The sequence below is a fragment of the Salmo salar genome, chromosome 28, assembly GCF_965601325.2.
Source record: "Salmo salar chromosome 28, fSalSal1, whole genome shotgun sequence".
Taxonomy (NCBI): domain Eukaryota; kingdom Metazoa; phylum Chordata; class Actinopteri; order Salmoniformes; family Salmonidae; genus Salmo; species Salmo salar.
In genome coordinates, this window is record NC_138318.1 from 18434970 (window position 1) to 18579148 (window position 144179).

At 43.5% G+C, this 144179-nt stretch overlaps 5 protein-coding genes across 12 annotated transcripts in view; 2 read left to right on the plus strand and 3 right to left on the minus strand.

The window, feature by feature from the left end:
* The first annotated feature begins 13109 nt into the window (after window positions 1–13109).
* mosmo (modulator of smoothened) lies at window positions 13110–27776 on the plus strand. 2 transcript variants are annotated; one of them, XM_014178889.3, is made up of 3 exons: window positions 13110–13974; window positions 22993–23205; window positions 24219–27776. In XM_014178889.3, exons 1-3 carry the CDS (start codon window positions 13860–13862, stop codon window positions 24401–24403), a joined length of 513 nt encoding a protein of 170 aa, XP_014034364.1. In that variant the 5' UTR covers window positions 13110–13859; the 3' UTR covers window positions 24404–27776.
* tmem235b (transmembrane protein 235b) lies at window positions 27775–44641 on the minus strand. The gene is made up of 4 exons (XM_045710413.2): window positions 42336–44641; window positions 42082–42147; window positions 41777–41914; window positions 27775–31159 (listed from the first exon to the last, which is right to left on the minus strand). Exons 1-4 carry the CDS (start codon window positions 42511–42513, stop codon window positions 30906–30908), a joined length of 636 nt encoding a protein of 211 aa, XP_045566369.2. The 5' UTR covers window positions 42514–44641; the 3' UTR covers window positions 27775–30905.
* Window positions 44642–54604: 9963 nt separating this feature from the next.
* On the plus strand, window positions 54605–60569 carry faap100 (FA core complex associated protein 100). 2 transcript variants are annotated; one of them, XM_014179754.3, is made up of 9 exons: window positions 54605–55054; window positions 55194–55357; window positions 55703–55824; window positions 55918–56894; window positions 56990–57146; window positions 57250–58219; window positions 58609–58716; window positions 58810–58896; window positions 59080–60569. In XM_014179754.3, exons 2-9 carry the CDS (start codon window positions 55205–55207, stop codon window positions 59209–59211), a joined length of 2706 nt encoding a protein of 901 aa, XP_014035229.1. In that variant the 5' UTR covers window positions 54605–55054; window positions 55194–55204; the 3' UTR covers window positions 59212–60569. The 2 variants fall into 2 exon arrangements, with proteins under 2 accessions (XP_014035229.1, XP_014035230.1); XM_014179755.3 differs by lacking the exon at window positions 54605–55054 and having other exon boundaries at window positions 55163–55357.
* A 662-nt stretch (window positions 60570–61231) lies between these two features.
* On the minus strand, window positions 61232–73000 carry LOC106589599 (fascin-2). The gene is made up of 6 exons (XM_014179776.3): window positions 72905–73000; window positions 71932–72658; window positions 63349–63505; window positions 62963–63084; window positions 62647–62814; window positions 61232–62456 (listed from the first exon to the last, which is right to left on the minus strand). The coding sequence occupies exons 1-6, from the start codon at window positions 72998–73000 to the stop codon at window positions 62254–62256; spliced, it is 1473 nt and encodes a 490-aa protein (XP_014035251.1). The 3' UTR covers window positions 61232–62253.
* Window positions 73001–129726: 56726 nt separating this feature from the next.
* The window catches only part of bahcc1b (BAH domain and coiled-coil containing 1b), a 75484-nt gene continuing 61031 nt past the window's right edge, over window positions 129727–144179 (minus strand). For 5 of the 6 annotated variants that reach the window (XM_014179744.3, XM_082970508.1, XM_082970507.1 and 2 more), the window contains exons 15-23: window positions 143978–144179; window positions 143705–143779; window positions 140342–140477; window positions 140029–140146; window positions 139518–139819; window positions 138544–138678; window positions 135214–136631; window positions 132603–132839; window positions 129727–132444 (exon numbers count right to left, since the gene is read on the minus strand). The exon at window positions 143978–144179 is cut by the window's right edge and continues 199 nt beyond it. In XM_014179744.3, coding sequence (XP_014035219.3) covers window positions 132235–132444; window positions 132603–132839; window positions 135214–136631; window positions 138544–138678; window positions 139518–139819; window positions 140029–140146; window positions 140342–140477; window positions 143705–143779; window positions 143978–144179 — 2833 coding nt within the window. In that variant the 3' untranslated portion in view covers window positions 129727–132234. The remainder of the gene's footprint in view (window positions 132445–132602; window positions 132840–135213; window positions 136632–138543; window positions 138679–139517; window positions 139820–140028; window positions 140147–140341; window positions 140478–143704; window positions 143780–143977) is intronic. The other variant, XM_082970510.1, reaches the window with a different exon arrangement.

Genomic DNA, 144179 nt, shown 5'->3' on the forward strand with positions numbered 1-144179 from the left:
AGGAAGAAGCCACTGCTCCAAAACCGCCATAAAAAAAGCCAGACTACGGTTTGCAACTGCACGTGGGGACAAAGATCGTACTTTTTGGAGAAATGTCCTATGGTCTGATGAAACAAAAATAGAACTGTTTGGCCATAATGACCATCGTTATGTTTGGAGGAAAAAGGGGGACGCTTGCAAGCTGAAGAACACCGTCCCAACCGTGAAGCACGGGGGTGGCAGCATCATGTTGTGGGGGTGCTTTGCTGCAGGAGGGACTGGTGCACTTCACAAAATAGATGGCATCATGAGCAAGGAAAGTTATGTGGTTATATTGGAGCAACATCTCAAGACATCAGTCAGGAAGTTAAAGCTTGGTCACAAATGGGTCTTCCAAATGGACAATGACCCCAAGCATACTTCCAAAGTTGTGGCAAAATGGCTTAAGGACAACAAAGTCAAGGTATTGGAGTGGCCATCACAAACCCTGACCTCAACCCTATAGAAAATTTGTGGGCAGAACTGAAAAAGTGTGTGCGAGCAAGGAGGCATACAAACCTGACTCAGTTACACCAGCTCTGTCAGGAGGAATGGGCCAAAATTCACCCAACTTATTGTGGGAAGCTTGTGGAAGGCTACCTGCAACGTTTGACCCAAGTTAAACAATTTAAAGGCAATGCTACCAAATACTAATTGAGTGTATGTAAACTTCTGACCCACTGGGAATGTGATGAAAGAAATAAAAGCTGAAATAAATAATTCTCTCTACTATTATTCTGACATTTCATATTCTTAAAATAAAGTGGTGATCCTAACTGACCTAAGACAGTTTTTTACTAGGATTAAATGTCAGGAATTGTGAAAAACTGAGTTTAAGTACAAAAAAAAAAAATGCATGAAATATATGCATTCACTACTGTAAGTTGCTCTGGATAAGAGCTTCTGCTAAATGACTAAAATGTAAATGTAAAATGTATTTGGCTATCGTGTATGTAAACTTCTGACTTCAACTGTACATGTTGTGGCTGGGGAATAGGCATAACTTATTGTTAATTATAGGCAGAGCACTGCTTATTCTCATCGGTCACAATTGTGGCTGAAAATAAAACAGCCTACTTTTTCAAATTCTTTTCACCCAATGTGCCTTGCCTTTCGAGTGAATTGTAGTTACCACCCATGACTTATTTGTTAGCAACAGACACATGGTTGTTGTATTCAATGGTTTTCAGTCCTGCAGCCTTCGCCAAGTGAGTGTCTAAGTGAATATGTTATCTTCAAAATTAAACTCTTTATGACAAGGACAAATTATAAGGAATTGGCGGCTATGCTACAGGACTGCTGAATGGACTATGTTCCGGGACTCCGCCGATAGCATCGATGAGCTAACCACCTCTGTCACTGGCTTCGATAGGAAATGCATCGCTGACGTTGTCCCCACAGTGAAGGTTTGCTGCTTCCCCAATCAAAAGCCCTGGATTAACACTAAGGTTGGCGCTAAGCTAAAGGACAGGGCTACCGCACACAGGGCTATCGCAGCCAACCCAGAGGCTACGGCTGAGAACACGAACAAGTACAAGAAGTCCTGCTACGACCTCCGCAGAGCCATCAAACAAGCAAAAGTTCAATATAGGAACATGGTGGAATCCTATTACACAGGCTCAGACACCCGTCGCATGTGGCAGGAGCTACAGTCCATTACAGATTACAAAGGATGGCCCAGCTGTAATATGCCTAATGATGCTTCTTTACCAGACAAACTCAATGCATTTTATGAACGCTTTAAAAAAACAACACCAAGCCATGCATGAGGTTCCCCACCGATCCAGGGGACTGGGTGGTCTCGCTTTCCGGGGCCAGCGTGAGTAAGGACGCCCCCATCCACATCGACGAGGTTGCAGTGGAGCGGGTCCAGAGCTTCAAGTTCCTCGGTGTCCAAATCAATAAGGACTTGAAGCTGCAATATGTAATTTTTTGGGCGACCCAACCAAATTCACATACAGTGCCTTCAAAAGTATTCATCCCCCTTAGCGTTTTTACTATTTTGTTGCATTACAACCTGTAAATTAAATTGATTTTTATTTGGATTTCATGTAATGGACATACACAAAATAGTCCAAATTGGTGAAGTGAAATGAAAAAAAGAACTTGTTTCATAAAATAAAAAATGGAAAAGTGGTGCGTGCATATGTATTCACCCCCTTTGCTATGAAGCCCCTAAATAAGATCTGGTGCAACCAATTACCTTCAGAAGTCACATAATTAGTTAAATAAAGTCCACCTGTGTGCAATCTAAGTGTCACATGATCTGTCACATGATCTCAGTATATATATATATATATATATATATATATATATATATACACCTGTTCTGAAAGGCCCCAATGCATAGTGCAAACTGTAAAGTTTGGTGGAGGAGGAATAATGATCTGGGGCTGTTTTTCATGGTTCAGGCTAGGACCCTTACTTCCAGTTAAGGGAAATCTTAACGCTACAGTATACAGTGATATTCTAGACAATTCTGTGTTTCCAACTTTGTGGCAACTGTTTGAGAAAGGCCCTTTCCTGTTTCAGCATGACAATGCCCCATGCACAAAGCAAGGTCCATACAGAAATGGTGTGTTGAGATCTGTGTGGAAGAACTTGACTGACCTGCACAGAGCACTGACCTCAACCCCATCAAACGCCTTTGGGATGAATTGGAACGCCAACTGTAAGCCAGGCCTAATCGCCCAACATCAGCGCCAGACCTCACTAATGCTCTTGTGAGGTGAATGGAAGCAAGTCCCCGCAGCAATGTTCCAGCATCTAGTGAAAAGCCTTCCCAGAAGAGTGGAGGCTGTTTTCGCAGCAACGGGTGGACCAACTCCATACTACGGGATCGGTGTCCCTAAACCGGGACGGTTGTTGCTAACTAGAGGTCGACCGAATATGATTTTTGAACGCCGATACCGATTATTGGATGACCAAAAAAGCCGATACCGATTAATCAGCCGTTTTTTAAATGTTTTATTTGTAATAATGACAATTACAACAATACTGAATGAACACTTATTTTAACATAATATAATACATCAATAAAATCTATTTAGCCTAAAATAAATAATGAAACATGTTCAATTTGGTTTAAATAATGCAAAAACAAAGTGTTGGAGAAGAAAGTAAAAGTGCAATATGTGCCATGTAAGAAAGCTAACGTTTAAGTTCCTTGCTCAGAACATGAGAACATATGAAAGCTGGTGGTTCCTTTTAACATGAGTCTTCAATATTCCCAGGTAAGAAGTTTTAGGTTGTAGTTATTATAGGAATTATAGGACTATTTCTCTCTATACCATTTGTATTTCATATACCTTTGACTATTGGATGTTCTTAGGCACTTTAGTATTGCCAGTGTAACAGTATAGCTTCCGTCCCTCTCCTCGCTCCTACCTGCGCTCGAACCAGGAACACATCGACAACAGCCACCCTCGAAGCAGCGTGACTCATGTAGAGCAAGGGGAACAACTACTCCAAGTCTCAGAGCGAGTGACGTTTGAAACGTTATTAGCGCGCACCCGCTAACTAGCTAGCCATTTCACATCGGTTACACCAGCCTAATCTTGGGAGTTGATAGGCTTGAAGGGGTGGGTATAATTTGTGGAACGTTCCAACAGCAATCTGTTCCAAAAAACGTAAAGTAAAAGGTTGCCAACCAACAACGCATACAAACCTAGCTAACTAGCTGCAGAATAGGCATCGACTCACCACGTAGTTTATTCTTAATGTTTGTCCATAGGCAACCAGAGTGAGGACAGACATTTTTCGGAATAAACATGATGAGTGAAAAACGCAATGAAATAGACCCCTCCCTACCTGGTATCTTATTCTGCCGCTATACAACTTTGTATGCGTTGTTATTTGGCAACCTTGTTATTTACGAAGTTTTTGGAATAGATTCCTGTTGGAACGTTCCACAAATTATACCCACCCGGCTTGAAGTCATAAACAGCGCAATGCTTGAAGCACAGCGAAGAGCTGCTGGCAAAACGCACGAAGGTGCTGTTTGAATGAATGCTTACGAGCCTGCTGCTGCCTACCATCGCTCAGTCAGACTGCTCTATCAAATATCAAATCATAGACTTAATTATAATATAATAACACACAGAAATACGAGCCTTTGGTCATTAATATGGTCGAATCCGGAAACTATCATCTCGAAAACAAGTTTTTTCTTTCAGTGAAATACGGAACCGTTCCGTATTTTATCTAACGGGTGGCATCCCTAAGTCTAAATATTCCTGTTACATTGCACAACCTTCAATGTTATGTCATAATTACGTAAAATTCTGGCAAATTAGTTCGCAATGAGCCAGGCGGCCCAAACTGTTGCATATACCCTGACTCTGCGTGCAATGAACGCTAGAGATGTGACTTAATTTCATGTTAGCAGGCAATATTAACTAAATTTGCAGGTTTAAAAATATATACTTGTGTATTGATTTTAAAGAAAGGCATTGATGTTTATGGTTAGGTACATTGGTGCAACGACAGTGCTTTTTTCGCAAATGCGCTTGTTAAATCATCACCCGTTTGTCGAAGTAGGCTGTGATTCGATGAGAAATTAACAGGCACCGCATCGATTATATGCAACGCAGGACACGTTAGATAAACTAGTAATATCATCAACCATGTGTAGTTTACTAGTGATTATGTTAAGATTGATAGTTTTTTATAAGATAAGTTTAATGCTAGCTAGCAACTTACCTTGGCTTCTTGCTGCCCTCGCATAACAGGTAGTCAGCCTGCCATGCAGGCTCCTCGTGGAGTGCAATATAAGGCAGGTGGTTAGAGCGTAGGACTAGTAACCGAAGGTTGAAAAAACGAATCCCCCCTGAACAAGGCAGTTAACCCCCATTCCTAGGCCGTCATTGAAAATAAGAATTTGTTGTTAATCTGACTTGCCTAGATAAATAAAGGTGTAAAAAAATAAATAATAATAAAATCAAAAAATGTAATAAAAAAATTAAATCGGCAAATTGGTGGCCAAAAATACTGATTACCGATTTTTATGAAAACTTGAAATCGGCCCTAATTAATCGGCCATTCCGATTAATCGGTCGACCTCTATTGCTAACGTGTGCTAATGTGACTAGAATGACGTTGCAAGTAACAGCCAACTTTCCAGGACAAAGCCATGTCTTATATGCTTCAATATTATTTTGAAATTTGATTTGATTTGATTATGGGCAGAAAGCTTAAATGGTTGTTAATCTAACTGCATTTTCCAATTTACAGTAGCTATTACCGTGAAAAAATACCATGTTATTGTTTGAGGAGAGTGCACAAGAACAAAACACTTTTATCACGGCAACTGGTTTGATAGATTCACCTCTGAAGGAAAAGAATGTTCTTACATTCAGAAATATTGCTCTGATTTGTCATCCTGAGGGTCCCAGAGATAAAAGGTAGCATAGTTTGGTTTGTTTGTTCTAACTTTAAGCATCAGCTGTCAGAGCAGCTGATCTGTAAATAGCACACCGAACTACCTCATTGTTATTTATCCTATTTGGTATTCCGAGTTGAATGACAGTTCAAAACTGTTTTTTCCAGTCGGAGCAAATTTTTTCCTTAGTTCCCAGTTGTCTTGAATAAACTGAAGTTGGAAGTCGGAGATTTCCGAGTTCCCAGTTGTTTTGAACGCGGCATATGCATAGGAATGTGCTCATTGAATCTGTCAGTTTATTACACAGTCGATGACGTCGCACGCAACCATTGGGTGATGGATGCAACCTCTGACCTTTGTGTGACGGAGTTGAACAGAATCTAGCGAGAGCTGAGGTTTGCTAAACATTTGAGAACAAAGCTCCGTGAAATCAGCAGCATTTAGCATCACTAACAGGTCCAAATCGCGCAAAAATAAAAGTAATTCGTTTACTTGAACACAAGATCACAAAAAGTTGTGTATTTTGCATGTTTCAAGATGCGTTCTGTTTCTCTGATCCTACCCTCTCATGTTCATGCTATTTTAGGAGGTATTGAGGCATATTTTTACGTTCTAGTGGTTATAAACGTACTCTGCCAAGTTGGGTAAATGAAATAAAATATGCAATCAGTACATGTTCAAAAACGTAATCAGCGTTATGTTAATAAGCGGACATCAAAATGTTAATTATACAACAATGTTAAAAATTGATGAGTTGAAAAGGAATTAATGATTGAGAAAGTTCAATATTCTATATATTAAATAATATCTGGAATAATAGTTTAATTTTCATTCCAGTAGATGGCAATGTCCCCATGCTGATCCAAGTCCGGTGTCTGAAGATTCAGAAACAAAATAGTTTATGATCTTGAAATGCATCCTTGCATTGGTAGATGTGCTGTACATTGTTATAAACAGTTATGTTACACTGCTATAAACTGTTATTATCGCTGTTGTTGACTATTATAGACACGAATAACATTATACTGTTATTATGTTGTTAAAACAACAGACATACTGTGAAGGTCTTTTCTTTTTCAAATTTATATTTGGGTGGAAAGTTTACATCAATTGGACAGGCAGCACATATATCTGTTTAATTATTACTTGATTCAAAAGTTGTGGACAGAAATGTTGGTTGAAATAAGGGAAGGGTGTAGTCTGTACAGTGCATTCGGGAAGTATTCAGACCCCTTCCCTTTTTCCACATTTCGTTACGTTACAGCCTTATTCTAAAATGTATTACATTATTTTTCCCCTCATAATTCTACGCCCATTACCCTGTAATAACAAAGCAAAAACATGTTTTTAGAAATTTTAGCAAATGTATTAAAAATTAAAAACAAAAATACCTTATTTACATAAGTATTCAGACCCTTTGCTATGAGACTTGAAATTGAGATCAGGTGCCTCTTGTTTCCGTTGATCATCCTTGAGATGTTTCTACAACTTGATTGGAGTCTACCTGTAGTAAATTCGATTGATTGGACATGATTTGGAAAGGCACACACCTATCTATATAAGGTCTCACAGTTGACAGTGCATGTCAGAGCAAAAACTAAGCCATGAGGTCTGTAGAGCTCTGAGACAGGATTGTGTCCAGGCACAGATATGAGAAAGGGTACCAAAACATTCTGCAGCATTGAAGGTCCCCAAGAACACAGTGGTCTCCATAATTCTTAAATGGAAGAAGTTTGGAACCACCAAAACTCTTCCTAGAGCTGGCCGCCTGGCCAAACTGAGCAATCAGGGGAGAAGGGCCTTGGTCAGGGAGGGGACCAAGAACCTGATGGTCACTCTAACAGCTCGAGTTCCAATGTGGAGATGGGAGAACCTTCCAGAAGGACAACCATCTCTGCAGTACTCCACCAATCAGGCCTTTATGGTAGTGGCCAGACGGAAGCCACTCTTCAGTAAAAGGCACATGACAGCCCGCTTGGAGTTTGCCAAAAGGCACCTAAAGGATTCTCAGACCATGAGAAACAAGATTCTCTGATCTGATGAAACCAAGATTGAACTCTTTGGCCTAAATGCCAATTGTCACGTCTGGAGGAAACCTGGCACAATCCCTACAGTGAAGCATGGTGGTGGCAGCATCATACTGTGGGGATGTTTTTCAGCGGCAGGGACTGGGAGACCAGTCAGGATCGAGGGAAAGATGAACAGATCAAAGTACTTAGTGATCCTTGATGAAAACCTGCTCCAGAGCGCTCAGGACCTCAGACTGGGGCAAAAGTTTACCTTCCAACAGGACAACGACCCTAAGCACACAGCCAAGACAACGCAGGAGTGGCTTCTGGAATTAATGTCTTTGAGTGGCCCAGCAATCTCTGGAGAGATCTGAAAATCGCCATGCAGCGACACTCCCCATCCAAACTGACAGAGCTTGAGAGGATCTGCAGAGAAGAATGGGAGAAACTCCCCAAATACAGGTGTGCCAAGCTTGTAGTGTCATACCCGAGAAGACTCGAGGCTGTAATCGCTGCCAAAGATGCTTCAACAAAGTACTAAGTAAAGGGTCTAAATACTAATGTAAATGTGATATTTCTAAACACCCGTTTTTGCTTTGTCATTATGGGATATTGTGTGTAGATTAATGAGGGGAAAAAATGATTTAATCAATTTTAGAATAAGGTTGTAACATAGCAAAATGTGGAAAAGGTCAAGGGGTCTGAATACTTTCCAAATGCACTGTATTAACGAGTGATCTGCTACTGTATAATACAGGGTAGGTATAATATAAAGTTAAAGTAAAATCATGACAAGCACATCTTGTTATTTTCTTATTCAGGTTTTATTCAGAGAATAATTAATTTATTCTATTAATTTAATTAAGAATTCATGTATACAGAATTAATTTATTCATGGTAACTTGGTTATCATGGCTATGTGTAACAGCATTGAGAACTCCTCTGGGACCAGAACTGACTTCAATATTACTGAACCGATATACCAACTATTATATACCCAACTACACAGAGAGACAGCAATATTAACAGTATAGGAACAATATGATAGTGTCTGTCGTTATTTTCAATGTTCAAATCCAGAAATAGAAAAGGGCTCTTGTACGGGGAAATACGGAAATTTAAACACCTCTCCCACTCAATAATGAGCTATGTACTCACTGTAAAAGTGCAGGATGGCAAAGAAAGAAAAATACTTTTTGATCACAGGGAAAGGATATGCATGAAGTTAAAATGCTCCTTCATTCTTGCCAATACAGGTTAGTCGAAAAAGTCCAAGGTTCTAGTGTTGTAATACTGTACTATTTGACAGGAGGTTGTACGAATGGGGCTTGAGAGGAGAGACTGGGTAAGGAGTAGTGAAGCCCCTGCTGACCAGGACCTCTCAGCCCTCTGTCCAAAATCCTCTGTGAACTTCCAGACCTTGAACAAGTCCTCTGTCTTGACTGTGGGCCGCATGCTGGATAGTGAGCGCAGCATTTCAGACTGGAAGGGATAACTGCGATTACTCACCTCGAACTGGACAAAGATTTTTTCTTTAATAAGTCTGACGCAAATGACATAATGTTGCTCACGGACTTGGCCCAAATCCCTGTCATTCGCATGAAGAAAATAAGGAAAAACAGGGGGCGCAGATCAGGGTCCCTTGTGAGAATTCGTTGGCGATGTCATTTTCAAAATATTCTCCAACACTCTACTCAGCAAATTGGATGCAGTCTATCACAGTGCCATCCGTTTTGTCACCAAAGCCTCATATGCTACCCACCACTGCGACCTGTATGCTCTCGTTGGCTGGCCCTCGCTTCATATTTGTCACCAAACCCACTGGCTCCAGGTCATCTATAAGTCTTTGCTAGGTAAAGCCCCGCCTTATCTCAGCTCACTGGTCACCATAGCAGCACCCACCCGTAGCACGCGCTCCAGCAGGTATATTTCACTGGTCACCCCCAAAGCCTATTACTCTTTGGCCATCTTTCCTTCCAGTTCTCTGCTGCCAATTCCTGGAACAGATCGCAAAAATCACTGAAGCTGGAGACTTATATCTCCCTCACTAACTTTAAGCATCAGCTGTCAGAGCAGCTCACAGATCATTGCACCTGTACATAGCCCATCTGTAAATAGCCCATCCAACTACCTCATCCCCAAATTGTTTTTTTTTTTTGCTGCTTTGCACCCTAGTATCTCTACTTGCACATTCATCTTCTGCACATCTATCACTCCAGTGTTTAGTTGCTAAATTGTAATTACTTCGCCAATATGGCCTATTTATTGCCTTACCTCCCTAATCTTACCTCATTTGCACACACTATATGTAGATTTTTTTTATTGTGTTATTGACTGTACGCTTGTTTATTCCATGTGTAACTCTGTGTTGTTGTTTGTGTCGCACTGCTTTGCTTTATCTTGGCCAGGTCGCAGTTGTAAATGAGAACTTGTTCTGGTTAAATAAAGGTGAAATAAAATAAAAATAAAAAATTGTTTAAAACGATTAAAACTTCCAGCAACAGTGATGTTATTGTTGTATCATTATAGTAAAAAATATACACAGAAAATACATATTTGTTTATTTATTTCGTTAATAAATTGTTAGTTGTTTTTATTAATAAATACATGTTTAAGTCACTTTAAACTATAAATCAGAAAAACATCCTGTAACAGTGTCACGTCCTGACCATAGAGAGCTTGTATTTTTCTATGGTAGAGTAGGTCAGGGCGTGACTGGGGGGTTTGGTCTAGTTTATTTATATGTTTGTTCTAGTTTCTATTTTCTAGGTTGGGGTTTGCTTATGATTCCCAATTAGAGGCAGCAGGTCATCGTTGTCTCTAATTGGGGATCATATTTAAGTTGTTGTTTTTCCCACTAGTGTCACGTTTGTCATATGATGAAGGAGACCAAGACGCAGTGTGTGTGTATCGTTCCACATTTTATTATAACTGTGTAACTATGCAAGACATTCAAATAAACTAATAAACAAAACAACAAACTGTGACGAAGAGGTGCAACATACACTAACTCAAAATAATCTCCCACAAAACCTAGTGGGAAAAACAACTATTTAAATATAATCCCCAATTAGAGACAACGATGACCAGCTGCCTCTAATTGGAGATCATCCCAAAAAACAACAACATAGAAATACAGAAACTAGAACCACCCAACATAGAAAATTTAAACTAGACAAAACCCCCTGTCACGCCCTGACCTACTCTACCATAGAAAATAAAAGCTTTGTATGGTCAGGACGTGACAACTAGTGTTTGTGGGAGATTATTTTGACTTAGTGTATGTTGCACCTCTTCGTCACAGTTTGTTGTTTTTGTTTATTAGTTTATTGTATGCCTTGCATAGTTTCACAGTTAAATAAAGATGTGGAACGATACACACGCTGTGCTTTGGTCTCATTCATACATTTTAGTCATTTAGCAGATGCTCTTATCCAGAGCGACTTACAGTAGGGAATGCATACATTTCATAAAAAAAAAAAATCCGTACTGGTCCCCTGTGGGAATCGAACCCACAACCCTGGCGTTGCAAACACCATGCAAACACCATGCTCTACCAGCTCTACCGGGACCTCATATGACTCTCCCACCACCAAAGGAACAAGCAGCGTGCCCAGGAGGAGCAGGGATCCTGGGCCCGGGAGAGAAGAGAGTGGAGGACATCCTGGGCCTGGGAGGAGGTAATGGCAGGGGACAAGACCCTGCCATGGAAGCAGGCGGAGATAGTGAGAGAGGAACGGCGACAATACGAGGAACTAGCACGGCAACGACGGAAGCCCGAGAGGCAGCTCCAAAAATGTTTTTGGGGGGGCACATGGGGAGATTGGCAGAGTCAGGGTTGAGACCTGAGCCAACTCCCCGTGCTTACCGTGGGGAGCGTGTGACCAGACAGGCACCATGTTAAGCGGTGATGCGCACCGTATCTCCAGTGCGCATTCACAGCCCGCGCTCGTTGCCGGCTCCCCACATTTGCCGGGCTAAAGTGAGCATTCAGCCAGGACGGGTTGTGCCGGCTCAGCGCTCCTGGTCTCCGGTGCGTCTCCTCGGTCCAGGATATCCTGCACCAGCTCTACGCACTGTGTCGCCAGTGCGCCTTCACAGCCCAATGTGTCCTCTGCCAGCGCCCCGCACTTGCCGAGCTAAAGTGAGCATTCAGCCAGGACGGGTTGTGCCAGCTCTACGCTCCAGACCTCCAGTGCGCCTTCACGGTCCAGTATATCCTGCACCGGTTCTACGCACCAGGTCTCCAGTGCGCCTCCACAGCTCAGTACGTCCTGTGCCTGCTCCCCGCACTCTCCCTGAAATGCGTGTTCCCAGTCAGGTATGTCCTGTGCCTCCTCCTCGCACTCTCCCTGAGGTGCGTGTCACTAATCCGGTGCCACCTGTACCGGTCCCACGCATCAAGCCTCCAGGGCGCCTCCCCAGTCTAGTACGTCCTGTGCCTGCTCCTCGCACTCGCCCTGAAGTTTGTGTCACCAGTCTGGTGCCACCTGTCCCGGCTCCACGCACTAGGCCTCCAGTGCGCCTGCCCAGTCCGGCGACAGTCCCCAGTCCAGAGCTTCCGGCGACAGTCGCCAGTCCGGAGCTTCCGGTGACAGTTCCCCGTCCGGAACCTCCAACGACGGTCCACAGTCCGGAACCTCCAACGACGGTCCACAGTCCGGAACCTCCAATGACGGTCCACAGCCCGGAGCCTTCTGAGACGGTCCACAGTCCGGAGCCTCCTGAGACGGTCCACAGTCCGGAGCATCCTGAGAGGGCCCACAATCCGGAGCCTCCTGAGAGGGTCCACAATCCGGAGCCTCCTGAGAGGGCCCACAGTCCGGAGTCTCCTGAGAGGGCCCACAGTCCGGAGCCTCCTGAGAGGGCCCACAGTCCGGAGTCTCCTGAGAGGGCCCACAGTCCGGAGCCTCCTGAGAGGGCCCACAGTCCGCGGTACGGGCCTCCAGCGACGGTCGGCAGCCCAGAGCCTCCACCAATGCTGGTGAGTTCACAGGATGAGAGGGTTCTTCGTCCTGCACCAAAGCTGCCACCAACATTAGACACCCCCCCTAACCCTCCCTTTTGGTTTCAGGTTTTGCGGCCGGAGTCCGCACCTTTTGGGAGGGGGTGGGGGGAGCATCACGTCCTGACCATAGAGAGCTTGTATTTTTCTATGGTAGAGTAGGTCAGGGCGTGACTGGGGAGTTTGGTCTAGTTTATTTATTTCTATGTTGGTTCTAGTTTCTTTTTTCTATGTTGGGTTTTTGTCTAGTTAGAATTTTCTATGTTGTGTTCTAGGTTCTTTTTTCTATGTTTGTGTTTTTGTCTAGTTTAAATGTTCTATGTTGTGTTCTAGGTTCTTTTTTCTAGGTTGGGGTTTGCGTATGATTCCCAATTAGAGGCAGCGGGTCATCATTGTCTCTAATTGGGGATCATATTTAAGTTGTTGTTTTTCCCACTAATGTTTGTGGGAAATTATTTTGAGTTAGTGTATGTTGCACCTCTTCGTCACGGTTTGTTGTTTTTGTTTATTAGTTTATTGTATGTCTTGCATAGTTTCACAGTTATTTAAAGATGTGGAACAATACACACACTGCGCTTTGGTCTCATTCATACCACGACCGTGACAAACAGTCGTGTTACATTTTTTTCAGGGGGACTTTTATTTAGACATTTTGCCGAATGATCACGTGATCTTAATGTCGCTTGTTTCACATTGCCAGAGAACAGCGAGTTTTGTTACCGCTGATTCCATTGAGCTGATTCCCCCTTCACTACATTGCTAGGCTACATTATAACCTCGAATGGATACATCTGACGGGCATTACAGGCTACATTATAACCTCGAATGGATACATCTGACGGGCATTACAGGAGGGACAAACAACGGTATTTCTATTGAAGGGAGTATTGGCAGATTATGAAATCTGACCATTGCATACAAGATATGTATTTTATGGAATTTTCATTTGTTTGCAATGAAGACATCTCAGATGGAGAAGATAAACGGACACAGGAAAGAAGCGGTATAATATGCACTCTTGCAAGCATCTCTTAAATAACATCATTTCGGCGAAAATTGTCGCGGAACTTTTGAGTTTTCCTTCAACTCATCTTTCAAATATATTTTCGGGACACCATAAGCTACCCTGTTGCAATACTGAGCTATGGTAGTGGGTGAAACAGTGGGCGTTCATAGCCAGGGCCATAGTCGATAGTTATAAGGCAATGAACGGAAACGGCTTTGCATAAATCCTACACCAGGACTGCCGCGTAAAGATGAGAGGCTTGCCCTTCAACCAAGAGGACGATGACAATACATCCACTGGGCATAACCAAAACATTGATATGGGACGTTGAAATCCATGCCTGAATCTCTTTTGTCCTATCTGCCCTTGGAGGGGGCGAGATAGAGGAGACTTTCCTCTTTGACTCAATATAAAGGAGAAGAGAGCATCCACGTCTGAGAAATGGATAAACTCACCGTCATATCAGGATGTCTCTTCCTAGCAGCAGATATCTTTGCTATCGCCAGTATTGCCAATCCGGACTGGATCAACACAGGAGATGCAGCTGGTAAGTTAGGTGAGCTCATTTAACTTAATTGACGTATTTACTTGACAGCCATGCACACACCATCTGTCTACCATTGGTGTCTAGGCTGCTACAGCTGACTGTCAATAATGTGCATTGACACACTATTCTTCTAGAAATTCACTTCACATTGGCCAAACCTTTTGAATCATTCTCTTTCCACTCTACTGCGTCAGTCACACTTTTCCAAATGTAACACTTTGGCATTGTGGTGTCCTTTCTCTTGACAGGTCAAGGGAGCTTCAGAATGTACTGAGGCCTCATCTAAGACCTTCTAAATGTTGTGTTACACTTATAGCATTCCTGCTCTCTTTCTCCCTACATCCACATCATCACTCTCCAAAAAAACAGCTGCTGATAAATGATCTGCCCTCTACTTTTCCACCCCAACATGCTCCTATACCCCATGTCCCTTCAAGGCATATATGCCTTCCTGTACCAGCTACCAACTCACCTCCGTTGACAAATAGTGTGTCAGACTGAGCGATGTGAAGTGAGTGCCACTTATCCAGCTATGCCCTTGGAGGTCTGTTCAGCTCTCCACTCACTCTCTGTCTGTTATATGCATCTGACACAGACGGAGGCATTTGTATTTAATCAACAGTCACCAGTCTGAGGACATGGTAAAGTGAAGTGCAGGAGTAAAGGTAGGCTACTGCTTTGTTGTTGTTGTACAGCTACAAAACAGGCTACTTGGAATGAGCTGGTGACCTTTAGCTACAGCTGTAGTCAGCAGATTGTAGTTCCATGCTGTGGCCTACTGCATAAACGACGGGGATAGGTGGCATTTCCCCCTTGTTGTTGTGCGGTAGGCACCAGGACAGAGATGTAACTTATTGAGTCCTGTGTTTAGATTTTAACGGTATCATTTGTGATCATACTTTTAATTTTTTTGTACATCATGTACACCGGGACAAAGAATTCAAACATAGGAAGGACCAAACTAGATATAATATCCCACTTCCCTCCCACAAGACCACCAACATCACATAATGAATCTGAGGTTTTAAAACATGGTTATAACAATGTTATAACTGTCTTATGTGCTCAGCACATTGAGAATTTGTACAAACCTGAAAATGTACAATTTATAGCCTACATTACACTGTTACAACAGGCCATTAGCATTCAGGTAGAACATACAATGCAAAGAAGGAACAGAAACAGGCTTGACTTGACTTCCCTTGTGATACTTCCTCCTTTCATCCCACACAACAGAGAAGGTATGAAATCAAGCAGGGTTAAAAGCCTTTTGTTCCAGCCTAATTTGCCTGCTAGTAATTACCAGGTGGAGAGAAGCATTGTTTGTAAATGGAGATGTGTGGAGTCTTTCCTGATGAGGTCTGCTGGGAGGTAGAATTCTTTCAGATGAAGCACTCACAACTCAATTATCAAGGAAATTGCCTTGACTGGAAGGCCCTGTTTGTGTATCTGAGGTCCAAACATATTGTTTTGTTCATGTGAAATGGATAAATGCATAGACCTAGTTGTTCCTGACAATTAAGTTCATTTGCCAGTCTAGTATTTTGGCAGCACCCAGATGTTGATGCTCATTGCTCACAGATAAACAGATGTTGATGCTCATTGCTCACAGATAAACAGATGTTGATGCTCATTGCTCACAGATAAACAGATGTTGATGCTCATTGCTCACAGATAAACAGATGTTGATGCTCATTGCTCACAGATAAACAGATGTTGACAATGACATCATCAGATTGGAAAATGTTATAATAAACCCAAAAGTCTCTCATCACCTGAACTTTATTCTGGAAAGTTAGCATTATGGTTTATTTGTTTACAGCAAACCTCTGTCCTCTCTAAGTAGTTATCCAGGAGGTGAAGCTTTGAACAAGTTTATAGAGGTGTGTGAGTTATACTAACGTGCCTCCTGGTTGTTATGCAGGTATTCTGTAGTGAAGTCTGTAGCAGCAGGGGGCTGCATGGGGAAGTGTTGACTAAATACAGACATTGGCCCACAATCACACGCAGTCACACACACCTCCCTGTGTCTCAAAGCCCTGGCTATCAGACAAGCCTGATGTGTTACACATCTAAAACAGTCCCAAGAATTAGAAATGGTCTCCAAGAGTGCCAAGGAACAAAAAGTAGCATTTAGATCATTGACAAGCTATGGAATGGGTGTGTAAGTTTGCTAGAGAGGAGGAAAATATTGTGTCATGATACAGGATATAGTTAGAATAATAGTAGAGAGAATGATTTATTTCAGCTTTTATTTATTTCATCACATTCCCAGTGGGTCAGAATTTTACGTACACTCAATTAGTATTTGGTAGCATTGCCTTTAAATTGTTTAACTTGGGTCAAACGTTTTGGGTAGCCTTCCACAAGCTTCCCACAATAAGTTGGGTGAATTTTGGCCCATTCCTCTTGACAGAGCTGGTGTAACTGAGTCAGGTTTGTAGCTTCCTTGTTCGCACACGCTTTTTCAGGTCTGCCCACAAATTTTCTATAGGATTGAGGTCAGGGCTTTGTGATGGCCACTCCAATACCTTGACTTTGTTGTCCTTAAGCCATTTTGCCACAACTTTGGAAGTATGCTTGGGGTCATTGTCCATTTGGAAGACCCATTTGCAACCAAGCTTTAACTTCCTGACTGATGTCTTGAGATGTTGCTCCAATATATCCACATCATTTTCCTTCCTCATTATGCCACAATATGATGCTGCCACCCCCGTACTTCACGATTTGGATGGTGTTCTTCAGCTTGCAAGCATCCCATATTGATGGTCATTATGGCCAAACAGTTCTATTTTTGTTCTATTTTTGATCAGACCAGAGGACCAAAAAGTACGATCTTTGTCCCCACGTGCAGTTGCAAACCATAGTCTGTCTTTTTTTATGGCGGTTTTGGAGCAGTGGCTTCTTCCTTGCTGAGAGGCCTTTTAAGTTATGTCGATATAGGACTCGTTTTACTGTGGATATAGATACTTTTGTACCTGTTTCCTCCAGCATCTTCATAAGGTCCTTTGCTGTTGTTCTGGGATTGATTTGCACTTTTCGCACCAAAGTACGTTCATCTCTAGGAGACAGAACGCGTCTCCTTCCTGAGCGGTATGACGGCTGCGTGGTCCCATGGTGTTTATACTTGCGTACTATTGTTTGTACAGATGAACGTGGTACCTTCAGGCGTTTGGAAATTGCTCCCAAGGATGAACCAGACTTGTGGAGGTCTACAAGATTTTTGGTGAGGTCTTGGCTGATTTCTTTTGATTTTCCCATGATGTCAAGCAAAGAGGCAGTGAGTTTGAAGGTAGGCCTTGAAATACATCCACATTGACTCAAATGATGTCAATTAGCCTATCAGAAGCTTCTAAAGCCATGACATTATTTTCTGGAATTTTCCAAGCTGTTTAAAGGCACAGTCAACTTAGTGTATGTAAACTTCTGACGCACTGGAATTATGATACAGTGAATTATAAGTGAAATAATCTGTCTGTAAACAATTGTTGGAAAAATTACAATTGTTGAAACAATTGTTGGAAAAATTAACCGACTTGCCAAACTATAGTTTGTTAACAAGAAATTTGTGGAGTGGTTTAAAAAATGAGTTTTAATGACTCCAACCCTAAACATATGTAAACTTCCGACTTCAACTGTATCTAAACTAATGAAAGGGTTTATCTTCAAAACAAACCAGCTAAAGTTAAAAAAACACCATTGATGGGAAGTTTTCCACTCAGATCTCTGTCCGGTACTATAACATGATCTGTATGATCTCATGATCTCTCCTATAACATGATCTCTGTACTATAACATGATCTGTATGATCTCATGATCTCTCCTATAACATGATCTCTGTACTATAACATGATCTGTATGATCTCATGATCTCTCCTATAACATGATCTCTGTACTATAACATGAGCTGTATCAGGGTTGTTCATATATCATTAGTCTTCCATTCATTTGTGATTCTGGTCATTGGGAAGCAAACTGGACCACTATAATGAATGAGGAAACATGACACATTAGTTTGGTTTAGTAATGATTAATTATATACATTAGGATGCCGTGTCCATAGCCATGGCATAACAGCTGTGGTCAACATTACATACATTTACAGTAGGCCAAAGTGTGTCTCGACATCACAGGTGGCTGGTGGCACCTTAATTAGGGAGGATGTTCTTATAGTAATGGCTGGAACTGAATAAATGGAATATAGAATACATCAAACAGATGCTTTCTGTGTTTGATAACATTCCATTCACTCCATTTAAGCCATTATTATGAGCCGTCCTCCCCTCAGGAGCCTCCTGTGCTTTACATACTGAACACCGAATGGCAAATCACTAAATTGCTATTACTAAGCCTCAGTGCTGGCATCTAAGGACAAAGTTCCAATCCTTGCCAGCATACTCACATCAAGGGCAGTATACTATGTCCTTAAACCTTTAAGGGATGCTCATCATATTGGTCCATACTCATTCTCTCCCTCCCCTCCCCTCTTTAGTGATGTACAGTATGTTCTTGTTTCAGAGCCATAATGGGGTATTTGTTAGTCTCAGCAGGACTGGACCGATCTGTCCAATTACTAAATTCATCTCCATCCATCTCTCTAATCCAATAGATAAAAAATGGTTGTGCCAAGGCCACTGTTCCTCTCTCTGCTATTTCTCCAGCCTTAGTTCCTCTCTCCTCTAACCTCTCTTTCTCCATCCTCTGTTCTTCTCTCCTCTAACCTCTCTTTCTCCATCCTCTGTTCCTCTCTCCGCTCGGTCCCGATCCTCTGTTCCTCTCTCCGCTCCGTCCTGAGCCTCTGTTCCTCTCTCCGCTCCGTCCCGAGCCTCTGTTCCTCTCTCCGCTCCGTCCCGATCCTCTGTTCCTCTCTCCGCTCCGCTCCGTCCCGAGCCTCTGTTCCTCTCCGTCCCGATCCTCTGTACCTTTCTCCGCTCAGTCCCGAGCCTCTGTTCCTCTCTCCGCTCCGTCCCGAGCCTCTGTTCCTCTCTCCGCTCCGTCCCGAGCCTCTGTTCCTCTCTCCGCTCCGCTCCGTCCCGAGCCTCTGGTCCTCTCTCCGCTCCATCCCGATCCTCTGTTCCTCTCTCCGCTCCGTCCCGAGCCTCTGTTCCTCTCTCCGCTCCGTCCCGATCCTCTGTTCCTCTCTCCGACTCCGTCCCGAGCCTCTGTTCCTCGCTCCGCTCCGTCCCGAGCCTCTGTTCCTCTCTCCGCTCCGTCCCGAGCCTCTGTTCCTCTCTCCGCTCCGTCCCGATCCTCTGTTCCTCTCTCCGCTCCGTCCCGAGCCTCTGTTCCTCTCTCCGCTCCGTCCCGAGCCTCTGTTCCTCTCTCCGCTCCGTCCCGAGCCTCTGTTCCTCTCTCCGCTCCGTCCCGAGCCTCTGTTCCTCTCTCTGCTCCGTCCCGAGCCTCTGTTCCTCTCTCCCCTCTGTCCCGAGCCTCTGTTCCTCTCTCCACTCCGTCCCGAGCCTCTGTTCCTCTCTCCGCTCCGTCCCGAGCCTCTGTTCCTCTCTCCGCTCCGTCCCGATCCTCTGTTCCTCTCTCCGCTCCGTCCCGAGCCTCTGTTCCTCTCTCCGCTCCGTCCCGATCCTCTGTTCCTCTCTCCGCTCCGCTCCGCTCCGTCCCGAGCCTCTGTTCCTCTCTCCGCTCCGTCCCGAGCCTCTGTTCCTCTCTCCGCTCCGTCCCGAGCCTCTGTTCCTCTCTCCGCTCCGTCCCGATCCTCTGTTCCTCTCTCCGCTCCGTCCCGATCCTCTGTTCCTCTCTCCGCTCCGTCCCGAGCCTCTGTTCTCGTCTCCGCTCTGTCCCGAGCCTCTGTTCCTCTCTCCGCTCCGTCCCAAGCCTCTGTTCCTCTCTCCGCTCCGTCCCGATCCTCTGTTCCTCTCTCCGCTCCGTCCCGAGCCTCTGTTCCTCTCTCCGCTCCGTCCCGAGCCTCTGTTCCTCTCTCCGCTCCGTCCCAAGCCTCTGTTCCTCTCTCCGCTCTGTCCCGAGCCTCTGTTCCTCTCTCCGCTCCGTCCCGAGCCTCTGTTCCTCTCTCCGCTCCGTCCCGATCCTCTGTTCCTCTCTCCGCTCCATCCCGATCCTCTGTTCCTCTCTCCGCTCCGTCCCGAGCCTCTGTTCTTGTCTCCGCTCTGTCCCGAGCCTCTGTTTCTCACACCGCTCCGTCCCGAGCCTCTGTTCCTCTCTCCGCTCCGTCCCGATCCTCTGTTCCTCTCTCCGCTCCGTACCGAGCCTCTGTTCCTCTCTCCGCTCCGTCCCGAGCCTCTGTTCCTCTCTCCGCTCCGTCCCGAGCCTCTGTTCCTCTCTCCGCTCCGTCCCGAGCCTCTGTTCCTCTCTCCGCTCCGTCCGAGCCTCTGTTCCTCTCTCCGCTCCGTCCCGAGCCTCTGTGCCTCTCTCCGCTCCGTCCCGAGCCTCTGTTCCTCTCTCCGCTCTGCCCGAGTCTCTGTTCCTCTCTCCGCTCCGTCCCGAGCCTCTGTTCCTCTCTCCGCTCCGTCCCGAGCCTCTGTTCCTCTCTCCGCTCCGTCCCGAGCCTCTGTTCCTCTCTCCGCTCCGTCCCGAGCCTCTGGAAGTCACAAGGTGCTGGCAAACTGCTCGCTTCATGAGAGACTTAGAGCGAGAAAAAATTATTTCATTTTACATTTCTCTCATAAAAATCTATACTGGTGAATTGTCCTTAATCGCTGACGAGGGGGTTGAGTGTTGCTGAGTTGACATACAGTGGCAAGAAAAAGTATGTGAACCATTTGTAATTACCTGGATTTCTGCATAAATTGGTCAATAAATTTGATCTGATCTTTAAGTCACAACAATAGATTAACACAGTTTGCTTAAACTAATAACACACAATCAATCATACGTTTTCATGTCTTTATAGAACACACCGTGTAAACATTCACAGTGCAGGGTGGAAAAAGTATGTGAACCCTTGGATTGATTAACTGGTTGACCCTCCTTTGGCAGCAATAAACTCAACCAAACGTTTTCTGTAGTTGCGGATCAGACCTGTACAACGGTCAGGTGGAATTTTGGACCGTTCATCTTTACAAAACTGTTTCAGTTCAGCAATATTCTTAGGATGTCTGGTGTGAACCGCTCTCGAGGTCATGCCAGAGCATTATAAATCGGGTTGAGGTCAGGACTCTGACTGGGCCACTCCAGAAGGCGTATTTTCTTCTGTTGAAGCCGTTCTGTTGTTGATTTTACTTTTACTTACTGTGTTTTGCGTCGTTGCCCTGTTGCATCACCTAACTTCTGTTGAGCGTAAATTGGCGGACAGATAGCCTTACATTCTCCTGCAAAATGAATTTCATTCATTTTTCCGTCGATGATAGCAAGCTGTCCAGGCCCTGAGGCAGCAAAGCAGCCCCAAACCATGATGCTCACTCCACCATACTTTACAGTTGGGATGAGGTTTTGATGGCAGTGTGCTGTGCCATTTTATCCCAACACATAGTGATGTGTGCTCCTTCCAAACAACTCAAGTTGTTTCATCTGTCCACAGAATATTTTTGCCAGAAGCGCTGTGGAACATCCAGGTGCTCTTTTGCAAAATTCAGACGTGCAGCAATGTTTTTTTTGGACAGCAGTGGCTTCTTCCGTGGCGTCCTCCCATGAACACCATTCTTGTTTAGTGTTTTAGGTATCGTAGTCTCGTCAACAGAGATGCTAGCATGTTTTATAGATTTCTGTAAGTCTTTAGGATTCTTCTTAACCTCATTGAGCATTATGCGCTATGCTCTTGCAGTCATCTTTGCAGGACGGTCACTCCTAGGGAGAGTAGCAACAGTGGACAGATGAACATCCAGGCTTTTAGAGATACTTTTGTAACCCTTTCCAGCTTTATGCAAGCCAACAATTCTTCTTAATCTTAGGTCTTCTGAGATCTCTTTTGTTCGAGGCATGGTTCACATCAGGCAATGCTTCTTGTGAATAGCAAACTCACATTTTGTAAGTGTTTTGTATAGGGCAGGACAGCTCTAACCAACGTCTCCAATCTCGCCTCATTGATTGGACTCCAGATCAGCTGACTCCTGACTCCAATTAGCTTTTGGAGAAGTCATTAGCCTAGAGGTTCACATACTTTTTCTAACCTACACTGTGAATGTTTAAATGATGTATTCAATATAGACACGAAAAATCCAATAATATGTGTGTTATTAGTTTAACACACTGTGTTTGTCTATTTTGGGGACTAAGATGAAGATCAGATCAAATTTTATGACCAATTTATTCAGAAATCCAGGTAATTCCAAAGGGTTCACATACTTTTTCTTGACACTGTATTCTGTGTTGGGTCAGGGACAGACAGGAAGGGTGGAGTTCGTATATGATCATGTTGTTGTCGAAAGCGTTATGTCTTCAGCAGGCCTAACTAACTGACATAATTGGACCCACCAGGCTTTGGGGCAGGAGAGGAGAGGCAGTTTGGCAGTGAGTTACTTTCTGATGTAAGGCCTCTCTTCACTCTCTCTTTTCTCTCTCTCCTTTATCTCATCTCTCTCTGTGGTGTCAGGGGCTCTGGTCCTGAGCCATCTGAGTCTTAGGCCATTGATTGATTCCTCAGGGACCCCTGGCATTGGTTCAGGGCCTAGGAGTCCCACTCTTCAGCCTTGTTATTATACCAACCCTCCTTGAGCTGTACTTTGTGTGGTCACAGGGGACTGGAAGTGGAAACCGGTGTCACCAGGGAGGTCATTAGTCCAGACGTGATGTAATGCCGTCATGCCTCATACAGATCTTAGCTTATCTAATGGGGACACCATCACCAGATGAGGGATATTTCATAACTGATGCAATCTGCTGCTATGGGTTATGCTTCTTCTAATAAAACAATGTGTACATCTTGTGGTGGGACAGCACAGTTGACCAGCGAGAGTATGCTCTGTGTGTGATGAAAGATACTCTCCCTCTGTGTGTCTATGTGATTAAGCACTCTCTCTGTAGGTGCTCTGACAGCGGGACTGCTGGTCATGTGTGATCTAACCCTGACTGATCTGTCTCTCTCTCTCTCTCTCTCTCTCTCTCTGTCTCTGTCTCTAGGTTCCCTGACGGTAGGCCTGGTGCGGCAGTGCCAGACCATCCACGGACGTGACCGGACCTGTATCCCCCCGCGGCTGCCCCCAGAGTGGGTCACCACCCTCTTCTTCATCATCCTGGGCATCATCTCCCTCACGGTGACCTGCGGCCTGCTAGTGTTATCACACTGGTACCGTGAAGCCACTCGTTACGCCCGCTGGATTGCCTTCACTGGGAGTATGTTTCATTTTGACTTATTTAACGGTTATTCAACCAGGCAGGTCAATGGAGAACCAGTTCTTGTTTACAGTGACGGCAAAGAGACAAAAACCACAATATGATAAATACAGAAACATAGCCAACACTAAGTCACCCTTTCATTCATGAGTGGGGCCAGACATAATCCCCCATTATCCCCTATGTGGGCTCTGGTTAAAGTCGTACAGACTAGGGAATAGGCCAGGGTCATTTGAGGCATAACCATTAGTTGGCCTACAGCTTCAAAGCACCTTAAGATTGTTGTTATATCACTAATGGATGTTAGCGAATTGATTTGAGATGAATGTCACTTGGGTTTCATTTTAGGAAAAGCTTTTGTGTGGAAACTGTGGCTGTGCTGAGTGGCTCCTTGAACACGTAGGCTACAGTAAATGGGTCTGGTGCTATTTTAAGAGGGAAAGAGACCATGGGGCTGCTATTAGCAGACCTAAAACCAGTAGGAGGGATTTTAGTGGTCCAAGGGATATGACGAAATAACATTCTTTGTTATTATTATACTTCGAGAGGTTATTTTAGCTGAATCATTATTGGGCAAAAATAACCTTGAGGTATAATAATTAAGTAATGACAATGTAATATGACAATGTAAATTGATTTTGTTGAGCGCTCAGGTGTAAAGATATATATATATATATATATTTAAAATCTATGGTCTATTTTGATATAAGAGTTGTGAGTTATGTCTGAATTAGTTTATTCTGGGAGTTATTGATCATAATGACTAGACATAACTGTGTGATTTTAGGTATTCAGACTAGTCACACTACATGATAAGCTGATATACAGTATGTCACTTAGATCAGGCTTCAGTGCCCATGAAAACGCAATGTAGAATTTAGCCTGACGTTGTTTACACTGATGCTGCCTATTTTTTCAATGTTGTAAGAGATATTGCTCCCTAAATTCTATGCAGTGTGAATAGTGTTTTTAAGACGACTGTGTTTGTAAAATGTTTTCTCTCTCCTCCACAGTGATCCTGTTTTGTATGGCGGCTCTGATATTTCCTATAGGATTTTACATCGATGAGGTCGGGGGTCAACCTTATAAACTACCCAACAACACTGTGGTGGGGTCCTCATATGTACTCTTTGTTCTATCTATATTTTTCACTATAGTGGGACTGCTGTTTGCAGGAAAGGTCTGCCTGCCTGGGTGACATATTGGACACTTAAGTGTCCCGCTTGCGTCGCCTCATTAGCTAGCTTTTGAGGTGGCGCGATCGGTTAAGACGCTTGAGGAGGGCGCTACATGTGTTTGTAAGGCAGACGTCCTGAGTTCACGCCAGGCACGGGCCGAATCGGGAGGAAGTGGTACTGGCTAAGCAAGCAGCGTGACATCCTTTACACTAAGAGAAACGCCTTCGGAGGTATTTGCTAGACCTGACGTTTGAAAATGGATGCCTGGAAGGGAAAAAGAGGAACTGTGAGAAACACTTTCTCTGTGTTTGTGGAACTCTCTAATGCACCTTTGGATGACAGGTGTTCTCTACAGCCCCTAGCCCTGGTCCTATAGGACAGGTAGTAGGCACTAGTCTGTCTGTGGTCATAGAAATGGACACAGATCAGTGAACACAGAAGTTTTGTTCCACGAATAGAGTGCCTTTTCGGGTAGTGTTAACTTTTTATTTCACCTAATTTTAACATTTTGTCATAAAAAGCACGTTTTAACATCATAACAAACATGTTTTTCCAACTCCTTTTGAAAAAAAAATATTTTAAAAAGGAATCATTTCACCATATTTAAACGAGAGTTCAGTTGACGTAACAGGGTTGACCTTAAACCTGAGGGACATGAATCACTAATCAAATGAAATAAATAATACATCTTCAGAAATCACTTTGTCAAAGCAACAAATGTTATTAGGGCTTTACATTGGTTGTGAACACTTGGGGAAAGTTGGGGATGTTAAGTGGGTTAAAATCTTTAAGTCGGACCAACATGACATTGGACATGCCACAATTATCACAACTCAGGATAAGACCCAGATGCACAGTTCGAATCACAGATGTTTATTAACAAAACCTGGCAGGCAGACGACAGGTCAAGGGCAGGCAGAGGTCAGTAATCCAGGGCAGAGCCGGTAAGGTACAGAACGGCAGGCAGGGTCAGGGCAGGCAGAGAGGTCAAAACTGGAAAAACAAGAAAAACGGGGTAGAGAGAGAGAAACAGGAGTATGGGAAAAACACGTTGGTAGGCTTGACGAGACAAGACGCACTGGCAACAGACAAACAGAAAACACAGGTATAAATGCACAGGGGATAATGGGGAAGATGGGCGACACCTGGAGGGGCTGGATACAAGCACAAGACAGGTGAAACAGATCAGGATGTGACAAAAATTGGGATTTTCTGAGAAAACCAATGTATTTTAATTTAAAACACACTACAAATATTTTTTTTTAAATGTTTAGTTAGAGCGTAGATGTATGCCTTCAGAAAGTATTCATACCCCTTGATTTATTCCATATTTTGTTGTTGCATACAGCCTGAATTCAAAATGTATACACACAATAGCCCATAATGACGAAGTGAAAACATGTTTTTAGATTTTTTTTCAAATTCATAGAAAATGTCATACAGAAATACATATTTTACAGAAGTATTCACACACCTGAGTCAATACTTTCTGGAAGCACCTTTGGCAGCTGTGACTCTTTCTGGGTAAGTCTCTAAGAGCTTGCCACACCTGGATCGTGCAACATTTTCCCATTATTCTTTCGAAAATTCTTTAAGCTCAGTCAAATTGGTTCTTGACACATCATACTAAAATGAGTGTCTCGGATTTACGTAAAGAACAATACAAAATGTTCTGAGACCAGGTTGGTTATAGAGCAGCAAAGCACAGCTCAGAGCCAGCGACTGGCAAGCATGGACACGGTTGGGCTGCTGAGAAGGTTACCTCTCTCTCCCACTGGCCCATTGTTGATAAAGGTCAAGCAGCAGTCATTCAAAAGCCTTTCTGCTCTGACCTTCCCTCCACGCACAGCGCACCACAACCACTGCTATTATCAGCCCTGCGGAACACTTAAATCTTGGATTATTATTTTTGTTGTGTTCTGTATGTAGGCTGCTGTGTCCTTGCCTGGGATTAATTCCATTTGCGTTTTGCCAGCTATGCACCTTTTAAAAGCTTATTTATTTCAGCGTCCACAGAGATCACATTCACAGTAAGCACGGCATAGGTCTGCTCAATCAGAAATGACCTTTAAAATATAAAGCGTGCTATAACGCAGATAAACTGCTGATTGGATTGAATCCAGGCCCTTGTCTTTTTCTTTGCTTGTGGCAGGGCCACTTCTGATTTGAGCCCCACTTGTTTAACAACCATTTTTGCTGTTGCCTGTTTTGCATGTTATTTTGGCATTAATACGTGTCACATATCAGTTTGCAATGTAAAAAAAAAAAAAAAAATGGAGTTAATAACGCCACATACACACATGGTCTCTTTATTGTTTTCTTGAGTAAGGTAGCTCCAAATGCAGGTGTTTCAGCCTAGCTCAGTGTTTCCTGTGGTGGTAGTGCAGCCAGCGGAAAATAAAGAGAGTAGGGGTTTGTAATGTTTGCTAGTTGCGCCGTGATTGGCTCAGTGTTCTGTCACTCATGGGAACACTACGTCGCCGCAAAATCTGAATAGGAGAGCTCGAAAATTCAAGTCCCTTGGGTGCTGGGAATCCGTGGCTAACTGCAAGTGTTGCAAAGCAATCACTAGCCTGCTATTCAGTGGAGAGGGTATGTGGTCCATGTCTGGGTTTAAGGGTCTCTTTTACAAGCTTAAAATGATAAACATGCAACACCATGGGCCAGAAAAGGTTGAATACATTGGCCATGCTGTTAATCCAGCATGACTTCTGCCACATTCAAAACAACTGGGAAGATGCGTTTTGAACGGTCATCCAACTCGGAATTCCAAGTCAGGAACTCTGGCTTCTTTCTAGAGCTCCAACCTGAAGATCACTGATGTTATGATTCAACCTTGTTTTTTTTCTCCGAGTTCCCAGTTGTCTTGAAAACCCCATAAATCCAGAGAATGACAGGTTTTGATGACAAAATTTGCCCACAAGAAAGACCGCCAAGGCCACCTTCCTGTTCAAGTAAGCACAGCACAACAAAGTGAGTCCAAAAATGTATTGTATGCTGCTGAATAAATTATGTAAGATGCCAGGAAGATATATATGTACACTGTAGCAAAGAAAGTAATACTAAGTGTATGTTGTGTAGTAAACTGTTAGTAGCCCATGTGCCTCACCCTAATAATTTGGTCCCTTTCCCCCTCATAACTTAGCCTACTGTTCTGACTTGGTGGTGCACATGTAGCCTATAGCCTGTTCTAGAGAAATTCCATCATCGAATATTGTAAGAGTTTTCAGTTTCTGCTTATATGCCCCCTTTATTCCATTTATTTATCCTACAGTTCTGACTTGGTGTACAGGGAGAATACTGTAAGAACGGCCCATGTTCTGAATTCTGTCACTGTACATTTCAAAAGTGCTGAACAAATTGTTATATTGACTACGTCCGTTTTAGCATGCTCATTTGGTATTTTATTATGATCCCCATTAGCTGTTGCAAAAGCAACTGCTACTCTTCCTGGGGTCCACACAAAACATGACATAATACAGAACATTAATAGACAAGAACAGCTCAAAGACAGAACTACAGTTGAAGTCGGAAGTTTACATACGCCTTAGCCAACTACATTTAAACTTAGTTTTTCACAATTCCTGACATTTAATCCTAGTAAAAATTCTGTCTTAGGTCAGTTAGGATCACCACTTTATTTTAAGAATGTGAAATGTCAGAATAGTAGAGAGAATTATTTATTTCAGCTTTTATTTCTTTCATCACATTCAAAGTGGGTCAGAAGTTTACATACACTCAATTAGTACATTTACATTTACGTCATTAGTATTTGGTAGCATTGCCTTTAAATTGTTTAACTTGGGTCAAACGTTGCCGGTAGCCTTCCACAAGCTTCCCACAATAAGTTGGGTGAATTTTGGCCCATTCCTCCTGACAGAGCTGGTGTAACTGAGTCAGGTTTGTAGGCCTCCTTGCTCGCGCATGCTTTTTCAGTTCTGCCCACAAATTTTCTATAGGATTGAGGTCAGGGCTATGTGATGGCCACTCCAATACCTTGACTTTGTTGTCCTTAAGCCATTTTGCCACAACTTTGGAAGTATGCTTGGGGTCATTCTCCATTTGGAAGACCCATTTGCGACCAAGCTTTAACTGACTGATGTCTTGAGATATTGCTTCAATATATCCACATAATTTTCCTTGCTCATGATGCCATCTATTTTGTTTAGTGCACCAGTCCCTCCTGCAACAAAGCACACCCACAACATGATGCTGCCACCCCTGTGCTTCACGGTTGGGATGGTATTCTTCGGTTTGCAAGCCTCCTCCTTTTTCCTCCAAATATAACAATGGTCATTATGGCCAAACAGTTCTATTTTTGTTTTATCAGACCAGAGGACATTTCTCCAAAAAGTACAATCTTTGTCCCCATGTGCAGTTGCAAACCATAGTATGGCTTTTTTATGCCGGTTTCGGAGCAGTGGCTTCTTCCTTGCTGAGCGGCCTTTTAGGTTATGTCGATATAGGACTCGTTTTACTGTGGATATAGATACTTTTGTACCTGTTTCCTCCAGCATCTTCACAAGATCCTTTGCTGTTGTTCTGGGATTGATTTGCACTTTTCACACCAAAGTACGTTCATCTCTAGGAGACAGAACGCGTCTCCTTCCTGAGCGGTATGACGGCTGCGTGGTCCCATGGTGTTTATACTTGCATACTATTGTTTGTACAGGTGAACGTGGTACCTTCAGGCATTTGGAAATTGCTCCCAAGGATGAACCAGACTTGTGGTCTACAATTATTTTCTGAGGTCTTGGCTAATTTCTTTTGATTTTCCCATGATGTCAAGCAAAGAGGCACTGAGTTTGAAGGTAGGCCTTGAAATACATCCACAGGGACACCTCCAATTGACTCAAATTATGTCAATTAGCCTATCAGAAGCTTCTAAAGCCATGACATCATTTTCTGGAATTTTCCAAGCTGTTTAAAGGCACAGTCAACTTAGTGTATGTAAACTTCTGACCCACTGGAATTGTGATACAGTGAATTTTGAGTGGAATAATCTCTCTGTCTGTAAACAATTGTTGGTAAAAATGACTTGTGTCATGCACAAAGTAGATGTCCTAACCGACTTGCCAAAACTATAGTTTGTTAACAAGAAATTTGTGTAGTGGTTGAAAAACAAGTTTTAATGACTCCAACCTAAGTGTACGTAAACTTGACTTCAACTGTACATACATTTCTTAAAAAGGTACACGTAGCCTACATATCAATGCATACACACAAACTATCTAGGTCAAATAGGGGAGAGGCGTTGTGTTGTGAGGTGTTGCTTTATCTGTTTTAAAAAAAAAAAAACAGGTTTGCTGTTTATTTAAGCAATATGAGATGGAACGGAGTTCCATGCAATAATGGCTCTATATAATACTGTACGCTTTCTTGAATTTGTTCTGGATTTGGGGACTGTGAAAAGACCCCTGGTGGCATGTCTGGTGGGGTAAGTGTGTGTCAGAGCTGTGTGTATGTTGACTATGCAAACAATTGGGGATTTTCAACACATTAATGTTTCTTATTAAAAGAAGTGATGCAGTCAGTCTCTCCTCAACTCTTAGCTAAGAGAGACTGACATGCATAGTATTTATATCAGGCCTCTGATTACAAGGAAGAGGAGGTCTTTCCTTGCAGCACTGGACCACACGACTGGACAATAATCAAGATTAGACTAAACTAGAGCCTGCAGAACTTGCTTTTTGGAGTGTGGTGTCAAAAAAGCAGAGCATCTCTTTATTACAGACAGACCTCTCCCCATCTTTACAACCATTGAATCTATATGTTTTGACCATGACAGCTTACAATCTAAGGTAACGCCAAGTAATTTAGTCTCCTAATTTCTTAATCAAAATTACAGATGGCCTCTTATCCACTCATCACTTTTTAATGCCATAGTTTGTACATCTCAATTGACAGTAGAAATCACATTTGTTGAGGCAAGTCAGCCATATCAGCTATGTTTTTTAAAACAGGCAGTAAATGAGGCTGAATTAACTGTTTTGCTGCCAGACAAGGCTCCGCTGATAGCCAGGTGTAGCAGTGGTAAGGATTCACTTGAGATGCACCCTGAGTCTGCTCTGAGTATTTCTACTATGGCTTTTGCTTTGAGTACATCCACTCATGATACATACTTCTTTCCTATTACCCTTCACTTGTCAATGTTCTAAAATGACACCCCTTGACCGCTAACAGCCATTCAGAGTGACTTGTGGTTGAGGCCCGTAGTTCTAGTACATTTCATTTCTCATCCTATAGGACCACAATAATACAATTTGGTATTTGGGGGCATTTGTCAATTGAAATGTAGTGACTTATCACACCAAAAGATGGCACTAAATCTCAACTGTTTTGCCCATAGACTAAACCACATATGGCATTTTGGATGAAAAAAAAAAAATACTTAAAGAACAATTTTTCCAGAGGGAACTTAATTTGTGGTGCCAGATAGGCACATATACAAATAATTAGAAAATTCAAGGTACAGTTCTGGGCCAGTTGGTTATCCAGTTCTTGTGACATCTGCCTCTTGGGTTAGGTTACAACATGGAGAGGCCAGCCGTGGCCTTGTGGTCCGTGCTGCAGGGTGGCTAGGCGTGCAGCTAGCAGCAGCAGCAGGCCAGTGATGACCTCCAGGCAGAAGGAGAGCCAGGCCAGGGCGAGGGACCAGCCGAAAGAGGTGCTGACCACCTGGGCCAAACGCTCAGCCCCCACCAGCCTCTCAGTCTCAGCCAGCGCCTGTTGGGAGTAACTGATGTACAGGCTGACACCAGAGAGGGTCAGAACACCTGAGAAAACACACACACACACGCGTAATTGATGTAGCTGGGGCTCACTTTGAAGCGTGTCAGCAAACCTGGGGAGACAATAACAGGAAGTCATTGCTAATATACCAAATGCACACACAAGCAGTTGGAGAGGGAGAATAAACATTATTTTCACGTAAGCACAAGTATGTACAAGTGCTTACACAGTACACTTGGCTTGGAGAGAAGGATCACCTGAAAGGCGGTAGCAATGGAGGACAAAGACACCACAGTCACTTCGACAGCTTCTTACACATAAAAGCGTAGGATCAAAAGGACAGTCAGCGAAAGAGAGGAACACTTGAATGTTGTATTTTGTTTTATCTTTACAACCCACATATCACAATGAGAGAAACAAGAAGTAGACTGAAGCATGCACCATCTGATGATATCGGAGTTTAAGAGCCATCAGAGTCCTGTTATGTTGCCATGGAGGAAAATCCTGTCTTTGGTTCCGGCGGATTAGGAAAAGTCAATAAACTATAACGTCTTTGTATCCAGCTCCCTGCACCCAGCAGCCCAAATCACCACATATTGCTGGCAGGAGGGCTAGGTGGGCATAATTTTAATTTATCCCTATGTCACCCAAGGGTGTCAAGAGCTGAGAGGGAGGAAGGAGTGTGAGTGAGTGAGTTATTATTGAGTTGACCTACAATCCTCAAATGGACCATCAGAGACCCTTACTTTTCCCTCAGACTCCATCTACACTGGACTGACTGGCGACTAATACAAAGATACTCATAAAATTCCAGAAAACCATAGAGCCATCATGCCAGGAACATTAGAAAGAACATCAGAGGCAATTACAGAGGGCTTATTCACACAGGACTGAAATATTAAAAGTGATCCGAATGACTTACAATGAGAAAACCAGAGACAGCACCACAGGGAGTATAATCAACTACCTATCAGCCTGCTCAATGATTGGTGGATATGATTGCTGGCTACGACAGAGACAACGTTTGTTAGCAAAAATGAACAGGAAGTTGAAATAAACAAGTTCTGGAAATTCCCTATTGACACTGAACTCAGATGACAGAGGCTCACCTCGTAAGAGACTGCTCCTGATTACTTCCGAGCTGTGGTAGCCTTGTGGTTCGTACGAGGCTAGAGCTGTGGTAGCCTTGTGGTTCATACGAGGCTAGAGTTGTGGTAGCCTTGTGGTTCGTACGAGGGTAGAGGTGTGGTAGCCTTGTGGTTCGTACGAGGCTAGAGGTGTGGTAGTCTTGTGGTTCGTACGAGGCTAGAGGTATGGGTCTCTCAGACACTTATAGCTTCCAAGCATCACCCAGGTGGATTCTACACTTTCACTGGTGGATGTTCCAGCCTACCTACAGAGGATGAGTAGCTGTGAACTTCAGAGACAGAGATGCCTGATAAAGAGCTCCAGCCCTGCTTGTCTTACTGATGTTTCTCCCTACTTGGCTGTACCAGCGACGCCATCTCCACTCAAGCTATTCCTTTATTTAACTGCATTCTCATCTAGCCATAGTTATAACAGGTAATATCTGCTCTGCTCCATTCAGAATCACTAGAAGCAGCAGACAAGGAAATCCAATTTCACCTTTGCAATTCTTACTCATGGAACCCCTGGCCCAGGCAATTCATCAATCGAAGGAAATAACACAAATTTCACTAAAATCTACTGATCACTTAATCTCATTACACGCTCGATTATATTTTACCATATCTAGACAAAGTATCTCTATTGCTCCCAAACACTGAATTTATCTATGATATTCAATGCTTCATCTCAAGCTATAAAAGGTATCTAACCAAATCAGCCCTACTGCCTCAAGACGCCGATGGTAGACTCCATCTCTACTTATGGAATACCAATTGTTTCCCAATTTAAATAATTGGGAGTAAATATAGTTCTTTCCTTAGATTAAACCCTTGCCAGAAACTTTAACAGAACGCTCAAATCAATTCAATCCGACCTCGGTAAATGAAAACATATTTTCAGTTGTTTTAACTGGCAGAATATCTATTGTCAAAATGAATATATTGACACGGCTGAATTTCTGTAGTTCAATACTTCCCATTGCCCTGGAAGAGGTGGTCTTCACTGAGATATCCCTTAAACAATGTAAACTAGAGAAGATTAGTTCTGCAAAATGGCAACCATCTCACTCTCTCCCATTTAACCAGTGTGGGGGGGGGGGGGGGGGGGGGGGGGATGTTGTCGGGTGTATGGGTACTAACGGGGGGGGGAATGAGTTGGGGTTATCCTTGTATGCATTTCATTGATCGTTTTTTTTTTTTTTTTTTTTTTTACACCTGTAATTATCCCCCCGCTGTCTAATTACAGGTGTAATAAATAAATAAATAAAAAACAACTTGTACATCAATCTGCCTCAAGCTACAGAAAAAAACAGACTCCTGCCCTATGAGCTGTTCTGGCTCGGACAAGCCAATGCTCGTGCAAGGCTACTTACTGCTGCAGAAGCACTTTGGCTCAGTCTGACCCTGAGTCCCTCTTCCTGAGGGGATTGAAAGGACCTTTGTGTTGTGAGGCTTTAGGGCCTCCTTAGCCCTAAAGCTCACTGATGGTTGTGTTTATTTAACAGTTTTATTAAGCCCAAGGAATTTGTTAAATTGAGCATTTGGCAGATGATACAAGACCCTCACATAAACACAGAGACACGTTTTCCAGTAAATTGGAGACGTTTACAAGAAAACATGCTTGATGGAGGAATTGAAGAAGATAAAATCAAAGACGAGAATGACAGGGAGAAGACAGAAGAGCGATTGAAGGATGGAGAGAAGGCACAAACAATAGCGCCACACGTAGAGTGACCACAACAGAGAGAGGAAGACACAAGGCACACATACACAGACCAAATTCACAAGGAGTCAGTAGAGTGTTGTTCAGTCAAATCACTGAACAAAAATATAAACGCAACATGTAAAGTGTTGGTCTCATGTTTCATGAGCTGAAATAAAAGATCCAAGAAATGTTCCATATGCACAAAAAGCTAATTTCACTAAAATTTTGTTTAACATACCTGTCAGTGAGCACTTCTCCTTTGCCAAGATAATCCATCCACCTGACAGGTGGCATATCAAGAAGCTGATTAAACATCCTGATCATTACACAGGTGCACCTTGTGCCAGGGACAATAAAAGGCCACTAAAATGTGAAGTTTTGTCACAACATAACACCACAGATGTGAAGTTTGAGGCAGCGTGCAATTGACATGCTGACTGCAGGCATGTTAATTTCTCTACTATAAGCTACCTCCAACTTCGTTTTAGAGAATTTGTCAGTACGCCCAACAGGCCTCAAAACCGCAGACCACATGTATGGCGTCGTGCAGGCAAGCGGTTTTCTGATGTCACCCATGGTGGCGGTGGGGTTAAGGTATGGACAGGCATAAGCTATGGACAATGAACACAAATGCATTTTATTGATGGCAGTTTGAATGCACAGAGACACCGTGAAGAGATCCTGAGGCCCATTGTCGTGCTATTCATCCCCACCATCACCTCATGTTTCAGCATGATAATGCATGCCCCCATGTCGCAAGGATCTTTACACAATTCCTGGAAGCTGAAAATGTCCCAGTTCTGACATGTCTCACCAGACATGTCACCCATAGAGCGTGTTTGGGATGCTCTGGATCAACAGCGTGTTCCAGTTCTCACCAATATCCAGCAACTTCACACAGCCTTTGAAGAGGAGTGGGACCACATTCCACAATCAACAGCCGGATCACCTCTATATCATCATTCATTGAATCAGATGGTTCATTCATCACAAAACCCACTGATATTGCCAACTCCTTTAATCATTTTTCTAATTGGCAGATTAGCAAATTTAGGCATGACATGCCAGCAACAAATGCTGACACTACACATCCAAGTATATCTGACCAAATTATGAAAAGACAAGCATTGTAATTTTGAATTCCGTAAAGTAAAATATATTGTTTATCATCAATGACAAGCCACCGGGGTCTGACAACTTGGATGGAATATTACTGAGGATAATAGCAGATGAAATTGCCACTCTTATTTGCCATATATTAAATGTAAGCCTACTAGAAAGTGTGTGCCCTCCTACCTGGAGGGAACACAAGTTATTCCCCTACCTAAGAATAGTAAAACCCCCTTAACTTTTTCAGGATAGGGGGCAGCATTTGGAATTTTGCATGTAAAGCGTGCCCAAAGTAAACTGCCTGCTACTCAGGCCCAGAAGCTAGGATATGCACACTCTAAAGTTTCAAAAACTGTTAAAATAATGTCTGTGAGTATAACAGAACTGATATGGCAGGCGAAAACCTGAGGAAAATCCATCCAGGAAGTGCCATTATTTTGAAATGGGTGTTTTTCCATTGAAAGCCTATCGACCATATAAATGGTTATGACCCAGATTGCGTTCCCTATGGCTTCCACTAGTTGTGAACAGTTTTTAGACATTGTTTCAGGCTTTTATTCTGAAAAATTAGGGAGAATGACCACATTGGGGACATCCCAGGGTCCACTCACTCAGAGCTGGTTGCTGTGTGCGACCGAGAGCGCACCTTTCTTGTTTTTCTTTTATATTGATGAAGCTATTGTCTGGTTGAAATATTGTCCGGTTGAAATATTATCGATTATTTAGGCTAAAAACAACCTGAGGATTGATTATAAACATCGTTTGACATGTTTCTACGAACTTTACGGATACTATTTGGAATTTTCGTCTGCTCGTTGTGACCGCATTTGAGCTATTGGATTACTAAACAAAACGCGCCAACAAAATTGAGGTTTTTGGATATAAAGAGGGACTTTATCAAACAAAACGAACATTTATTGTGTAACCGGGAGTCTTGTGAGTGTAACCATACAGAGATCAAAGGTAAGTGATTAATTTTATTGCCATTTCTGACTTTCGTGACTAATCTACTTGGCCGCTAACTGTTTGTAATGTTTTGTGTGCTGAGCGCTGTCCTCAGATAATCGTATTGTTTGCTTTCGCCGTAAAGCCTTCTTGAAATCTGACACGGCGGCAGGATTAACAACAAGTTAACGTTTATTTTGATGTATTGCACTTGTGATTTTATGAAAATATAATATTTAGAGTAATTTAATTTCAATTTGGAGCTCTGCAATTTCACCGGAAGCTGTCGAGGTGGGACGCCCACTGATCCATAAGCAGTTAACTGGCTCAAATAGCCGACCAATCAGCCTGTTACCAAGCCTTAATAAACTTTTTGGGGAAAAAAAATGTTTGACCAGATACAATGCTATTTTACAGTAAACAAATTGACAAGACTTTCAGCACGCTTATAGGGAAGGCCATTCAACAAGCACAGCACTTACACAAATGACTGACGACTGGCTGAGAGAAATTGATGGGGGGAGCTGTTTTGTTAGACTTCAGTGCGGCTTTTGACATTATCAATCAAAGTCTGTTGCTGTAAAAACGTATGTGTTATGGCTTTACACCCAATGATGTATGGTGGATAAAGAGTGACCTGTCTAACAGACTACAGAGGGTGTTCTTTAATGGAAGCCTCTCCAACAAAATCCAGGTAGAATCAGGAATTCCCCAGGGCAGCTGTCTAGGCCCCTTACTTTTTAAAATCTTTACTAACAGCATGCCACTGGCTTTCAGTGAAGCCAGTGTGTTTATGTATGCTGATGACGCAACACTATACACGTCAGCAAGTTGAGGAGACCAAACTGCTTGGAGTAACCCTGGATTGTAAACTGCTATGGTCAAAACAAATGTATACAACAGTAGCTAGGATGGGGAGAAGTTGGTCTATAATAAAGCGCTGCCCTGCTTTCTTAACAGCACTATCCACAAGGCAAGTCCTACAGGCCCTAGTTTTCTTGCACCTGGACTACTGTTCAGTCGTGTGTTCAGGTGCCACAAAGAGGGACTTGCAATTGTCTCAGAACAGGGCAGCACGGCTAACAATAATATGCATGTCAATCTCGCCTGGCTCAAAGTGGAGGAGAGATTGACTTCATCACTACTTGTATTTGTGAGAGGTATTGACATGTTGAATGCACCGAGTGGTCTGTTTGAACTACTGGCACACAGCTCGGACACCCATGCATACCCCACAAGACATGCCACCAGAGGTCTCTTTACAGTCCCCAAGTCCAGAACTGTGACGATCGTCGTAGAGAGGAGACCAAGGTGCAGCGTGGTAAGTGCTCATGATCAAGATTTATTATAACTCAGAACACTAAATCAAAACAACAAACAAAGGAAAACGAATGTCACATTCTGCAGGCTTTACTGAGCTGTACAAAAACATGATCCCACAACTGAAGGAGGGAAAAAGGGCTGCCTAAGTATGATTCCCAATCAGAGACAACAATAGACAGCTGCCTCTGATTAGGAACCATACTCGGCTAAACACAAAAGAAATAGAAAACATAGAATGCCCACCTCATGTCACACCCTGACCTAACCAAACAGAGAATAAAGGCTCTCTCAGGTCAGGGCGTGACAAACAGACTATGGGAGGCTCACAGTACTACATAGAGCCATGACTACATGGAATTCTATTCCACACCAAGTAACTCATTGCTAGCAGTAAAATTAGATTTACAAAACAGATAAAAATACACCTTACAGAACAGCAGGGACTGTGAAGCAACACAAACGTTGACAGATGCACACAAACTATACACACACATGTATGTACACATGGATTTTGTGTTATAGATGTGGTAGTAGAGGCCTGAGGGCACACATTTAAAATGCTGTATAATCTGTTATGACTGTATTGTAATGTATTACTGCCTTAATTTTGCTGGACCCCAGGAAGAGTAGCTTCTGCCAAGGCAGTAGCTAATGGGGATCCATAATAAATACGAAGGAGATGTGTCATACTGCATGAGGCAAATGGTGGTCACACCAGATACTCACCAGTTTTCTGATCCACACCCCTACTTAAAAAAAGGTATATGACCAATAGATGAAAATCAGTATTCCCAGTCAAGTGAAATCCATAGATTAGTGTCTAATGAAGGTATTTCAATCGACTGATTTCCTTATGTGAACTGTAATCAGTTGAAATTGTTGCATACTGCGTTTATATTTTTGTTCAGTGTAATTCCAGCCTTGATTCCATTTCACACATTACCATGTGCTGTTGATTAGGTCTGGAGGCATGAAGAGTCTTGTTCGTTAACTCAGTTCTCCTGCATCACAAGGCTTTCTTTATCAGGGTTATTCTAGGCCTAACTGGCAGTGTCACGGGGAGAGAAAGGGCACCAGTTGAGTTAGAATTAGTAGAATCTAGAATGTCCGTTCCACTCATTCAAATTGTGTGGGGACGCCCATCGGTCAAGAGCTGAGCGTTGGCTGAAGCTGCTGCATTGGTCACTCTTGATTAAGTAAAACAGTAAACAACGCTCTACCCTCAAGTTCCTATTCTATTAGGCCCCTTTTCCGACCAGAGTTAAGCGCATGTAAAACTTACGTAATTCCCATTTTATGCACTTCTCGCTATGCGTGTTCTGACCTTGAACTTAAGCAGGATAGCAGCATGCTATTCTATTTGTTCGGGGTGGAGATCTAAGAAATGAAGGTGTAGCAGAGTTGTGTCTACAGATAAACCTTATTCTGACCTTGGTTTAGTCGCCTCATAATTCCACTTTTACGCCGAGGACTCCATGAATAAGGTCGAGCGAACCTGCCTGTTCCAAGAGGAAAAAGCATATACTTTATTTTTTGCTTGGAGACGAATGTGAAACCAGCTATATGGAAGCAAACTGAAAATCAACATGACATGAATTGCGGCCCCTTTTCCACAGTGAAAGAGGCTACAAATAGCTGTGCCGTTGTTACAAATTTTAATTGTGTGCCCTCAAGTTGCGTGGATGAAATTTGGACCCCCTAACTATAGGCTTCTGTAGGGCTGAACCTGCCGAGTTAATGCATGCGCATTAGAATGTCTTAATTATAGCCTATGCCCGGGCTTTTCTCAGGTTTTATTTTACAATTTGTGTAATGTTAAATATTAGCACTATCGGGAGCCACCATCAGTAATACCCACATACATTTATAGCTTATATTTTGCGTCATTCCATTTCCCTTTCTTTCCTCTGTCACGTTCGTGTAAATTGTGCCTGATGGTCGCTAGCATTTGTGGCTCATATTAGGCTAACGTTGTGCAATAATTTGGGTCATGTAGCCTTTTTGAATCATTGAGGAAATCAGACCACACGTAGCAGGTTAAACCTGGAACCTTGCGCACGGTTCACGACAAGTGGACCGTTATCATACAGTTTCATGATTAGTGAGAATTAGGGTAAATTCATAGGACTATTGTTCAAATCCTATTGTACACTTTTTTCCACCTTAGAATATTTCATAGATTATACTTGAATATGACAACTTTCAGGATGAATCAAATCACTTTTTTATTCATCAAGATATGTAGTGCGTAAAGGCTCTCTAAACCTGTTTTTTTTAATGATTCATAGATACTTTCCTAACCCTAAAATATACCTTATTAATCTACAAGATCAGAGTAGTTTTGTATCTACCAGTTGGTGCTGAAACGGAGACGCATAGATGGCATTTTTTCATTGATCCCTCTTTTCTGAACCCGTTCTCTCGATGTATTCTAGTCTTTCGATAAAATCATAATAAAAAATGTATACAATATTTAAGGGGATGGCTTAAGATACATGTAGTGAAAAGTTGTTTTACATTTATTCAGCGCGCGCAAGGGAACCACGCCTGCAAATCTTGTTATGCACCTTCATAAGGGAAGTCTGAATACCAACTACTGAGAAGTGCGTAGGAAAGGCGTGTGCAAGAGTAATTTCCTAAGTCAGAATCGGGCCCCTAAAGAATAAGGTGCTAAATCCTGGTAATGTTGTCCATCAATGAAAAGGAAAACACTTTCCAGTGTGCTGTCCAATTAATTTATGTTCTTCTCAGAGGACATACAGTACTGTGTACTTGCACTTTCCATAGAGAAGGTCGTTACAACTCTAGCACCAAGTGACTCTCCATAAAGATAATAAAGGATATACTGTACAGTTGAGAAGGTAATCCTCATAACTGGATTGGTAATCAACAGGCTAGGCAGGGGTGCCATCAAGCCATCTGTGGTCTGTTCCTTCCCAGTGATATGGCCTTGTAATGGGGGATCTGTGTACAGTGTAAGTCCATCATCATCCATCTCTCTCAACCTAGTTCTCTCTCTACAAACCTTTATATTTACAATCTCTCCATACCCTAATTTCTCTTGTTTAAATCCCAAACACTAATCTCTTCATCTCCCTCAAATGTAAAGCCCATAACCCCACCTCTCTCCATCCTTAAGTCCAATAACCTCCACCTCTTTCTCCTCCTCTAAAGCTGGCTTAAGTCATTCCCATCCATATTTTGCTCTCCAGTACCTCCCCTCTTCTATTCTCTCCACCCCCCCCCCCCCCCCCCCCCCTCACTCTATTACACAAATGACTTATTTCAGTGGATATAACCAAATCATTGCTCTCCTCAGCAGTCCCCTTTCATCAAAATGAAATTAGGCAGTGAAAGTGTTTGAAACCAGAGGGATATTGCAGTGTTGGCCATCCCCAAAGATCAGTAACAGATATACTAATACCGGTAATCCATCTACTATCTGGGAGGCAAGCAAACCAACATTTCCACTAAGTACAGGAGAGAGATGGACTGGCGGGCAGTGGAGAGAACATCAATCTTAAAATATTCTCCCTTCCTCGGTGGTCAAATCAAACCCATTATTATCAGCCTAGCTCCAACCACATGGAGATAGTTTAGTGTGTGTGGAGACTGACATTGTGGTAAATAACATTACCGACAATAAGACCTTTCCAAGTCGTTCTGTGATGCAGAGCCAGATGGTGTGAGAGCGTCTGTATCTGTGCTCCAATTAACCACACCACCACCCTCTCACTTCAACTGTGAAACTAGAGGGGTGAATCTCAATTATCTAAAATGACCTTGATGCCTCTTGTACGATTGAGATGCACACAACTCTAAGTGAATGGGCTGGCTCTAAAGCAATGTTTCCCAACTCCAGTACCAAGTAACCCCAACAGCACATATTTCTGTTGTAGCCTGAGACAAACTCACCTAAATCAACTCATTGAGGGCTTGATGATTAATTGACAAGTTGAATCAGGTGTGCTTGTTCAGGGCTCCATCAAACATGTGTGCTGTTGGGGTTACTTGGTACTGGAGTTGGGAAACATTGCTCTAAAGCAGGGGTGGGCAACTCCAGTCCTCGGGGGCCTGATTGGTGTCACTTTTTCTCCATCTCTAGCAAACACAGCTGATTAATCAAATTGCATTCTAAACTGAAGATCATGATTAGGTGATTAGGTGTGTTAGCTGGGGCAAAACTGTGACACCGATCAGGCCCTCAAGGAATTGCCCACCCCTGTTCTAAAGACTTTATGGATGGGAGTATGTTGCATAGGAGTGCATTTGGACATGTAGGTGTCAGGTAGCCTTGCCCTTGTCCCAGATCTCCTTGTGCTATCATGTCAACTTCGTGTCATGCCAAACATGACAATGAGTAACAAGGCGTTGGCATGGTAGCACAAACAGACTAGCACTAAGACTAGGAGTTAGGGCCCTAAGGATGAGTGATGATGGAGGACACTTACTGCAGAGGATGAGATAGGAGGCGGTGCCAGTGAGGAGTGTGGGGCTCCGGGCCAGGGAACTGATCAATCCACAGATGCCTCCGAACACCAGCAGGACCAGGCTTAGAGGCAATAGGACCACAATCGCACTGTGCATGTCTGGGGAAACACACAATATTCCAACCATAGGAGCACTTCTATCACCAACACTTGAGACACAGATAGAGGCTTCATCAATAAGGGAATCTATTAAAAATAGCAATAGCTGTAAATGTTTTATTCTATAATGTCTTGTTTAATAAGGTGATAATGGACAGGTAACTCACTCAACATGTGCATCTCAGGTTCAGAGTAGTTGGGGGAGTTAAATGTGTAAGAATACACCTTCTGACCTGAAAAGATGGATAAACACATTCAGAGGACCATATGGATTATCCACGGATTTTATTCCGTTTTCATTGTGACAATTAAACAGTGTTTTGCTACTGGAAAAATGACAACAAATAATCCTACCTGATACTATAAAAGCCATCCATCTAAGAAATGCATTGGTTTCAAATTACTTAATCCAAATGCATACCTTCATAAGTTAGCCACAGTCCGGAATGGGAATCCGAAACGTCTGTATCGGTCCGGTTGGTTCTGTTCACCGCAATAATGTACCAGTAGTCGCTCCCGATCGCCGTAGCCAGAAACGCGAAACTGAGGATACCGAAGATGCCAGCGGTGATCACCAGAGAACTAAAGGACAGCTTCATCTCGTCTGATTGATGTAAATTACAGTATTTGCTCAGATAAAAAAAAAACGTGTGCTTCGATTCAACTCCCAACCGGTATAGGGACTGGTAACATGCCCTATTTGTACGCACTATTTATGTGGTTGACTAGAGGGGTAAATGCCAGTAAAAGGCGAAAGTACTTCAGATTATAGTGAAGTAAATTATCACAGCTAATCAAAATCATCTCCACTGGTAATCTTTATTTCCATATCTTCAGGATGGCGCTCTTTCACGGTATTTCCTGCAAATTCACCGCCCAATAGAGATTAAACAACGAGGTTACGAGGTTGAGGCGTGAAGCATTACTGATAAGGTTTGACCACTACGCTGAGGGATACAATATTTTTTTCTAAGCAGCAGCAGAGTACAAGCAGGCGGGTCCTTATATTTTATGTGAGCCAGGCGCACAAGTCTCTCGCTCTCCCTTTTACGCATGGCTATTACGCACATCAACTAGTGCAAAACACCAAAATATTGTAGCGATCCACAATGCGTAGGGTGTTTGCCTTTCACTCCAGCGACCCGGGTTAGCTTCTCTACCCCACCATTCACTACAATTTGTCAGCAGGTTTAACAGTAGATCCTCACATTCCCAGTTTATATAATCAGTTCCAACAAATCAACACAATATGAGAAATAGAACACGAGATAGTCAAATTGGGGAAAATTATATGTATTGATAAAACATACCAACATAATGACAGACAATATTTACAATAGGCTACCAGTGATTACGTCAAAGAGAGCCGAAAAACATTTGTGAAGTATTCAAACAGGTCCAGTCTCTCCCCTCTCATCCATGGCAGTCTTGATAATCTCCCCCCTTCTGCTTTTTGCCTCCACCTCAAATTTAGTGATGGCATTGTGTTTTTTCTGTGAGTGGAAAATAAAAAACATTTCAAATCTGGTGGTCTCATTATAATTGTCCACACAAACGTATCTTCAGATAATACATTTAACTCAAAAATATGCCTGTATTTACAGTGCATTCGTAAAGTATTCACACCCCTTGACTTTTTCCACATTTTGTTACCTTACAGCTTTATTCTAAAATGTATTAAATAAATTGTTTTCCTCATCAATCTACACACAATACCCCATAATGACAAGGTTTTTCATAAATTTTTTCATCAATTTTCTCATAATTACATAAATATTCAGACCCTTTGCTATGACACTCGAAATTGAGCTTCCATTGATCAACCTTGAGATGTTTATTCAACTTGATTGAAGTCCACCTGTGGCAAATTAAATTGAATGTACATGATTTGAAAAGGGACACACACCTGTTTATATAAAGGTCCCACAGTTGGCTGTGCATGCCAGAGCAAAAACCAAGACATGAGGTCGAAGGAATTGTCTGTAGAGCTTCGAGACAGGATTGTGTTGAGGCACAGATCTGGGGAAGGGTACCAAACAATTCTGCAGTGTGGAAGAAGTTTGGAACCACCAAGACTCTTCCTAGAGCTGGCGACCCGTCCAAACTGAGCAATCAGAGAGGTGACCAAGAACCCGATGATCACTCTGACAGAGCTCCAGAGTTTCTCTGTGGAGATGGGGGAACCTTCCAGAAGGACAACCATTTCTGCAGCACTCCACCAATCAGGCCTTTATGGTAGTGGTCAGATGGAAGCCACTCCTCAGTAAAAGGCACATGACAGCCCACTTGGAGTTTTCCAAAAGGCACCTAAAGACTCTCAGACACTGAGAAACAAGATTATCTGGTCTGAGGAAACCCAGATTTAATTATTTGGCCTAAATGCCAAGTATCATATCTGGAGGAAACCTGGCACCATCCCTACGGTGAAGCATGGTGGTGGCAGCATCATGTTGTGGGGATGTTTTTCAGAGGCAGGGACTGGGAGACTGGTCAGGATCGAGGGAAAAAGTAATGGAGCAAAGTACAGATCCTTAATTAAAAACCTGCTCCAGAGTGCTCAGGACCTCAGACTGGGGCGAAGGTTCACCTTCCAACAGGACAACGACCCTAAGCACACAGCCAAGACAACGCAGGAGTGGTTTCGGGACAAGTCGATGAATGTACTTGAGTGGCCCAGCCAGAGCCCGGACTTGAACCCGATCAAACATCTCTGGAGAGACCTGGAAATAGATGTGCAGCGACGTTCCCCATCCAACCTGACAGAGCTTGAGGTGATCTGCAGAGAAGAATGGTGTGTCAAACTTGTAGCGTCATTCCCAAGAAGACTCGAGGCTGTAATTGCTGCCAAAGGTGCTTCAACAAAGTACTGAGTAAAGGGTCTGAATACTTATGTAAATGTAAGTTTTGTTTTATTATTTGCAAAAAATTCTAAACCTGTTTTTGCTTTGCCGTTATGGGGTATTGTGTGTACATTGATGAGGGAAAAAAACGATTTAGTACATTTTACAATAAGGCTGTAACGTAACAAAATGTGGAGCAAGTCAAGGGCTCTGAATACTTTCCAAATGGACATTATATGAGACGTTTGACCTCAACGTCACCTGATGCATGTTCTTCTGCATTGTGATTTTTCTAGCACAAGTTACAAGCTGTTGAGAAACAACATTCTCTGCACTAGTAGAGACCTATTTTTGAACCAGTGACCTTTCGGTTACTGGCCCAATGCTCTAACATTTGTTATTTTTATTGTAATGTAAAAGTATTTGTGTTTTTAATGACTGTTTTTAAGACCTTGTAATAATACTGAAACACCAATAAACTAAACTACAATACGGTTCAAAATATATACTAATATGCAGAAATCGCTAGGCTATCTCCTGGTTGCTAAAACTTGAATAGTTCACCTAATTTCAGTTTATGTGACAAAACAAGCAAATGTAAAGTGTAGAGAATCATTGTACCAGCAAAACCCAAGTGGCGCAGCGTTTTAAGGCACTGCATCGCAGTATCACTACAGACCCGGGTTTGATCCCAGGCTATGTCACAGCCGGCCATGACCAGGAGACCCACGAGGCGCCGCATAATTGTGCCAGCGTCGTCTGGGTTAAGGGAGGGGTTCGCCGGCTGGGATTTCCTTGTCTCATCGCGCTCTAGTGACTCCTTGTGGCGGGCCGGGCGCCTGCAAGCTGACTGTTTCCTCTGACACATTGGTGGGGCTGGCTTCTGTTCAGCAACCCAAAATATAGTATTTTCAGCTAGAGTACAAAACAAAGTAAAACCAAAACTTATGAACGGGAAGCATGAAAATAGCACACATAGAACAGATCTACCCCTTCTTAGATTTGCTTTCAATGAGAATTACATTTATAACTCACGTTTCTATGGCAATTTGGTCAGGTCACCCAAAAAGTTACATATTGTAGCTACACCGTTTTAACTGGCTTCATCACAGTTGCAGCTGACAGTATTTTTCAGTTACAAGCTCTAGTGATGGGGAAACAAAGCTTCCTGAAGCATTGAGGCCTTCGAGCCAAATGTGTCGAAAATAGGTTAATTAGACACTGATCAACACAGTGTACACAATAGTGGCTCCTGCTGGTCAAAAGAATTTAGAGCAGTCAAACTATTATAGATTCAGAGTTTCTAAACCCAATGTTGCAACATCACGAGACTTCCGGGAACGCTTGCGAAACAGACCAAACATACCAGGCCGCTCCACGCTCCAGCCAAACGCGATCCACTCCAGCTCCACTCCGATTCGAGACACTGTGTTAAGTAGTTGAACATGTTATTACTCCAACCTTGTGAAAGCGACAAACTGACATGTTAAAAACAACTTTATATCAAAGGAGTGTCTTCGTTTTGTCCACAAAGTAGTTGACTAAAGTGACTTATTAGGAATTTTCAAATGTGACTTCTCTATGTGGCCGTCATGGGAATTGTCTTTCTCAGTCATGATTCAGTTAAACTGCAGTACCTAAGTACTACTGTAAGTGCAGGCAAAAGCCTGCTTCCAGACCAGAACCCTGCCCCATTAGCTGGCCAACATCGGTACAACAGGCAAAACGGGTTCCAATTGTTACCACAGCCACAAAGCCAAAATCGTAAAAATTCATGAAAACATTTGCCTTTTGGTTGTGTGCTGAGTGATTAACGAAAATGTTATTTTTCGTTTTTTAATTAAACAACTAATTGACCGACATCATTCCATTTAGTAGATTTTTTTTCTATGAGCTCAATGTGCATATCGCAGTTTCTTTAGAGCAAACATTGCTAACCCTGTTCTTGGAAAGCCTGGGTTTGGCGGATGCCCAGAGAACGCTACCTGCCCCAATGCATAGTGCCAACTGTACAGTTTGGTGGAAGCGAAATAGTGTTCTGGGGCTGTTTTTCATGGTTCAGACTAGGCTCCTTACCAGTGAAGGAAATTCTCAATGCTACAGTATACAATGACATTCTAGACAATTATGTGCTTTCAACTTTGTGGCAACAGTTTGGGGAAGGCCCTCTCCTGTTTCAGCATGACAATGCCCCCAGTGCACAAAGCGAGGTCCATACAGAAATGGTTTGTCGAGATCTGTGTGGAAGAACTTGACTGGCCTGCACAGAGCCCTGACCGCAACCCCATTGAACAACTTTGGGTTGAATTGGAATGCCGACTGCGAACCAGGCCTAATCGCCCAACATCAGTGCCCGACCTCACTAATGCTCATGGCTGAATGGAGGCAAGTCCCCGCAGAAATGTTCCAACATCTAGTAGAAAACCTTCCCAGAAGAGTGGAAGCTGTTATTGCAGCAAAGGGGGGACCAAAACCATATTAATGGATATGATTTTGGAATGAGATGTTCAACAAGCAGGTGTCAACATACACTACATGACCAAAAGTATCTCTACCTGCAAATACATGATCTAAAGCCTTGTTCACATTGGCAGTTTGAAGTGACTACATTTTTTAATTTTGCTTATCTGATTTGAAGCTCTTCTTTTTCCTTCAGTCTAAACAGCCAAAAAGCCCATGGAATCAGATATTTCAAGCCACATTTCAACCCGCCTTGGTAGGTGGTTTGATGTCATATACAAATCTGATTCCTGGCCATGCGACTTGTGTCTGAATGGTCAAATCTGATTTATTTGCCCTGAAATGGTTTTTAGATTTATTTGGCATATCTTGTTGCTTGCTAGCTAATTTGTTGACAGTTTGACAAGAACATGTGGAAGCTAACTAGCTTATTAATAACTTACAAATGAATGAATTTGCTAGAAAGCTAAACAGCTACCCAGCTGACTGCTGTGGTTAGCAAAGTTGGATCATCTTATCCTTTTAGGCTTTAAAAAAGTGTTCTTACACTATGATTTCAAACATTCAAAGTATCCAGGAAACATCCATTAAGTCAGAAGTCTGAGATTTCCCAGTTCCAAGTTGTTTGAACATGGCAAAAGATGGCAGAGTTTCCGACTTGGATGACCATTCAAAACGATTTTCCCAGTCTGACCTCGCTTTCCCCCTCCCCAGAGTTCCCAGTTGTCTTCAACAAACCAAAGTCAGAGATTTCCAAGTTCCCAGTTCTTTTGGCACAACATCAGTGTTGCCAACTCCTCAGTAAGGAAAGTAGCTATTGGCTGTTCTAAAAGACGCTAGATGACGTCATCACCTAATTTGCATAATTGGCCATGTGCATGTAATTGTGATGGCGCTGTAGGAGAGAGGAATAACGTCGTGGGAGAGACAAAAAGTTAGTAAAAAACACCCTAAATATGTTTAGAACTACAAATTAACTTTCTTCTGTTGATTCTTGTTTTTTTTTATGTCACAATTCCAAACCTCCTTTATCCGGGCTTGGGACCAGCAGAAGTGACCCAAAAGTTAGTTTGAGTCACTTAGTTTTTAATTACATTTTTTTGTTTAGTTTTCTTAATTTGGTTTGGTTTGGCAGCTGATGTGCCAAAAAGCTGCAAAACATTATCAGGCAGCTGGTGCTCATAGCAAGCCTCACCAGACAGCTTCAGTCCATATCGAATGTACAGGATGGAGTTAAGGGTCTGCAAGGACATGCGATTTCTAAGTTTGCTTTTTACCACGCTCATCTGGCTGAATACTCTCGACTTCAGCATTCGAGTGTGGCAAGGACAACACCGGAAACAGCAGCCATGGCAAGTTCTTGAAACGGGTTGATATCAGCTGCATCCCTGAACTTCCAAATCTCACTCCAGAAGCCCAGTGTGTTTGTCTCATTCCATTTACTAAGATGGATGGCACGCCATTGCTGGACAATCTTGTCTATCTCTGCAGGGAAGTAGCCAAGGACCTTGGCTATTTTTCTATTTCTCCAGGGCTCTTATTGTGCTTTAGAGTTTCCTCCACATTGAAAACTGACATGTACTGTAATGCTTCGATGTTGTCCGGCAGTCTCACCCTCAACTCATTAGTGAGGGAGATGGTGAAGGCTACACACCCCTTTCGGTCATTGTTTTCATCCTCAGGCGCCAGGTGGAGCTCAGCTGCCTTTGACTCAAAAGGGTAACCAAGGTACGGTTTGGGACTGATGTATCCAGCTATTGGCCCTTTGATGACATCAACATTTGCCAGTGGATTCAGCACCCTGCTGCTCACAGACTTGATCAGGCTAGCCAAGCTGTCAAGTAGCTTAAGAGGATCTACTTGCTCTCCCTCAAAAGCCTTGATGGCCAACTGTACCTCACCCAGCACTGACTTCAAAAAAGTAAGATACAATATGTTTTAAGGATCACTGTACATGGAGTATAAAACCTCAGCCATGTAGCAGTGTTCACTGCTGGTTCGATTCCCACGGGGGGCCAGCAAAAAAATGTATGAAATTGTATGAAATGTATGCATTCACTACTGTAAGTCGCTCTGGATAAGAGCGTCTGCTAAATGACTAAAATGTAAAATGTAAAATGTTCACTGGACTTAGTGACTGCGAAATGCAGCCTAAGCTCCTCCCACTGGTCCAAAATGCATGAAACCGCGGGTTCAATGGAGAGCCAACGTGTGGCACACACCTTGGTTATCTGTAAAGGTTTCTCCCCACAGTTGATCGTCTCATATATAGCCTTGTAGGCCTCCCTGCGCTTTGGAGACACTGAAAACCAGTTATAAGTCTCTCTACCAAGTACTCCACACAACAGGGGATGGTGTCATTGGAAGCATGACTTACAGCAAGCTGCAGAGAGTGGCACACACAGCGAATAAGAACCAGTTCTGAGGCCATACTCCTCCTTCAGCACTTTATGGACCCCATTGTTAATCCCCGTCATAACAGAGGCATTGTCACTCCCTATACCCAGGAGTTTCTCTTTTTTAAGACAACACTTCGAGGAAAGCCACAACAGCACAGGCTATAGATTTGGCATCTCCTCCCTCCAACTCAACAAGCCCCAGAATTGTTAATACAATTGTCTGCTTGGTGTCACTAAAGTACCTTATCACAACCCCCAGGTACTTAAAAACACATCCGTGGACTCATCGAGGAGGAGGCTGAAACGCTGGTCACCCACATCTGTGACCAACTTTTTCAGGAAGTATGGTGCTAGAACACCATTAATCATTTCTGTGCACTTTGTCCTGTGCATTTAAGTGGGTAGCAGCAGCGGAGTCTGAGAAAGCAGCCCTACATGCTTTCCAATGTGATCACATGCCAGCATGGAACAGTGTTCAGCGATAGCTAATGCCATGGTGGCCTCGGCCTTTTTTGCAGAGTAATTTTTTTAACCATAAATGGCAGCCTGTTTTGGGTGGAACTGTTATAAGGCTTTGCCTTTTGAGCATGTTTTTGAGTTGTCATGTGTTGTTTTTGAGTTGTCATGTGTTTTTTTACATCACTAAGTTTGGTGTAGAAATCAGCCTTACAATACAGGTAGTATGCCCATGTATCATCTCCAATAAACAGCTTCAACCAGCCTTTGAATTCAGGGTTTGATTCCCACTCCTTTCTGTAACTTTGAGTATACAGTTTAGACTGAGACATGATGAGCTAGCCAGCTAGATGTTTAGCTTATGTCACAGAGAGGCACACACACAGTGGACAAGGTGAGTAAGTGACTGAGGCTGTGTGAGTCAAATGCAGTGATTTATTTTAGAGAAAGAACATTTTACATTTACATCGGGCGGGATCAGCCAGCGGCGGCTTCCCGCATGCGCGATTCATTTGCAGTCTGGATGCGGAGGGGTGAACATCTCCTGCTCTGACTGCAGCTGGGAGGGACTGCTGTGCGAGGACTGGGCCGCCTGTGAGTGCTTTGGGACGGGGTTGGGGCCCACGGTAGCACCTGCTGCTCATTGAGAAGAGTAAGAACATACGTGCTTTCACGTCAGAGTCTCCAATAACACCAGAAAAAGTCGCTATAATTGTCACTAGTCGATTTTTTGAAAATGTGTCGCTAGAGGGGTCTGAATACTCGCTAAATATAGCGACAAAGTCGCTAAGTTGGCAACACTGCACAACATTACTAGTTACATGTTTCTGGCAGCATTCTTCCGTTCACGTTACACACATAGAAATAAAGGACACAAAGAACCAATTTAGGGTTCTTTAGCAATGAAAATTGTCCAACAACAACTCACTCTGGGTCATCCTCTGGCTCCCAGCCCTCCAATGCAAAATCAAGGTGACTTACAAAGATGAGGACCGAGAGCAAGAAAGGGAGTGCGGTGATGTAGGGTCCACAACTAAATAATCATTGTGGAATCTGAAAAGACATATCCCGAAAGCGTGATATGGAAGGCTATTTACTAAGTGCACATGATAAAAGAAAGGAACAAGGTGGGTAGCTAATTAAGTGTCATTGTAGCAAAGTATTTATAAACTAAAAATAAGATTGCTTAAAAGTTTCATTCATTTTTGTTCTACTATCTATACAAATAGGCCATATTTGATTTTGGCCTAATAGGCCTGGCATATTCCAACATTCAAGGAGCATTCCGTTATGACTGGGTTATTTTGCCTAAAAACGTTTTGGCCTACCCACAGAAGAAACTCTGCATCCATCCCCAGCCTGGCAAGCCTAGCGATAATATTATCAGCTGCTGGTATGCTCTCCAGGCGCCATCGCATGAGCCTGAGGCCACAGACTCTGTCCAAACTCATGTTTCAAAAAATGAATTCAAAGGCAGTGTAGATTGAGCCTAATAAGGCATTTTTTGTTTCATTTGTATTTAATTCTAAGTAAGTCAAAGCCTGCGCAATTTATGGCCTATAATGATTTAATACAATGAAATGCTGTTTAAATGCTGAGCGCTTAATGTCCCTGACTCCATACCAGCCTAGTGTGTCACACACGCAAATGCTTCACAATATATTTCTTTGTAGGCTAATAATAATTCATTTTCGTTCCTTCTTAGGCTCCCTGTCTGGCTCCTAACCTATTTAGAGTGTTTATATGCTGTTTAATGCTAGTTAAGGATCATATCACCTCCACCTTACCTGACACCCAAGACCAGGGATTATCAACTAGATTCAGGATGTTTTTTTCTGGAGTGGATGGTCAAATCATTTGTAGACTGCAAATTGACCACAAGAAGCCCAAATATATATAATGTTTGACTAAAATAGAATCATTTTAAGCCTTGCTTACATTTGTATACGATCATGTGTCTCTCTATTATGCGTGGGAATACTTGGAAACAGATTTCTTAAATTAAAAATCACTGAGCTGATTTCCTGGTGTTTTTCTAGTCTTATGTCCAACAATGAAAGTTCAACAAAGTATTTTTTTTGTTGTTGCTCAGAATACTTGGGGGGGGTCAAATAAAACCACCAACAGCCAAATTCAGCCCGGGTGCCGCTAGTTGGAGAACCTGGCCCTAGACCCACTTCAATTTCCATACCATCCCAATAGATCCACAGACGATGCAATCGCCATCGCACTGAACGCTGCCCTATCCCATATGGACAAGAGGAATAGCTATGTAAGAATGCTGTTCATTGACTACAGCTCAGCCTTCAACACCATAGTACCCTCCAAGCTCATTATTAAGCTTGGGGCCAGGGTCTGAACCTCGCCCTGTGCAACTGGGTCCTGGACTTCCTGACGGGCCACCCCTAGGTGGTGAAGGCATGAAACAACACCTCCACTAGGCTGATCCTCAAACAAAGGGGCTCCACAAGGGTGCATGCTCAGCCCAATCATCAAGTTTGCAGACAATACAACTGTACTAGGCCTGATTACCAACAAGAGACAGCCTACAGGGAGGAGAAAGTGAGGGCCCTGGCTGAAAATAACCTCTTCCTCAAAGTCAACAAAATGAAGGCGCTGATCGTGGACTTCAGGCAGCAGAAGGAGCACACTCCCATCTACATCGATGGGACCGCAGAGGAGATGGTGACAAGCTTAAAGTTCCTCGGTGTACACATCACTGACAATCTTAAAATGGTCCACCCACACAGTGTGGTGAAGGCGCAACAGCGCCTCTAACTTCAGGAGGCTGAAGAAATTCGGCTTTGCCCATAAGACCCTCACAAACTTTTACAGATTCACCATTGAGAGCATCCTGTCGGGCTGTATTACCACCTGGTACAGCAACTGCACTGCCCTCAACCGCAGGGCTCTCCAAAGGGTGATGCGGTCTGCCCAACGCATCACAGGTGGCACACTGCCTGTCCACCAGCACACCTATAACCGATGTCACAGGAAGGCCAAAAAGATCATCAAGAACATCAACCACCCGAGCCACGGCCTGGTCACCCCTCTATCATCCAGAAGGTGAGGTCAGTAAAGGTGAATCAAAGCTGGGACCGAGAGACTGAAAAACATCTATCTCAAGGTCATCAGACTGTTAAATAGCCATCACTATATGGTCATTAAATACCACACAGCAGCATTTAAAATTAAGTTAGAGGCCTGTGAGCTAGGGTCTCTTTAAGGGGAGGCCTGTAATAAAAAAAAACACAAATAGAGTTCTAAAATATTTACGTTGTGTGATAGGCCTTCAACTTGTAGGCACTGCAATTTAGGCATTTTTTTTTATTTGGATAGGCCTAAATGAAACATTGAATTATTAAAGTGCTAGGCTAAAGACCTTTGGATAATTAGGATAATTTTGAATACACACATGGATTTCAATAAACAAATGAATAAGACTGTTCCATTCTCTTTGATTTAGGTCCCATTGCCACTCAGACAAATGACAGAATGGATGTCAGACTGACTGAACTGAATGAAGGATGAATTAAATGTTCAAAGAATGATGAGTTGCCCACATCAAGCATGCTCTGCACTTTATTTGGCTAGTAGGCAATTGGGCCTACATTAGAGTATAATGACTATAGCTGCATGCCTTCAGAAGGGCATCTTCTGAGGCTGAGGGGGGCTTTTCTGAAGGCTCGTAGTGCTGCATGGAGATCACAAGCTCTTCAACTGGGCAGCAGTGTCACAATTGAGGGATTAGCCTATACAGAGACTACCTAAAACCACTGAACAGTTATTGTAAAGTGTGGGAATAAGTTTATGCCAGATTTAGCCTAAATGTAACCTCTCCCTTGTTCATTTCAAAGTCCATATGTTCATGACCTGGTTCATATAAATCATGTCAAATTATTTTAAAGGTAAATTACCCCTCCTACAGAATATGCTTTGGCAAGATTATGAGTGATTATATAAATATCCAAATATTCTATAAACAAATATTGAGTGGCAAAGACTCCAGTGGTCATATATAATTCATAGATTCACCAAACATATATTCTGTTTCATTATTCCTAGTAATATATATATATATATATATATATATATATATATATATATATATATATATATATATATATATATATATATATATATATATATATACATACATACACACACACACACACACTACTGGTTATGATTGCAGACAGAATTGGATGGTACAATATTGAATTAGTCATATTTTGAGAAGGTGCATACATGGGGATGTCCACATCACCCAGAGATATGCCCATGCTGTAGAGATACACCTAGCAGACAAACTTTACTGTTGTAGGCATAATACAGCTAGTGCTATCTAAACAAATCCATTACATTAGCTACCTAAATGTGAAGTAAACTCAACTGACGAGTAATAGAGAATGGAGACTTAACTTGAAAACGTGCAGGATACCTATTTTTCCGGTTTCCCTGACTTCCGTTTTTATTTATACTGGGTTAGGCTTGTTCGTGTAGCACTCCTCACAAGTGGTTTGGTGTACGGTTTTTTTGGGGGGGGGGGTGAGATGAAACTGCCAAAACTCTGAAAGGTATTATTGTATGTCAGAATTGCAACAAGATTTGTTCAAGCTTAAAATGTTAGTCCGTAATCGTAACCTGATGTTTGTATGTTCACAGCTGAAATTTCACGTTTACGTGTCATGTTTCACGCATGGCATCTGGCTCCGTACATAACGCTTTCAACCAAGAGTTTACAATAGCTAAAAGCTTACGATGGCACCGCACTAAAACGTTTCAGAGATTTTGGCGGATGTTTGCCTGCGATGTTGTGATTGGTGGGAGGTTCATTACGTTTTATGTCAGTCTTGGTGTTTGGGTAAAAAAAGTGGTTTGGAACGCTGATTGGTCAGAAACAACACCCACGGAGTTCTGCATCCGTCAACAACCAGTTAATGCATTTTCAATCAAGCTACAGCACTGAAACGACCTACAAATAGGTATTATGGACATAACTAGTTAGTAAATAAGTTGCTGCGATCAGAACTTTGACTGCACAATACATTTCCCAATTGGGACAATAAAGATAACTTGAATCATCTTTGGTTGAATAATCTTTCTGACCTGTTATTTTTCCAGTTCTCTCGGCTATGGAGACGAGATGTGCTGTTGAGACTTGGGCTGAGTTCGGATGTCCTTCACCGGGTACAGCTGCTAAAGTGATCTGGTCTGGGGAAGATGTGTTGATTTGTACTGGGAGCGACGAGGTGTCGGTCTTCAACACAAAAGAGCTGAAACTGACGGTAAGGCGGAATCTCAAACCATACACTTCGCCCGCTTCAATTAAATAACAACAGGTGACACATTCACTCAGGTGAATAACAGGGGAACTGATTATTGATGAACACTCAGGTGAGTAGCAGGTAATACAATGACAAGGAACTGATTATTGATAAACACTGAGATGAATAGCAACAGGTGATACAATTACAAGAAACAGATTATTTGTGAACAGAGGTAAATAGCAGGTGAACTGATGACTGATTAACACGGAAGTTGCAGTAACAGGGGGTCTATTTGAACCTGGCTGTCAACTATATGTGATATTCTTCATGGACAGGAAACACTCATCTTGTCTGTTATTCCAGGCTGTCCTTCAGTTCCTGAGTCCAGTGTGTCACATGGTGCTGAGTGAGGACAAGCAGTCTGTATATGCTGTCTGTGAGAGTGATGGGGTGTACTGTGTCAGTCTACCAACTCTGCACCCTAGGTATGACCCTCTTCATTTGAACTACAGAGATTGACCATGCAAAAATTGACATGTATATTTGATTACCCTCTCCCCCTTGTCCCATCTCACCAGGTCTCCCACTCCCCCAGCTGACCAATCCCCTGGCCCTGCTCTGTTCAAGGTGTCGTCTAATTCACTGGCAGCCAGAGACGAGGGGGTGTGTTCTCTGATTGAGGTGGGAGGGTCCGGAGGGACCTTGGTGACCGTCTCCCTGAGAGACGCAGCCTGGTGGTTTACTCTCTATAAAGCAGCTGACCACCAGAAACTGACTCAGTTTAGTCTACCTGTCATTTCAGTTGGTCACCATGTCGAATCTGAGGAAAATGCTGCCGCAGGACTAGTGATGCGACCTGTGTTAGCTTGCGTTTACAGCAGTGATGCACCACCCTTGTCATCATCTTCATCATCCTCAACAACAACAAAACTACCACCTTTGTCATCATCATCATCCTCACTAGGCGTCAAACATTTTCTCCTGGAGCCTCTCCTCTTCAAGCTCCTCTTCGGCGTCGACGCTGCCCTCATCAACTCCCCCATGATCCTTTGCGGCCTGCCTGATGGGCGTCTCTGCTCCCTCCCCTTACTTCTCCCAGGACGACCAGGCCCCTGCGTTAGAGTTCTACACAGCATGGAGCAGCCAATCACGTTTATCGGAACCACGACCGGGACAAATGATGGTCCACAGTGTTTGGTGGCAGTAGGCCAATGGGGGAGGGTGGTGCTGGTCAGAACCTGTGAAGGGGGGCCGGAGGAGGGGGGCAAGGTAGCAGCATTAACAGAGGGGTGTGTGTCTGGACCTGTGGTGTGTGTGTGTGCAGGCAGGGAGGGCCTGTACTACAGCACAGGGTCAGATCTTCTAGCCCTGGATTTCCCAGGGGTGCGAGCGGCAGCTCCAAATCCAGAAGAGAGCCTGGTGGTCAGCCACAGGGAGAGGCAAGGCCAGGGACAGGCCATGGTGAGACCCAGGGAGTCTGCTACCCTACAGAGTCCTGTCAGCCTTAATGTCTGCAGGGTCATCGCCCTGGCTGGGCCCTCACACAATGCCTCAGGTAAGGTGTGTGTTCAGCTCAACCAATATTTTCTGCAACCGATCTTTGTTATCAAGTTTGTTGTCTTACGGATCGTGTTTGTGTGCGTGTTACAGGCATAGTGCAGTTGGTGGCATTGTCTCTCCGGGGGAGGCTCCAGCGTTTGACCCTGCCTAAGGGGACAGAGGCAGGGGGCATACCCAGGCTCCCCTTATCACAGGTGGGACAGAGAGTCAGGGACCTCCTTGCAGCCATCGGAGATGTGTGTGAGAGGTGAGGAGGCATGCAGTACATTTAATGTTAGATCTAACATATGTTTTATTCAGATGAATAGTGCATGTTAATTTACTTGTATGTGCTCTTGCTTGTCCCACAGAGCATCTGTGTTGAAAAGCACCATCCAGTCCAAAAACCACTCCCTCAGACACCTGAATCAGGTGCTCAATGTCTGCTGCCTACTGCTAGCAAATCAGAACAGTGGAGAGCAGCTCCCAGTCAGCAAGAAGCCAATCAGATGTCACGTTGTTGCCAAGTGGAGCCGCCTGCTACAGAGAGACTCCCTGAATCTGACCTGTGTTCTGGACAATTCTAGTCCTTACGTTCTAGAACGGAACTGGACGTTCTGTGTGCGAGTTCTACCATTATCCTACCCTCTTCCTGCAGGGGGGGAGAACACCTCTCAAACATTCTCATTCCCATTCCAGAAACTAGAGCCGGGTGGGAGAATGGAAGTGTCGTTGCCCCTAACAGCAGCGGGGGACACATCTTTCCCTGTGACGGTTAGCTGCTCCCTCACCTACTCCCTGCAAAGCCTGCTGGGGTCTGAGGAGCTGTCCCGCCTCCTGGCCAATGGGGATCCGGCATCTCATCTGGGATTGGAGGGTGGATGGATCAGTCTGCCCCTTGACACGCTGACAGTGGATTGGCTGGACGCTCTGCAGGTGACCGGGACCACGCCCCCTCACAGGGACCCGAACAGACCCTCCATTTCCCCGGATACCGTCTCGATGGATGTCGTTGAGGCCTTCCTGAGCACCCGTAAGATCAGGGGTTCTGGGAGGGGGGATGGAGAAGGAGAAGGAGAGAGGATGGTGGCGTCTGATAGGGGGCTGTTTTCAGCAAGCATCAAGGTCTCAACAGAGCTACTGAGAGGGACACTAGGACTGGAGCCACCAGGTTCTGCTGGCCCTTCTCAGGGTGTGTGTGGCTCTGTGCTGGGCTGGCTGCTGTCACAGGGGACAGGAGGAGAGGACTGGAGGGGCAGAGGGGACAAGGGAGGACAGGAAAGCTCTGTGGTCTACGCCCGGTGTCTAGGGCGACACACCGTCAAACTCACAGCCAAAGAGGTGTGCGTTTTTTAAATATTTAATATTTTTACATATCATGAAAACATGATTGTATTGATACTGGGTCTATCAGTTGTGGTCCTTTAGCTCAGTTGGTAGAGAATGGCGCTTGTAACGCAAGGGTAGTGGGTTCAATTCCCAGGACCACCCATACATAAAATGTATGCATGCATGACTAAGTCTCATTGGATAATAAAAAAAAATCGAACCCACAACCCTGGCGTTGCAAACACCATGCTCTACCAACTGAGCCATACGGGACCACGTGTATCATGTTGTATCGGTTGTATCCTTTTAGACTCACTTTAAGTTCATGTTTAACTTTCCTGGGAGACTATAGTATGAGGTATATGTGTTGAGAATGACTGTACCTGTATGTTGTTGGCCAGGTAACTGTAGGGGACACCAGTGTGAAGGAGGCTGTGGAGGTGCAGGTGCAGTGCTCTTCCATGGCAGCCGTGTGTGGACTACACCATGCTGTGTTAAGCCGTGTACAGGTAGGGAATCCCAACATGTGTGATAAACATTTGTGCCTGTTTGCTACATCATCCTCTCCTCCCTAACACCCTGTGTGTTGTGTGTGTTGAAAGGCTCTGCTCCAGGGTACTGCTGGCACACAAGAGTCCTCTATGGGAGTCCATGGACTGGGCTTGAGACAGGCCCTACAGCGGGCACAGGTGAGACCAGACCAACAAAAAACTACCTGGTAACATAAAGGTTGAAAGAAGTCCTCAAACACACAAATCCTCAAACACACAAGAAACAGACAATCTGTAGTATTTTTCTCAACTTTTCTCTGTGTCTATAGCCTTACCTCTTTTTCCTCTTATCTTCTTCCTCTTCCTCCTCCCCCCTGCCAGGTCCTATCTGAGCATCTCCAGGAGGCTCGTATCCCAGAAGCCATTGGACTGGGGATGACCACGGAACAGACCACCAAGAAACTGTTCAGCGTTTACAGGCAACTCAGAGAGAACCCCCTCCTCATCCTCTGACCCCGTTACCATCCCACATACGCTCCTCATCCACAACATCCTCATCCACACATTTACAATCCTCTCCTCATCTTCATTCTCAGCCCCACACTCCACTATCCAATACTTGTCCTGCAAAGGAGAAATGAATGACTGTTTGTCTCCCTCTGCTGTTTTAGTACACAAACAGCATTTCTTTCTTTCTGTGAATGTTTATAAAGTAGTACATTGCAGGTAGGGTGTGTGTGTGTGTGTGTGTGTGTGTGTGTGTGTGTGTGTGTGTGTGTGTGTGTGTGTGTGTGTGGATTAAAATGTACCTGTAAAATTAAAACAACGGATTTGAAGAGTCACTTCACTGACAACATTATCCACACACGAAACATAACTTTTACACATCTCAGAGATGATTTTTATTATAGTTTTTCAAAACTTTTCAGAAGAATGGATTATTTGAAAAGAATAAAAAGACAAATGAAGTATCATAGTCAAGTGACAGGCTGTAAATCACTAGCACTATACTCTTTCTAGGATGATCGTGTACTTTTGTTACACCTGACGTGTTACTGTTTTGATTGTAGGGAAAAGCCTGTACAAATCTCAAACGACACCCATTACACTCGTATATCCCATATAGAGGGCCCCTACTTATCACCTGAAACCATTACTCTATGTGTCTGTGTTTAGAAGTGGGCCTACTGCCCTACATGGGGATGAGGGTAACATTTGAGATGCAGCTGCCTCTCATGCTTGTTAATGTTACGATGCTAAGGAAGCTGTCCACTAATGATGACTCAGCTACGATGAGTTGGTGACTTTCTGAGTTTATTATTACACACCTCTCAACACTGTCACTCGCTTACAATGTCAGAATTGGCAAAACGACAGGGAAGAATGGAAAGGAACAATTGGGGAAACCAGAGAATCGAGTGAGAGAGAGGGGTGGAAGAGAGTGTAATAGACAATTGGTTTAAGGCACATTGGTTTTACACCAGAGTGTCTCTATAGGTATTTGTAGCATTGTGTGTATTGTAGTTGTGGAGTATTTGTAGCTGCTGTAGTAATAATGTATACCATTTAGCAGACATATTTATCCAAAGGGACTTACAGTCATGCATATATTTTACATATGGGTGGTACCAGGAATCAAACCCACTATCCTGGCATAGCAAACACTAAATTGCCATGCTCTACCAACTGAGCTACAGATGACCAGTAGACACTTCAGAACTGAAAACCCAGGCCATGTCAACTCCTCTAGCCTCATTTATACCTGGTGCTAACATGCGTCCTCTTTCCTGATCTTTTCCACATTCTGATTGTGCCCACATTTTCAGAAATATGTCTACACGTGGTATTAAAATGTGTCTCTTATCCATCTACTGTGACTACATTTCCTGGTCCCTCCCTGTATGCTAATTATTTGACAGCTATTCTTTCAAAATAATATTTATTTATTTATCTTAAAGGGGCAATCAGCAGTTGCTACATCTATTTTTGGACTTATAAATTAAGGATATGTACCCATTGATTCTTGAAGAACTCCTGAGTGGTGCAGTGGTCAAAGGCACTGCGTCTCAGCGCTAGAGGCGTCACTACAGACCCTGGTTAGATTCCAAGCTGTATCATAACCGGCTGTGATTGGGAGTCCCATAGGGCGGCGCCCAGTGTCATTAGGGTTTAGCTCGGGTAGGCCGTCATTGTAAATAAGAATTTGTTCTTAACTGACTTGGCTAATTAAATAAAGATAAAATCAAAATAAATAACTTATAAATGTCTCATGAGCTTAGTTTAACTATCAGAACCCAAAATATAAGCTTATTTTACTCCAAAGTAAATTGTTTGTTTGTAAACAAAGTAAATGTAAACAAACACTATATAGCCTGAAAACATGGTTAAACTATAGTTTTGATATCATGGCTGGTCAGTCCTTTCAGCTATAGCTCTGTTAATGAATTTGAGAGTGGTTACATTTCTCCAGCCCCATCCCTCAGCCTTTAACCAAAACGGGCGGGGAGTGTGCTTTGATATTGTTTCTACTGTTGATTGCCGCTTTAAGACACATGTTGATGCCATAAGTCAATGGTGCCACCTGTCAGTGATTTTAGATGATGGGATAATGATGATTTAAATGGTTTCACTGTCCAGAGCCCGGTTTCCCAAAAGCACCTTAAGGCCTAAGTTCATTGTTAAAACCATAGGATCCTATGATTCTAAGTTGAACTTAGCCTTAAGATGCTTTTGGGAGACCAGGCCCAAATCCGTGTACACTTGTAAGATATCAGACCCACAATGCATCTTTTAATGCATCCAGTCTATACGATTAAAATACTAATTTTAAAACCATGTATAGACATATTTCTGAAAATGTGGGCACAATCAGAATGTGAGAATGTGAACCACAACAGGACATAGGACACATGTTAGTTAGTAGTTGTATTACTGTTGTATCATGAATAGTGTTGTAGCTAAAACAATGTTACAAAATGAAAACCCAAGCCATGACTAGTCCTCTATGTGTGAGTATGATACTTACTCTGAACCTTGACTTTTACTGGTAACATGCTAATTTTAAAAAACATACAAAAATTCTCATAAGCCTATTAAGCATAGTGTTGTTTGGAATCTGCCGTTGACTCCAGCAAACATGATTCATTTCTTCTGACCAGGCTCTTCTGAGCTGAAAACATGGGACCTCTGCCTTATTTTAAATGAAGATTTTAGTCATTAAGCAGATACTCTTATCCAGAGCGACTTACAATTAGTGCATCCATTTAAACATATGTCTTCCCTCGACCTCCCCTGTAAAAAGAGTCTGTTTTCTCTTTGTGCCTTCTTCATTGGCTGGCGTGCCAGGAGTAGGTTGAGGGGAGTGACAGGGGCAGAAAGGGACCTATGGGAGAGGGCAGAAGTTGCCACTAACTACTAGTCTAGGGTCAGATATTCTTTACCAATCTGTTCATTCATTTTTAGGACATGGGGGTTAGGGTAATCTGCCCCAATCTGATCCTAGATCTGTGGTTAGGGGTAAACTCAAGCAGGGTAGGAGAGTGGCCCTCATATAGGTCAGTACTCCCAGAGGGCAGAGCTGTCGGGGGTAACCCCGTCGCCCTTCAGCATGCCCCCCTGGCCTCGCAGGTATCTGCCGTTCTTGCCTCGGATGGCGATGCGTCCGTGCTCCAGGAACTCAAAGGAGAAGTCATCTGGTGTCTCTCCATCTGAACACACCAGACCACTGCTGTTCACATACCAGAACCTCCCCCCCTCACCTACAAGGGGTTAGTTAGAGAGAGACAACATGGACTGGCAGCCCTATATGAAAGGCCTTTACACGTCAAAACAGATTGACGCAGAAAGCAATAGATTAATAAAAGCAGTTGCACGAAACCCCTTCAATTCTTCATGAAAAATGCATTGAATTCTATGCAATAAGCTAGAGTGTGCATATCATATCCTCACCTTTGATGTGGTACGCCCCATCACTGAAATGCAGTGTGAAGATGTCATAGACTGATCTGTTGGCATCCAGCGTGTTGGAGTTCTTATGGTGGCAGATGAAGCCGTTCAATCCTCGCAGGATCAGCATGGGACGGTTTATCAGCTTCAGAATCAACTTCTCATCCTCACCTGATCAGGGAAGAGAGGGAGGGGAAAGAGAGGGAAGGGGGGGGAAGAGAGGTAGACGTAGAAATTAAGGAGAGAAGAAGGGATTTTTGGTTTAAAAAGCATAAGAACCATGGAAGCCACTCACCCACTTAATGACACAAACACTTACCTACAGAGTCGCTGACGGCTGCTAGCTGGCCGTTCTTCTTGGTGCAGATGTATTTCCCGTTACTGGCTCTTAGTGCCACCCTGCGGCCCATCCACTCCACTGCAAACATGGTGTTGGCAGACCTGGATGATAAATAGTTAGGGTTGTGACTGGAGCTAGGGTTAGTGGTAGGGGTTAGTCTTAGGTTTAGAGCACGTGTCAAACTCATTCCACGGAGGGACGAGTGTCTGAGGGTTTCCGCTCCTCCCTTGTACTTGATTAATGAATTAAGGTCACTGATTAGTAAAGAACTCTCCATACCTGGTTGTCTAGGTCGTAATTGAAAGAAAAAAAGAAAAACCTGCAGACACTAGAGTTTGACATCCATGGTTTAGAGTTAGGGTTACCTTTCTGTGTCCGTAGTCTGGATGCCTCCGTGGGCCACCAGGGCCCAGTATTTCCCCTCGTTGGTCCGGAACAGACACTTCCTGCTCTCCTTGTCAATCTCCATCTGGAACGTCTCCAGGTCCGTCTCGTCCTCCTGGTTGGCCGAGATACTCACACCTGGGAGGGGCCAGAGGTGTGAGGTCAGTCAAACTCAGTTCATGGTATGTTCAATCCAAGTTTTATTGATACTCATAACTGTCAATACAGGCTGTCTGAAATCCATGGGCACACACGCTTACACACTCACACATGCATGCCCTTATACACGCATGTGGATGGCCCATAACCCACCATACTGTCAAAGACCTCTCTCCATTATGCAGAATACTAATAGCATTAACATTAATTAAAGACACAGGCATGCACACAGACAGGCAGGCAGATTCTACCAACCCCTTTACTTTACTAACAGTCTTCTGCACTAGGGTCCTCCTTATTTACATTCAACCCAGCTTTCTAAAGCAACTATTGGCTTAGTCTAAAAACTATTCTCTATCTTATCACCAGGGCTTGTGTTTCTGTTTGATCAGATTCCCCTCTCATCTCAGCACTGCTTCACGGTTTATTGTCCAATTTCATGTGTGTGTGTGTGTGTGTGTGTGTGTGTGTGTGTCCATTTCACACCACACCATCACCATAACAGTCTGCTGAGCTCAGCTGTGATCAGACTACAGCCCATCTAAGAGAGAAAGAGGAGAGAAAGGAGGAGAGAATGAGAGAGAGGAAGAAGACAGGAAATCAGGGGGTATCAATAGAAGCTTTTATACATTGGGGTATCAATAGCAGATTTTATACCTCAGGTGGTATCAACAGAAGGTTTTATACCTCAGGGGGTATCAATAGAAGGTTTAATACCTCAAGGGGTATCAATAGAATATTTTATAACTCAGGGGGTACCAATAAAAGGCTTTATAACTCGGGGGGTACCAATAGAAGGCTTTATAACTCAGGGTGTATCAATAGAAGGCTTTATATCTCAGGGGGTACCAATAGAAGGTTTTATACCTCAGGGGGTATCAATAGAATGTTTTATACCTCAGGGGGTACCAATAGAAGGGTTTATACCTCAGGGGGTACCAATAGAAGGCTTTATAACTCAGGGGGTACCAATACAAAGTGTTATACATCAGGGGGTACCAATAGAAGGTTTTATACCTCAGGGGGTACCAATAAAAGGTTTTATAACTCAGGGGGTACCAATAGAACGTTTTATACCTCAGGGGGTATCAATAGAAGGGTTTATACCTCAAGGGGTACCAATAGAAGGGTTTATACCTCAGGGGGTACCAATAGAAGGGTTTATACCTCAGGGGGTATCAATAGAAGGTTTTATAACTCAGGGGGTACCAATAGAAGGTTTTATACCTCAGGGGGTACCAATAGAAGGTTTTATACCTCAGGGGGTACCAATAAAAGGTTTTATAACTCAGGGGGTACCAATAGAAGGGTTTATACCTCAGGGGGTACCAATAGAAGGGTTTATACCTCAGGGGGTACCAATAGAAGGTTTTATAACTCAGGGGGTACCAATAGAAGGTTTTATAACTCAGGGGGTACCAATAGAAGGTTTTATAACTCAGGGGGTACCAATAGAAGAGTTTATACCTCAAGGGGTACCAATAGAACGTTTTATAACTCAAGGGGTACCAATAGAAGGGTTTATACCCCAGGGGGTACCAATAGAACGTTTTATAACTCAGGGGGTACCAATAGAAGGTTTTATACCTCAGGGGGTATCAATAGAAGGTTTTATACCTCAGGGGGTACCAATAGAAGGTTTTATACCTCAGGGGGTACCAATAGAAGGGTTTATACCTCAGGGGGTATCAATAGAAGGTTTTATACCTCAGGGGGTACCAATAGAAGGGTTTATACCTCAGGGGGTACCAATAGAAGGCTTTATAACTCAGGGGGTACCAATACAAAGTGTTATACATCAGGGGGTACCAATAGAAGGTTTTATACCTCAGGGGGTACCAATAGAACGTTTTATAACTCAGGGGGTACCAATAGAAGGGTTTATACCTCAGGGGGTACCAATAGAAGGTTTTATACCTCAGGGGGTACCAATAGAAGGTTTTATAACTCAGGGGGTACCAATAGAAGAGTTTATACCTCAAGGGGTACCAATAGAACGTTTTATAACTCAGGGGGTACCAATAGAAGGGTTTATACCTCAGGGGGTACCAATAGAAGGTTTTATACCTCAGGGGGTACCAATAGAAGGTTTTATAACTCAGGGGGTACCAATAGAAGGTTTTATACCTCAGGGGGTACCAATAGAAGGTTTTATACCTCAGGGGGTACCAATAGAAGGTTTTATAACTCAGGGGGTATCAATAGAAGGTTTTATACCTCAGGGGGTACCAATAGAAGGTTTTATAACTCAGGGGGTACCAATAGAAGGGTTTATACCTCAGGGGGTACCAATAGAACGTTTTATAACTCAGGGGGTACCAATAGAATGTTTTATAACTCAGGGGGTACCAATAGAAGGCTTTATAAGTCAGGGGGTATCAATAGAAGGGTTTATACCTCAGGGGGTACCAATAGAAGGTTTTATAACTCAGGGGGTACCAATAGAAGGTTTTATAACTCAGGGGGTACCAATCGAAGGTTTTATAACTCAGGGGGTACCAATAGAAGAGTTTATACCTCAAGGGGTACCAATAGAACGTTTTATAACTCAAGGGGTACCAATAGAAGGGTTTATACCTCAGGGGGTACCAATAGAACGTTTTATAACTCAGGGGGTACCAATAGAAGGTTTTATACCTCAGGGGGTATCAATAGAAGGTTTTATACCTCAGGGGGTACCAATAGAAGGTTTTATACCTCAGGGGGTACCAATAGAAGGGTTTATACCTCAGGGGGTATCAATAGAAGGTTTTATACCTCAGGGGGTACCAATAGAAGGGTTTATACCTCAGGGGGTACCAATAGAAGGCTTTATAACTCAGGGGGTACCAATACAAAGTGTTATACATCAGGGGGTACCAATAGAAGGTTTTATACCTCAGGGGGTACCAATAGAAGGGTTTATACCTCAGGGGGTACCAATAGAAGGCTTTATAACTCAGGGGGTACCAATACAAAGTGTTATACATCAGGGGGTACCAATAGAAGGTTTTATACCTCAGGGGGTACCAATAGAACGTTTTATAACTCAGGGGGTACCAATAGAAGGGTTTATACCTCAGGGGGTACCAATAGAAGGTTTTATACCTCAGGGGGTACCAATAGAAGGTTTTATAACTCAGGGGGTACCAATAGAAGAGTTTATACCTCAAGGGGTACCAATAGAACGTTTTATAACTCAGGGGGTACCAATAGAAGGGTTTATACCTCAGGGGGTACCAATAGAAGGTTTTATACCTCAGGGGGTACCAATAGAAGGTTTTATAACTCAGGGGGTACCAATAGAAGGTTTTATACCTCAGGGGGTACCAATAGAAGGTTTTATACCTCAGGGGGTACCAATAGAAGGTTTTATAACTCAGGGGGTATCAATAGAAGGTTTTATACCTCAGGGGGTACCAATAGAAGGTTTTATAACTCAGGGGGTACCAATAGAAGGGTTTATACCTCAGGGGGTACCAATAGAACGTTTTATAACTCAGGGGGTACCAATAGAATGTTTTATAACTCAGGGGGTACCAATAGAAGGCTTTATAAGTCAGGGGGTATCAATAGAAGGGTTTATACCTCAGGGGGTACCAATAGAAGGTTTTATAACTCAGGGGGTACCAATAGAAGGTTTTATAACTCAGGGGGTACCAATCGAAGGTTTTATAACTCAGGGGGTACCAATAGAAGAGTTTATACCTCAAGGGGTACCAATAGAACGTTTTATAACTCAAGGGGTACCAATAGAAGGGTTTATACCTCAGGGGGTACCAATAGAACGTTTTATAACTCAGGGGGTACCAATAGAAGGTTTTATACCTCAGGGGGTATCAATAGAAGGTTTTATACCTCAGGGGGTACCAATAGAAGGTTTTATACCTCAGGGGGTACCAATAGAAGGGTTTATACCTCAGGGGGTATCAATAGAAGGTTTTATACCTCAGGGGGTACCAATAGAAGGGTTTATACCTCAGGGGGTACCAATAGAAGGCTTTATACCTCAGGGGGTACCAATACAAAGTGTTATACATCAGGGGGTACCAATAGAAGGGTTTATACCTCAGGGGGTACCAATAGAAGGTTTTATAACTCAGGGGGTACCAATAGAAGGTTTTATAACTCAGGGGGTACCAATAGAAGAGTTTATACCTCAAGGGGTACCAATAGAACGTTTTATAACTCAGGGGGTACCAATAGAAGGGTTTATACCTCAGGGGGTACCAATAGAACGTTTTATACCTCAGAGGGTATCAATAGAAGGTTTTATACCTCAGGGGGTACCAATAGAAGGTTTTATACCTCAGGGGGTACCAATAGAAGGGTTTATACCTCAGGGGGTACCAATAGAAGGTTTTATAACTCAGGGGGTACCAATAGAAGGTTTTATAACTCAGGGGGTACCAATAGAAGGGTTTATACCTCAGGGGGTACCAATAGAACGTTTTATAACTCAGGGGGTACCAATAGAAGGGTTTATACCTCAGGGGGTACCAATAGAACGTTTTATACCTCAGGGGGTACCAATAGAACGTTTTATACCTCAGGGGGTACCAATAGAAGGTTTTATACCTCAGGGGGTACCAATAGAATGTTTTATAACTCAGGGGGTACCAATAGAAGGTTTTATACCTCAGGGGGTATCAATAGAAGGGTTTATACCTCAGGGGGTACCAATAGAAGGTTTTATACCTCAAGGGGTATTAATAGAAGGTTTTATACCTCAGGGGGTACCAATAGAAGGTTTTATAACTCAGGGGGTATTAATAGAACGTTTTATACCTCAGGGGGTACCAATAGAAGGTTTTATAACTCAGGGGGTACCAGTAGAAGGTTTTATAACTCAGGGGGTATCAATAGAAGGCTTTATAAGTCAGGGGGTATCAATGGAAGGTTTTATAACTATCTGATACTGCATCTATCTGATATCTTGAAAGGCATTGCTGACACTACAGTTGGTCAATCATACCAAATGATGCACACTGACTGCTACATAGCCTAGGGCAGTGGTTTTCTAAGCTCTCCTCGGGGATCCCCAGACGGTTAGCAGTTTAGTTGTAACACTGAACTAGCTGAACTGATTCACTTAAGGGCTAGCTGTGGATAGTTGAAATACATGAAACGTTTGGGGGTCCCCAACGAGAGGTTCAAAAATCACTTGTCTAGGCTAGTCTACACTCTTAGAAAAAAAGGTTATATCTAGAACCTAAAAGGGTTCTTCGGCTGTACCCATAGGAGAACCCTTTGAATAACTATTTTTGGTTCCAGGTAGAACCTTTTTGTTCCAGGAAGAACCGAAAAGGGTTCTACCTGGAACCGAAAAGAGTTCTCCTATGGGGACAGCCGAAGAACCCTTTTGGAACCCTTTCTTCTAAGAGTGTAGTGTAAGGTTTAAAACAGACCACAGACCCATCTCCAATTCCTGGTGTTGGCCTACCTGGAAGCCCGCCCACCCGCCTGCCCACCCAAAACTGGATCAGGCACGACTAATACATCAGAGAGTCGCTCTGCCATCCATTATTAATGATGCCACAGCCCACTGTCCCTCTCTTCCTCTCTCTATCCCTCTCTCTCTCCCCTTTGTATCTTTCTCACTTGCTCTCCTCCATTGCTATTCTCGTTTTCTTCTCTTTCTCTTTGTTTATTTCACTGCATCCTTTATCTGTCTATCAGACTGTAGCGGGCTGATGTGTGTGTCGTGTGTGTGTGTGTGTGTGTGTGTGTGTGTGTGTGTGTGTGTGTGTGTGTGTGTGTGTGTGTGTGTGTGTGTGTGTGTGTGTGTGTGTGTGTGTGTGTGTGTGTGTGTGTGTGTGTGTGTGTGTGTGTGTGTGTATTTGAGCCTTCGTCTCTCTTTCAATTTCTTCCCAGACCAGATCGATGTACCCGAGGGAGTAGAGAGAGGTGACGACAGACATGATAACAGATCTGACCCACACACACACACACACACACACAGGCATGCACACACACATGCGCATGGACACTCACACACCACGTGTGGTGCTCGAATCCCCGAGCTGACAAGGTAAAAATCTGTTGTTCTGCCCCTGAACAAGGCAGTTAACCCACTGTTCCTAGGCCGTCATTGTAAATAAGAATTTGTTCTTAACTGACTTGCCTAGTTAAATAAAGGTTAAATAAATAAAACATGGGCGCTTTAATAGAAAGAGAGTGGGAAGGCAGTAGAGAGAAAGAGAGAGAAGTATCAAGTCAGTTTCTGAGCCTAGTTGTGTTTGTGAACGATCTGACGGTGACATGTCTGCTCTTCAGGGAGGACTGGCAGTCCTGTTGATTTATGTGCGAACACATAGAGAAGGTGACGTCTTCTATATCTGACTATGCTCTCCTCTCTCTCTCTCTCTCTCTCCTCCTCCTCCTCCTCCTTATGTACTTTCACAACCACTCTCTGCTCACTTTCTTCTCTTTTCTCTATTTCCTCCTTTCCCATCACTCTCCCTATATACGCTTTCCCCTTCCACCCTTCTCCTCCTGTCTACCTCACTAACCCTCTCTCCCCACCCTCTCCCCTGGCTGTTCCCTACAGTCTTTCCCTTTCTAACCCTCACCCTTTCCCTTTCCTCTCCTCCATTAACTCTTTTTTCCTCACTTGCCCTTCCCTCTCCTCCTTTATTCTCTTCGCAGCGCTCTCCCTGGGTCGCCCTCTCAACCTCCTTTATCTCCATCCCTGGGCTGGGGTCTGTGGCTGACTGACTGACCCAGTTGTCTTTCTGATTTGTGGGCTGAGTTGCTATGGGCTATGCCCCTGGTGTGCTGTTGGCCAGAGAGCCATAGAGTTAGAGTAGGGCTTGGGTTTCTGAAAACAGACTCCCCGCCTTCAATGAACAACCGCCCTGGCACTATCAATTATTTAACACACTCTGCACCTCATCACTCACCAATACAGGAGTGTTTGTAAAAGAGAGAGAGAAAGAGAGAGACAAAGCTTGTGTTTGTGAAAGAGAGAGTGTGTGTATTGTATGTTTGTAGGTACAAGATGGAGAGGAAGAGAAAGTGCGTGAGTGCATATGTGTCTGTGCACTTGTCGTCTGAATGTGTGTGTGTGTGTGTGTGTGTGTGTGTGTGTGTGTGTGTGTGTGTGTGTGTGTGTGTGTGTGTGTGTGTGTGTGTGTGTGTGTGTGTGTGTGTGTGTGTGTGTGTGTGTGTGTGTGTGTGTGTGTGTGAGAGAGAGAGAGAGAATGAGAGTGGAAAAAGTAAGTGTAAGGAAATGTTTTGTGTATCCTGTTTGAGTGTCTTTCAGCACTAGCATAGAGGTGCGTCACTGCCCTTTCTTCGCTGCCCTCATGAGGTTTCCTATAGCCCTCAGGCCTCGAGGTAATCACTCTCTGCTCGTCTCACTCAGTCATTTGGTTATTGCAGATCGTAGTGCTAACCAGGAACAATGAGCCACAGCTACAGTTACAACCCTCAGGTTAGAGTAACACTACTCCTCAGACAAGAATATTCACCAAAGACCACAGCATCAAACACACGGACGATACACAGAACACTCTAGAGATTCTAGGAATAGATTCCCTCTAGATTCAAGTCTAGATGAGATTCTAATAACACTGTAGATTCTGGAATCAGTTACCGAGTCTATGACATTATCATCGACCCGGTAACTGATTCCAGAATTGTTTGTGGCTCGGGCAATGGGAAAGAGGCACAACTTACTACATTATCATATTACACAGTGATGCTGACAATATTAATCGGTAACACACTTTTCACAGTGGTCATGCATGCAGGGTATGCCAGAGATGAAGTCTACACTGTACATAAGCTGCACTGGAATAATCAGCCATTTTAATTTGCAAATCTCATTCCCCCTGACCTGGTGACATGTTTTCTGAGCCTGAAATACAAAAAGACTACTATGCTGTGGAGGGATTTACACTACTGTAAGGAGGCAGTGGAATGACACTACACCACTAGAACTTCCCTTTAACAATACAATAATGATATGTTAGAAATAGAACAATCGATCAACGCACGCACAAACATGACAACATATCAACTGCGTTCATCTCGTCTTCGAGGAAACACCCAACCTCAGACAATATGATAAGGAACCTGAAGACTACATTACCCATAATTATGGACAAGTCTTATCTGCTGTCAATCATCCATATCGAATGGCAGTGGTGAAGGTCCATGCATATTCAACACGGCTGCTAATGTATTTTCTGTACATCTGAAAGCTCAGTTACCACAGTAGGTATCAAGTGGTACGAGAATATGAGGTGGTAGTAGTAGTAGTAGTAGTAGTAGTAGTTGAGTAGTTTTAGATGTGACACATGAGGAGAGGGAGAGAAAACAAAAAAAAGAGAACGAAAGAGGTGTATACTGTATATTTATGCGTGTGTGACATCTATGTTCATAATGCGTTTTGTCTACTGTGTATACTGTGTGTGTCTTACGTTGCCGTATAGACACGTATTTCCCATTGGCTGCCATCAGCACCACCTGAGGGTGGCTCTCCTCCAGGTCAAACAGCTCATCCTTCCCCGGCTTGCTGCACCTGCCAGACCTCAGTGTCCCCGTGGGCCCCATCGGACTCAGGTACTTCCCCTCACAGTCCTTAAACGCCAGCTTCCCACACTTCAGCTCCAGCGTGTACCCCGTGCCCCGCCCGCTCTCCGCTGACAGCTTCCCGTCGTTGCCAAGGTAACGGCCGTCGCAGGTCTTGAGCCGGTACTTCCCATCCAGGTAGACGAGCGTCAGGAGCGCCGCCACGCCCCATGGAATGTTCCGGTCCACGGCGATCTCGCCGTCGTCGGGTGACAGGTGGGCGTAGCGCTTGCGGGCGACACTGAGCAGGTTGGCCTGTGGGTGGAGCGCCAGGTGTACCGCCCATAACTCTGCCTCTGTGATCACTTGGGCGAAGCAGGACAGGTAGTCCCGGGAACCTCCGAATAACCTCAGGTAGGGTTCCGACTGAAGTGCCCAGCGGCCGTCTGACTGGGCAGCGATTAGGAAGCGGCAGTCTGTGTTCCGTCCCTCGGCCTCGCAAGTGACCTTGCCATCCTTGTCGGAGGCCAGGTAGCGGCCCAGATGGCTGCGGAGGTAAACCACCTGGGGGTCCTGGGAGTCCTGCTCTAAAGTCCACACCTGCTTCCTCTTCAGACTGGGGGCCGACGCATTCACCTGATGGAGGAGAGATCACTGTCAAGAGCACTGGGAATAGACAGTTTCCACTTGTCTACCTAAAACGCCTTCCCTCTTCCGATGTCTTCACCCTTTCTAACTCTTTCCTGCTTTAGATAAACTTCTTTGGCATCTACTCTACTCTGGCATGAAAACGACAAAGGAGTTGGCTAAAGCAGGACCAGACTGGCACCAGTCTAGACAGGAACACAGTAAGACTAAGCTGTGTCAGATGAGGTATCTCACCTTGAAGCCAAAGGCCTCTGCGGTGAGGTAGCGACTCTCGTGGTTGATCAGACCAAACTGCAGCTTCAGAGGACAGTTTGTACCGTTAGTGGGCATCCTGACCTGGGGGGATAGGAGGAAGAAGAATGTGGGGAGGGGAGGGCATGGGGGTATGAATGACAAGTATGAGGTGAGGTTAAAAGGGTGGGCAGAATTAGGCAATAAAATATGAGAAGAAATCAATGAGGAAGTTAGCTATAATGCAGGGACTAAAGAAAGGTAGCTATAATCCAGGGACTTTGTCTTAAAAAAAAAAAAAATACATTTTTTTTTACACAGATTTATAATCTACTTACTGTGGTTATGTGGTTCCTTTCTGTAGTTTCTGTGATTCCTGTGCTCCTAATTCCCAGATTAAAACATTTCCTTTCAAATTACTCCTCTTCTTATTCTGTTTCTCCTCCCTTCTCCGTCTCCTCTCCACCTCCGTCTCTCTCTGGTGGTAGTGAAGGACTCTTTCTCGTCTTTTCTCTTTCTGTCATTCAGGGCTCCTGGTTTTTTTCCCTTCGGTTTCCTAATCAGGATTATAGTAATCAGCAGGGCTCAATACTGCAATCCAACAAGTGACGTCACCCTCTCCACCTCTCCTCTCACAATTTCTTTCAGACTACCTCTCCCCTTCTCCCTCAATTGATATTTCCCCCCTTCTCTCTCTCCCTCTCTTAAAGTCTTCCTCTCACTCAATTGTTACCTTTGGCTCTGTCTCACTCTAACGCTCTTCCACTATGCTTCCCCAACGTTTCTTTCTCTCCCTCTCTCTCTTTCTTTCCCTCAGCCATTCTCTCTCTTTTTCCAATTCCCTGTTCTTTCTCTCCCAGTTCTTTCTCTGAGATTACTGAGCCAATGATCTCCTGACCAGTCTCCAACCTTGGCCTTAGTGACCAGTCAGTAACCCAGTCACCCAACCAGTCAGTAAGCCAGTCAGTCAGTCAGTCAGTCAGTCAGTCAGTCAGTCACCCAGTCACCCAACCAGTTAGCCAGTCTGTCAGTCAATCAGCCAGTAGCCCAGTCACCCAACCAGTCAGTAAGCCAGTCAGTCAGTCAGTCACCCAGTCACCCAACCAGCCAGTCACCCAGTCAGTCAGTTACCAAATTTTTTTTGCTTTGTCATTTTTATTGTTGGGGGGGGGTTACAGGTACAATATTCATATCAATTCACACACTCAGTTTATACCACACATACCCGTAGGCTGACGCTCAAAAGAAAAATGAAGAAATACATACAGAAAAATTATCATATTGATCACACAGGATTTTGTAATAATGATGGGGTGACAGGTAGCCTCGAGGTTAGAGCTTTGGGCCAATAACTTCAAGGTCGCTGGGTTGAATCCCAGAGCCGAAAAGGTGAACAAATCTGTCGCTGTGCCCTTGAGCAAGGCACTTGTGTCTCAGGGGGAGTTCCGATATGCAAGAAACGCATTTACATTCCACATTTGGGTGTAACAGGAAAAATATAAGCACCCCTCAAATTATCATACCCCCGGCGACCAGAGAAAACCCTCCCCATACCACTTCTTCCCCGTGGGCCTGAAAGCAAAGAATAAAAAATACAAAAATGTTTCCTTGGTGTTAAATACAGTCGCTGAACAAACTTAAAATGTGTAAATTGATGGTTTGGATTACAGGAAGCAAAGGCCATGTTTTTCCAGTTATATCTATGGACCATACTTTTTTAATGGCCAGCTTAGAGTATGAGCTTTCCAAATGTTTATATATTATAGAGATCAGTCCTTTCAGGGGAGCCCAGGTCATTTATTTATAAATCCCATCATTGGATGGTTTGGTAGTTGGGTTTCCCCAGCATACCTGACCTAAGTTAGAAATATAGAAAAAAAAGTGTGTCTTTCAAATCCTGGAGTATTCTCAAACCATTACAGTCCATGATATCGACAAGGGTACGGAATCCACATTTGGACCATTGGGGGGGGGGGGGGGCAAAAGGACGGCCTCCAGATTTCTTGGCATTATTGTGAATTATTGGAGTATGGTCATACCATTTTAATTCCCAGTTACAATGACTTTCAATTTTGAGACAAATATTAATAGTGTGAGCAATAAAAGGACCAAAGCATAGTGTACATTGTTTTAAGGTCCAGTGCAGTCAAAATGAAAATTTTCCTGTGTTTTATATCGTATTGTACGACAGCTGACGAAACTAACACTGTAAAGTGTACACATTATTTTTGGTGTTATTTCTTGATAGTTGCTGGTTGAAAATACTTCTAATTTGCCAGGAGATTCGGCTTTCTATGGTGACATCACCATGGGGTAAACTGATTAATAGACCAATAACAAAGAGTTCCAAATCTCTCTGCCAATTACAGCTAGTTTATAGTTGCCCCTTCCCGACTCAGACCACTCCCAGACATTCCTAGCAATATTATTGCTTGAGAAATAGTTTTTGCTAAAAATCTAATTTTGCCAATTTTAATGGAAATCTATTACAGTAAGGCACTTAATTGTTACCCAGAAATGATTTGATATTGACATAAAAAACTGTGGTGTGTATTCATGGATGCCAAGGGAAGCCAGGCTTCCCTCCCCAAATTGTCCGATAATGATTTTTTAAATTAATAATATTTTGTCTCTCTGTGTTTCATAATTTTCCTTCAATTCGCAAGTGGCTGAAAGTATCTCACCGGAGAAAGCATCTGAGCAAGTGAAACAGTGCCCCTCTGTCTCTGTGTAGCCTTCTATCTGATGCTGTCAGGTCAAAAAGTGTATGACATTGTTGCCGCCCATTGCATTGAATGCAAAGGAAGGCAGCGAGCATTTGGCCTCCCTTGATAAAAAAATATAAAATAATAGCCAATCAGCATTGAGCTAAACTGAATGAGCTCAACTGTGAATGGGCCTGGCGCACCAAAAATACATTTTAAGGGAAGCCAGTTTGGATTTGGCTTCACACCAATCACATCACATCGAGAGTGAAACATAATTGACAGAAAAACTTGAATTGTTGCATCTCGGTGGCTAGCAAGCTAGCTAAAATTGTCCCTTTCCTAAATTAGCCATGGATGGAGATAGGGATTTGGATTGTGGTTTTACTAAATTATCCGTACAGGGCAATGATTATAATGACGATTCTGATCCAACCATAAATTCATACATTGTGCCCCTGGCCTGAGAGGATGGAAGTTCAAAACGTAGCTTGACATAGCATGCTAATGTTAACTAGCTGGCTCATCTTTGCCTATGTATGGAAGTTAGGCTTGCGAGCAAGAATTTTAGCCAGGTAGCCTAGGACAGCAAAAACTAAAAGTGTGTACTGTATAACAGAGTCATAGACCATTTTGTCAACATGAAAGAGAGGAGGATGGCATTAGCGTTTCTATACAAGTAGGGAGGGTCAACATGTTTTTTCTACTAGCACGAATGTAAGCACACACACAGAGAAATCAGAACTATGGACAACCACATCATATTTAGCTTATGTTGATTGGATTAAATCGTTTTTGGTATCTTTCAGTTGTCACTGTATTAGACTAAGCAGAGGTGATTTGATAATGTTGAAGTTGAAATAGTGATGGATTAGTGGAGGCAGCTCCTGTTTTCTCTGTGACTTGTGGTAAATCTCCGTGGTTCTAAATCAATAGTTGTTTAGTAGCCGAAAATAAACATTAACCTGCAGGTCATGCTGCAGGTCATGTAACTGTTAGTTACATGCAATATGAATTTAATCCTGCCACTGTGTCAATTTATTGTCTCAGCCTTAGTTGTAATATGGCATTTTTTTCTGGCTTGGCGTCCACAGTTATTTTACCCACACACCGCTACTGATAAAAACAAGTGCATTGGGACTTTAAGGGATATATCAGTAAAGACCACCTCTTTCAGGGCCTTAGGAGACACAATATTTCTCTCTATATTCATCCAGGTGGCTGACGAATCATGTCTAAACCAATTTAGGATGTGGTGAAATGCCATTTCCTGGAAAAATAATTTAAAGTTTGGTAGGTTTAGTCCTCCTATGTCTTTCCCGCTTTGTAAAGGTGTTAATTTGATCCGGGATCGCTTACCTTGTTATATACATTTTGAAACCGCACTATGACTTTTATCCCAATAGCCAGAAGGGGAAGCATTGAACTACAGAAATTCAGCCTTGGCAGTGTATTCATTTTGACCATAGATATTCTGCTGGTTAAAGCAACGGGGATGCTAGTGCACCTACTGAGGTCAGGTTGAATCGATTTGAGCGTTCTGTAAAAGTTTCTTTGTCAGTGGTTTTATCTAAGAAAGGAAATATAACTAATCCCAAATATTTTAAATGGGAAATTATTGGGATTCCATAAGCAGAGATGGAGTCCTCCATCGGGGTGTTGAGAGACAATAGGTCTGATTTGGTTAGATTAATTAGCTGAATGTATCTATGATCTTCAATGCGTTTTGGAGCAATTGAAATACATTGTCTAGATGTAGTAAAATACCATCTGGGTATAATGACATGAAGTGATCAGTAGATTTGAGGGAAATTGATGTTATTTCGTTCGATTGAAGAATTTCTTGAGCCAGGGTTTCCATGGATAATAAAAATAGCAAAGGACAAATCGGATCGCCTTGTCTGCTGCTTCTAGTGATTATGAACGGAGCTGAGCAGAACTTGCCTGTTATAACGATGGTTGAGGGATTGGCATATAGTATTTTAATCATATGAATAAAATTGGAGCCAATTCCCATGTTCCAAGACATAACAGAGATATGACCATTTTACTCTAATAAAAGCTTTTTTTGCATCGAGAGATAAAACAGCCCAAGGATCTGTTGTTTCTGACTAAGCATTTAAGATATGTAATAGTCAATGGAGGTTATCTGAGGATAAACGTTTTTTAACAAACCCGCTTTGGTCCGTGTGGACCAATTTGGCTAAGTAAGTGTCAAGGCGGGATTACATTTTGTAAAAAGTTTAATATCTGTGTTATTTGCGTTTATGAAAGATAGAGGGTGATAGTGAGAACACTGGGTGGCATCCTTACCTTTTTTTATATTAGTTCTGTATTCACATCTCTCCCCAATTAACCTTTGTGAACGGCTGTGTTAATCATTTCGAGCAATAGTGGACCTAATTGATTCACAAATGTCAAATAGACCTCAGGAGGAATACTGTCCAATCCTGATGATTTTAATTATGTTAACCAATTGAGTTAATTGAGAGAGATTTGGGCTCCCAGTGAGGCAGCTTCATCTGTTGAGAGAAGAGTTCTTCGTTATTTTAGAAAGGACTTAGTCTGGCTTGGTGTGGATTTACAATCAGAGGTGTACAGTTCTTAATAGAAGAGGGAGAATCTTTAATTTGGGTTCTGTAATTCCACTGTTTCAGATTCAATAGTGGCTATATCAGCTAATTGATCATTACTGCTTAGCTTGTTGGCCAATAAACAACTGGGACGATTACCATGGAACTAATGGTTGAGTCTAACTCAATGGATCGCAAATTCTTCTCTCTGTCTTATCAATAAATTAAGTTCTATCTTGACTTTGGAAAGAGTATTAGCTAAAAAAAAGTGTTTATTGAGAATGCTCTAATGCAGTTAACCACATTTCTTATTCTGATATATTTTCTACTTGTGGTTTATTCAACCCAGATGCAAATGCAGTTGCATTATTTTTACTAAAACCTTTGGTAGCATCCCATAGAAGTCATCAACTGAATTTTTATTGATCATTATGAATTCATCTAGTTAAATTTCTTATTTATCACAGAATGTAGGATTGTGTAGTAATGAAACGTTGAAACGACATCTTATCGCTCTTTTAGGAGAGTCTGAGATTTGTAGTTGGCAGTAGTAAGCATGGTGATCAGACTATCTCATCTGTCTAATTTCTATTTTCTTCATTTTAAGAAAGTAGAGGTGTAGATAATAATATAAAATCAATTCGGAAGAAAGTTTTATGCCGGTTTGAATAGAAAGTGTATGCTTTTGGATTATGTGCTTGCCAGGCGTCAATGAGGTTGTGATCAGAGAGTATGTGTTGGAGAGCCTTGATTGTGTGTGAATTGTAGTTGGTCCTTACCTTCTCATTCACTTCATCTCTCTCCCTCTCTTTTTACCACTCTGTCACTTTCTGCCTCTCACGTTCTGTCTTCCGTTAGTTTTTCTTCTCCTCTTCTTTCACACCTCTGCCTTTATTCACATTCCAGTTTCCTTCTTGACCAGAAGCAGGTTTGATCCACACGTCCCTTAAATATGCACATCTTTTGATTAAAAAGGTTCCACCCTGAGATCTCAGTGAGGCCCTAGAGCGGCGCGACACCCTTTTCCTTCCCCAACTCCTAAGCACCCAAACATAAACCCTTCCTCTTTACGCTACAGCAAGGTGATGGAACGCATGCTTTAGTACTCTTTAGTCTTTCCTCTTTCTTTGTATCTCTCTCCTCCTTTCTCTCTGTCTCTCTCTGACGTGGTGGCTGTGTATGTACTCGTGTCTTTATCTGGCTTTGCGCTTTATTCTGCTCTCTACTTCTTTCCTTGACGAGAGAGGTGGAGTGACAAAGCCAAGGTAACCAGAAACAATGCGTAGACACACACACACACACACACACACACACACACACACACACACACACACACACACACACACACACACACACACACACACACACACACACACACACACACACACACACACACACACACACACATACACATACAGTGAGCGTCGGGTAACCAGAGCCCACCCTGTGCCTCTGTGGCAGTGGCCCGAGTGCAGCTCTCCTTACCTGCCTGGGCAGAGTATGGTTACACACCATCTCTGATTCCAAGTTCTGTGGGTCAGCTTTAATGGAACACGTGTGTGAGAGAAGGAAACAGAAAGATAGAGAGAAGGAGAGAGAAAAAGGGAGGGAGAGAAAGGGAAGAAGGGATGAATTTGAAATAAATGTGCATTTCAGAGAGAGGGAGAAAAGGGGAAAAGTTGACAGAGAGAAAGAAAGAAGGGGGAGAGTGGAAAGAGAAAGCAACATAACATGACTTGTTCCTATTTTAGTGAGAGCACTAATCATCACGTCAACTTTTCTCCCCTGGTGTACCAACAAAGAGTTGTTGATCAAAGTAGGGTCCTGTGTGTGTTGAAGCGTATTTGGATGGTAAACAGACGTGTCCATTCCTTAAACCTTCTAATCCTTCTCCCAGTGATCCCAAACTGGCTAATCTACCACCAGTTACCCCTCCCCCTGACGAGTTGCCACACACACACACACACACACACACACACACACACACACACACACACACACACACACACACACACACACACACACACACACACACACACACACACACACACACACACACACACACACATACAGTTGAAGTCGGAAGTTTACATACACTTAGGTTGGAGTCATTAAAACTAGTTTTCAAACCACTCCACAAATGTCTTGTTAACAAACTATAGTTTTGGCATGTCGGTTAGGACATCTACTTTGTGCATGACACAAGTCATTTTTCCAACAATTGTTTACAGATAGATTATTTCACTTATAATTCACTGTATCACATTTCCAGTGGGTCAGAAGTTTACATACACTAAGTTGACTGTTCCTTTAAACAGCTTGAAAAATACCAGAAAATTATGTCATGACTTTAGAAGCTTCTGATAGGCTAATTGACATCATTTGAGTCAATTGGAGGTGAACCTCTGGATGTATTTCAAGGCCTACCTTCAAACTCAGTGCCTCTTTGCTTGACATCATGGGAAAATCCATAGAAATCAGCCAAGACCTCAGAAAAACAATTCAAGACCTCCACAAGTCTGGTACATCCTTGGGAGCAATTTCCAAACGCCTGAAGGTACCACGTTCATCTGTACAAACAATACTACGCAAGTATAAACACCATGGGACCACGCAGCCATCATACCGCTCAGGAAGGAGACGCGTTCTGTCTCCTAGAGATGAACGTACTTTGGTGCGAAAAGTACAAATCAATCCCAGAACAACAGCAAAGGATCTTGTGAAGATGCTGGAGGAAACAGGTACAAAAGTATCTATATCCATAGTAAAACGAGTGCTATATCGACATAACCTGAAAGGCCGCTCAGCAAGGAAGAAGCCACTGCTCCAAAACCGCCATAAAAAATCCAGACTACGGTTTGCAACTGTACATGGGGACAAAGATCGTACTTTTTGGAGAAATGTCCTCTGGTTTGATGAAACAAAAACAGAACTGTTTGGCCATAATGACCATCATTATGTTTGGAGGAAAAAGGGGATGCTTGCAAGCTGAAGAACACCATCCCAACCATGAAGCACGGGGGTGGCAGCATCATGTTGTGGGTGTGCTTTGCTGCAGGAGGGGCTGGTGCACTTCACAAAATAGATGGCATCATGAGGATGCAAAATGATCTGGATATATTGAAGCAACATCTCAAAACATCAGTCAGGAAGTTAAAGCTTGGTTGCAAATGGCCCTTCCAAATGGACAATGACCCCAAGCATACTTCCAAAGTTGTGGCAAAATGGCTTAAGGACAACAAAGTCAAGGTATTGGAGGGGCCATCATAAAGCCCTGACCTCAATCCTATAGAAATTTGGTGGGAAGAACTGAAAAAGCGTGTGCGAGCAAGGAGCCCTACAAACCTGACTCAGTTACACCATCTCTGTCAGCAGGAATGGGCCAACGTTCACCCAACTTATTGTGGGAAGCTTGTGGAAGGCTACCTGAAATGTTTGACCCAAGTTAAACAATTTAAAGGAAATGCTACCAAATACTAATTGAGTGTATGTAAACTTCTGACCCACTGGGAATGTGATGAAATAAATAAAAGCTGAAATAAATCATTCTCTCTCTATTATTCTGACATTTCACATTCTTAAAATAAAGTGGTGATCCTAACTGACATAAGACAGGGAATTTTTACTAGGATGAAATGTCAGGAATTGTAAAAAACGGAGTTTAAATGTACTTGGCTAAGGTGTATATAAACTTCCGACATCAACTGTACATACACACACACACAGAGTCCATCTGCTAGTGACTGACCAAATGCACGCACACACACACACTCACACAGGAATGACAGACTTGGGTGAGAGGACAGTCCAAGAGTTCATGATAAACTACTCCCCCATCTATTTACTCTTTCTGCGACCCAGACTGGACCTGCTGGCCACATGCGAACACTGATGTATGGACACACACACAACCACACACTACATGACGGAGCTACAAACACAAACCATAACCTTGTCTTGGATAGATCAGGTGAATGCCTACCCATTTAACCGTGTGATCAGTCACTGAGGCTCAAGGCCTGTGGTACAGCAGATAAAACACTGGTCAGCTCCCAACAAGGCCACCAGAGGGAACTCTTCTTACACACACTGAAAGCTTGAACAAGACAACAATCCATTTTGAGGATGTCACAGACAGATGAAGGACTTGATTCAATCTGTAGCCCTGAAGATCAGTGCTGTAGCGCGATTGACATTTATAGGTCATTTCTGATTGAGCCGACATATGCAGTGTTTACAGTGAATGCGGTCTCCTCGAAAGCGGGAACATTGCCTTTCCATTTTTCTCAGTGTAGCGCAGGTCTACAGCTATTTAGCTAAAACTGTTGTTTTCTTGAGATATAATTAGATATTTTCTGTATTTTTTATTCACTATAGCGGGCAACTGGAAGCTTAAGGAATGGCCCTACTTATGGTAGATGATATAGAATATGAAATCAACCTGGGACAAAAAATTACTTTCGTTTTTTTCAATTGTTTAAGCACAATTTTGGAAACAGGGCCCGGTTTGTCAAAACACTACACACAATTAGCACAACCCTACACCAAAGTAGCACAACACTTCAGATCATTTACAAAATGGAACACTTTTCAAAACTATACACGACTTCATAAAAACAATATTTTGTTACCATATGAAACACACATTTCATATGACTTCAATCTTTTTGAACCAGTTACACACTGCTGTTGCTAACCTAAAACACTTTTAGCAAGTCTAATTGTCAGTGATTAGAGTACTGTAAATGAAGTACACAGAGAAAGTGCAACTATACAAACACTACACGAGACCAATGCTGCAGACTGAGGGAAATATCATTTATTTCTCTCCATATACCCAAATCAGTCAACATGGAGAATCACAACAAAACATGTCCCAGTTTTCATGCTACTACAGTAGTGTGCATAACACTGTTAGCTCAGCAAACAGACAAACGTAAAATACTGTATCCAGTACAGGTTACAATTACAGTAAATAACAACAACAAACATAACAAATAATCTGAAAAAAACTGACTATTGTACAGAAAATACTACAGTAAACATACTATACATTATCTCTTCGCCTAGCTGGATCTGGCCAGAGAATTTCATCAACATCACAAGCAATATCCTCATTAGCAAGACAACGCGGGAAGAACCGTCTTGAATGTCGAATCCATCCTTGCACAGCTGCGGCGTTGACTTGGTCACAGGAGTCCTCCATGGCCTGAATGAGGGGTACCTGAGCCTGGGGCTGGAGATCCGTAAACCTTCCACCGCCATGCAGAGAAAAACTCTTCGATAGGGTTTAGAAACGGAGAGTATGGTGGAAGGTGTAGTACTGTCAACTGTGGATGGTGTTGAAACCAGTTCTGGACCAAAGCAGAGCGGTGGAATGACACATTGTCCCAGATGACAGTGTATTGCATCTGGTGCATTTCATTACCTGCTGTGACGATGTGGTGCAATCGGTCCAAAAATGCGAGAATGTGAGGTGTGTTGTAAGGGCCCATTTTGGCCTGACGGAGGAGAACCCCATGCTGTGAAATAGCAGCACAAAGGGTGATGTTACCCCCACGTTGCCCTGGTACATTGATTATAGCTCTGTGGCCAATGATATTTCTGCCTCTACTTCTTGCTTTTGTGAGGTTGAACCCTGCCTCATCAATATATATGAATTCTTGCAGGATTTCCTCAGCATCCATCTGCAAAACTCCCTGAAATACAGTGAAAGACAAGATTGTGTAGTTCAGGATAGGTCTAGTATACAGTCAATGTAAAAAAGTCATGTGTGCAGTATGCAACATCACAGTGCTAAAGTGAACAATACAAACCTCCTCATACTCATGCCGCAGCCGTTTGACCCTCTCTGAATTCCGCTCAAAAGGCACTCGATAAAGTTGTTTCATTTGAACCTGATGTCTTTTCAGGATGCGTGCCAGTGTTGACTGAGAGACCTGATGGACATTATTGAAAATGGCATGGTCACCGATAATGTTGGCTTGTAGTTCTGAGCCTGATAGCATTATTGGCCAAAACCATGTTTATTATCTCTCTCTTGTTCTTGCGTGAATATGGGCCCTCTTCCTCCTTGTCGTTCCCGACCCTCAATCCTATGTAGAGAATAATACATGTAACTTACTGTACAATGTCACAGGAAGGGGTATCACAAGTGCTGATATGGTGCATACAATAAGCGGCTGATTACTGTAACAGTAGACAGATCTTTTACCTGTTTTCCTGTCGAAAAGTCCTTATGACAGATGCCACTGTATATCTGCTAAGATTTGGCTGAACTCTCAGTCCAGCCTCCCTCAGCGTCAATCCATGGTCCACAACATGGTCCACTAGTGTTGCATGAATGTCATTTGATAAGTTTGGTCCTCTTCTTCTTTGTGCACGTTCTCCTCCTGCTTCAGGTCTTCCTCGACCTCTGGCTCGGCCTCTGACTCTTCCTCTACCTCCTTCTCCTCCTCTGTGTACTCCTCCTCTCACTCTCACTCTTCTTCTGACTCTTTCCATTTTGGTTGAAGGCAGGTGAACCTACCTGCTACATTTTTATAGTGCTTAAACCTGATTGGTGTGGCTACAATTTAGCAATCATGTGTTTGTGCACCTGATGGCTGTGTTTAACAGATTGGCTCATAGGTGTGGTAATTTGACAGTCAGTGCTTTGGAATTGCAAGGAAGTGACATCATGATATACTTCTGTGTCTGATGTGTACAAGTGTGTTTAGTGTTTTGCAAATCACTGTGTGTAATGTTTCGCAAATAGTGTGAAGCTGACAATGTGCTTACAGTTGTGCAAATCCAGCCTTGTGTTTTGCTCCTTGAGTGTAAGGTTTTGCTAATTGTGGGAAAAGTTACATTTTAGTGTGTAAGCAATCGTAAAAAATTGTAATAAAAGTGGACATCCACCTGATAGCCCAGAGAGATATTCACCAGACTAGACTGTAATTAGCATTCATCTGCTGCTGCAGACTGACATGTCTTTGGAATGTCTCTTCATTCTAAGTCAATTGATACTCTTGGTAATGCAATCTGGTTGTGTGTGTGTGTGTGTGTGTGTGTGTGTGTGTGTGTGTGTGTGTGTGTGTGTGTGTGTGTGTGTGTGTGTGTGTGTGTGTGTGTGTGTGTGTGTGTGTGTGTGTGTGTGTGTGTGTGTGTGTGTGCAATACTCTTTACCTAGGAAATAACAGAGATGAATTGGAAATCAGAACCTCACATTAGCATACCTGAGCCCTCATCAAGGAGTAGAAGCACACACACCCACACACTTTAATAACAATAAATATTATTTAATAAAAAGTATTCTTCTAGTTACTATATTATTCTATTATTATTATCATCGCCATTATATTTCATCCTCGTGTGGACCTTATCCCACGCGCCATTAGCTCTTCTCTGTGGCCGGGGGGGGCGATGTCATCGTCTGTTGATGTTCCGTCGCTTTCACTGCCGTTGGCACAGCAACGGCTGTCGATGGCCAACCAGATGTTATTGTGGGATGGCGGCTGTGCCACTTTCACCGTGGCAACTGTAGAATGGTTCTTTAGAAGCCATTAGAAGCCATAACTGCGCTCCTCTGATGACACTCAAATAGCTACCATTACACCTCCTCCAAGGAGAAACGAGGGAGGGAGAGAAGGAGGGAGAGAGGGAGGATGATGGAGAGGAAGAGATGGAGAAAATGGGGGGAGGGGGTTGAAGGAGGGAGAGAGAGAGGGTATGTGAACTTACAGGGAGAAAGGGGAGAGAGAGTTCAAGTATGAGAAGACAGAATGAGAAAGGAGAGAGAATATGAGGAAGGAGAGCACAGTGCAGATAGAGACAGAGAGAGACAGAGTTTAAAAATAAAATGTTACAGTTAACAGCCCCCAGTCTTTTCTAGCCTATTAAAGTGCTATTCTGCCATTTCCCTGGTCTGCAGGGTGCTCGCCAACACCCCTACTCCTATTTCCTCCTCCCTCTCTCACCCCACCACCTCCCTCTCTCACCCCTATCATTATCATACCTCATCACTCCCTTACCTCTTTCCCATTCTCAGCCTCACCTTCTCCCCCCTCATTTATTTCTCTCTCTCTCTCTCTCTCTCTCTCTCTCTCTCTCTCTCTCTCTCTCTCTCTCTCTCTCTGTGTGTGTCATCCTCTTCCCTCATCCTAACCCTCTCACCTCTTTCCCATTCTCAGCCTGACCTTCTCCTCACTCATTTTCTCTCTCTGTCAACCTTACCCTCTACTCCCACCCGCACTCATCCGCACCCTCCGTACCGTTCCCCATCCCTCTACTAGCCTCATCCCTTCTCCCCTGTCCTTTCTCCCTCTCTCACAACCACTCTTCTGTCATTCTGTATTTTCCTCTCCTTTCTCGGCCTACTACCATCTCTCCATCATTATGTTCTTCTCCTCCTTTCCTTTCACACTCTGATATCTCCCTCCTTCCTCCCTCCTTGACTCACACACACACACACACACACACACACACCCTTCTTTCTCATCCTCACTCAATCTCTTTCTCCGTTTCCCATTTATAACTGACAGCAAACCATCTCTCTTTCATTTGCCGCGACCCCTCTTTCTCCTCTTTCACTCTACCCCCTCTCCCAAACCCTGCTCCTATCCATAGGGACACACTTTTGGGACGGGCCGGATGAAAGAAAGCTGATCTCTGTTCTCCTCTGTCAGTCTAACACTGTCGATAGTCTCTTTCTTTTTCTCTCGCCCGCTCTCTCTCTCGCCCGTTTTCTCTCTCGCTCTCGCTCTCTCTCTCTCGCACACACACACACACACACACACACACACACACACACACACACACACACACACACACACACACACACACACACACACACACACACACACACACACACACACACTACGAGAGCTCTGTTTGTTAATCAGCAGACCAGATGAGGGCCACGTCTGACAGCTGTAGTTCCACATGTCTCCACTAAGAGGCAGTATTAAGCTATCCTACAATACAGCCAGACCCTTGGAGGAACCAGAATATGTTTTTAAAGAAAATAAAAAGATTGATGCTTGGTTTGTCAGACTTGGTGCCTGTGTGACTGAGCAGCGCAGGAGGGAAAGGCAGGAATCTCTAAACTATTTTTAATCGCTGTTTTATTGCCCTCAGCTTCGTTAATGGGGGCCTTCCAGAAACGTAAGAAGTGAACTCAAAGATGTTAACACGTGGACGTTATCTGCCTTAAATCATCACTGCAATTAAATGGCGAGAGAGAGAGAGAGAGAGCTGAACAACGACCTATCAATGTGTCCCTTCCCTTAAAAGTGGAAAGATTACAGCGAGGGACATAGTGAAATAGCCTACAAAGCTAAATCTGATGCTGATAATATGTCAGCCAATAAGGCACTATAGCATGATTGCTCAGCATGCATTCACCATTAGTAAAAGCCTACATAAGGCCACCCATGGATGGCAACCTGTATGGTTTTCGATAGGCTAGAGGAACAGCTATTACACTGTATGAAAACCATGCCATCTAAAAGGTAGGCTTTCTTTTGATAGGAAACAGAAACACAGTCTAAATTAGGCAACCAGTTCTTACACTAACACTAACTAAGTGTCCTTATCTTGCACCATCACCTGCTATCAGGTTTCTGTCTTGCCTTTGCCTACTTGCTTAGGCTACTTGTTCAACACCTGCTTTCCTTTCTAGTGAGCTGAAAAACATCTTGGATTGACTTGGGCTATGCAAGACCAAACTCTTTCTTCTAGATTGAATATGTCTTTATTTTTTGACATGTTGTTGTGTCTAAGTTTTTCTAACTAACCACATCTGTGGTCTAAATAATTAATCCACATTATTTAATTTGGTCTACTAATAGCTCAGTTTAGGCTGTAAAACCATTTGCCTACTATGCCATGTTCCTGTGGTAGTAAGGGGTTAACAAATGGTACAAACCAGATGACTGAGGGACTGTATGAAATTGTGAACCAATCCGTACCGAGATTAACACCTTATTTTTCCCTGATTGGCCAGACCAGCTTCAACGCAAGGTCGCTGTTGTTTGGGACTCACACCCACGTGGGGGTAAAGACCACTACTTGTCTTTTCATTGGTTGAATTCGCACATCCATTCCCTTACAACCATTTGATTGGTTTAACCGTCCGCGATCCGCTCCTCCTTTCCTTGTTTTCAGCCCTAAAGGAAATATCCCTCTCGCGAGCTCCGTGGGCCTGAGCCCCGGGTTCGTCGCTTCACATCTATCAAGAGGCGCGTGAAACGAACACAGATCTGACATTTCGCGATGGTCCTCTTAACAACCGCAATATGATTTCTTTTAAAAACATGATAATTAGATATGATATTTAACTCCGTATCGTCTGCGCGATGCAAACGGCCACCACCTTCACAATATGTCTTCTAGAGGCCATTATTTGGTTGTATTGCCAATTGCCTGGGACATATTCCCCTCTCTCTTTTTCGCTTTCCCTTTTCTCTCTTTATAAAGCCAATAGTAGTAGCTCCCTCACTCCCGCAACTAGGGCTACACAAATAACCACTTTCACAGTGGAATCAAATGTTTGTCACAGCAGCCAACCCGACCAGACAATAATATCAAGCCATTTTACCTGAGACTGCGCCTTCCCTAAAGGCCATAATATGCTGTAATTTGCCCATTCAAACAATGACATTGGATTCAAAAGGTATTTTTAAAACAATTTTAGTTTTATTATCTGACAAGAAATTGCCTACATTTTCTTTCCTTCATCAATAGGACGACACACGTTCATGCGCGGCAGACACATGGCCTCGTTGAGATGCAAGAAACGTTACGGTGACAGATCTGACAAACGCTGCGACAGGGACTGTTAACATATAAACGACCTTTAATGAATGAATTAAATGAATGAATATTAACATGAGAGTAAACTTAATTCAATGCATTGTGTGAGTACTTCAAAAAGCGTCATGCAGGTCTCAGACGGAGCCCAGTTTTAGTGAACCTCTGTCGTGTTGCTCTCCTCCTCCGGTCCCTGGGTCCCGGTTAGAGCAAGGAAGGCGTTTCCCATACCCACCGATCTAGGATCAGATCCAACCTACCCAAATCATAACCTTTACCATTAGGATGACTAAACGTATGTCTGACCATGGACCTGAGATTTAGGACAGTGGTTCTCAAACCTCTCCTCGGGGACCGCCAGCCGTTCCATGTATTTGATCTATTCCAGAGCTAACACACCTGATTTAACTTGTTAATTAATCTGTAAGCCCTTGAATAGGTGAATCATGTGACTTAGTTCAGGGCTACACCAAAATTGTGAAATGTATGGGGGTCCCTGAGGAGAGTTTTGAGAACCACTGGTTTAGGAGACATGAATCAGCCCTCAACCCAGAGAGCTGCCTGCCAGCAGTGGCAAAGACCCAGGTAGGAAGGGGACTCCCCTGTGTGCCACAGAGATTGTTGTCGTGGCGATGGAAGTGGTGATGGTTGCCATGGTGATGGTGGTTGCTTGTCTGACCAGTCCTCCTCATGCTGTCACAGGCGTTATTGATGCACGCCACTGTTCAACATTGTGGGAGTGCAGGAGAGAAGGCAGAGAGGACAACGCTTAATGAGTTCATGAGAAACAAAAAACTCTCCCCTCTTCTTTCTCTCTGTCCCTCATATTCTCTCTCTCTCTCTCTCTCTCTGTCTGTCCCTCTCTCTCTCCCCCCTCTCTTTTGCCTCTCTGTCCCTCAATATTTTTCTCCTTCTTCTCATACTCCCTTGCTCTGTCCCCCCTTATTTTTTTCTCATTCTCTGTCTCCTCTTCCTCCGCTGTCCCCTCCCCTCCTCTCTCTTCTTCTCTGCTCTTCATTTTTCACAGGTTTCTGTTTTGTGTGAGTGTGTGTTAAGAATGTGCGTTTCTCGTGATCCATCATGACAAAGTACACTCTCTCTCTCTCTCTCTCTCGCTCTCTCTCTCTCTCTCTCTCTCTCTCTCTCTCTCTCTCTCTCTCTCACACACACACACATACACAAGCACACAAGCATTCACTCACATTCTCACACACATTTTACTCACACACCATAACAGTTTCATTCACAACCAAAACCTCTCTCCTGCTTGTTCACCAACACACACACACACACACACACACACACACACACACACACACACACACACACACACACACACACACACACACTGATTCTGCCCTGCTGTTATGCCTGAAGCTAAGAGTGGCAGCAAGATTAATAATGACCCCTACCTCCCTATAGACAGCCCCAAATATACACAGTTTGGAGAGAGAGGGAAACATGGGGGATAGAGAGTGGAGAGGGAGAAGAGTGAGAGGTGGGGGAGGAGAGAGAAGAGAGGAGCGAGAATGTGGGCGAGGTAGGGAGAACGTGTGAAAGAGTGAGCAAGAGGGTACTTTTGCTTTGACGGTGGGTTGCTAGCTCTCACTTTCTTCCGCTATAGCGCTCACACAACCTTTTCAGGCCCCCCATCCCCAAAACTATCCACACACACACGCACGCACACACACACACACACACACACACACACACACACACACACACACACACACACACACACACACACTCACACACACACACACACACACACACACACTAGCGTGGATTAATGTGTTTAGTACAACTATTTCATTTATTACTGTCTGAGGCTTTTTGTGATGAGGACATTTTTCAACTTGCTAACCCTTATTCCCCCAGGCCTCTGGCCTCTGAGCCCAGTACACAGCTCAGTTAGACACTCACCACCAGACCTTTGTTACGGCCTCAACACAGCCTCTGTCCTACAAGGGAAGAGAGAGAGATAGAAAGATGAAGGATATGTTCTTTCTTTCTTTTCTTTCTCAACACCTTTATGTCATCTCTCATTCTTATTGAAATGCGTATTGGCGTATGCAAATGTGTTTACACTGTTCCTGCATCTAGTGGAGGACAAATTACATGCTTATTGAGAAATAAACCAGCTACAGATGGAGCATCCTGCTCTGTGAATTATGGTTTGTGTTTTGGTTAGTTTTCATGGGAGTTTTCCAGCCGTGTTTCCAGACTGAGCGGTTCATTCTGGGCTTGTCTGTTTGTTTATGAGTTTATCTTTGGGATTCTCTGAGAATTAATCTATAACACTCCTACCGCCGAGGAAGGAGATCATTGTCAATGTGTGTTAAAATGCAAGACAGAGAGAAAGAGAGAGACTCAGGCCTGTACACATGCAAGTTGTACAACTAATGTACAATGCATTTGGCACAGCGGTTGTGATACAGCAGAGAGTTTTCTTTGTACAAAAATACAGTAAGTATTGTGGAGACACCACAGAATGGTGGTGTAAACATCTTGGACAAAGTGTCCGTTTTATCACAACCATTCTGTCAAATGCGTACAGGGCCAGAGAGATTCAAAGTGTGGAACTATTATTAAGGTCAGAAGGTCAGAAGGAAGCTATGTCTGCATTACCAGGTCGTCCACTGACTGCTTGTGCCAACCACAGACACCTCATTTACTGTAGGTTATGTTGTCATGCACTGCCAGTATGCACACTGACCAGATCCACATCTCCCCTCACTCTGTAAGTATACTTGAAATGCTAGTTCTTAGAATAAAACAGGTTATTCTCAATGGGGAAACATATTTCATAGAGTGCTACATATTGTTCAAGTAGCGATTGTTAACCCTTTCTTGTAAGGATCAGGTTGAGTTATTCAGCAGCTATAAACTGTGTTTAGTTGACTATCTGTATGTTTCTAAGCCTGCGGGTTGGGAGACCATGGTGATAAGGAGAGTGACTGCACCCTGAGAATCACAGACCCGAGAGAGAGAGTGACTGCACCCTGAGAATCACAGACCTGAGAGAGAGAGTGACTGCACCCTGAGAATCACAGACCCGAGAGAGAGAGTGACTGCACCCTGAGAATCACAGACCTGAGAGAGAGAGTGACTGCACCCTGAGAATCACAGACCTGAGAGAGAGAGAGAGTGACTGCACCCTGAGAATCACAGACCTGAGAGAGAGAGTGACTGCACCCTGAGAATCACAGACCTGAGAGAGAGAGTGACTGCACCCTGAGAATCACAGACCTGAGAGAGAGAGAGAGTGACTGCACCCTGAGAATCACAGACCTGAGAGAGAGAGAGAGTGACTGCACCCTGAGAATCACAGACCTGAGAGAGAGAGAGTGACTGCACCCTGAGAATCACAGACCTGAGAGAGAGAGTGACTGCACCCTGAGAATCACAGACCTGAGAGAGAGAGTGACTGCACCCTGAGAATCACAGACCTGAGAGAGAGAGAGTGACTGCACCCTGAGAATCACAGACCTGAGAGAGAGAGAGTGACTGCACCCTGAGAATCACAGACCTGAGAGAGAGAGTGACTGCACCCTGAGAATCACAGACCTGAGAGAGAGAGTGACTGCACCCTGAGAATCACAGACCTGAGAGAGAGAGTGACTGCACCCTGAGAATCACAGACCTGAGAGAGAGAGTGACTGCACCCTGAGAATCACAGACCTGAGAGAGAGAGTGACTTGGCTATGTGCTGGTTCAGATTCAGGACAAATCTAAATGGAGGGAAATATAATGGAATTTCCAGAGTCTCTGTCACAGCTTTTACTTGAAGTGTTCAGGTGAAGGTGATACCTACAGCTACTACAATGACAGAAGGACAGAGAGATGTACTGACTTGCAGCACCACCTGTACTCTGAGTGACAACTCCATCTCCATCTGGTACAAGAAGAGATACTCTCAACTGTGGCCTACTGCACGAGAATACTCTGTTTGGTCTGTATAAAGCTGTATAAAGCTACTGCTGTGCTGTGAAAAAGCTATGAAGATCTTCGCTCTCCTGCATTTTGTGTCGTGGGTCAGAACTGTAACAGAGTGACATACGCCAACATGTGTGCTTTAAAGCGCTCATCAGTGGACATATTCTGCACTTATAGCAGTGGTTCTAATATTGTCACATCAACTCTCTGGTTTCGTCCTACATGTACTGATCACAGTACCATTCGTTTTGTCACCAAAGCCCCATATACTACCCACCACTGCGACCTGTATGCTCTCGTTGGCTGGCCCTCGCTTCATATTTGTCGCCACACCCACTGGCTCCAGGTCATCTATAAGTCTTTGCTAGGTAAAGCCCCACCTTATCTCAGCTCACTGGTCACCATAGCAGCACCCACCTGTAGCACGCGCTCCAGTAGGTATATTTCACTAGTCACCCCCAAAGCCAATTCCTCATTTGGCCACCTTTCCTTCCAGTTCTCTGGTGCCAATGACTGGAACGAATTGCAAAAAATCACTGAAGCTGGAGACTCATATCTCCCTCACTAACTTTAAGCATCAGCTGTCAGAGCAGCTCACAGATCATTGCACCTGTACATAGCCCATCTGTAAATAGCTCGTCCAACTACCTCATCCCCATATTTTGTATTTATTTTTTGCTCCTTTGCACCCCAGTATCTCTACTTGCACATTCATCTTCTGCACATCTATCACTCCAGTGTTTAATAGCTAAATTGTAATTACTTCACCACTACGGCCTATTTATTGCCTTACCTCCCTAATCTTACTTAATTTGCACACACTGTATGTAGATGTTTTCTATTGTGTTATTGACTGTACTTTTGTTTATTCCATGTGTAACTCTGTGTTGTTGTTTGTGTCGCACTGCTTTGCTTTTTCTTGGCCAGGTCGCAGTTGTAAATGAGAACTTGTTCTCAACTGGCCTACCTGGTTAAATAAAGGTGAAAACAATTTAAAAAAATTATATGTGGAAAGATAAATCGATCCCTGAGGAACTAAACAGAGGCCCAGGATATGCAGGTCATGTGGAGTACCCTGAAAAAGAGAGCGGTCACTCCACCCTAAGAATCACAGGGCTGTTGCGGTGACCGTATTACCGCCACACCGGCGGTCACGAGTCATGAAGGCAGTCAAAGTCCACGTGACCGTTTAGTCACAGTAATTCGGCTTTTCCAAACTCTGATGCTGCTTATGCTCATTAGTAGTCTACCAAACTTGCTAACTGCCTGGTACTCAGCACTCTATTGGCCCTCTAATCATTCTGACATCAATGCAAATGTATAACAAAATCGAATCAAACACTTCATGAGAACCCATGAGCTCATGTTGAGCAACATTTCAATAGGCTATGCAATTGCTTGAGAAACCAGAGTGATGGCCTCTACTGAAAAGAGGAGGATCAGCTTTCTATAGGCTAGGCCTACTGTATTTATTTTACAACTTTCCTAATATTAAGCACATTGCTAATATTTACAAAATGAGTATAGCCTACCTGGCTGGCATGAAAATTAAACACGGGGGAAAAGCATCCTCCATTCGCTATTTAAGTGCATAGATGACATTTATTTTTCCCACTGCCCCTGTTTCAATACAGGTGCATGATAATGGTCCATTCTAAATCCAAACAAATTTCACTTATTTAGTAGATGTAAAGACAATATTAAATCAAGAATAGTCTGATGGGTGACAATATTAGCCTATCACTTGTAAATGATATGTTATCACTTGTGAATAATGCCCAGCATAAGAAGCAATGCCATTTGTTTGCAACTTTTTCTAATCATAGTCGCACACCTCATGTAGCCTAGCCCATAGGGCTATATGTTTTAATAAGGTTTGTATCACAACTAAAGTGGCCAAATAACTTCTTAAAATTAAGCACATTAATCCGCTCTACAAGGAGTGTAGAGCCTAACTGGCATACATAAGCAGCACATGAGTTTCAAGTTTGGGGAGGAATATTCTGACCATAAAAATGCACCTTTAAAATAAAAGCATTACATGCATAATTGCATTTGCGGTCTCTTTTGATAATTCTGTTTTCTGTTAATGGAACATTCACGCTTATAGCCTACTACCATGTGCACATTGCTGCACTTATAATGTCAAGAAATAGCCTAATAGTTTATCAGCATTTTAAGCTAAAAGTTCTGATCTGTTTTTTTGATGCTAGTGGTTGTATTCACTTGGGATCTATCGCATCCCACAACTGTCCCAGACTATGTTTGGAATATTTATTTCTCGCACAGAATAGAATAGGTCGACCTTTGTACTATGGGGGATAGAAGATTGACATAGGCTAGTGCTTTTGCTGTTCGTTAGGCCTACTCATTTTGTTGGCTGACGAAAAGTAAATGTGGACTGTTCTTCCAATATCTTCAAAATGCACCTCATAAATGGATAAGGAAGTGCACAGTTGCGTCCCCGATGTGTCTGTCTTCACTTGTAGCCTGTGAGAAAGACCTGATCATGTGATGGAGCGCACAGCACTCAGCGAGAAGGGCACAATGGCCACTGGCTGCAAAAGGCATTTTTTGGGGTGCATTACGGTCACACAAAGGGGATGCCGCCAAGAAATTCTAGGCATTATCAAGTGCTTGTCAAATTGTGAATGAGAGACTGATGTAGTGTGTACAGCCTGCGCAAAAAAACTAAGCAGAGCTCATGCCTTTCAAGCTACTTTTTTCAAATCATCATTAGAGTCGCATCATGCAGCCTTACAATGTATTAAACATCTAAACATATAGCCTAACCTTTGTAGAACATTCATTAATAACTTACATTAATAACTCTAAATTAAGCATATAGGAATACCTATTTCTTTGTTAACTGCTCAACATGTGCACAGACCCTCAAACTGTAAAAATCTGTCATTCTGCCCTGAGCAAGGCAGTTAACCCATTGTTCCCCGGGCGCCGAAGACGTGGATGTTGATTAAGGCAGCCCCCCGCACCGTTCTGATTCAGAGGGGTTGGGTTAAATGCGGAAGACATATTTCAGTTGAAGGCATTCAGTTGTACAACTTACGAGGTATCCCCCTTTCCCTTTCCCATCAGTGGCTTGTAGGCTATGTGTGGAAGCCAGGAGATGCTAAATGTGTTCATGTTAATTAACAGTCAATTACCCGTGAGGCCGACAGTTAGTTGCTTGACAATCACCGGCTGAAGAAATGTTGTGACCGCCACAGCCCTAGTACCGCTTCCTATTTAAGACATAAGACAGAATGGGGTCATAGCTTCCCTGTCTGTGACAGGTCTGCAGGTGAAGGTGAATCCTGCCACAGTAATAAGAGGACAGAAAGTAACACTGACCTGTAGCACCACCTGCATTCTGACTGGAAGCCCCACCTCAAATCAAATCAAATCAAATTGTATTTGTCACACACACATGGTTAGCAGATGTTAATGTGAGTGTAGCGAAATGCTTGTGCTTCTAGTTCCGACAGTGCAGTAATAGCTAACAAGTAATCTAACAATTCCCCAACAACTACCTAATACACACAAATCTAAAGGGGTGAATGAAAATATGTACATGTAAGTATATAGATGAGCGATGGCCGAGTGGCATAGGCAAGATGCAATAGATGGTATAAAATACAGTATATATACATGTGAGCACACCGGAAGTCCACGATCATCTCCTTTGTTTTGTTGACGTTGAGTGAGAGGTTGTTTTCCTGACAACAAACTCCAAGTGCCCTCACCTCCTCCCTGTAGGCTGTCTCGTCGTTGTTGGTAATCAAGCCCACTACTGTTGTGTCGTCTGCAAACTTGATGATTGAGTTGGAGGCGTGCATGGCCACGCAGTCGTGGGTGAACAGGGAATACAGGAGGGGGCTGAGCATGCACCCTTGTGGGGCCCCAGTGTTGAGGGTCAGCGAAGTGGAGATGTTGTTTCCTACCTCATCACCTGGGGCCGGCCCGTCAGAAATTCCAGGACCCAATTGCACAAGGTGGGGTTGAGACCCAGGGCCTCCAGCTTGATGATGAACTTGGAGGGTACTATGGTGTTGAATGCTGAGCTGTAGTCAATGAACAGCATTCTTACATAGGTATTCCTTTTGTCCAGATGGGATAGGGCAGTGTGCAGTGTGCTGGCGATTGCGTCGTCTGTGGACCTGTTGGGGCGGTATGCAAACTGAAGTGGTAAGGTGGATGTAATATGATCCTTGACTAGTCTTTCGATTCACTTCATGATGACAGAAGTGAGTGCTATGAGGCGGTAGTCATTTAGTTCAGTTATCTTTGCATTCTTGGGTACTGGTACAATGGTGGCCATCTTGAAGCATGTGGGGACAACAGACTGGGATAGAGAGCGATTGAATACGTACATAAACACACCAGCCAGCTGGTCTGTGCATGCTTTGAGGACGCGGCTAGAGATGCCGTCTGGGCCAGCAGCCTTGCGAGGGTTAACACATTTAAATGTTTTACTCACGTCAGCCACGTAGAAAGGGGGGGCACAGTCCTTGTTAGCGGGCCACAACGGTGGCACTGTATTATCCTCAAAGCAGGCAAAGAAGGTGTTTAGTTCTTCTGGAAGCTTGATGTCGGTGTCCGTGACGTGGCTGGATTTCTTTTTGTAGTTCGTGATTTCCTGTAGAAGCAAGATGGCGTCGTGGTCGGATTGGCCGAAGGGAGGGCGGGGAGGGCTTTGTATGCATCGCCGGAAGTTAGAGTAGCAGTGGTTGAGGGTGTTGCGCATGCGCTAGCGCAATCAATATGCTGGAAGAATTTAGGTACACTTGTTCTCAAATTTGCTTTGTTAAAATCCCCAGCTACAATAAATGCAGCCTCAGGATGTATGGTTTCCAGTTTGCATATAGTCCAGTGAAGTTCCTTGATGGCCATCTTGATGTCTGCTTGAGGGTGAATGTACAGTCGTGGCCAAAAGTTTTGAGAATGACACAAATATTAATTTCCACAAAATTTGCTGCTTCAGTGTCTTTAGATATTTTTGTCAGATGTTACTATGGAATACTGAAGTATAATTACAAACATTTCATAAGTGTCAAAGGCTTTTATTGACAATTACATGAAGTTGATGCAAAGAGTCAATATTTGCAGTGTTGACCCTTCTTTTTCAAGACCTCTGCAATCCGCCCTGGCATGCTGTCAATTAACTTCTGGGCAACATCCTGACTGATGGCAGCCCATTCTTGCATAATCAATGCTTGGAGTTTGTCAGAATGTGTGGGTTTTCGTTTGTCCACCCGCCTCTTGAGGATTGACCACAAATTCTCAATGGGATTAAGGTCTGGGGAGTTTCCTGGCCATGGACCCAAAATATCGATGTTTTGTTCCCCGAGCCACTTAGTTATCACTTTTGCCTTATGGCAAGGTGCTCCATCATGCTGGAAAAGGCATTGTTTGTCACCAAACTGTTTCTGGATGTTTGGGAGAAGTTGCTCACGGGGGATGTTTTGGTACCATTCTTTATTCATGGCTGTGTTCTTAGGCAAAATTGTGAGTGAGCCCACTCCCTTGGCAGAGAAGCAACCCCACACATGAATGGTCTCAGGATGCTTTACTGTTGGCATGACACAGGACTGATGGTAGCGCTCACCTTGTCTTCTCCGGACAAGCTTTTTTCCGGATGCCCCAAACAATCGGAAAGGGGATTCATCAGAGAAAATGACTTTACCCCAGTCCTCAGCAGTCCAATCCCTGTACCTTTTGCAGAATATCAGTCTGTCCCTGATGTTTTTCCTGGAGAGAAGTGGCTTCTTTGCTGCCCTTCTTGACACTAGGCCATCCTCCAAAAGTATTCGCCTCACTGTGCATGCAGATGCACTCACACCTGCCTGCTGCCATTCCTGAGCAAGCTCTGTACTGGTGGTGCCCCGATCCTGCAGCTGAATCAACTTTAGGAGATGGTCCTAGAGCTTGCTGGACTTTCTTGGGCGCCCTGAATCCTTCTTCACAACAATTGAACCGCTCTCCTTGAAGTTCTTGATGATCCGATAAATGGTTGATTTAGGTGCAATCTTACTGGCAGCAATATCCTTGCCTGTGAAGCCCTTTTTGTGCAAAGCAATGATGACGGCACGTGTTTCCTTGCAGGTAACCATGGATGACAGAGGAAGAACAATGATTCCAAGCACCACCCTCCTTTTGAAGCTTCCAGTCTGTTATTCGAACTCCATCAGCATGACAGAGTGATCTCCAGTCTTGTCCTCGTCAACACTCACACCAGTGTTAACGAGAGAATCACTGACATGATGTCAGCTGGTCCTTTTGTGGCAGGGCTGAAATGCAGTGGAAATGTTTTTGGGGGATTCAGTTCATTTGCATGGCAAAGAGGGACTTTGCAATTAATTGCAATTCATCTGATCACTCTTCATAACATTCTGGAGTATATGCAAATTGCCATCATACAAACTGAGGCAGCAGACTTTGTGAAAATTCATATTTGTGTCATTCTCAAAACTTTTGGCCATGACTGTACACAGCTGTGACTATAACTGACGAGAATTCTCTTGGTAGGTTAAATGTCCGGCACCTGATTGTAAGGAATTATAGATCGGGTGAGCAGAAGGACTTGAGTTCCTGTATGTTGTTATGATTACACCATGAGTCATTAATCATAAAGCATACACTCCCGCCCTTCCTTTTTCCAGAGATTTATCTCTGTCGGTGCAATGCATAGAGAAGCCCGGTGGCTGAACCGATTCCGACAACATTTCCCGAGAGAGCCATATTTCCATGAAACAGAAAATGTTACAATCTCTGATGTCTCTCTGGAAGGCAACCCTTGCTCGAATTTCGGCTAGCTTGTTGTCAAGAGACTGGACATTGGCTAGTAGTATACTCGGGAGCGCCTACTGGAATTAGCTCCATTGTCCTGGGTGGTGGTCCGAACAGAGGATCCGGGAAAGTTGTATTCCTGGTCATAATGTTGGTAAGTTGACGTTGCTCTTATATCCAATAGTTCTTCCCGGCTGTATATAATAAGACTTAAGATTTCCTATAGTAACAATGTAAGAAATAATACATAAAAAACAAAATACTGCATAGTTTCCTAAGAACTCGAAGCGAGGTGACCATCTCTGTCGGCGCCATACTGCATCTGGTACAAGAATGGATATCAAATAACCAACCCAAAGTTTCTAATCAACCACTTGTACCTAGACCCAGTGAAAAGAGGCAACCACTCTTGGAACAGAAAATTACACCATCCCCAGAATTAGTCTTGAAGACCAGTACTTCTGTGAGCCTAGGAATGAGATGGGAGCTCAGAACTCCACTTTCTTGTTCCTCAACATAGAAGTAAATGACTCACCACCAACACCGAGCGGAGAAGCAGTGTATCTCTGGGCTCCTGTTGTGGGGGTTGTGGCTGTCCTGGCTTTTGGAGGCCTTCTAGTCCTTATACTGAAGAGAAGATCCACAGGAAGTAATGTCACAGCGGACACACCTGACCCAAACAGTCCTGACCAGAACAGTGACATGTACACAGCTCTGAACATTAAGACCTGGTCCTCTGAGTGTGACACAGTTGCAGGTGTGAGGGACTTAGCCTCTGAGAGAGACACTGAGTCCCCGGAGTATGAGACCATCCAGGGAAGAGAATCACGACAGAGCTTGGAGTGAGGGCTTTTGGACAGAAATGGACTGGCCATTGGGAACAGCAGTAATGGCACCAAACCAAAGCTATGTACCTAACAGCTCTGCTTTTTATCTATATGTTATATTGATTTTGTCTATCCAATGTGCTTCAGCGGTTTAGATTATATGCCTTGAAGTATATAGAAATTACTATTGCTATTACTATTACTATTACTATTGAATTATTACTAAATACTTTTTGTTGTTGTTTATTTTTAACAGTAAATGTGATTATTAATGTATATTCTATGTTATGGAAAATGTTACATTTATTTCTTTCATTTACCATGGCAGATTTTGGATTACCTAATGCACCTTTCTGAGCTTCTAATGGGAGTGAATTGAATGATTTTTCACTCACACAGCAAATTGGCCAGTGTTATCCAGTGTTGATTTTTCAGTATAACATAACAATTAACACTGTCAGTGTTAAATTAACACTCATTGGTGTAAAAATAACCACAGTGTTGGTTTTAATACCATAGTTTAACCTAAACCACGCCCATCATTATCATATTTCCTACCATGCTCTATTGCAGGTCGAGTTTTTTAATTGTTTGTTTCAATATCTATGTTTTTGCATGTACATTGTTCAATTAATCTTTTGCTACTCAAATATAAGTTACATACATTTTCTAAACTAATGCAATATGTTACTTGGACTTATTGAACCCATTACTGAAATGGTTGTTCCAGTTTAGATACTTTCGGTAGTCTAGTCATTTAAACCTCCAATCCCTGGCAGTCATTCTAAATGCAAGTTGCGGGTTGGATTTCCCCACTCTGGCTTGATTCCAATAGGAATTACACATCACTTTGCAAGCCAGCATATTGGCCACTGTATTGGGGTGAAACTACATCCTCAAAATAAGGCCTTATGAAATACAAGTCAAGGGCTTTTCTTTATTTTTACTTTTTTCTACATTGTAGCATAATAGTGAAGACTTCAAAACTATGAAATAACACATATTGAATCATGTAGTAATCAAAAAAAGTGATACAAAATTGAAATATATGCATTCCAGGTGACTACTTCATGAAGCTGGTTGAGAGAATGACAAGAGTGTGCAAAGCTGTCATCAAGGCAAAGGGTGGCTACTTTGAAGAATCAAAAATCAAAAATATATTTTGATTTGTTTAACACTTTTTTTGGTTACGTCATGATTCCATATGTGTTATTATATAGTTTTGATGTCTTCACTATTATTCTACAATGTAGAAAATAGTTAAAATAAACAAAAACCCTTGAATGAGTAGGTGTGTCCAAACTTTTGACTGGTACTGTATGTATTGTATTGTGCTAATTATTTGCATAGGAGCTCACTTGATGAAGTCCACAGGACTGAAAATGGATGAATGCAACAAGCATGTCTCTGTCACTAACAAATACAGTCAAATACAACAAATACAATTTACTCAAAAGGCAAGGCACTCTGGGAAATGCAAATAAAGCATTACACTAAGCAGTGTATTAATTCAACACTGTTCAGTGTCTATATGGGTCCACACTTTCATTGTTAAATCTAACACTATCAGTGTTGATTTAACACTGGATATTTTGCTGTGCTTTTGATGTGGTAAAATGTGTGTGTGTGTGAGAGCGTGTAGCCCATCTGTGTCTGCTCAGTAGCTGGAGATAATGACATAAATAAGCAGCCATGTTGGATGATGTATCAGAGAATGTAAACAATGTCTGCTGTGCCCTCTCCACCCCTCCCTCACTTTGTTTTCTTCTTCTTTATCTCTCCTCTTATCTCACACTCTAATTCTGCACATCCATCTCAACTCTGTCTGTCTGTCTGTCTGTCTGTCTGTCTGTCTGTCTGTCTGTCTGTCTGTCTGTCTGTCTGTCTGTCTGTCTGTCTGTCTGTCTGTCTGTCTGTCTGTCTGTCTGTCTGTCTGTCTGTCTGTCTTTCTGGTGCCTTTTCTCGCTCTCCCTTAGCATGTTCTTGTTCTCTCTCGCTCCCCATTTCTCATATTTATAAAACCTTCAAGTTCCAGAGAACCCTAAACACAATCCACAAACACGCGCATTTGTTTTATTTTCTCACACGACACACACATATTTATTTTTCCAATACACTCACCGCTTCATTCATCAGTACCCAGTAGATTTATTCCCAGGTGTAACTGACTACCTAGGGGAAAGCTTTTTTTTTTTAATGCCACTAACCCAGTCGCCATCTTTATTTGGCTTTGGCCTTAATGTTCACTGCCAGTAAGATGGTCGTACCACGTTTATCACTTCATTGGGGGTGTCAAATCAAAGTTTAGTGGTTGCATACACAGTTTAGCAGATGTTATAGTGGGTGCAGCAAATTGCTCATGTTACTAGCTCCTAACAATGCAGTGCAGTGTTAAACAGTACACAAAAAAAATATTCAAGAACAAATCAAGAAATGTCGGAATGAATCCAATTAACAACCCAAATAGTACTGTAACAGTAATCCAAATGCAATCTATACATATTTACACCAGATGAACTTACACAACATACACTAACATGCAGTGTACAGTAGTAGAAATCTTAGAATGAGCTATGTAAATTAACTTCCGGACCAGAGTCTGGAATATAAATCCAATCAAATCAAATCAAACTTTATTTGTCACATGCGCCAAATACAACAAGTGTAGAACTAACCGTGAAATGCTTACTTACAAGCCCTTAACCAACAATGCAGTTCAAGAAGAGTTAAGAAAATATTTACCAAATAAACTAATGTAAAAAATAAAATAAAAAAATAATTAAAAGTAACACAATAACATAACAATAACAAGGCTATATACAGGGGGTACTGGTACCGAGTCAATGTGGGGGGTGCAGGTTAGTTGAGGTAATTTGTACATGTAGGTGGGGGTGAAGTGACTATGGATAGATAATAAACAGCGAGTAGCAGCAGTGTACAAAACATATAAATATATACTGTATATATGTGAATGGTGTGTATAGACAGTATGTGAATAGAAAATGTGTGTTCAGCAGTAGTTATATAGGATGATCCATGACTACAATACAGTGTATACATATAAAGTGGGTAAAACAGTATGTAAACATGATTATAGTAACCAGTGATTGATGACCATGTACATAGGGCAGCAGTCTCTAAGGTGCAGGGTTGAGTACCAGGTGGGACTCGCCTAGTAACAGTGTATGAGGCTCAGGGCAGGGTTCTGGGCAGAGGCTGGCTAGTGGTGACTGTTTAACAGTCTGATGGCCTGGAGATAGACGCTGTTTATTAGTCTCTGTGCTCTGATTCATGTGACATTTCAAGTATTGGAGATCGCTGTTACTGTAACTAAGGTTTTTTTGTCACAGAGAGAGTGGGGGGAGAAGAAGAGAGGGGGGACCGAGGGACAGAGTCCTCAAGGTATCTGCTCACCTGTCAAGAAAGAAGGGGAAGAGCAAGAGAAATGGGGGGGGAGATGGACAAAGGAAGCAAGGAGGACAATGAGTACATTCCTGCTCTAAAGCATCAGAATACAGAGGCTTGTTCTCCCCTTACTGTGTTTACATTGTTATTTCTTCTCCTCCTCCTTCTCCTTCCTTATACCCCTCTTTTTCTCCCTCTCTCCTCCCTCCTCCCCTCCTCCCCTCCCCACTACCAATTAGCCGGGTGTCCATAATGGATGTTGTTTGCCGTGCTTTCCTGTCAGCAGAGTGAATTAGAGCTAGCTTGTCTGTGTCTGCATGTGTGTCCCTGTGTGTGTGAGTGTGCGTGTCTCTTTGTATGTATGTGTGTGTGTGTGCATGTGTGTCTCTGTGTGTCAGTGTGCGTGTCTCTTTGTATGTATGTGTGTGTGTGTGCATGTGTGTCTCTGTGTGTCAGTGTGCGTGTCTCTTTGTATGTGTGCGTGCGTGCGCTTGTCACTGCGTGCACGTGTGTGTGAGAGTGATCATCTTATCGGCTCTTAGTACAGTAATGAAACACTGTTATAAATGGCTGCAATCCTGTTAACAAAACAGAACCTAAGTGCTGGCCGATAGATAAATCAAAATCAGGAGATTCCGACCCGGCGACAGTTGCTAAGGCGGGGAATCAGAAGTCACGCGAGACAGATTAATCACTTGCCCCATTGAAAACCCAGGTCTTAACCGATACACACACACATGCTCATGCACGCACAGACATGCACATATGCATACACACACACACACACACACACACACACACACACACACACACACACACACACACACACACACACACACACACACACACACACACACACACACACACACACACACACACACACACACACACACACACACACACACACACAGACAGTGTGTATGTAAGTGCGTGGTGCCTGAAAGATGAAACAAGCATGCATAGCTAGTTTAAGCAGGACTGAGTTAGGATTATTCATAGTCACGCTTCCATTGAGAGATTGTTGAGAGATTGTTGAGAGATTGCATGTTTTTCTACTGGTGTGTGTGTGTTTTCTAGGTTGAGAGAGGAGTGTTTTGCAAGTAAAAAAAGCCATCTGTGGACTCTCATTTTGAAACAAGTTTGCAACACCGTGGCTCCTATCTCAGATTGGATCACATCGCAGTATTTTACTGTCGCTCTGAAATGGTGAACTCTGTAAATGTTTCGTAACTCTTCTCCCCACACTCTCACCAGGCCCCAGAGCATGAGACAACGTTACAGGAGTAAGAAAATAGAAATGTGCTGAACATAACTCACTCAACCAGATCAGAGTAACGTCCCTGACTGTCTCCTGTCTGTCCTCACCTCATAGATGGAGCCAATAGTCACACACACACACACTTTTTTCACACACTAGCTTGACTGTGTACAACATTCTTGCAGCAAGCCATACAATTTCACTATCAATTGCGAAGGCCAATAAAATTATACTGAATAAAAATATAAACTTGTCATGTAAAGTGCTGGTCCCATGTTTCATGAACTGAAAACACATTTGTGCACAAATTTGTTTACATCCCTGTTAGTGAGCATTTCTTCTTTGCCAAGATAATCCATCCACCTGACAGGTGTGGCATATCAAGAAGCTTATTAAACAGCATTATCATTATACAGGTGCACCTTGTGCTGGGGACAATAAAAGGCCACTCTAAAATGTGCAGTTTTGTCACAGAGCACAATGCCACAGATTTGAGGGAGCGTGCAATTGGCAATCTGACTGCAGGAATGTCCACCGAAGCTGTTGCCAGAGAATTTAATGTTAATTTCTCTACCATAAGCCGCCTCCAAGGTCGTTTTAGAGAAGTCCAACGGCCTCACAACCGCAGACCACGTGTAACCACTCCAGCCCAGGACCTCCTCCTCCAGCTTCTTCACCTGCGGGATCGTCTGAGACCAGCCACCCGGACAGCTGATTGAACTGTAGGATTGCACAACCAAAGAATTTCTACACAAACTGTCAGAAACCGTCTCAGGGAAGCTCATCTACTTGCTCGTTGTCCTCACCGGGGTCTTGACCTGACTGCAGTTCGGTGTCGTATCAACTTCAGTGGGCAAATACTCACCTTCGATGGCCACTGGCATGTTGGAGAAGTGTGCTCTTCACGGATGAATCCCGGTTACAACTGTACCGGGCAGTTGGCGTCGTGTGGGCCGAGTGGTTTGCTGATGTCAACATTGTGAACAGAGTGCCCCATGGTGGCGGTGGGGTTATGGTATGGGCAGATATAAGCTACGACAACGAACACAATTGCATTTTATTGGAAAGAGAAACCGTGACAAGATCCTGAGGCCCATTGTCGTGCCATTCATCTGCCACCATCACCTCATGTTTCAGCATGATAATGCACAGCCCCATGTCACAAGGATCTATACACAATTCCTGGAAGCTGAAAATGTCCCAGTTCTTCCATGGCCTACATACTCACCAGACATGTCATCCATTGAGCATGTTTGGGATGCTCTGGATTGATGTGTATGACAGTGTTTTCCAGTTCTCGCCAATATCCAGCAACTTCACATAGCCATTTGAAGAGGAGTGGGACAACATTCCACAGGCCACAATCAACAGCCTGATCAACTCTATGCAATAGAGATGAGTCACACCGCATGAGGCAAATGGTGGTCACACCAGATACTGATTGATTTTGTGATCCTACATTTTTTTAAGTATCTGTGACCAACAGATGCATATCTGTATTCCCAGTCATGTGAAATCCATAGATTAGGGCCTAATACATTTATTTCAATTGATTGATGTAACCTTTATTTAACTAGGCAAGTCAGTTAAGAACAAATTCTTATTTACAATGACGGCCTACTCCAGCCAAACCCGGACGACGCTGGGCCAATTGTGCACCGCCCTATAGGACTCCCAATCACAGCCGGATGTGATACAGCCTGGATTTGAACCAGGGACTGTAGTGACACATCTTGCACTGAGATGCAGTGCCTTAGGCCGCTGCGCAACTCACGAGCCATATATGATTTCCATATATGAACTGTAACTCAGTAAAATCTTTGACATTTTTGCATGTTGCGTTTATATTTTTGTTCAGTGTAGTTAAACTATTTTACTATATGTTCCAATGACCATGGACACACACCAGGTGGACACAAAAAAAAGAGATCACTGTTTTCGCACAAACATGATCGGTTACTGAAGCAATATATCACAGGTCCATATTTCATAGGAACTATCACTGGTGTCATATTTGGAAGCAGCAAACACTGAGTGGATATTTACCCTCTTTCCAACTGCCATGGAAGTTCCATAACATGTTTGTTGGCATGGCTGTTTGAGCATCTGTTTAACTGAAGACTGAAGCATTTTGCATATTCTGGAGATTAGACAATTCAGCACTTATTTTACCATCTATTGCAACTGCCGAAACGCCTCAATTGTGAGTAAGTGTATGTATGTGTGTGTGTGTGTCTTTAACAAACAGTATCCACGTCAAAGGTCAGTAACTGACAATTACAGCTGAACGGAAAGGAAGAATAAGAGGAAAGAGAGAATAGTGTGTTCGCGCGGGTTTGCCTCTGAGGTAGGCTACAAGGACACCACTGGTATGTGATATCTCCAGACTTTTGGGTTGGGCTTTGTATATCGACTCTATAGAAAGAGACAGACAGAGAGAGAGAGAAATCAGACCACAAACCAGACCAGAAAGCAGAATTATCAAAATAGGATCCATTGATGTGTTTAATATGAGCAGCACCCAGATCAGAACATAGCCCTAAACAGACGTAATGAGCAGTGCTCTGTTGTGTCTACCTGGAAATATGTGCACTCCTTAATGTGTGTGTGTGTGCGTGCATGTGGTTGTGTGTATGTGTTTGTGTGTTTTCGTTCGTGTGTGTGTGTTCGTTCGTGTGTGTGTGTGTTCGTTCGCGTGTTCTTGGGTTAAACGTCAGTGCTGTGATGTTGCATTAATTGCCTGCCTGCGTCCTCCCTGACTTCCCGTTAATGAAGAAACAGCGGAGGGAAAGATCCAGAACGGTGCTTCAGTCACATGTCACACACACACAAACACACACACACACACACACACACACATACCTCCCACCAGCACTCCTCTGTGGCCTGCTCTGCATTTAAACACTTTAATTTGTCTTTTATAATGAAATAAACGTGTCTGCTGGATTATTGTTATGATTATTCCTCCCTCTCCAGACTCCATGCTGTGATTGGATAATGACTTTGTGCTGACTGGCAGCCGTCCTATCGTGTCGTCCGGAGAGAAGGGGGCCAATGGACAGTTTTTCTAATGTAACACAATTATAATACCGCTGTTATAGCTAACTTTCCGATGTGAGCTACATGTGACGCAAATCAATTAAATTCAATCTTTATTGTCCCAGTAGGGACATTCAATAGATTAAAATGATGAAGGTCAGTGTTTGAGGTTAGGCGACAGTTTGGCCACCCGATCTCATCTGAAGCCAAGCAGGGTCTGACCAGGTTAGTTCTAAGATTGGAAGGCATCAGTGATGTCCACTTGTTACTCCCATCCACTCTCTCCATCTCTCCATTCCCTTCCTCTATTCTTTACTCTCTACCTCCTCTCATTCTCTTTTACCATCCCCCTCCGTCTCTCTCCCTCAATTCTCTGATCGCCCCCCCCCCCCCCTCTGCTCCCTTTCTCCTTCTCCCACATGACTCTGTTGTTGTTCATGACTCTTTTCACTCCTTCTCTCTCTCTCTCTCTCTCTCTCTCTTTCCTTCTCTATAAACGTCCCACTGTACTTATCCTTTTCTCTCCATCTCTGCCCCCCGTGCTACCTCTCTGCCTTTCAATGCTCCCCTTTGTCTCTCCTTTTATAGTTCTTTAAGTGTTCAGGGCTCCACCTCCCCAGATACAAACATACAAAACACGCACACACACTTACCACACGCACACACACCTGACTATAGGGTATATGACTTAGCCTCTCGCTCAGACCACAGGCAGTTAACATAAGATATGTTCTAATATACATAACATACGCTAAAACATTTGGGTTCCTCAAGGGTTCATTGGCAAGGGTGATGGTTCTATGTGGAACCATACTTACCCAAAGAACCCTTTGAGCCCTTCAATGGTTATTTGCAGTCCAAAAAAAGAGTTTTTTCCTCTTTTAGTGAAAATTCAAATACAGTGGCGGCAGTTCATTCAAATATTTAGGGGCGTGGTTTGCGCACAGCTCTTTTTGTGCAACCGTGAGTGAGAGTGTCATTCCAGTTGGTCTAATCTGTTGTGTTGTCATGTTATATATGACTGTGGTCAATGACGCTGTCTTGTGAAAGACTCACATATGGCCTTTCATCAATTGAGAAAGGTTGACTAAGTCTATAGTTTTCCTGTCTCTCCTCAGGGATCCCCAGCTGTTCCAGAGCTAATTCAACTTGTTAATAAATACAATAATAACACCTATGGAATTTTAACAATATAATATGGCTATTAAACCAGGATAAAAACAAACTGTATCCTTCTAGCCTAGTGGTTAGAGCATTAGACCAGTAACTGAAAGGTTGCTGGATCGAATCCCTGAGCTGACAAGGTAAAAATCTGAAATTCTGCCCTTGAGTAAGGCAGTTAACCCACTGTTCCCTGGGCGCTGAAGACGTGGATGTCGATTAAGGCAGCCCCCCGCACCTCTCTGATTCAGAGGGGTTGGGTTAAATGTGGAAGACATTTCAGTTCAATGTGTTCAACTGAATAGGTATCCCCCTTTCCATTCTATAAATAACCTTTGAGATTGAGAAAGGTTCTTTATAGAACCACTTTCCATTAAGGTTACATAAAGAACCATAAAAAAGGGTTCTATATAGCCCCAAAATGCGTTGTAACGCTGGCGTAACCCTTTTTTGGTGCTATGTAGAACCTTTTTTTAAGGGTTCTTTATAGCACCATACAGGTTCCATTTATCTTACCTTCAAAAAAAGGTTCCATATAACACCAAAAAGGGTTCCGCTATGGTTACAAGCCGAATAACCCTAATTTGGCGCTATATATAACCATTTGTTTTTAGTGTGTATATGTTAGTTAACTTCCCAGCAGGTGGACGGACGTTATGGGAGGTGGTCAGATACCGCAGTTCGTATGGTTGGATGTCATAGGCCTGTATCGAAGCAGAGGAGATATTTAGAGAGAGCGAAGGGTCATATAAAATATAGGTCATAAAGACAGGAGAGGTTGATTTCAACATGTTGAATAGCCTTGGCAAAGACAGTAGCCTTGGTTTCTGTGGTCGCTGCGGGATAGATGATTGTGTGTGTGTGTGTGGCATCCGAAAGACAACTTATTAAAAAATGTCCTTATAAAACCGAAGAACAACTTGTTCTACATGCCATACGCGGGAGGGGGTCGGTAGGACAGTATTTATTAGGAGTGGAACACTCGAGATTTTGGCAGTACTAACATGAAATGTTACTACATTCCTAACCTTTGACCAAATTGCATTGAATACTTTCTGGTTACACAGCATATGTCGAATAGTGTGTGGAAATGCCACAGTGGCCTTCACTTTAATTTTGCAATAGTCAGTTATTAAATTAGATTTCCTGTCATAAAGATTTCTCTTCATACCAGGTGTGGGTTGGGTTTTTCCCCATTGTGTGCGTGTGTGTGTGCATGCGTGTGTTAATCTCAGCAGAGCCCAACATGCAGAGAGGAAGTGAGTCACAGGAAGTCAAATCAAATCAAATTGTATTTGTCACACTTTGTAAACAACAGATGGTAGGCCAACAGTGAAATGCTTACTTACGGGTCCTTTCCAACAATGCAGAGTTAAAGATAAAGATTAAAACATAAAAATACATTTGAAATAGTGACACAGGGAATAAATACACAGTGAATAACGAACACATTGAGACGCAAACATGAGTCACTGAGACACTTTGTAACATGGACCAATGCAGTAGAGTTCTTGTGCAGCTTGTTGTTTGCTCTTTGCATGCACATATATCACTGAATCATCTACAGACATTTGAACTTCAGACCCAGTACAGACAGAGACAGAGGGCAGATCATTAATGTACAGGCTGAACAGGAGGGGCCCCAGTATTGACCCTTGGGGCATGCACACATCTTAGCTAAGAGTGGGAGACATCTCATTGCTCACTCTGACACACAGGGTTTTGCCTTCAAGGTATGATTTCATCCATCTCAAGGCATCGGGGGAAAAGTTGAACTTCGACAGTTTTGTAATGAGAATCTCATGGTTAACAGTATTAAAGGCTTTCCTTAGGTCTAGAACACAGCCCCAACAACGCCCCCTTTGTCCATTTCGGACCTCACATTTTCCAGAAGAAAGCAGTTGGCCGTTTCTGTGGAGCATTTTACGCTGAAGCCAAACTGCATGGAGTGTAATGTGAAGGGGCTGTTGTTGAGGTGGGCAATCATTCTCTGCCATACACTTTTCAGCAGCCTTCGACACCACAGGTAGTAAACCAATGGGTCTGTAGTTACTCACGTCAGCAAGGTCACTTGATTTAAAGATGGGCGTTATTATGGCGACTTCCAGATCCTTGGAAACACCCCCTGGCAAATAGATGTGTTGGTGACCTTAGTAATGGGGCCTGTGAGTGACTCTTTGTCGTTTTTAAGAAAGGTAGAGTCCAGCCCAAACACATCTTTGGCTTTAGAGTTCTTTAGTGAGCCAAAGAAACCAGTGGAGGGGTTCTATGTCAGTACCCTGACAGAGTCAACAAAGTAGAAATTGAAGGCTGTTGTTTCGACTGCATTCTGTGTTAGACTGTCATTCACATTGATTTATTTCTAGTCTTTTTGCAGTGTTGCTATGGTCTTTCCCTGTTAACTTTTTTCGATTCTCCCAGATCATTTTTGAATTTCCCTTGGCTTCACCAATTATGTTGATTAAAACGTTTTCCTTGGCCTGTCTGATTTATTTCATCACCTTATTTCTCAACATGGTAAACCTACATCTGTCATGCTCCAATTTGGGACTTCAGGGCTGTTTTTAGAGCATGATCTCGTTCTTTCATCAGTTTCCAGATTTCTCCATTTAGCCAAGGAAATGGCTCTTTTGGCCAGGTTTGGATTTCGTTTTCTTTAGGAAGCCATTTACTGTAGTCAGGATTGTGGATAGAAAAACATGACTGTCAGCTTCCACATTTGTATAGGACAGAAGATCATTCCAGTTAATTCCCTTAATTGCATTTTCAAAATCATTTAAATTCAGCCTTAGGTATTCTGAGCTTATCGGGCATTTTAACAGTGGAGAGGTTAAACCTGTTCTTAGAAAGCTTTCTGGCTATGAGTGTCAGATTATGGTCAGACAGCCCAGTAACCATACTGAATGATTTAGTCACTCTCTCTGGTTTATTACTGAACACCAAATCAATATGTGTTTTAGAAGAACAAGTCACCCTGGTTGGCCCTTTAACTAGCTGTGTAAGGCATTAGTGATACGTTTGAGGGTTTTCCTACAAGACTTGTCTTCATAATTAATGTTAAGATCTCCCATTAAGATGACCTCTTTCCCAAAACCACATTTCCTAAGTATATTATTAAACCGATTTTTTTTTTTTTACTTTTGGTGTTAGGTGGTCTGTACATTTCAATGAGGGTAAAAGACATTTGGGGAGACAGTGCAACATTTAGGCCAATACATTCTAGTTCATTATCACATGACCACTCAATTTGTTTACATCGATATGTTCTTTAATGTAGACCCCCTCCTCTTCCTTCAATCCTGTCTCTCCTGAAAACTTTGTAGCTGGGTACAATCAAAGCAGCAGATGGAGAGTTTTTATGGAGCCATGTCTCTGAAAGGCAGAGGAAGTCAAGGTTGGAGTCTGTGAGAAGATGTTGAATTTGAACACTTGTTGGAATGACAATGCGAATGTTCAAGTTCCCCCTAGTAGTCCCTTGAGCTTAGCTCGTGGGTCCCAGATGACTCCAGCGTGATTGACACACTGGTGTTATCTGACTGCTGGGTTTAGACCGTTTTGTTTAGTTTTGATTAGGGGCAGTTCGTTAGTGCAATTAACTATCCCTTGCGCTTGCACTGGATGTGGGGAACTAATTAAAACAGCTTGCGTGCCAGAAGCAGAGTCGGGGATCGAGTATAGCGACTTTGATATGTTTGGAGAGTCAAATTTCATCTAGGAGTCGGGTGACTCAAGAGAAATCATGGGACCATAACGCTCACCCACCTCAGCGGCGGCGATGATTTGAGGACACAGCCCTCCACTGCTTTCCACTCTGGTGAGTATTTTGGGTTCAGTGGAGTTAGGCCCAGGGTTGAGGTGCATCTCCCCAGAGAGCAGGAGGGTAGTGAATAGGTAGCTTAGCAGTTTCCTGTAGGTGTTGGACTTGTGTTTGTTACTCCCAAGTGATTCAGTCGAATAGGGAGCGAGGTAGACTTGGCCATTATTCAGAACATTCTGGTATGATGTGTACTATCCGCTCGTGTGGAACGGTGAACCAAGGTGTTTGTCTGGGGAGTTTGCATTTCCCGACAGTAGATTGATTGTCATCCCAGCAAGGACGCACTGAGACTATCAGTAGAGCAGCTACATAGCTGACAATCGTGGCAATGTACTGGAGATAAAAACGTATAACTGCGCTTTAAATCTTTGCAAGAGTTACTTAGCTGGGGTCGGCATACACCTGATCTTTAGATAAAATAACAGCATCTGGAGGAGAAGCAGCACCTGCCGCACTGCCCTCTCTTCGATCCGCCATCTTTTTCTGTGTGAGGGAGAGAGGGATATCGAAAGACAAAGTTTTAGTGTATATTAGTGAATGCAAGTGTAGACTAACAGTGAAATGCTTACGAGCCCTTCCCAACAATGCAGAGACAAAAAAATAGAGAAATGATAGAAAAGTACAACTAATAATAAAGGTAATTATAAATAACAATGAGTAACGATAACTTGGCTATATACACAGGGTACCAGTACCGCGTCGATGTGCAGGGGTAAGAGGTCATTTAGGTTCATATTTACATATAACTTGTAATAAAGCGACAGATAATAAACAGTAGCAGCAGCGTATGTGATGAGTCAAAAAGGTTAGTGCAAAAAGGGTCAATGCAGATAGTCTGGGTAGCTATTTAGTTAACTAGCTAACTACTTAGCAGTCTTATGGCTTGGGGGATAGAAGCTGTTCAGGGTTCTGTTGGTTTCAGACTTGGTGCACTGGTACCGCTTGCCGTGCGGTAGCAGAGAGAACAGTCTACGGCTTGGGTGGCTGGATTCTTTGACTATTTTTTGGGCCTTCCTCTGACATCGTCTCTTATAGAGGTCCTGGATGGCAGGGAGCAAGGTCCCGGTGATGTACTGGGCTTTACTCACCACCCTCTGTAGCGCCTTGCGGTCGGGTGCCCTGCAGTTGCCGTACCAAGCGGTGAGGAAGCTAGTCAAGATGCTCTCAATGGTGCAGCTGTAGAACATTTTGAGGATCTGATGGCCCACGGCACATTTTTTCAGCCTCCTAAGTGCGAAGAGGTGCTGTCTTGCCATCTTCACAACTGTGTGGGTGTGTGTGGACAATGTTAATTCCTTAGTGATGTGGACACTGAGGAACTTGAAGATCTTGATCCGCTCCACCACAGCCCAATCGATGTGGATTGGGGGATGCTCGGCCATGCAGTCGTGGGTGAACAGTAATACAGGAAGGGACTAAGCACACACCCCTAAGGGGCCCTCGTGTTGATGGTCAGTGTGGCGGATGTGTTGTTGCCAATCCTCACCGCCTGGGGACGGCCCGTCTGGAAGTCCAGGATCCACTTGCAGAGGGCGGTGTTCAGTCTCAGGGTCCTGAGCTTGGAGGGGACTATGGTGTTAAATGCTGAGCTGTAGTCAATGAATGGCATTCTTACATAGGTATTCCTTTTGTCCAGGTGGGTGAGGGCAATGTGGAGTGCAAGAGATTGCGTTATCTGTGGATCTGTTGGGGTGGTATGAGAATTGGAATGGGTCCAGGGTGTCTGGGATTAAAGTGTTGATGTGAGCCATGACCAGCCTTTCAAAGCATTTCATAACAATACATGTGAGTGCTAAGGGACGTTAGACATTTAGGCAGGTTAGCTTGGCGTTCTTTGGCATGGGGGCTATGGTGGTCTGCTTGAAACTAACCTAACGTAGCAGGCGTAAAAGAAACACCTGAAACTAGATCCCCTACCTACTGGTCTTGATGAAAAAACTGTCTGGGGAGGTTCTCTTCTTCACTGTTCAACCACTCCAGTAAATGTGGAGGAGGAATTAAGATGGAGTGTCATCTCATTAACCTGTTGGGGCTAGAGGGCAGTATTTGCACGGCCGGATGAAAAAACGTACCCGATTTAAACTGGTTACTACTCTTGCCCAGAAACGAGAATATGCATATAATTAGTAGATTTGGATAGAAAACACTCTAAAGTTTCTAAAACTGTTTGAATGGTGTCTGTGAGTATAACAGAACTCATATGGCAGGCCAAAATCTGAGAAGATTCCATACAGGAAGTGCCCTGTCTGACAATTTGTTCTCCTTCATTGGCATCTCTATCAAAAATACAGCATCTCTGCTGTAATGTGACATTTTCTAAGGCTTCCATTGGCTCTCAGAAGGTGCAAGAAAGTGGAATGACGTCTCCCCAGTCTCTGGGCGAAAAACAGCAGGAGATTTTGTGAGTGGTCAGGCTGAGAACAGTGACACTGGAGATGCGCGTTCAGGTGAATTCTCCATGTTTTTCTTTCTCTCTTTGAATGAATACAACGTCGCCCGGTTGGAATATTATAGCTATTTTACGAGAAAAATCGCATAAAAATTTATTTTAAACAGTGTTTGACATGCTTCGAAGTACGGTAATGGAATATTTTGAATTTTTTTGTCACGAAATGCGCTCGCGCATCACCCTTCGGATAGTTACCTGAACGCATGAACAAAACGGAGCTATTTCAATATAACTATGGATTATTTCGAACCAAAACAACATTTGTTGTTGAAATAGAAGTCCTGGGAGTGCATTCTGACGAAGAACAGCAAAGGTAATCCAATTTTTCTTATAGTAAATCTGAGTTTGGTGAGGGCCAAACTTGGTGGGTGTCAAATTAAAAGCTATTTTAAAATCTGGCACCGCGATTGCATAAAGGACTTTTGTATCTATAATTCTTAAAATAATTGTTATGTATTTTGTGAATGTTAATCGTGAGTAATGAAGTAAATTCACCGGAAGTTTGCGGTGAGTATGCTAGTTCTGAACATCACATGCTAATGTAAAAAGCTGGTTTTTGATATAAATATGAACTTGATTGAACAAAACATGCATGTATTGTATAACATAATGTCCTAGGAGTGTCATCTGATGAAGATCATCAAAGGTTAGTGCTGCATTTAGCTGTGGTTTTGGTTTTTGTGACATATAGGCTTGCTTTGAAAATGGCTGTGTGATTATTTTTGGCAGGGTACTCTCCTGACATAATCTAATATTTTGCTTTCGCTGTAAAACCTTTTTGAAATCGGAGAGTGTGGTTAGATTAATGAGAGTCTTGTCTTTAAAATGGTGTAAAATAGTCATATCATCAGATGACACTCCTAGGACATTATGTTATACAATACATGCATGTTTTGTTCAATCAAGTTCATATTTATATAAAAAAACATATTTTTACATTGGCATGTGCCATTCAGAACATGCATTCCCACCCAACACTTCCAGTGAATTTACTAAATAACTCATCATAAACGTTGACAAAATACATAACAATTATTTTAAGAATTATAGATACAGACCTCCTTTATGGAATCGCTACGTCAGAATTTAAAATAGCTTTTCGGCGAAAGCACATTTTGCAATATTCTGAATACATAGCTCAGCCATCATGGCTAGCTATTTTGACACCCGCCAAGTTCGGGGCTCACTAAACTCAGAATTACTATTAGAAAAATGGTATTACCTTTGCTGATCTTCGTCAGAATGCACTCCCAGGACTGCTACTTCCACAATATTTTTTTTTTTATTCCAAATAATCCATAGTTATGTCCAAATACCTCAGTTTTGTTCGTGCGTTCAGGTCACTATCCAAAGGGTAACGCGCGAGCGCATTTCGAGACAAAAAAAATCAAAATGTTCCTTTACCGTACTTAGAAGCATGTCAAACTCTGTTTAAAATCCATTTTTATGGTATTTTTCTCGTAAAATTACAACTGGACAATAGTGTATTCATTCAAAGAGAAAAAGAAAAAACAGCATGGTCGCGGGACTGCGCATATCCAATCTCTTTGTCACCAGGCAGACCACTGACAAACTGAGCTCCTCTACTCTGCCCAGAGACAGAAAATGCCTCAATCTGCTTTCTGAAGACTTTAGAGAGCCAATGGAAGCTTTAGAAAGTGCTACGTAACAGCACAGATACTGTTTCGAAAGGGACTAGAAAGAAGAACTACAAATTCTCAGACAGGCCACTTCCTGCTTGGAATCTTCTCAGGTTTTTGCCTGGCATATGAGTTCTGTTATACTCACAGACACCATTCAAACAGTTTTAGAAACTCCAGAGTGTTTTCTATCCAAATCTACTAATAATATGCATATTCTCGTTTCTGGGCAAGAGTAGTAACCAGTTTAATTTGGGTCCGTTTTTTTCATCCAGCCGTGAAAATACTGCCCCCTATCCCAAACAGGTTAAAGGTTCTTACTCACACCAGCTATGGAGAGCGAGACTCACACAGTCATCGGGAACAGCTGGTGTTCTCATGTATAGTTCAGTGTTGCTTGCCTCAAAGCAAGAATAGAAGGAATTAGCTCGCCTGGTGGGCTCGCGTCGCTGGGCAGCTCCCGGCTTGGTTTCCCTTTGTAATCCGTGATAGTTCGCAAGCCCTGGCACATCCGTCGCGCTTCAGAGCTGGCGTAGTAAAATTCCATTTTAGTCCTCTATTGACACTTTGCCTGTTTGATGGCTCGTCGGTGGTCGTAGTGGGATTACTTATAAACACCAGATTAGTGTCCTGCTCCTTGAAAGTGGCAGCTCTAGCCTTTAGCTCAGTGTGGATGTTGCCTGTAATCCATGGCTTCTGGTTGGGGTATGTATGCACGGTCACTGTGGGGATGACGTTGTTTCTGAACTTATTAATGAAGCCGGTGATTGATGTGGTAATCTCTTCCATGTTATTGTATGAATCCCGCCTATTCCAGTCTGGGCAAGGGAAACAATCCTGTAGCTTAGCATCCTCTTCATCGGACCACTTCTGTATTGAGCGCGTCACTGGTACTTCCTGTTTGAGTACCTCATTGTAAGCAGGAAGCAGGAGGATAGAGTTATGGTCTGATTTGCCAAAGGGGGGGTGAGGGAGGGCCTTGTATGCATTTCTATGTGTAGATTTTTAGTGATCTATTGTTTTGTTGCCTGTAGTTGCACATGCTGGTAAATATGAGGTAAAACGGATTTCAGTTTACCTGCATTACAATCACCGGCCACGAGAAATGCCACCTCTGGATTTGCATTTTCTTGTTTGCTTTTGGCCCTATACAGCTTGTTGAGTGCGGTCTAAGTGCCAGCATCGGTTTGTGGTGGTAAATAGAAGGCTATGAAAAATATAGATGAACTCTCTTGGTAAATAGTTTGGTCTGCAGCTTATAATGACGTAGTCTAACTCAGGCGATCAAAAAGTCAAGAATACCTTAAGATTAGAGATTGCACAACAGCTGTTGTTAACAAAGAGACACCCCTCCTCCCTTCGTCTTACCCGAGTCTGCCGTCCGGTCTTGACGATGCATAGAAAAACCAGCGAGATGTATATTATTCATGTCCTCGTTCAAATCAAATCAAATGATGAGAATATGTCCAGATAAGTATATAGATGAGCGATGGCCGAGCGGCATAGGCAAGATGCAATAGATGGTAAAAAATACAGTATATACATGTGATATGAGTAATGTAAGATATGTAAACATTATTTAAGTAGCATTATTTAAAGTGACATTGTTTAAAGTGACAAGTGATCCATTTATTAAAGTGTCCAGTGATTGGGCCTCATTGTAGGCAGCAGCCTCTCTGAGTTAGTGATTGATGTTTAGCAGTCTTGAGATAGAAGCTGTTTTTAAATCTCTTGGTCCCAGCTTTGATGCACATGTACTGACCTCGCCATCTGGATGATAGCGGTGTGAACGGGCAGTGGCTTGGGTGGTTGTTGTCCTTGATGATCTTTTTTGCCTTCCTGTGACATCGGGAGCTGTAGGTGTCATGGAGGGCAGATAATTTGCCCCCGGTGATGCGTTGTGCAGACCGCAGTTGTGGAGAGCCTTGCAGTTGAGGGCGGGGCTGTTGCCGTACCAGGCTGTGATACAGCCCGACAGGATGCTCTCGATTGTGCATCTGTAAAAGTTTATCAGGGTTTTGGGTGACAAGCCAAATTTCTTCAGCCTCCTGAGGTTGAAGAGGTGCTGTTGTGCCTTCTTCACCACATTGTCTGTGTGGGTGGACCATTTCAGTTTGTCTGTGATGTGTACGCCCACCAACTTAAAACGTTCCACCTTCTCCACTGCTGTCCCTTCGATGTGGATAGGGGGGTGCTCCCTCTGCTGTTTCCTGAAGTCCACGATCATCTTCTTTGTTTTCAGCCACGACTCTGCGAAACATAGAAATGAACAGTTTTTCAGGTCCTGTTGATAGGATAGTCTCAATGCTCCAAACGTAAAATGTTTTTTTTAAATGACACCCTGGATTGCTCCTCCTGCTCCACATCATTCCAAATGGTTAAGTTAAGGGTTCAAGATTTTGGATAGGGTTACAACATTTTTTTAAGTCAATCTTGAGCAATCTGGCTCAATCTCTGGATGAAAAACAAACAGAATGTGACAACTCCTCTTTTCACAATCACAAAAATACACCCCTTCTTCCCCATCCTTCCCTCCCTCCATCTGTCACGCCATCCATGTTTCCCGTAAGGCTACAGTCATGAAGGAGAGGCACCATTCAACCAGAACCAGCCTGACAAGTCAACCCAAACTGATGAATGTGTCATTTTCATACAGAATGCCAAACAATGTAACACTGTTGATCAAGGGCTGAATCTTAATGCAAATTCCCATTGACATTCAAGTTAAGCACGTTTTTGAAGGATTTACAGCATCTCCAAGTCAGTTAAAAGCCTAGGGCTGATAGTCTCGACCGCTTGTGTATTAGGGTTATGGTGGAGTTGGAGGTATGGTGGAGTTGGAGGTATGTCTGTGTGTGTGTGTGTGTGTGTGTGTGTGTGTGTGTGTGTGTGTGTGTGTGTGTGTGTGTGTGTGTGTGTGTGTGTGTGTGTGTGTGTGTGTGTGTGTGTGCGTGCGTGCGTGTGTGTGTGTGCATGCGTGCGTGTTCCTCCCTCTCTTGTCATCACTAAAGGAAAGAGATGGAGAGATGGACAAAGGAGATGCCGCAAGGGACTCTCTACTCATCCAGCATGGCTGCCTATCTGTCGCCATGGAAACTGTGTGTGTGTATGTCCATTGATTTCGAGTGTGATGGAGGGGGGAGTAATGGGACTGTGGTGGGTAAGGTATACGTATATACCCTCTACCGTGTCAGAATACCTCCACTATACACTATACCGCAATGATTACATTGTGCGTGTGTGTCTGTGTGTGTGTGTGTGCGCGTGGGGGTGTATGCGCTTGTGTGTTTTCTAGGGGTGGAGAGATCCTATCGTTTAAATACAGGCCCCCTCTGTTGATGATGGATCAACAGAACAGAATGATTGATGAGGGATGGAGTGATGGGACGCTTGACGGGATGAAAGACGAGAGCTATCGGGACGCAAATGCAAACACACACACACAAACGTGCACATGCACGAACGTCGAAAGTACGAGCACAGTCACACATACACAGTCTCAAGCGTGAAAGATGAAGAGATGATTACAGGTGAAAAGTTGAGGCGACAGAGACGTGAAGAGAATAACACAGTTTAGACTATAATACCACAAACACACACAGACACGCCACACACACACACACAGGAGGAGGAGTTAAAAGCAGACATAACATACAAGCTGGGTGACCAAACAAGATCTCACGGTCTCATGCATGATCATACATTTGTCCATAAATGTCAAATTTCGAAAGTTAAGTTTAGGCATTCATTCTTAATGTTTAAGTTAAGGGTTAAGGTTTGGTATAGGGTTAAGATTAGGCATTCATTCTGAGTGGTTAAGTTTAGACATTCATTCTGAGTGGTTAAGTTTAGGCGTTCATTCTGAGTGGTTAAGATTAGGCATTCATTCTGAGTGGTTAAGTTTAGGCATTCATTCTGAGTGGTTAAGATTAGGCATTCATTCTGAGTGGTTAAGTTTAGGCATTCATTCTGAGTGGTTAAGTTTAGGCATTAATTCTGAGTGGTTAAGATTAGGTATTCATTCTGAGTGGTTAAGTTTAGGCATTCATTCTGAGTGGTTAAGTTTAGGCATTAATTCTGAGTGGTTAAGTTACGGGTGCCTAGCGACTTACGCCCATCCACCATCCCCGTCCACAATGCCCTAGCAAAACCCAACTTGCTACTTGATAGTAATAGTCCCCACCACTGCCCCTAGTGGCCACTTTTGAAGTCTAATTTCGCAGTGGATCTTGAGCAAGCTGGCTGGGGTGACGCAGTGGTGATAAAGTCCACTTTGAACGAATTGTTTTCCTCTTTCGTTGTCCCGTTTGAAGATAGAGAGAGAAGGCTAGGGAGAAAGAAAGAGAGAGGGAGAGAGAGAGAGAGAGAGAGAGAGAGAGAGAGAAGGCGAGGGAGAAAGAGAAAGTGAGAGAGAGGAAAGAGTGAGAGTAGCGAGAGAGAGAGAGAGAAAAAGAGAGATTTTTCTGCCGTCTGGAGGCTATTTCAGAATGCAGTTCCCCTCCGCCCCCTCGCCTTGTTGAACAGGCCCACCCAGCCCCCTGGCGCACGCAAGGCACGCACACCCACGCACACCCACCAAGCACACACACACACGCACGCACACACGCACGCACGCACGCACGCACACACACACACACACCCTTGGCACCTGAGGAGTGTGTCCCGGTGCCAGGCTGTGCCAACATGTGGGAGCAGTTACAGCACTCACCCCCATGCCAAAACAACTCTGAGTAGGGCATATTGCTGCCAGACACACACACACACACACACACACACACACACACACACACACACACACACACGCATATGCATATTGCACACACACACACAAGTGAACACACTTGATCACAGGTACATCCACTTTGACATGGCAAAAATAAACACACACACGGGCACACAAACATCTGTTACATAGTCACTCCCTGGCAACACCTTTCTCTCGCTCTATCTTTTTCTGCTCATTCACTTTCTCTCACTTTTTCTCTCAGTCCCACACATACACACACAGAATATTAGAAAGTGCTGACTCATACTAAGAAACAGTGGGTGATAATATGATCGCAATAGTGGAGGCTCCTCAGAGGAGGAAGGGGAAGGACCATCCTCCTCAGTGAATTTCATAAACATTTAAATTGTAAAACAAAAAGAAGTTATCCTTTTAGATAAAACTATGCTAAATATATTCACGTTACCAAATAATTGAAAACACACTGTGTCTCTGATCAAAGGATCAGAGAATGAATCTAATACTGAAAGCATACATTACAGCTTGCTAGCACTGCAGTGCATAACATGTGGTGAGTAGTTGACTCAAAGAGAAAGACAATAGTTGAACAGTTTTGAACAAATTCATTTCTTATAAAATGAAGGAGAAGCAAGAAAGATAGAGAGATTGTCACTTTTTTCAGTTTCAGTTTCACTTAGTTAGCAAATGCAGCTAACTAGTTTAGCCTACTCAAACACCCTGCTCGAACGGAGAGATGCTATGTTAGCTAGCTGGCTATGACTATCCAACACTACACTGTCACTCTTCCAAGTCAAGGTAAGCTTTTGGTTTAACTAATTTATTGCCACCGTAGCCCACCGGTGTAAGTCCTAAACTGCTTACTTGACTGTACACTGTAACTTTACTGCATGATTGTATTGGGTTTACTAATGCGTTAGTTCTATTAGCTATGTTGACTATGACGTTATTTTAGCGAATATGGTGACAACTATGTAGGCTGTGTGTAGTGGTTATGATATGGTTTGGCTTGGATAGGTTTTTTCGTCTGGTCCCATACAGCTAGCTGATGGCTGCTATGGACGTGAACCATGTTTACGCGGGATCACGGGTGTATTCATTCCGCCGATTCTGTAGAAAAAAAAGTTTCTTAAACCGAAGCAAATGGAACAGAACAGAGATAAACATACCTGAATTTGTCCAATAGAAACTCACATTTGCAACTGTTGGACTAATGATTACACCCTAGATCAGCTAGATGCAGGCAAGAGTGTGCAAGGCGGTATTGAATGTGTCATTGTCTGTCCATGTGTCACTGTCTGTCACCTCAAATCTTTCTTGCGACCTGTGTGCACCTATGTTATAAACTTTCATTCACAGGCTAGGTTGTAGAAACCTCATGATGGGTATAGGGAACGTTTGAGTATCATGTAGTAGCCTAAACCAATCGCTGTTACATTGAACTGGGTGAATGGAATATGAATGACAGTCATCCAATATGCTGTAATAGAAATAAGCTATGCTCATGAAAAATAAAACAATTCCCCCCTCATCTCAAATGGCACCGATCCGCCACTGGATCCCAACAGCAAAATGTATTGAAATCTGAAAATATTTCATATTGACTGAAAGTGACATGCACAGATACAGCTACCTGCCAAAAGAATGGAAACACTGAGTAAATAGGGGAGACAAAGTACATTGAAAGCAGGTGCTTCCACACAGGAGTGATTCCTGAGTTAATTAAGCAATTAATATCCCATCATGCTAGTGTCATGTTAGTGGTCACTGAATGGTTTGATGAGCATGAAAACAATGTAAACCATATGCTATGGCCGTCTCAGTCACCAGATCTCAACCCAATTGAACACTTATGGGAGATTCTGAAGTGGCGCCTGAGACAGCGGTTTCCACCAGCATCAGCAGAACACAAAATTATGACATTTCTTGTGGAAGAATGGTGTCGCATCCCTCCAATAGAGTTACAGACACTTGTAGAAACTATGTAGAGGTGCGTTGAAGCTTTTTGGTTTGTGGTGGCCCAACACCCTATTAAGACACTTTATGTTGATGTTTCCTTTATTTTGGCTGTTTCTTTTAGGTTTCCATACAGGGTTAACTGTCCATGTATTTTTAGATCCTATGCCAGGGTACGTGGGTAACCGTGTGTTGGCATTTTAAGAAATCTGACAATCCCTTAGGTGGATCGGAGAAGTTTATGTTACATTCACACAGCGTGTGTGTGTGTTTATGAAATATTGATAAGCCATGAGGGAGCTGGGTCTCATCCTCATTAGTTGTTCCGTTGTCTTGTCAGCACTGGAAAGAGGAAGCTTGTCACTGGCCAGAGGGCAAACACACACACACACACACACATTCCTCATCTCACTGCCCAAGTCCTCCCGGATTCCCTACAGAGTGGATTTGGGTATCCCTGCATAACTCTGTGGTCTAGCATGGGACTGGTAGGCAGGTCATCATGCCCAATAAGATCTCACAGTTTGACCAATTTGACTTCAGATTCCAACTTTTGTTCACATTTCTCCAAACATCGAATGTTGAAGTTGCACCAAAAGTCACATTTCTAGGTGTTTTGGACACCCTGGGTTGCTCCCCTGCTGCAGTTGCACCCCGGGTTGCACTGCTGCTTTTGCCAGTGCCTCACGGCTTGTTAAGTTCAGGCATTCATTCCGAATGGTTAAGTTAAGGGTTTAGGTTTGAGATAGGGTTAAAACAACGAAATACAAAATTAGTGTCTTTCTTGGGATTGAATAAGCGACCCTCAGAGCCGGAGGTCACGTCTTACGCCCATCCCCCCGTTAACAATGCCCTAGCAAAACCCTACTTGATGGTAATAGCGTTTAACGTTGCCCGTGGTGGCTGGTCTTGAAGGCATCTCTCGATGTCCTGGGTACCTGGACGGACGTCGGATTTAGAAGTGGATCTTGAGCGACCTGGACGACCATGCCGCACATAGACCAGCCATGTTAGTTTGACATAGACCGAGAGCAGAATGTGACATAGATACTGTGGGGGCATTGATTACGATGAGATGCGCATTACCCTGAGATGGTCCGTGGCAAGGAGAGCAGGGGAGAGGGGGCCATGGAGGGGCTAGAGACAGAAATGGACACCGCCAGACAGGGAAGGGGATTTCTTAACTGTAGATATATGATGGCTAATATTTTATCTCTGCAATGTGGCTACAGACACGATCTTAGGAAAGAACACACTGAGCGTGGAGAGGAATGGCGGATGGGGCAGGATGAAGAGAGGTCAGGGGAGGAATGGGGTTCTCTAGTTTCTGATGGATACCATACATTTACAGTACATTAACATTTTTGTCATTTAGCAGACACTCTTATCCAGAGCGATTTACAGGAGCAATTACGTTTAAGTGCCTTGCTCAAGGGCATATCAACAGGTTTTTCACCTAGTCGGCTCGGGGATTCATCTCAGCGACCTTTCAGTTACTGGCCCAACATTCTTAACCGCTAGGCTAACTGCAGCCCATACAGGTGAAACGGAACGAGGGTCTCACAAATTAAAACAGTGTGTGTGTGTGTGTTGTGGGGGTGTTAGCTTGCCCTGTAACAGAGTTGCAATGCCTGGTTGGGTCTTATATAAATATATGTCCTGTCACCTACTGTCTCTAGGGCAGACTAGAACAGCTTGGCACTGTCTGCCGCCTTACGCAGTTACTGTACACACACACACACACACACACACACACACACACACACACACACACACACACACACACACACACACACACACACACACACACACGCGCGCAAGCATTCCGCACTGACGCCACACACACACACACTTCAACCACATCCAGATCATATCCCAAATATCACACACATTCCCAAACAACCTCAGATCGTATCACTCATATCAGCTGCATCCAGTAAAAATGAACACGATGTTTGACCTACACGATCCATTAAAACTCCAATGCCAGTTGGAGAAGTCCCCAGAGTTGGAACAGTCAACCACCGCCAGTATCCAAGGCCTTAAATCTTCTCAGGGGATCCAGTTCCATCTCAGTATGTAGTGCTACGCCAAATTTCAGCCGGGTGAATCAGCACTAACTGGGAGTATTACCCGGGCTCTGTGCATGATATCCCTTTCAACATTAACATTGGTCAATCGTGGGTACAGTTGGTACAGCTGGGGCACACGATGAAGTTATTTTGAGTGCTGTGTGCTATCCCATAACTGGAACCACTTACAAAGAAGTAGGAAGATTACTTGGACTTCTCTAGCATAACCTTCAAAAACTAATTGGTGGTACCACAGTATTTGTTACTCCCCCCCTTACCCTCCTCCGGAAATCACGCTTGTGACCCTGTGCAGAGTTCATAGCTCTCACTGCACAGCCATTGGCCAGTATCCAGGAAGAGGTTAGCAGGATCCACCAATCAATCACTCAGGCCTGAATGGGTATTCAGGAGACGAGACAAGAAGGGTTGGGGTTGAGCCGGGGATGTAAACATGAAGCTATGGTTAGGGATATGGTTAAGGTTGAGCCAGAGTGTGAACATGAAACTAGGGTTAGGGTTAAGCTTAGCCCGCTCTCAGGATAGGAAAATTAAGACTGCAACTCAGCTCCACCTGTTACTACTGCCAGCTATATTCACAGACACAGGTATGCACCCATGCACATGCCCCCCCCCCCCCCCCACACACACACACACACACACACACACACACACACACACACACACACACACACACACACACACACACACACACACACACACACACACACACTTATCCATAAGCAGACGGATCACACAGGATATCAAGTGGACGATGGATGAGGCGAGTCGGAGTAGTGGTGATCTCCTTATACTCTCTCCCAACCCATGTTCCCAAAATACCCCAACCACATACACGTAAGCACACACACACACACACGCACACACACAGACACACGCACGGGTTTTGAATACTGTGTTCTGTCTTTGTATCTGAAAGCCCTTGTCCCATTAACCCCAAGGTCATCCCTAGATCCGCCCCTGGCCTCCTATTGTACCTCTATCTCCCTCGGCATGCTGGGTAAAGTAGTTTAACAATGTCAACAAGATAAGCCCAATGCAAACGTGCAGATAAGCAGTCAAAGACTGCTCTTAATGTCTGTGTTTTTTCAAGGCGTTGGTTGGATGAGAGGGCGAGTGGGGGGATGTAGTAGGAGATATTAAAAGTAAGCAGTGTGTGTGTTCTCTGTGTGTACCTGTGTGAGTGTGTGTGTTTGTGTGTGTGAGAGTGGGTGCGTATGTGTATGTTCAGACTGGCAGGCACACAGCTTCATATCTCTGTGTTTCCGCCATAAAGAGGTAAACCGCCCACACATCCAGCTCTGAGAGCAAAAGAGGAAAAACACACACGTACCACAGGATAATGTATGGGTGCCAAACACACAGAAGTGGAACTAAACATACCGACCAGTGGAGGCTCATTAGCTCGGATGTTCATTAATCTGATCCTCCTCAGTGAATTTCATTAATGTAAAACTTTTAAAACATAAAAAAATTATCATTTTCAGATTAAACTATACTAAATACAGTGCATTTGAAAAGTATTCAGACCCCTTGACTTTTTACACATTGTGTTACGTTACAGCCTTATTCTAAAATGTATTTAATTGTTTTTTTTCCCTCATCAATCTACACACAATACCCTATTATGAAAAACTGAAACATCACGTTTACATACACTACCAGTCAAAACTTTGGACACACCTACTTATTCAAGGGGTTTTCTTTATTTGTACTATTTTCTACATTGTAGAATAATAGTGAAGACATCAAAACTATGAAATAACACATATTGACCTTCAACGATGCAGAAATGTTATGGTACCCTTCCCAGATCTGTGCCTCGACACAATCCTGTCTCGGGGCTCTACGGACAATTCCTTTGACTTTATGGTTTAGTTTTTGCTCTGATATGCACTGTATTGTGTGTAGATTGATGAGGATTTTAAAAAATGTAATCAATTTTAGAATAAGGCTGTAACGTAACAAAATGGGGAAAAAGTGAAGGGGTCTGAATACTTTCCAAATGCACTTTTTTTGCAATGAAGGTCTACAGTAGCCTCAACAGTACTCTGTAGGGTAGCACCATGGTGTAGCCGGAGGACAGCTAGCTTCCATCCTCCTCTGGGTACATTGACTTCAATAAAAAACCTAGGAGGCTCATGGTTCTCACCCCCTTCCGTAGACTTACACAGAAATGATGACATCTTCCGGAGGATGTCCTCCAACCTATCAGAGCTCTTGCAGCATGAACTGACATGTTGTCCACCCAATCAAAGGATCAGATAATGAATCTAGTACTGAAAGCAGAAGCTATAGCTAGCTAGCACTGCAGTGCATAAAATATGGTGAGTAGTTGACTCAAAGAGAGAGAAAGACAACAATTGAACAGTTTTGAACAAATTCATTTCTTCCAAAATGAAGGAGAAGCAAGAGTGAGATAGAGATTGTCATTTTTTTTCACTTTCAGTTTCACTTAGTTAGCAAGAAAATGCAGCTAACTAGTTTAGCCTACTGAAACACCCTGCTCAAACAGAGAAATGCTATGTTAGCTAGTTGGCTATGACTATCCAACACAATACTGTCACTCTTCCAAGTCAAGGTAAGCTTTTGGTTTAACTAATTTATTGCCACCGGGGCTAGCCGGTGTAGTGCTAAACTGCTTACTGACTGTACACTGTAACGTTACTGCATGATTGTAGCGGGTTTACTAACTCGTTAGTTCTATTAGCTATGTTGACTAAAAAAACTAAATCGTCCTCCGTCATCTGAAATGGCACCGACCGCCACTGGTACCGACAAGGATCATTAGGACAGTCACTCAGGAAAGGAATGATTCAACTTTTCCAGTTTTAACCAGTCAAAAACACACCATAGGGGGCAGCACAGAAGCCATTTTGAATTTAAGAGCAGATCAACTTACATTCCCCAAATTGTGACCTAAAACATTACAGAGGAAAACAAAAGTGACCTTAGATCAGTGTTGAGATCCTCTACTCGTCCTCTGTAAGTTGCCATGAACCGACTACAGTAACATGAGGCTTTAGGCAGGGTATGGCAGAAATCCATGTGACAAAGGATACTGTCATAATGTAATAAACGGTATGAATGTATCATGGGAAGTATCAAATAATATAATTCTCAAAGATATACACTTTGTCCTAGAAACTCTATACACTACAGGGGATTGTATAGGCTTTACACTCACACACACTGCGTGCTGCACCAACGCACACACACAACGCACACAGGTTTTAAATGAGTGTGCTCTTGCATGGGTAATGTGATATGGCTGCATTGTAGTCTTAATGGTTCTGTTCCGTTTGTATTATTCTAAATACCTGACCCACCTGTACTGCTTGGAAAGTCTACCAGTAAACCACACTGTACTGCGTGCACACACACACACACACACACACACACACACACACACACACACACACACACACACACACACACACACACACACACACACACCATAGCTCTATCACTCTCACTCTTTCACTCAAACATGGTATAAAGTTTCAGTTTACGGTTCCCCTGCTTATTTATCTTTCTGTTTCCTTCTTTCTGCACCTAACAGTGGATTGTGAAGGAATTGTAACTTCTAAACTAAATTCAGGAACTTGTATATGTACTATAAAAATACATTTAAAAACTTTGCTGATATCATTTTTAGTGTTTTTTTTAATGAAACGCAACACAAAGGCAATAAAATTAAGATAAATAACTTTTCTTTTTTGTTTGTTTTTTACACAGGGGAAATATTTGAGTCATGTTTCCAACATTGACTGAGACAAATGTTACAAAGTATATATCAACCCTACAAAGTAAATTGTTTCCAGTGGGCCTCAAAAACAGGTTGCGCAAGGAAGATGACACTTTACCCAATGTGATGTTTAGAACTGAATCCAGTGTTTCTTTAAGAAAATACAGCTTTTAAAAAATTGTTTAAAGACCTACAAAAAGTAACATAATATGGATGTTCACATTAGATTTCTTTTAAAGCTTTTGCTTCGCAGTGTAACAGCAACAATGTTTAAAAAAGTTGATGTATGTTGCAAACGAAAAGGCATTCATGTTCTCCTTGTAAAAACCTCGACACTGAAAACAGTCATCCCAGGCTTGCATAACAGTCAGGAAAAAGACAATGGCAAAATAAAAATATTAAAAACAGAAAGAGACATTTTTGGCAATGCAGGAACAAGATTAAGCACAATTTTGATTTGATCTTTTTTTTAAAATATATATTACCCTCTTTTGATTGGCTCTGATTGTCCTTTACTTTCATGTGATGTCATATACGGTTGTCATGGAGCCTTCAAGTGCAACAGCCGGGCAATGTGCAGAAAGAAAACATTGCTCCCATGGCAACATGGTGGTGAAGCGATGTTCTATGCCAACAGGTATGAGGGAACACAGGTATTTTACTTCAATATGATTGCAGGATCCCGGAATTTTGATTAGATTGAATATTTTCATATTTGTATATTTCTTCATATTGTATTCTAATGTGATCAAGCGTAAACATAGATGCGCTTTGGTTTTGTTTTTTTGAGGCCAGATAAATACCTACATAGATCTCCTCTAGGAATATAATATAGATATAGAACATCTAGAACTCTCCGGTCTAGATCTTTAAGGATCAGCAAATAGAAGAAACTCGGTTTCTGTCCAGTATTTCTATTCTGTTAAACCCCCTCAGGAGAATAAGCACATAACAATAGACACAATAAAAACCTATATGAAAAATATACAAAACAGACCAATGATGATGTCGACACAAAAAGCCTTTTCCACTTTTCTTATAAAAACATCCCCTTCCTTCCCAAGTCACCAAATCCCCCCAATCCCAAAAATGGGACTTGAACCCTTCCCTTGTAGCATATTTACAGCTTTACCCCTCATGGACCCCATACCATCCCATCCCCACCACATACTCAGTGCAGGAAGAGAGGACTAACCTCCTCCTCCCAAGCCAAAAGAACAACAAAGAAAAGTCTTTGAAAAATAACACAACCTAAAGAGCAACAAAGAGGGATATATTTCTCTCTTCATGTATATTATATATGTATACTATGTACAGTTTAATCATAACGTCTTTATACATAATGCTGTACAACACACAGAGATAGACAAATCATTAAGCTGTACATCTATGCACCTGAATAGGAGGTTATGAGAGGTATTGAAGTGTATGGCTTGACTGGAGAAATAATCATCCTTTTTGTCTTTTTTTTTGTCTAGAGAAGAAGCTGTTAGTAAATCGATCTATATATTAATTAATATTTATAGATTTACGTTTAGTAGGTTTACTTTCTGAGTGTTAAAGACATTGAGGGTTTTCCATGGTGAGGTCTAGACTAGAGACCAATGCACGCACAGACAAGCAAACACACACGCTAAAGCACTATTTACTCTGAGCTCTTCAAGTACCAAATGCATCCATTACAACCACTCAGCACACAAACACACTCATACTCTCACTCTCTCACACACACACACACACTTCAGAACTACAGTGTTTTTGGTCCTGTTGGGATTTCTCACCGTTGTTCATTTATCATCAGACCAGTGTGGCCACCAGTAAGACCATTAAACCCTGAAGGGGGAGAGAAAAGTCTCTGCTCTCCTCATCCCCTCCTTACGTTCTCTGTCTCTCCCAGTCTCTTTCATGTATTCTATATAACCAGATCTATAGGCTGAGAAGTGAAAACAACATATTCTCACTTACAGCAACAACCTGGTGAGAGTCTCTCTTTGTCAGATTGCCTGAGAGTCAGTCTATGACAGCCTTTGACTCTATGACAGACTGTAAAACAACTATTGGAGACAGAGTGTAGAGTGGGCACTGTTTGTCTTTGTTTTAGGTCAGTAGAGTACTGAAGTCCCTCTTCAGGTCAGATGACTCCAGTGCTGATAATAGAATCCACTGCGGTCCAAAGTGCTGTTATCCCTGTTGGGGTTTGGGATCGTCCACACCCAAATAAGACCAAGAACCAAGATCCAGAACCAGCAAGAACTAGAACCAGACCAAGGAAGATCCTCCTTTACGGACTCTTCTAGTTCTGGACAGAACCATGCTTCACTGACACCAGCGCCAGTAGCTCGGCCCAGCCCTATGAGATGAGGTAGCCATCTTGAAGGCTTTGTTTTGTTTACACTCCATAGTTGTTGCTAGGGGACGATGGCCACGCCTTCGGCGCTGACTAGCTGGCCTGTGGTTGGTTCGTAGGTACCGGCCAGGTAGAACAGGTCCTGAGCTCCGCCCCCTGACTTGCGTCTGCGAATCAGGTGCTCGTACTCGGCACGGTTGACCACCTGACAGCGGTGTGAGATGGTCTGGACGTCATTCTCATCCTCGTGGCTTGATTGGTACAAAGCATGCTGGGTAGAGGAGGGATAAATTGAAAATCAAAAGATAAATAAAGAGCCACTTCCTTAATCCCATGGAGAAATAGATTTAAGTTGATTATTTGTTGATCAAATAGTTGATACATTTGATCAAAAAGTTGATCAAGTTGTTGAATGATTATCCATCGTACCTTTCCATCGTGGTGCCTCTTCCCCAGGCGTGTTTCCTCGGGATGGTAGAACCACTTGACCCTGACCACCATACTGGAGGACCAGGACTCCCAGAGGCTCTCCACTCTCCCCACATAGGGTAGCTGGGGCCGACCGGGGGACAGGAATACAGCACAGTCCCCCACATGCACCGTCTCACCACCACGCACGATCGCCTTGTAGAACAACTTACGGGCCTTACCCTTCAGACCACGCCTCTGTAGGGGGAGAAAGAGGGAAGTTAGGAGGGAGTCCAGGTAAGAACATGGAACCAAACTTCTATGGTGGCATAATGGTTATGGCCAAAGCCTTTAAAGCAGTGGTACTAAAACCTTTTCAGCAGGAATCACGTTTTTTTACCAGAATTTCTGGGACCCCACCCCACCCCAAATCTAATGACAAAACCTTAAAATTGGTAAACTTTGATTTTCACATCAACAAATAACCTTTAATTCATTACATTTTCATCTCTCCTATCAAAATTAAGAAAACCAAAAAATACAAATAAAAAAATACAATAAATACAATAAAATTGAGATCATTTGTCACATAAAATTTTGTCACATAAAATTATATAAATCTGTACTCTTGATTTTGAGTTCCCCCTCAAAATTTAAATATTTTTACATTTGGCGAAACCACTGCAATTCCTCCCGACCCCGACTTTGAATAGCACTGCTTTAGAGTATTTAGAGGGCCCTGGCTTTTCTGTAGCTTGTATCTATAATGTGACCCATTTCAGGAAGCTAGGCGTATGTCACACATCACTACTTCACAGGAGAGGCATTTGAATGTTTTTTTAAATTCATTTTTATCAAAATGAGTTTTTGGCCAGGAATGCCTTCTGGAACACGTGAACGTTCATGTGCCTTAATAACAAACTTGTATGCCCTCTGTAAATATGAATACAATTGTTAAATTACGAGCCTAGTTGGTTTAGCCACAGAAAAAGACAGGAACCTTCCCGCTAGCCATGATTGTCTGAGATAATGGATGGGCTGGACATGCGTTCGGATTGGTCTGCCATGTAGCACGCTCCTGTATATAAAATGAGCTGCTCAGTATGTGTAGACAATCCTTGCTACCGCTGCTTTCTTGGAAGATATAACGTTAGCCATGGAGAGCTACAAAAGTGTTGCTACTGCTCTCAACAACATTGCTGCCCAGAATTTAGCAGGAGCTATCAACAAAGATCAGTGGGAAAATGTTGTGATGGAATACTTTCTGCACACGGTCAGTGTGAACCGGAGTGACTTGACACAACAATGGGCCAAACAAACTGTAGCTAGCTACAAGCCAAATGAAACAGACACTCTGCCATGAAGCATTCATCCATGTATACGGGTAAGAGTCTAGCTACATTTTCAGATATCATAAGTTTCTAATTTTGTCAGAAAGTAGTTAACATTGCAAGTTAAAGCATACTGTTAGCTAGCTAGCGGTCGTTAGCTTGCTGGTATGATCTATATAGTAATATTATTCACATCTCAGAAATCCATTTGCATTGCTAGTTACAGCCTAATGTTAGCTAGCTAGCTAATATTGAACCTAGTTGGTTAGCTTTAGCTACTTGCAGATTCATACTCCAGCATGTCATGCTTGGTGGCTAGCTATGACAATCCGTTTGTACTGTAGCTATGGGTTGGGATTATGGTTAATTGTTTAGCTAGCAAGCTACATGTCTAAACAAAAGACTCCACTTCGCAAAATAATAATTGCATGACCCATCAAGTTAGCCAGGTGTGTCTGGGGGTGATTACGGCCATCTATTGTATTTCCTGGACATCTAGACAATAGTGACCATCCACTTAGCTAGATGTGGTTATAGGATGACCCATCAATTGAGACAAGTGTCTGGGTAAGCATCATCTAATAATTATAAAATAATTTATAAAATATTTTTATCTGAAAGTCAGATTAGGATACAGGCCAAGGACTAGACAAGGTGTATTTTTACATGGAGTTTTTCCCTTATTGTAGGCGACTACTTAAACCACTTTTAGTCTTGAAATCTTTGGTTGTTTACTACGCTACCTTACTCACCCTGTTTAGCACATGACCTCACATGTGAATCCTTAAAAAGATGGGTGGGGCTAAGGCTTAAGAGGGTGTGAACGATCCTGAATGGGTGTAGACAAAGGAGAGCTCTCCAGTAGGTGTACCAAAACACCAAAGGCCATTTTCTCAAAAGTTGGGTTATAAGTTTATGAATCTTCAAAGCAGAATTACTTTCCCATTGTTCATCAACCACAGTGTATGATATACCATTTTGTAGCTCAGAGTCTGTACTTTTTTCCAATGTAAAAAACACCATTTAACAGGTAGGCCGTCATTGTAAATAAGAATTTGTTCTTAACTGACTTGCCTAGTTAAATAAAGGTTAAATTAAAAAAAGTTAAATGTAAAATGTTGCCACGTAAAACCGAATCGAGGCAGTCGGCCACAAATGTAGTGATCTTACTCAAAAAGTCAATTTAATAAGACCTTGCTCAATAAGTCTATTTCAGACTGTGTTAACCATCAAGCCTCCCACATACCAGCTTACAGGACAGGTTATAATGGCCTCTACTCTGACTCTGTGTGTCCTCTCACCTGCGTGGGGTTTCCAGACCACTTCCACAGCTGGCGACCCGGCAGGAGGGCGGACATATTGGGAAGGGGGTCCGGTGACAACATCCTCTGCCTCTTGGCTGCTGGGTGGTCCTTGGGAGGTTTGGGCTGGGAGGCTGGGGTGTTGGGGGTCGAAGTGTGTGTGTTGGGAATCGCAATGTGTGTATTGGAGCCGGGACCATCTCTCCTCTTGGTTTGGCTTTTGGCTGCGCTACTGCTACTATTAGTCCTTCCCTTTGATGTGTACTCTTTCCTGTCCTCTCCTCTGTCACTTCCTCTCACCTTTGAACCTCCAGTGATGGCCATGGCTGCCTTGGCAACATAGGCGTGTGGTTGGGCAGAGGCTGAGGAGGCGGCGTTAGGTTTGGGGTTAGTGGAGGGGTCAGGGGTTAAGCGGTTAGAGGTCAAGCTCTGCCTGTGTTTGTGTTTCTGCTGCTGGAGCAGCGCTCTGTGGAGAAGGAGGGATGAAGACCCTTCTTCATCTGAGGAGTATGAGGAGTCATTGTCGGAAGAACAGAGGGAGGAGGAAGAGAGGGAGCCGGAGGAGGAGGAAGAGGAGGAGGACGAGGAGCAGACGGAGAGACGGGAGAGGAAACGTCCCGCACCCGCTGCTGCTGCTCTCCTCCGAGCTACGTCTTCATCTCCATCATCATCATCATCCTCATCCAGCTCAGAGTAAGAGCTGGGGCAGTCGCTGGGGCAGTCCAGAGCTCCAAACTCTCCCCCCAGACCTCCTAAACCAGATGAGGGGAGCCCTTTTCTGAGGGCTGGAGCCCCCTTCAGGAGCAGCTCAGACCTGGACACTCCACTCTCTCCTCCTCCTTTCTTCCTGTCCTTCACTACCAGAGCAGGGTGGATGTACCTCAGGGGTGCACCCGCCACCCCTGGAGAGGGACCCTTGTGCCCCCTGCCACCCCCCAGACGCAGCAGAGCTTTCCCATTCTTGGTTTTGGGCGACGTCACTCCCTCGTGATCCAGCTTCACCAGGAACTGTTTTCTGTCCCTGTCACTCGACTTCCTGTTGGAGGGTCCTGTTGTCATGGTGACAGAGTCCCTCAGCCCCAGAGGCATAACTGTGGTTACAGGCCGTTGGGTTCCGGTTCCGAAGGCTCCAGCGTAACCGTTGGCGATGCTACTGAAGGAGTCGATCTCGAATGGGGAACGGAAGATGCCCTTGAGGGGCGCAGGAGGGGCGAAGGGGTGTGTGGCGGGGCGGTGGAACACCCCCAAGTCTCGCTGGTGACCCACTCGGTGGGTTTTACGGGACGTCCCGTTGAACAGGAAGAAATCCGCTGGAAGTCTCTTTGCTGGCCAGCTTAACGAGGAAGTGTTGCCACTGGTTACACTCTCTGATGTTGTGGAACTATTGGCCCCTGGCTTGACCTTTTTGGGTCGTCCTACTGGAAGAAGAAACAGAATAAAGAGAAAGGGTGGGAGTGAGAGTGAGAAAGAAAGGTAGACAGCGAGAGAGAGATTTATAAACAAGATTGATCAACCTAACCTTCCTTTAAAGCAGGTATGTCAATAAGAACAAATTCTTCATAACCATAAAACACAGCCCTTACTGTAGAGCTGGAGGCAACTTGTCACATTTAGTCTGTGTTGAGTTATGAGAATGCTGTTTGACTGGAGGGCATTCAGACCAGTGACAGTTGAAACAGTGATGACGTTAGACATGAGGGGAGTTCCATTGAGAAGGAAGAAGTGTTGAGGTAAAATCATATTATATATGTGTATTATACATGAGTAAAGCTGGTCTGAATAGTAAGTTGGCTAGGCGGGCCTATGAAGCAGTTTGTCGGTGGGCTACAGTGACTGATTGGGGCTGGGATGGTGAGTGATGAGATGACTGATGCCTGGTTGTCTATGCTATCTATCTCACTGGTGCTGTAAGCCACAATTTTAAACAAATGGGAGGAACTGGCACCATCTACACGGAAGAAAAATATAAACGCAACACCCAACAACTGAAAAGATTTTACTGAGTTACAGTTCATATAAGGAAATTAGTCATTTGAAATAAATTAATTAGGCCCTAATCTATGTATTTCACATGATTTGAAATACAGATCTACTGGTCACAGATACTTTTTAAAAAAAGGTAGGGGCGTGGATTAGAAAACCAGTCAGTAGCTGGTGTTACCACCATCTGCCTCATGCAGTGTGACACATCTCCTTCATGTAGAGTTGAACAGGCTGTTGATTGTGGCCTGTGGAATGTTGTCCCACTCCTCTTCAATGGCTGTGCGAAGTTGCTGGATATTGGCGGGAACTGGAACACGCTGTCGTACAAGTCGATCCAGAGCATCCCAAACATGCTCAATGGGTGACATATCTGGTGAGTATGCAGGCCATGGAAGAACTGGGACATTTTCAGCTTCCAGGAATTTGTTATCCGTAGCTTATACCTGCCCATACATACCGTAACCCCACCAACACCATGGGGCACTGTTCACAATGTTGACATTAGTAAACCACTCGCCCACACAACGCCATACATGCATGCTGTCTGTCATCTGCTTGGTACAGTTGAAACCGTGATTCATCGGTGAAGAGCACACCTCTCTGTCAGTGGCCATCAAAGGTGAGCATTTGTCCACTGAAGTTGGTTACGACGCCAAACTGCAGTCAGGTCAAGACCCTGGTGAGGACACAGATGAGCTTCCCTGAGATGGTTTCTGACAGTCTGTGCAGAAATTATTTTGTTGTGCAAATTCACAGTTTCATCAGCTGTCCAGGTGGCTGGTCTCAGATGTTCCCGCAGGTGAAGAAGCCGGATGTGGAGGTCCTGGGCTGGCGTGGTTACACGTGGTCTGCGATTGTAAGGCCCTTTGAACATACTGCCAAATTCTCTAAAAATGACTTCGGAGGCAGTTTATCGTAGAGAAATTAACATTCAATTGGGAACAGGTGGCAACAGGTGGACATTCCTGCATTCAGCATGCCAATTACACATTCCCTTAAAACTTGAGACATCTGTGGCATAGTGTTGTATGACAAAACTGCACATTTTAGAGTTGCCTGTTATTGTCCCCAGCACAAGGTGCACCTTTGTAATGATCATGCTGTTGAATCAGCTTCTTGACATGCCACACCTGTCAAGTGGATGGATTATCTTGGCAAAGGAGAAATGCTCACTAACAGGGATGTAGATACATTTGTGAACAAAATTTGAGAGAAAAATGTTTTTTGTGCGTATGGAAAATTTCTGGGATGTTTTATTTCAGCTCATGAAACATGGGACCAACACTACATGTAGCGTTTCTGTTTTTGTTCAGTGAAATACCATGGAATTATGCTCTGAGCCATTACCTGGTCTCCGCTCCTGGCTCCTCTCTCCTGCCTCCCCATTGGTTGGTCTCTCTGTGGGCTTGTCTCTACTGTCCTGGGTGGAGCTTCTGCGACCACGACGACCAGGTGAGAGCAGGGCTGGAGATGGCTCCGCACCTGAGAGAGAGAGAGAGAGAGAGAGAGAAAGGGAGAGATTATTTGTTAGCCATTCTTTCTTTTTCTTTTTTCAAATTTTCTTTTGATTTAATTAAATGTATCGACCAAAGATTACACAATACAACAGCAGTAGTGTTGTACCTGAATACATGATTATATGTACTATTACTACTGAATTTAACTGTATTTCATTATCCTCATTGCATTGTACTGTATTTACTGAAATGCTGTACCACTATACTGCTTTGGCAATATTTAGAAATTGTACTTCATGCAATCTACATTTGACTTTGTGAGAGAGAGAGAGAGAGAGAGAGAGAGGAGAGAGAGAGAGAGAGAGAGAGAGAGAGAGAGAGAGAGAGAGAGAGAGAGAGAGAGAGAGAGAGAGAGAGAGAGAGAGAGAGAGAGAGAGATGGACAGAGCGAGAGAGAAAGAGATGGAGCGAAAGAGAGAGGGGGAGCGAGACGGGAGGGAGGTAGGACAAAAAATACTTATAGAGTGAAGCTGGATTGAATGTTGACAGACTCCAGTTTTCTCCATACCATGTATTTACCCTCCAGGAATGTGTATATATATGAATATATGAGAGAGAGAGAGAGAGAGAGAGAGAGAGAGAGAGAGAGAGAGAGAGAGAGAGAGAGAGAGAGAGAGAGAGAGAGAGAGAGAGAGAGAGAGAGAGAGAGAGAGAGAGAGAGAGAGAGAGAGAGAGAGAGAGAGAGAGAGAGAGAGAGAGAGACCAGTTTTCTCCAGACCATGTATTTACCCTCCAGGAATGTGTATATATATGAATATATGAGAGAGAGAGAGAGAGAGAGAGACAGAGAGCACAGTGTACTCACAGTGTATCTGGTAACCTGGGGGCAGCAGGCGTATGTTGGGCAGAGAGATTCTTCCTCTGTCTCCGTCATCAAACTCCACCATCACACTGCCCTCCTTCTCCTCCTCTCCTAGACCCCCTCTGTGGACGTATCCAGGGTAGAGGCAGCGGGAGCGTTCGCTCCAGTAGGCACAAACACGCATCCCGGCAGTCAAGATGGCTTCCGTCTGCGGCCGCACATCCAACACCGCTTCCTCTAATAGCTGTTCTAGAGAGTAGATCCTAGGTCTGTTCCCCCTCTCTCCCTCGATCACTACACGGAATCTAGGAGAGAGAGAGAGCGAGACGGAGAGAGAGAGAGAGACAGAGAAAGAGAGAGAGAGACAGAGACAGAGAGACAGAGAGAGAGTGAGACAGAGACAGAGATTGTATTAAATGTATTACAAGCCAGTCAGCCAGTCCTTTGCATCAACATGTCTATCTGTGATTAAGCAGGCCATATGAGTAGGTATCAGTAGGTGTCAGTGCCTTACATGTCAGGCAGGTCCAGAGTGTGTAGTCGAGCAGCATACAGCAGCTCATCCTCCTTAGATATCAACACCTTCAGACCATCCACCAGCATCTCCCTGCTCAACACACAGTTAAGCACTGCTGCGGAGAGAGAGGGAGGCAGAATAGAGAGCGAGAAAGAACGAGAGAGAAAAATATGAACATTTAGACTGATTTGTGACCCTGTGGTGTGTGTGTGTGTGTGTGTGTGTGTGTGTGTGTGTGTGTGTGTGTGTGTGTGTGTGTGTGGTGTGTGTGTGTGTGTGTGTGTGTGTGTGTGTGTTTGTTTGTTCTCACCTGGTGCTCTGCGTGTGTGAGATATATGCTGCATGTCTTCCTCCTCCCCCTCGGAGAAGCTGCTCTCCTCATCCAATCGGAATCCTTCATCAGCCGCAAAGCTCTCCAGCAGCCGGCTCACTGCACGCCCTTTAGCCTGCGACAGGAAATTACATCATTAGACTATATACATCTTTAAACTCATAAACCAGTGGTCACCCTTCCACGTTCCTGGACAGCTACAGAGTGTGCAGGCTTTTGTTCCATCGCAGCACTAATTCAAATGATGTTTTATTTTTAGTTATTTTTATTTCACCTTTATTTAACCTGGTAGGCCAGTTGAGAACAAGTTCTCATTTACAACTGTGACCTGGCCAAGAAAAAGCAAAGCAGTGCGACACAAACAACAACACAGAGTTACACAAACAAACGTAATGTCAATAACACAATAGAAAAGTCTATATACAGTGTGTGCAAATGTAGTAAGGTTAGGGAGGTAAGGCAATAAATAGGCCATAGTGGTGAAGTAATTACAATTTTAGCATTAACACTGGAGTGATAGATGATGATGATGTGCAAGTAGAGATACTGGGGTACAAAAGAGCAAGAGGAAAAAAAACAATATGGGGATGAGGTAGTTGGGTGGGCTATTTACAGATGGCTGTGTACAGGTACAGTGATCGGTAAGATGCTCTGACAGCTGATGCTTAAAGTTAGTGAGGGAGATATAAGTCTCCAGCTTCAGTGATTTTTGCAATTCGTTCCAGTCATTGGCAGCAGAGAACTGAAAGGAAAGGCAGCCAAAGAGGTGTTGGCTTTGGGGGTGACCAGTGAAATATACCTACTGGAGCGCGTGCTACGGGTGGGTGTTGCCATGGTGACCAGTGACCTGAGATAAGGCGGGGCTTTACCTAGCAAAGACTTATAGATGACCTGGAGCCAGTGGGTTTGGCAACGAATATGTAGTGAGGGCCAGCCAACGAGAGCATACAGGTCGCAGTGGTGTGCAGTATATGGGGCTTTGGTGACAAAACGGATGGTACTGTGATAGACTACATCCAGTTTGCTGAGTAGAGTGTTGGAGGATATTTCTAAAATGACATCGCCGAAGTCAAGGATCGGTAGGATAGTCAGTTTTACGAGGGTATGTTTGGCAGCATGAGTGAAGGAGGCTTTGTTGTGAAATAGGAAGCCGATTCTAGATTTCATTTTGGATTGGAGATGTTTAATATGAGTCTGGAAGGAGAGTTTACGGTCTAGCCAGACACCTAGGTATTTGTAGTTGTCCACATATTCTAAGTCAGAACAGTCCAGAGTAGTGATGCTAGTCGGGTGGGCAGGTGCGGGCAACAATCGGTTGAAGAGCATGCATTCATTTTTACTAGCATTTAAAAGCAGTTGGAGACCACGGAAGGAGTGTTGTATGGCATTGAAGCTTGTTTGGAGGTTTGTTAACACAGTGTCCAAAGAAGGGCCAGATGTATACAGAATGGTGTTGTCTGCTTAGAGGTGGATCAGAGAATCACCAGCAGCAAGAGCGACATCATTGATATATACAGAGAAAAGAGTCGGCCCGAGAATTGAACCCTGTGGCACCCCCATAGAGACTGCCAGAGGTCTGGACAACAGGCCCTCCGATTTGACACACTGAACTCTATCTGAGAAGTAGTTGGTGAACAAGGCGAGGCAGTCATTTGAGAAACTAAGGCTATTGAGTATGCCGATAAGAATGTGCTGATTGACAGAGTCGAAAGCCTTGGCCAGGTCGATGAAGACGGCTGCACAGTACTGTCTTTTATCGATGGCGATTATGATATTGTTTAGGACCTTGAGCGTGGCTGAGGTGCACCCATGACCAGCTCAGAAACGAGATTGCATAGTGGAGAAGGTACGGTTGGATTCAAAATGGTCGGGGATCTGTTTGTTAACTTGGCTTTCGAAGATTTTAGAAAGGCAGGGCAAGATGGATATAGGTCTATAACAGTTTGGGTCTAGAGAGTCTCTCAGACCATACGAAAGAGAGGTTGAACAGGCTAGTAATAGGGGTTGCAACAATTTCGGCAAATAATTTTAGAAAGAGAGGGTCCAGATTGTATAGCCCAGCTGATTTGTAGGGATCCATATTTTGTAGGTCTTTCAGAACATCAGCTATCTGGATTTGGGTGAAGGAGAAGCGGGGGGAGGGGGGGGGGGAGGGGGGGCTTGGGCAAGTTGCTGCAGGGGGTGCTGAGCTGTTGGTCGGGGTTAGAGTAGCCAGGTGGAAAGCGTGGCCAGCCGTAGAACAATTCTTATTAAAATGATCGATTATCGTAAATTCATTGCTCATCGATTAATTTGGTATTTTAGTGCAGGCCTAGAACAAAAGCATGCACACCCTGTAACCTCTACCATACACTGCTGTCAGAACTACCCCTGTCCACCAACACACACACACACCTCTTCACCGACACATGCCCGCCCGCCCAAAACACAACACACACACACACACACACACACACACACACACACACCAGCCCCTGTCCTATTCCGGTTTAAGCTGGTTTCCTAATGATGACTGATGACTGATGATGGAGCTGTAAAATCAGCCTGTTCAACAGGTTTCTGCCTGTATCTGGGCTTTCCAAAGAAAGGACCATATATTACTGCCTGAAAGATGTGTGTGTGTGTGTGTGTGTGTGTGTGTGTGTGTGTGTGTGTGTGTGTGTGTGTGTGTGTGTGGGTGTTTTCCACATGAAGGGACAATATATTACAGTGACAGAGGTTTCATCACCAGAGGGTATGGAATATTACTCACCTCTCTGGGTTGGTGTGTGTGTATAGTGTGTATGCGCACATGAACGAGTGTAGGTATTTAGTACGCGTGCGCGCATGTGTGTGCGTTTAATAAGTATGTGTGTGTAGATTGGGGTTTTTGTTCTGTGCTGTTTGCTTAGAGTCATGTGTTTGTCACATTCCCTCCGTATGACTATGATAAAGATCAGTCAGAGGCACCCACCTCAGGGCTGTTCTCACCAAAACACACACACACACGACATCCCCCTTATTCATCAGTCATATATGTCACCAGCTGACAGATTCACGGTTGTTTAAAACTGATCAGCTCATGCAGTTTGGTAATAATAAGATATGTCATGCAATAGCTTCTGACTTAAATTCGCCAAAGCACATTTATATCACCTTTACAGTTACATTAAGTACATTTTCCCCATTCCTTCATGCCCACTCATCCTCTCTCTTCTACTCTACCTGTTGTTCTTGTTCAGGACTATCTCTCCACCAACTGCCATTTCCTGTTCCACACTGCCTTTTTTTGTTTGCCCCTATCCCTCCTTCTCTCATTGACCACCCTCCGTCCCCCTCCCCCATGTTGACCCTCATCCTCACCTGTTTCTTCCTGGTCTTCCTGCCCCGGGTGGTGTCCTCACTCTGGGTCTCAGTCTCCAGCCAGCAGCCTCTCCTCTGGAACAACCAAACCCGTCAGGACAGGTTAGCATTATAGACAATGATCATAATCACCATGTAGCTAGAGAGAAACCGTAACACGTGCATTTTAACATTCTCACGTAGTTGAGGGAGATTTTAACAGAGGAAGCTGTTTTTGATGAACTTAGAGACCCACAGTCACTCCCCCCAGGTCCTCTCATTCCCCCTCCTCACCTGTCCCAGAATGCTTTGGGGTCCTGAGCTCTTCATCTCGGCCTCCGCCAGAGGTCCCTGGATCCCCCTGCTGTCCTGGAGGCTGTTGCCCACTGATGAGGCCCTCCAGCTAGGTACAGGTCCTCTCCTAGCCCCCTGTGGCTCCTGGAGCTCTGGGCGTCTCCGGTCTGCAGTAGCAGGACGCGGCGTGCAGGGGGCTCCT

Coding starts and splice junctions, on each gene's coding strand:
- mosmo (XM_014178889.3), top strand. CDS start 13,860: ATGGATAAACTCACCGTCATATCAGGATGTCTCTTCCTAGCAGCAGAT. Junction 13,975..22,992: donor AGATGCAGCTGGTAAGTTAG/GTGAGCTCATTT, acceptor CTCTGTCTCTAG/GTTCCCTGACGGTAGGCCTG. Junction 23,206..24,218: donor CTGGATTGCCTTCACTGGGA/GTATGTTTCATT, acceptor TCTCCTCCACAG/TGATCCTGTTTTGTATGGCG.
- tmem235b (XM_045710413.2), bottom strand. CDS start 42,513: ATGAAGCTGTCCTTTAGTTCTCTGGTGATCACCGCTGGCATCTTCGGT. Junction 42,148..42,335: donor ACTGTGGCTAACTTATGAAG/GTATGCATTTGG, acceptor CCATCTTTTCAG/GTCAGAAGGTGTATTCTTAC. Junction 41,915..42,081: donor ACCTGAGATGCACATGTTGA/GTGAGTTACCTG, acceptor GTGTTTCCCCAG/ACATGCACAGTGCGATTGTG.
- faap100 (XM_014179754.3), top strand. CDS start 55,205: ATGGAGACGAGATGTGCTGTTGAGACTTGGGCTGAGTTCGGATGTCCT. Junction 55,358..55,702: donor CAAAAGAGCTGAAACTGACG/GTAAGGCGGAAT, acceptor CTGTTATTCCAG/GCTGTCCTTCAGTTCCTGAG. Junction 58,717..58,809: donor CTGTGTTAAGCCGTGTACAG/GTAGGGAATCCC, acceptor GTGTGTTGAAAG/GCTCTGCTCCAGGGTACTGC.
- LOC106589599 (XM_014179776.3), bottom strand. CDS start 73,000: ATGCCCACTAACGGTACAAACTGTCCTCTGAAGCTGCAGTTTGGTCTG. Junction 72,659..72,904: donor CAGAGGCCTTTGGCTTCAAG/GTGAGATACCTC, acceptor CTCCTCCATCAG/GTGAATGCGTCGGCCCCCAG. Junction 62,815..62,962: donor AGCCGTCAGCGACTCTGTAG/GTAAGTGTTTGT, acceptor TTCCCTGATCAG/GTGAGGATGAGAAGTTGATT.